The following is a 144,179-nucleotide window of genomic DNA, read 5'->3' as shown; positions in this document are numbered from 1 at the left end:
TACAAGCAGTCAAAGCTGTTTGAATCCATCCTGGAGCGGCTTAACATCTTCTTTATTGCCATCTTCACGACGGAATGTCTGCTCAAGATCTTTGCCCTGCGCTGGCACTACTTCCGAGAGCCATGGAACATGTTCGACTTCGTAGTTGTCATTCTTTCCATTCTAGGTAAGGGACTTGAGATGCAACGCCTCCTTTTGTTGCCTCGTCTAATGCAGTTTCCTGGATGTTAATTGCTTGCCAGGTCGGTAGTTACTCACAGACTAAAAATAATACTGCCCCGGCCTAACGAAACCCTGGTGTTGAAAGTGACGCTGTGACTTCTGCCATTTTGTTTTCAATGAAGCACGTGAAGCACTTAGAAGAAAACATTTATTTGGCAATTTTTCCGTAGGTCTACGCGCCTTCTATTATAGTAGCAAGCTTGCTTACAATGAGCATTCACTGTTGCCTTGTGCACATCTGATTACCAGAAGTATTTTAGTAAGACACACATAAATTAAGGATAAGAAGGACCCTTTTGTATTATTCGATGCCTATGAATCAGAGCAGAGTTTAAGATCTGCTCGTATGCAGTGAATAGTTTCGTTATATCACCTTTAATATGTCAGCCGCACTTCACTCGAAAAACAATCCATTTATATTACTTAAAGCTCACATAAAGCAATACAACTTTATACAAAGCTAACAAAATAAAAAAAATTGCCAGTGTGTTGACAACGAGCTCACTGATTTCTTTTCAGCATAGTTTTTCTGCTAGTAGTACTTTCAAGCAAACATGTACCAAAAATAGCCCTCACCCAAAGCATAGTGCTTCAAAATTGACTTCTTGGACATTCTAGACCCAAAATGCTGTGGCTGTCATGGACTTACTGCTTGAAGCACTTTTGTGCTGAAAACAGGTGCAATCGTTACAGACACACCCAACGGTAATGATCATCTGTTACAGTTGTGCTGTAATGATTCTGCCTTACAGGGAACCGCAAAAGTGAATCTCGTGTTTAATCTCGAAGCCAGGCAGATTTCGACTGATCCCGCCACTTGCGCTGTGATGCAGGTACGGTGCTCAAGGACCTCATCGCCACCTACTTCGTGTCGCCCACGCTGCTTCGTGTGGTGCGCGTAGTGAAAGTGGGTCGCGTGCTGCGGCTGGTCAAGGGCGCGCGAGGCATCCGGACCTTGCTGTTCGCCCTGGCCATGTCGCTGCCGGCACTGTTCAACATCTGCCTGCTCCTGTTCCTGGTCATGTTCATCTACGCCATCTTTGGCATGTCCTTCTTCATGCACGTCAAGCACCGCTACGGCGTCGACGAGAACTTCAACTTTGAGACGTTCGGCCAGTCCATGATCCTGCTGTTCCAGATGTGCACGTCGGCCGGCTGGGACGGCGTGCTGGCGGCCATCATGGATGAGAACGACTGCAACCTGCCGACGGACGAGAACGAGGGCAACTGCGGCAAGCGGGGCATCGCGGTGGCGTACCTCGTGTCGTACCTCATCATCAGCTTCCTGGTCATCATCAACATGTACATCGCCGTCATCCTCGAGAACTACAGCCAGGCCACCGAGGATGTGCAGGAGGGCCTGACGGACGACGACTACGACATGTACTACGAGATCTGGCAGCAATTCGACCCCAAGGGCACCCAGTACGTGGCCTACTCCAACCTGACCAACTTTGTGAACGCGCTGGAGGAGCCCCTGCAGATCCCCAAGCCCAACAAGTACAAGCTGATCGCGCTGGACATCCCCATCTGCAAGGACGACATGGTCTACTGCGTGGACATCCTGGACGCCCTGACGCGCGACTTCTTTGCCCGCAAGGGCCACGTCATTGAGGAGCCCCCCGAGCTCACCGAGACCGTCATCCACCTAGACCGGCCGGGCTATGAGCCAGTCAGCTCGACACTGTGGCGGCAGCGGGAAGAGTACTGCGCCCGCGTCATCCAGCGGGCGTGGCGCCGATACAAAGGCGGCGGTGGCGGTGATTCGGGCGGCGACGAGGAGGAGGACGGTGAGCCCCCGGCGGCCGCCCAGACAGCCATCGTGGTGGACAGTGACGGTCACGTGACGCGCAACGGACACCGTGTGGTGCTGCACTCGCGCTCGCCCAGCGTCGCCAGCCGCTCGACGGACGTGTGACAAGAGTAGACGCCTGCCTGTCCCACAGGTCCCATGGATAGGCAGGACGACGTCCCGGCCCCCTTGTTCTTCTCTAGCGCTGTTATAACTCAAGGGACTCAACTTTACAATTGCTAATCCAATTGCTAGCCCCGACGCAGCAGCAGCAGCACACCGTTTCGCTCCTCTTCGGCGCACAACAAGGTCGCGCGTGCGTGCGTGTGTGCGTGTCTCTCTCCACTGCATCCGGCCAACGTTGACGAAGAGAAAAGCACCGTAGCTTGGGAACTGCCACATCTGCAATGCAGAAAAAAAAAAACGCTTCTTGCTGCGATTTCGAATTTTACGACGGGGAAGAAGATATAAATATATATAAATATATATAAAATATATATAAATATAAATATATATTATACATATATGTGCGTGTAAAGAAAAGAAAGAAGCGCTCTAGTTGCACCTCGAAAATAACGGCGAGCCTCTCAGTAGCGAGCAAAGCTGCACTCGCCAACAATGTATGCACACCGGACCAGGCGGGGTCCGCCGCCGCACCACTCTCCGTGCACCGGGGAAGACTCTTGCCTTTTTGCCAGGCGAGAAGGAGCCGACCCGCCCTTCCGCCGCCGCCACCGCCGCTGCCGCCGCTGCCATCGCCGCGATTTCCCTCTCTTCCAAAGAAGCCGTGCACACTCGACGCCGTGACGTCGGACGCGGCCCCGGGACTGCCTTGCGCGGCCGCCCCGGTGGGCCGTCACGGCCACGCCTGCTCTCGGACCGTAGCGCACGCTCGGGGAGGACCTCCGGCCGCGGGACGTTCTCCGAGTTCAAGGAATGCATACAATGCTCAGCACAACAAAGTTTGCTTTTTTGCCGTTAACACTCTATATAACATAGTCTACCTAACAAGCTAATGATATTTGCCGAGGGAGGGAGGAGTTTAAGAGAAAAAAAAAAAAAAAGGAGACCCGCGAGCTCCCGCCGACGTCCGGGCACAGGCGCCGCTAGCCGTGCGCTCAAAAAAAAAAGGCATCTGTATATAAGGTGTATATCTGCGCGGAAGGCTGCTCCAGAAGCCATTCACAAACAGATTTTATTTCCTATGTGCCTTTATGGGTTAATACCTGCTTTTCATTGACTGCATCAGCTTTCAACCATGCAACGAGTGTCCTGGTTTTTCTCTGTGTTCTTCGTCCCGTTGCCCATGCGTGAGCGCCCTGCAATGTTGTTAGCCAGTGGTGTTGTCGCTCTCTTTCGTTTTCTTCGGGACGTCTTGGCGACACTAGAAGCCTGCATGTTAAAGCCGCCCACCAATGGCCACATCCTTCAGTTTCGACCCCTATCTGTTCCTCTCCCGTGTCCCGTTCACTGCAATGAGCTGCACAGAGTCGCACCCAGGCCCGCATCTCTCCTCACACCCTGCTTGCGCACAACCCTCGTGACCCAGAATAGTGAACGAGAACGGGAATGAAACGAGAAAAACTGGGAAGCCCCAAAGCCGCGTGTATCGGAAGGGAAACCGAAGCACGTGGAGAATCCGTTCCCGGCTTAACTGCTCGCGTTCAACAAAAGCGAGGAGTCATGTTCCGCACAGTCCAGGAGAAGCCGCAAAGCCTTGTCCAGCAACGCAGAAGGGGAGCCACGCTGACCGCTTTCAGCAGCGTAGAAACCGTGTCAACGCTTGCCATATAGCATGTCGACCGGAACAATTGAGATAGTCTTCTCAGCCCTCTCACAGGAAGGACCAATATTCACGTAACGTCCATTGGCGCGAGGCGCGGAGCCATTGCCAACTCGAGCCCTGGGAACAGAGTGCCCAGGGGTCCTCAAACCATCCAGCTTCCTCCAAGCTTCCATCGCCGATACACGCGGCTTGAGGGGCCCCCATAGCCTGTTCACCATGCGCTTGCAGCTCTTCGAACATGGTTCTCTGGAGTGTTGCTTGTCAATACGGCTCCGTTCGCGCTCTCATCCATCATTGAGCGGGTCGCAGGGGAGTCTGCAAACCTAGATAACCTTCCCTCCTCTCCGCTCTGCGCTGGTTCACTCGGTCCCCCTCTACAAACTATTTTTTTCGGCCAAGCTCAACAGGAAGCAAATAACCTACTTTTTCTCGTGAACTCACACCGCAAACGTGCAACACAGACACGCCCGCACCAAAGCAAGTGATGGAACCGTAACAGGCTTGTACGCACACTGTACCACATTCCTACCCCATCACTCAGGTGTCATACCAAAGCCGAAAAGCTTTTTTTAAGGGAACGCTGAAGAACTAATCTTAGGGAGACTCAGCGAGATGTGGCCATGGTGCCAAAATCCACTTGCAGGTGTGTGACGCAGTTCCTGCAGCATCGCCGCTCCCGGCAGAGATCAAACGTGTGCTGGGGAGCTGCAGGAACGCACCGCATCACTGCTGGTCAGGGGCTTTGTACACGTCTCGATTGACCTCTTTTGCATTGGAAAACAGCCATTGTCCCACCCAGCTAATTAACGCTTGTACGTATAGCCCAAACACTGGGCCTGCATTGAATGTGTATGCTTCTGGTCAACGAGCACGCTTCGGCGAAGCGTTTAAAGTTTCGTGCTCACATGTTTCATTTTAGCTTGGTTCCAGCCAATGACGTCCCTGTATTGCACTGATACAAGCTCCAGGCTTCCCATTGCCGTCACATGCACGGCCTCTCGTTGTTTAAGCGGCACGCCTCAATGATTGCCTCGATCAAGTATGAAAGCCGCCAGTCTCATCATGCCCCCATTATGAGCGCTATAAAAAGCTCTTGGTAATTTTTTTTTTCTTGTAGTTTCGAGTCAGACTGACATCTACCTTTTTGTCTAAACTCAGAGCAAATACGTTTGCACTTATACGCGAAGTCTCTGTCAATCATCACGAGCGAAATTTTGCCTATGGCTGACACATCTTTACCAGTGTAATCTAACGGCCGTGATTCCGCCAATGAGAAGAAAAAAAAACTGCAGAGACTAGATACACAACGCGATTCTTGCAAATTTAGCCTGTATAACACGAAGCTTCTTAGAAGTCCGATTACTGTGTATTTGAGAAAAAAAAACGTATTTTCGTACAGCGTCAAGGCAGCGTAAACATGCTTCTGCGGCCTGTAGCCGTATTGCAACACTTAATAGCCATAGTAGAAACTCTTTGTGGCCCGAGTGTTGGCCAATGTAGCATTGTTAGCTACAAAGCTCTCCGCATACATCATCAAGAAGAAAAAAAAACGAGGTTGCTACATGTGTGTGCAAGGCTATCGTGACTATTTTATTGCGGGAAAACCTTTTGCACATGCCCATGAAACTATTTTACCCTACTTTAACAAGGAAAGATTTAGGGAAAGAAATTAAGAACAAAAAATTGATTGATGCACAGAAGTAAGCATGTTGCACTTGTTTGTTAATATTTACCAATAACTAACTAAATTTATTTCATTGTCTGAAGCACCATCTGCACACCCTTTAAATTATGACAGGACATCGTATAAAAAAAATAAAAAGAAAGATGTGGCCAACTGCAAAAACAGCACACCTTTATTTCAAGACGTAGATCACATGTTGGCAGCAGAACTCATATGTTTATGGCTCACTGAAAAATTGCTTAAATCTTGTATGAAGGATAAGCGACTTTAGTTGCTTTTCTCAACTGAGGCGAAGAAACCAGAGGCAAAAAGTTTTGCTAACAGCCTTTCCTTTTTTTTTTTCAAAGGTATTCTTGAGAACTGTAGTGCCCAGAAACCCGAAACACTATCCTAGAGCACGAAAAGTGCTATACCCTGAGAACAACAGTTCAGAGTACACATACACTACTCTATGTTAACCTTATTACTATATGTGCCCTGCAAAAATAACACCTCGTGCGATCATGAGCTGCGGGATGCGTTATCTTCTTCTACGACACCCAAAGCCCTATGTTTTCTGCAAACACTTCGCTGACGTGAGCGCGTGAGACCAGAGTCGCCGAAGTTTTGGCTGTTGAGGAGTAACGGGAAAATAGGGAGAGCCGGTAGTGCATCGATGATTAAAGCAAATACCGAAGCATGTTTACACTTTCAGCGTTTCAAACAAACCAACCGGGTGAACTATACCAGGTCAGCAAAACGCTTCCCCTCTGACCCTCCCCACCCCTACCCCTTTGACCTTTCCACCCGTCTAACATTGAGAGAGTACGTAATTGAAGCGTATGGCTGTATGGGTTTTGTCCTCAACGGCAGTGCGCGCCGAGTGTGGTTGTTACAAGGTGGCATCGTTTTGCGCGAATGTTATGCTGCTTCCATGGTTGACATGTGTGCGATGCAGTGAAGGACTGTTGCTATACAACATGTGTTTTGCTATCTGCAATTTTGTCCTCTTTTGTCCTGAAGAAGAAGACGAAAAAAAGGCTCGCGAGCGCATCATGTGAATGCAATGTATAAAAAATAACATTACAGGGCGACAGACAAGTACAGTTCGCTTCGCTACAACTGCAACCAATGGTGGCACGTTTCTAGATAGGTTGTTTCACACATGCGCGCTGTTAATCCCTTCTCCCCTAGCCCAGTTCACTGCGCTCTTGCCATAGCAAGCGACTTTTGCTCTCTTGCCGCTGTGGCTAAGTGGTGCCATGCACAAAACGTCCGAAGTACGCCTCTCTTACCCTTTCGTTTTTTATTCCAACCTTCCTCCCTGCCATTGTTTGTCCCTGCTCCCCCGTGCCCCCGGTACGCATTCCCAGGTTTCCCCCTGCTCCACATCGAGCCTACACCGCAACGTGGAGGCGTAGCGGGGTTGGGCTCGGGTGCGTTGATGGTTGTGTCTTTTCACTCCTTTATTTGCGTTTACCATCAACACACTCATACATACACACACGCATACACACGCTCGACCTTTCTTTTTTTTTCTTTCTTGCTGCTCGTAGCTTTCATTTTTGCTGTCTTTTCAGCAAACAAAGTGCTACAAACCGCTTCACTCCGTCACGACACGCATAGCAGTGCGCGCCTATACGGACAGATCGCTTCACTTGTTCCGTTCTGGAGAGCCTGTAAAACATGCGAGCCACTCTTTTTCGACAAGCCCCGAGAGAAGAAAAAAGAAAAAAATGGAAAGTGGGCCTTGTGTAGCTTTGGGAGGAGAAAAAAAAAAACGAAAGAATGAGATAAATTTGGTCCCTCCGTAGGTTCGGAAGGATAAAAAAAAACGAAAGAATGAGATATAGAGATAGAGAGTGGGGAAAAAAAGGTTGTGCGCAGGCCGCAGTCGGCGAACGATGCCTATATACATAATATATATAAAAAAGGGGGCCCAGCGGTACCCCCGTACGCACACAAATTGTTCCGCACAATATAAGCCACTTCTCTCACACACAGACGCGCGACGTCGCTCTCTCTCTCTCTCTCAATCTCTCTCTCTCTCTCTGCGTCGTTTTTCGAAAACAAGGATGCTTAGACGTAGTGTACAAGAATTTCCACGCTATAGGAGCGAGCAGCTACGACCTAGAGAAACGTTGAGGGTTCTTTCTGACTAACTTAGGATCAAACGGCAAGTGCATGTGTTCGGTTGCCCCCCTCTCGGAGGGGGCCAGGGAGGGAGGCACGCGTGGCCTGAGCCCGCCCGCGAGCCCCATCCCGCAACCCCGTTCCAGACCGTTGCAAGAGCTCTGGGCGCCACGTAATAAAAGCGTTGTGTTTTGTCGGAGCCGCCGCAATCGCCGCCTGAGATAGTGAGAGTCTTTTCTTACCTACGACGGATCTGTTTGCAGCAGTTTTGCAGTTCTGTGGCGCATTATGGTTTTACATGTTGTTGTTGGCCGTGCCAGCTTTAGAGAGAGAACTGTTACACGGTGACGAGTGGTTTAGAATTCTACTACAGCAGGCCGTTGAAGGCGTAACTATATTCTGAGGCGTAAACGCTGCCGTTACTACATATTTGTTGAAAAATGATGTGCTACACAACGGGAATCGTTTACCACATTACTCTTAATTTTCATGAGAGGAGGCTTAGAGTGTCACAGCAGGCCTCGCATCAAAGGGCTGTCGGTTTGCCTTCGCTATCGCACTCTTTGGGACAGTTCAAGAAAAGGCAAGGGCATGGTAGGCGTTAAAATTTGTGACCAGCCAGAGGCAGTGTAACTTGCACAAAAATATTCTACTCAATTGCTACTGTGCATTCTAACTGTGTGTTAGATGGAGCGCGAAGATACGGATCATCGCAGGAAAGCTAACCTTTTGAGGTGCGTGTTTAATTACTGCCTTTCAGCAATGGCTTTCTAAAACCTATTGACTTGTCAAAGTGCTTAAAATTTGCACTTAACTGCACACCCTTAAGCGAAATGTAAAAACCAAAAACTAATATTCTGTTCTTTTTTTTTTTTCTTAAATCTCATGTATAATCATTCCCTGGCATGCATTTGGAGAAAGACATTAACATCAAAGACGCTTCAGGAGCTCTGCAAGACCACATTCTATTAATAACATCTGTTGCCCACGGCTGAGCTACTAAAATTTCTAGGGCAAATAATGACTGTATTCAACCACTGAAGCAATGTGCTGGAATTGCATGCCAGGACTGTGCTGCAGCGAAACATTGGTCATGTCAACAGACAGCAATCATCATCAGCATATGAACGTAGCTTACGTGGTAAATGCAAGAGCGTGATATAGCTTCCCCACGGTCACTTTGCACACTGTCGTGAGCTAATTATTGCCCTCACAGAGTAGTGATCGTGTGAAGAATATACTTCTTCACAGAGTCGAGAACGAGTCAAAAATTATTTCGGGCCGTGTGGAACCAAGACAAAAAGAAAAGAAAAAAGATCGCTTTTCACCGCAACGTCGAGGAAAAGTTCACGTACCGTGCCTTGCCTTGTCTCGCACGCGAAATGTGCGGAATAGTGTCTGTGCTTTTAAGCAAGCGCCGAACATTTAACACAAAGCTTTGTCTCGACATTGCGCTGTACTGGGATCCCTTTTCCCTTTTCTTTTTGCTGCCTTTGTCGTGACCGTAATTCTTACAGCGCGATCTTTCAGTTCTGCGTCTAGCTCACATCACAAATGCTGCTGGCGGAAAGAAAAGTGTGCGAATGTGCTGTCAAATCGATAAGCCCTTGTGTGAGGCCAATGTTTATAAAACTACATCAGGATTTAAAGCCTTCAGTACTGACCGTCGGAACGGAAACACAAAAAAGAATTGTGCCCAATATTTCGTTAAAGTTCCTGGGATACAGTCTCCTGAGTTGTAATCCTTTTGTCCCCTGTATATTCTTCAGTTTCTCTACAACTCTGGCGAGATAATCAATGTGTGAGACTCGGCGAGAAGTATCTGTCGCGGGCCACTCAGCTGAGAGGAAGGCGACTTGTTATCAAGTCTGAGACAATAAGAACAACGATCACGCACATTTACGGAGGTTCTCCTGAAGGACCGTTCCTGTCCCACCACAATTCGATGCGATTTTGTTTACTTTACATCAAAACTCCAACGGTTACATTTTCCTCAGTGAAGGAAGTTTCCGGATGGACGAAGAGGGTCAAAAAATTGAAAACAGCGTGTGTCGTACTATAAAAAGGAACCAAAAAACATTAATACCCTCCTCCTCCTCCTCTTCCTCCTTATCCTCAACCTCCTCTCAGCATGTTTTCCTCTTCCGGCCCCCTTTTATTCCCCACGCAAGAACGAAACGGCGTAAAAAAGTTAAAATTAATGACCGTTACCTCTCTGAATATAAGGTTGGGAAAAAGAGCAAGACTCACTTAAGCCTTTTAAGCTTGTACTTACTTTGTAAGATGTTTTCAACTTCACAATTTGTACCACATTTCCTGTAAATACATCATTGAATAAATTTTTAATAATTTATCACAACAGATTTCTACCTGTTACTCACTTGTGGACTCGGACGTGCGAGCAAGTACATCCCATGTCTCAAAGAAGGAAGCATGATTTCCGACACCTTGGCGGAATTACGGGCTTCCAAACTGTGAAGTGGAACCTCTGCTGACATGACAACAAAAGAGAGTCACTCTACTCTGCCAAACTGCTGCACATCATACAGGGTTAGAGAAGGGTATTCGTATGTATCTTCATTGCTTACTAATGGCAGTGGCGATAGCTTCGTGATTGCAGTGGTATAGTCCGATTTTTCAGTTACAACCTTGTACAGGATCGTGACTTTTACTGTCCATAACGGTTATTGAAAACTGGATAGCAATAGTTGAGAAGTTGAGTGACTGGCATTGTTATGGCACTTCAAACCAAACTCTGAAAGTGCAAGCTGAGTGAACCATTTCTTGTACGGTTTAACATTGAAGTATAGGGGATCCTCAGTGGCGTAGCCAGAGGGCCCGGGGTTTGGCGGCTTCAACCCAACCCCCCCAAACGAAATTTTCACTGCATCCCCCTCCTCAGTCGCGTAGCCAGGGGAGGCCTGACCGAACTTCAGCCCCCCCCCCCCCCCCGAAATCTTTCGGGCCGGCGCCGTGTTGCCTGTTTTGCCTGGTACGTCGCCTGTGAACAAAGGCGCATATCTTTCGCAAGTGCCGCTATCTCAGCAGAGGAGATTGACTAGTCACGGTATGGACGAGGAAGCAAGGAGTGGTCCGCATTAACTCGCGACGGAAAAGAAGAGGGGCCGCCGGCTATTGACGGGTGAAGACTAGTACGATGAAGGGCCTAAAGGGAGCTAGCAGCTAGGGAACAGACGATTATTGTATGTTAAGCAGAACAACGTGCAAGGGGCGATGGCAGACGTACCACGGCCGCTCCATCTCCTAAAAAGGGGGAGATCGAGCGGCCGTGAGCACACATTCAAGACTCGCAAGGTAATCCGCCTCTTTCATTGCGGTGTGCTGCCACCTAGCGGGCCTAGCGGAAGTTGAAGCTGTAGGGTTTGCCGGCGTTTCCTCCGGCTGCGTTCTCGTACACGGCAATCCCACATTACGGCGAGGAGCAGCCGAAGTTTTTCCTCTGTGTTAGTGTTATAACGCCTTAAGACGACAGCCCCTGGTCATCACATAATACCAGGCGGCTTCTTATCACTGAATGAGGGCTGGCAGAGAAATCTCGGACAGATCCGTGTGCCGTCCGAGTAGCAGAGCGAGCAGTACTTGGAGTCGTCTGGCATGAAGTGCGATCGCCAGCTCAACAAAGGCCGGCAGTTCGCAAAATGCCTTTAAGCGCTGGACACATGTACGATTGGTACACGCGATTCGCATGCGACTGATCGTTACGACTGTCGCCACGATTAGTCGTACGCGTGAATTTGAGACGGCCCGATGCGCGCATGAGATGCGTCGTCGCTCCGCCCACCGTTTTTGCTCCATGGTAAACTACGATGATCGCTGAGCTGAATTTGTAGATTCTGCGCGTTTGTTCGCAAGAAATGGATAAAGCAAGCAATCGTGAAGCGTTTTCTGCCTTCGGAAACAGTCCGCGCACACGCCGGCCGCGCCTGCCAGCTCGGCACACTCAGCGGCTCGAACCGGCGCAGACCACGGTAGCAACCGCGCTTGTCGCTGCTCTTCTGAATCAATCTGATCGCTAAAAAGTTCCACATGCGAGAAAGTAGGTGTTAGTGTGGTGAAAAATTGTGCTAGGGATTGTTGTCAGGGCTTATTTTAAAAGCGGCGATCAGATATATCTGCCGCGATGCAAGCCTACGCTGACCGGTCACCGCGGCGCGCGGTGCGCCGAGCGGCCGAGAGATGGCGATACCTGCGCGGAAGCATAGAAACAGGCTACGCAGATGTCTTGGTCAACGATCGCTCAAACGGCAGTTATAACTTAAATAGAGTTCCACATGCGAGAAAGGGGATGATAGTGTAGTGAAAAGTTGTGTTGCGGATTGTCATTCGCAGTTGCACAGATAGCAGCGATCAAATATCCGCTAGGATGCTAAGCCTAAAGTTCCCATCACCCGAGCCGACGCGAGCGGCGCAAGCCGCCGTAGCCGATCGCGTGCGGCCGACGGGAAGCGATAGAAGCCGAAACCGTTCCCTTTTCGGCACTCCGAGTTACAGCGGAACGCAGCACAAGTTGTGGGCATTGTTCCGCGCACAACGAGCACACACAAAAAATCAAACGATGTAAATACAGGGTGTTGCGACGATAACTGGAACACTTTAAAAAAATTTCCTGAGCGATCCGCCGCTCTGTTCGCGCTCAAACTTCACACAAAGGTCGCATTTTGTGGTCTATTTTGTTTGACACCGGGAACAACAACGGTACTTACCTGTTTATTCTGAAAATAAATAAAAACGATTTTCGCCTATGGGAAAATGGCCGCTGATTTGGACGTGCGAGCCAGCGCAAGTTGATGTTGGAACGGCGGAACCACCTGCAGAGTGAAACGCATGTTTGGGATTCACGTACGGAGCCAAATGGTGCAGCAGACGATCAGAAAATGCACCTAGAAATGAGCTAACAGACGATCAGAAAACCCGGTTTTCGGGCTCGCACGTCCAAATCGCCGCCATTTTCCCATAGGCGAAAATCGTTTTTATTTATTTTCAGAATAAACAGGTAAGTACCGTTGTTGTTCCCGGTGTCAAACAAAATAGACCACAAAATGCGACCTTTGTGTGAAGTTTGAGCGTGAACAGAGCGGCGGATCGCTCAGGAAAAATTTTTAAAGTGTTCCAGTTATCGTCGCAACACACTGTACAACCACGACCCCTTCCCGCTTGTACGGGAGCTGTGGGGAATGTCGTCTGCTGCCCCTACTGGGACTGCAGGAACTCCTACTTCTAGCTACTTCTAGCGGACTCCTGGCGCCCTCTTTCTGCCATTGTAGAAACTATGAAGCGGTCTTCCAAGGGCGCCAAATTTGAATTCTACAAAATCTATTTTTTTTAAGACCGCACCTCAACCTCGATCACCACCATTGGCATCGTCATAAATTATGCTGCTACAGTCATTAGCGGTCTGTCGCAAACCCTGCAGCTTTCAGGAGAACTTGCAACTGCGTACACCCAACGGGAAGTTAGCGTAATGGGAAGATTTCACTGCCAGCAAAATTCCAAATTGTTACCCAATGGTGATGGTTCTGCAGCGTATTTAAGCTTCGCGTTTTAACCATCTTTCTCTTGAGAGAGGGGCTTTTTGTTTTATTGAATCAGATGCTTGCATTCAAGATTATTTAGATGTGAAATGTCGTGCCCCAAAACATACAGTACAGCTGTTGGTATCGGATTTCATAAATTAGCTGTGGGGAAACAACAGTTAAACCATTTAAATTGCGATAAATATTGTTAATATAATCTGCTCAGAAATACGGCATGAAAGTCGAAGATACAGATCCTCAGGCATTTCGTAGGTAGCTGCAGAACCCAAGAGTTCCGCCTAACTTCAGAAAGCATCAGCACATGCGAGGAAGACAACACGCGCTAACAATGTAAGCGTTGGGTTTATCCGTCCTAAGAAGAGAAAAGATTGCAATACAATATACACTAAGGAATAAATTTGGAATATAGCTGTATATCTGGTGACTCCATTCCTACGCGGCGGGCGAATCGCCGGGCATAGAGACTCGCCAAAAGCCAGGCACTTCGCGTCGCGTAGTCATTGCAACCACGGGGGCGACGTGCCACGGCTAAAGGTGTCTGGCGCGTCTAGGTGTCGCGCGACGATCCCACCATGCAGTTCTTGCCGTGTGCGGAGGTTGTCGCGCCCAGCACGGGTGCTGTTCCGCGGTTGACGAACTTGCGCGCTGCGCTGCAGCGACCGGGTTTGCCGGAGGACGTGTGCGCGCCGTGCCCGTAGGCCCAATAAGGGCAGGCCGGCGGCGAGTACGAAGGATGCCCCGGGGAAGAACTGCAACACGGTGGAGGCGACGGCATGCACATGGGAGACGCGCAAGGTGGCATGGACGAAGCACCGGGGTACGGGTAAGGCAGGAATCCGTAACCCGCGTGGTACCAGGGCAGTGGTGGCGGCGGCAGCATGTCGGGTGACAGTCGACGAGACGCGCGACGATACGTGCTAGGGGTCTTCTTCAGGGGTGGAAGCGGAAGGACAGTGACGTGTTGCGATGGGTCCGGCGGTGATGGTGCAGGGGGTCTAAGAGGTTGGGACATTATTACCGGTGGTGGTGCAGACTTCGGCGGCAATGCAGACCTCGGCGACGGGGCAGACCTCGGCGGCGGTGCAGACCTCGGCGGCGTAGCGTCAGGAATGTTCCGTTCCTCTTGTCTATTTGAGGGCCTCCTGCTTCGCTTTGACCGTTTTGGTTCGCTCCTTTTGTCGTGGCTCCTTTTTCGATGGCTGCTGCTTCGCTTTGGCTCTTTTCTAACCTTGTTTTTCCTCGCCTTCCTCGGAACTGTGAATATTTGTTGGGCCTTCGACTGGAGGATGGAGAACGCTAGTACTAGGGCGCCTATGATGGCGGGTAGGTCGAAGACCACGCTGAGCACGAGGGCCAGCCAGAACGCCACGAGGTCGTCGTTGAAGAGTGGGCACGCCGAGTCGGCCAGCACGGACACGACTTTCTGCGGGTAGAAGCAGTCGCCTCCCGTTGCCGCTTGAGCCGGCGCGACGGGCGAAGGAGCAAGTCGAACGTCCCCGGGAATGTGGACCAAAGAGCGCCCGCTGCTGTTGCACGAAGGCAGGCTCTCGAGGCTGACGACACCCTTCGTGGTGCACTTGGAGAGCAGCTTGCTGGGCGCTATGCGACAGAAAGGGTCCGGCCTCACGGCAACTGGCCAAACCCTGGCCACGGCATCGTCCATCACGCCATACTGGCCATTCCTGTAAGGGGCGCACACGTAGGTTTCCGAGAGCACGCACACGGGCAGCAGATAGGCCACCATTGGCAGCGCTAGTGTCATGTGGACCAGCAACGACGCCGCGCTGGCGAGCAGAAGAACGCCCGCTTTGTGGTGCCTATGCAAGCTTCGAGCAGAGGACCCCAGTTTCGAGACGCAGACAAGGAGTACCGCGGGAGCGGACACCAGCAGCGCTAGTCCCAACACTACCATGACCAGAAAAGGCAGCGGTCCTCCTAGCAGCCGGTCCAGCGACTTGAAAGCCCCGTTTTCTTGCTCCCATTCGGCGAGCTTGGACGACACCTTGTTGAGCCCCCTGGTCGTGAGCGCCTCTTTGGCATCTAGTTCCTTGAGCATGCGCTCCCGCCAAGGGGATTCGGGCTCAAGCATCAGCGCCTTGCGCATATCCATGGCCGTCGCTCTGGTAAAGTTGAGCAGCAACTCGAACGCCCAGCCATAGGCCTCAGGAGCGTACTTGTGAAGTCCCTGTAGCATGGAGGAGTGCGTCTCGATCTGGAGGTACAGCCAGCCCGTCTGGAAAACGGCGCATCCCAAGAGAAGCATCTCGCAAAAGGAGGACGCGTTGGGGCCCACATTCATCGGACGTTGCAGCCAGCCCAAGGCGGTCGCGGGCAGCACGAGAAAGAGCGCAACGAGTGCCAGGCCAGCCAGGAGGTAGCAGCAGAACGAGACTCTGGAAACGTTGGGCTGGTCGTGCTCCAGGTAGGACACCAGGGCGGCCATGCTTCCCTCTTTGGCCAGCGCCACGAACACGCCCGCGTTCTGCGGCCGCGTAGTCATCGCCGAGATCAGAGCACGCGCGCAGCTGCTCAGCCGTGGGCTGTAGCTTCCCCCGTAGGTCGAATCGAACTCGAGGATGTTCAACACTGGCTTCAACGCCTTGTTCGCCATCTTCCTGTGTTTCCTTCTTCTTACACGCGGCGCACGTGCACGTGTGCATGTGCAGCGATAGCTGCTAATAATGATCACGTCCTAGACTACATTTACCCACACTTGCTCAAACCGGCCGGCTGCCGCAGCACGGATACCGTATGAGGGCCTGTCTGGCAAGCAATTATGTCTCCGTGTCACAAAACATCCCACGGTTGTAGAGTACGATTAAGCACGCATTCACTGATTGCCGCAGCGCAACATTAGTATAGGATATTCTGTAAAAAACTTCAAAGAAGAATTTTTTATCGCTGATTACAAAATTGTATTTTCTGCCGTTTTTTTTTTTTTCAATAAAAAGGGAAGCTTGTATTGGCTGACTTATGCCGTCGGTGGTAGCGCACGCCGAAACGCCTTGTGGCAAAGCCAACTTTATCCACGTGCTCTCATAACGACGACGACGATGACGATGATGATGATGCCTTTGAGGTGTTTGGGAGGTACCCACTCGGGGGGATTGGTTAAAGTGTGGAACGTGCCCATGTTGGAGCTTATGGAATGAATTGAAACCCTCCTGGGCAGGGATTCCCCTCCTTGGATACGTAACCTAAACCTCTCACCTTATCCGCCGGGTGGCAAACCGCCAACACGGCATGGGCGAGTCCGACCGCATACGTCTTCTCCAAAGCTTTCTAATCAGCCGATTAACCTACCACCTTCCTTTCACCCCTCTCACACAAACCCAGCACGCACAACTCAACGGCCTTATACGTAAAGCCTACCGCCACGCGTTGCTTTTACCTCCCCATACCTCTACCACGTGCCTTACAGCTATGGGACTCCACAACACTACACAGGAACTCATCGAAGCGCAGCGCTCCTCCCAAATCCTCCGTCTCTCCCGCTCCTCCACTGGACACCACATCCTAGCCTCCCTTAATATCAACCCAATTCAAACTCCCTCTCCCCCACTGCTTATACCCCCACACATACGACGCCTACTCCTCATCAAACCCCTTCCTCGCAACATGGACCCTCTCCACCATGCAGGCCGCCGCATGGCACGTGCCAAGCGCCACACCATCTCCCACCCACCCTCCCCCGCTACCATTTATGTGGACGCGGCTCAATACCCAAACAATCAGGCTTACGCCACTTCTATGCACGCTCCTCCCCACCCCACAACCATGTCTGTCCTCACCCCCTCTCCTACGGTGGCAGAGGAAGTTGCCATTGCCCTCGCCATAGTTCAACAGCCCCAACCCACCACCATCCTCTCCGACTCCCAGCATGCCCTCTCCAACTACCTTAAGGGACGTATCTCGTCACAAGCTCTCCGTATCATCCTCCGACACCCTCCCCAGGATCCTGTGGAGCTACTGTGGACTCCGGCGCACACTGGCTTAGCAGGCAATGAGGCAGTACATTCACATGCTTGAGAGCTCATTACCCGGGCTCCTGCTTCTTTTGCTCCTAACCACAGCATCCCCATCCCCCTGTGCACATACACCGACATTACACTGCACCACAGACTGAACCGTCGAACCCTCCCACCACCCCACAGCTCCCTATCACCAGAGGAGGCCCGCATGTGGCGCATCATCCAAGCGCACGCGTTCCCTCACCGCACGATCCTACAGCACTCCCACCCGCACCTGTTTCCCTCACCTCGCTGCCCGCACTGTGGTGCACTGGACACGCACTTTCATTCCATCTGCCAGTGCCCCAAGAATCCCTACCCACCCCTCCCCAACCCCCAGGCCTGGGAGCAGGCCATGCGGAGCTCCGAGGTTTCGGACCAGGTGCTAGTCACTTCCCGAGGCCTCCAGGTCGCTGCGGCCCTGTGGGCAGCCGCCACCGCCCCATAAGGGCGAGCTCTTTCAATAAATGTTATTTCTCTCTCTCTCTCTCTCTCTCTCTCTCTCTCTCTCTCTCTCTCTCTCTCTCTCTCTCTCTCTCTCTCTCTCTCTCTCTCTCTCTCTCTCTCTCTCTCTCTCGCTCGCTCGCTCGCTCGCTCGCTCGCAGCTGGCGTGGGCGCGCGCGCACAGGTGTCGTGCTATATTACGCCACAATGGGAGCCAATCCCAGGGCTGACTGCGTTACAAAGACGTTTATTCCACCTTATCAAATGTTTATTCTCTCTCTCTCCTCCTCCTCCTCGCATCACGCCACATCGCAGGTGCGGTCGCTCGCTCTCGTCGGGTAGTTCACCTCCTAGCGCGGCATAGGTAGGCCGCGCGTGGTTCACTCCTAAAAAGAGTGGGATAACAATAACAATAACAATAACAATACTTTATTTCAACCCAGGAGGGCTGGGGTGTGCTGGAAAGGCCAAAGGCCCATACCGAAAGGCCCAGCACACCGACTTTCACAGCGCAAGAAAAGGAGGGAGGGGAAGGGGGGGTGAAAAGGATGAAAGGAGAGAGGCGGTTGAATCAGACGATCAGTGGACCGTTCTCAGGTGGCGCACTGCTTGGCGGCAAATGCTTTTCACTGCATCAGCGTCAGTGGCAGGTTGGCTCCTGAGCGCACTGGGGAGGGAGCGCCACAAGCTCACCACGCGCGGAACAAAGGAGTTCTGGTGGCGCACTGTCCGGCCAAGGATGGGGGCCAAGTCGTTGGTCCTGGTGCGACGAATATACCCTGCCAGTGGGTGGGGGGCACCGAGAGGGCTGACGACTGCCAGAAGCAGCCGGAGTGATGCAGCGTCGTACCTCTGCGCAAGGGGCTGCCAACCGACGGCGCGAAGCAGCTCCGGTGTTCGGTAGTCTCGGTAAGGACGGTCGGGTGGGGAGGACCTCTTGAGGATGGCAAATGCTGCCCGCCTCTGTACACTCGCGAGACGTGCAACACGGGAGGCCTGATGCGGCAACCACACAGGGGCACAGTACTCCAACTGGGGAAGCACAAGCGCTGTGAATAGTGTTCGCAGGGCAACCGGTCCAGCGCCGGATGTAGCGCGCTGGGCGAATGCGAAGAGACGACGCGCACGGGCAATGGTGGCGTCCATGTGTACGCTGAAGGAGAGTCTGTTGTCGATGGTGACACCTAGAAGCTTTATCTTTGTAGTCTGCGTGAGTGGAGTGTCAAGTATCTTCAGGACAGGGAGGTCTAAGTTGGCTGGGCGGCGTGCTGTGCAGATCATAGAGGTGCATTTTGAGAGCTTTAACGGGAGCCGATTACGATTGGACCAGGAAACAATTTTGTTCAAGTCATTCTGCAAGGAAAGAAGAGATTGGGATGTTCCGATCGGTTGGATGAGGGTGACATCGTCAGCGTACAGTAGGGGCGTGGACTCAAGGTTGTTCGTTATGTCGTTGATGAAGATGTTGAAAAATACTGGCCCAAGGACGGAGCCCTGCGGGACACCCGAGTGAACTGGTGTGCGCTCGGAGCGGCAGCCATGAAAGAGAACCTGAAACTGGCGGTGGGCAATGAAGTCCGTGAGCCAACGAAGAAGGTTGCCGTGTATGCCAAAGAGACCAAGTTTTTCAACAAGAAGGGCATGGTTTACCATGTCGAAGGCTTGACGAAAGTCGATCTGCAGTACGTGACAGGGTACCTTGCTATCCATGTGGTCGCTCAGGATATGGACTGCAAGAGCAAGCGCTGAGGCACAAGAGCGGCCAGGTCGGAAGCCAAATTGGTATTGGGACAGGAGGGAATTTTGCTCCAGGTATTCAGTGAGCTCTTTCGAGACAACACGTTCCATGGTGCGGCAAACAATTGAGGTAACGGAGATTGATCGGTAGGACGAGGTTTGGTCGGTTGGTAAACTGACACCTTTCAGAAGAGGTGTGACAAACGATAGCTTCCAGTGTTCGGGGGAACATCCCATGATGAGGAAACGGGAAAACATTGATGAGAGGACGGGGGCAATTTGAGGGGCTGAAGCTTTCAGTACTGCAGGTGTGATGCCGTCGGGTCCGGCTGCTTGGTAGGGGTTCAGACAGTTCAGAGCGCGGAGAGTTGCAGCAGGGGTAATGGCTGTCAGGTCGAATTGGGTATTAGGGGAGCTAGCTTGCAAACCAGGTGGTGCAGTTGGTGGGGTATACGATCGGCAGTTTGAGTTTGAGAGAAGTGGCAGCTGAAGAGGTTGGCGATGGATTGGGGATCGGTGAGAACGGCGTCTTGGGTGGAGAACTGCGGAGCTGGTTGGGACTTCCGTTGTGAGTTAACATAGGCCCAGAAAAGCTTGGGGCATTGCGAGGCTTTGGCAGCGATTGACTGCACGTAACGGGCATGCGACACATAGATGAGCCGTTTCAATTCACGCTGAAGTTCTTTTGCTCTGCTCAAGTGGCTTGCATTGCCGGTACGCTTGGCCTTGTGAAAGAGTTTCTTTTTGCGGCGACAAAGTTTTGCAATGTCACGGGTTATCCAGGGTGACGTGAGGAAGAGGGACGTGTGGGTAGGCACTCTTTTTGGATGGCCGTCATGAAGTCAAGCCAGACATCGTATATATCATTGGGAGACTCCTCAGAGAGAGCCATGGACCATGGGGCCAGGTGCACGAGCTGCTGCAGGTGTGGAACGTCCATTTTGTGGAACAGCTGTACCGTCTTAGCAAAACGGCCGTATTTAGGCAGGTGCTGAAAGATGTCAACCGCGAGTGCGGAGTGGTCTGATCCAGGAAGACTCGGAGAAAGCTTGCAACTGTGCACTAGGGTGGCATTTGTGGCAAACGCCAGATCCAGAAATGCTGTCCGGCCAGATTGGGCAGTGTAAGATGCCTCTTGAGCAAGCTGAGTTAGACCAGCACCATGGACAACTTCCAGGAGGTAGTCGTCGAAGGCATCGGATGGGGAGGGTGCTTCAACGTTGGACCAGTCGACATGAGCATTGAAGTCTCCGACAACATACACGTTGACGTAACGCTTTGAGGTGGCATTCGACAGGGCCACACTGAGCATGTCGTATGACTCCCTTCGTGGTGGCGGGGGGCAGTACACGCAGCATATGAGGGACGTTCCCTTGGCAAACGTCACCTCTACGAACACTGCCTCAAAGTCCGGAGACTCAAGGTCAGCCCGTCGACGGGATGGCAGCTGCGCTGGCGTTGCTATCAAAACTCCGCCACCAAGGGAGCCGCGGTCGCGGCGATGAAGCGTATACGGTGCCCCTCCAGTTACTTGGCTGTCGTACACTGACGAGTCAAGCCAAGTTTCACACATTGCAAAAATGTGAGACGGGTGGGCCTGGAGACTGGCGTGGAAGTCCAGTAGTTTGTTCTTGAGTGATCGTACGTTGGAGAACCAAATTGTGACAGTTTGCGAGGGTGGGTAGCGCTTACTGGGGGTTGAGCCTTGATCGGGCAGCAGGGAACTTCGACAGAGAGCTGCTGGGGCTGCGTCGTCGAAAAGGTCGTCGGAAAAAGGTGGGAGGGAGCACCCGAAACAGTGCCACGGACAGTCGGACCGGCCGAGCCGGCGGTACTCGGCGAGCGGCATGTGAACACACGCACGATGAGACCACCGATTGCACGTATCACAGCACAGCGCTGCTTGATCGTCACGTACACGTTTGTCGCATCGTTGACACAGCGGGGCGGTGGGGCCGGGATTCGGGCAGACATCGCCGCTTAGTAGCAGCGAGGGGGTTGCACCGATGGAGGAGGTTAGGAGCAGGAGCAAGGAGAAGGAGGTGCTTGAAGGCGTTTTGCCGGGTGAGTGGGGACGCCGGAGTAGGCCTAGTAGCGTTGCAGGCAGGGAAGCTGGCTGGGCAAGCGTAGAGCGGGGCTTCTGGTCATTCGTATAGCGCGCATTGACGGCGAGCACTAGCGAGCATAACACGATGAACGCAAAAAAGGTTCGGGGAGGACGGCGGCGGAACTTCGGAGCACGTTTGTGGAATGTACACACACCACCCGCCATCTTGGAAAAAAAAAAAAAAGGATGCCATTGCATAACATAAACGTTCCCGATAATCGCAGAAGAATGATCTAAAATTGCGTCGTATGCCAATTGTATACAATAATGTGTAGCGCCCTTTGGTCGGCGCTCTTAGCTGGCGCCTTGGCGTCGGATATGAAAGACGAGAAGAATAAAGAAACGAGCTGGGAGTGCTTAGTGCGTCAGCACGGTACGGGCAGTTCGATTCCGAAAGCCTGCCACGCTGGTATACTCTTTCTCTTGGGCTGCGCTGCGACCCCGCGGTTCCCGACAAATGTATACATTAGCGTTCGGGCAAAGCGGGAAAGGAAAAGGTTTTGTTTTGATCGATCGATGGTTTTCCGTTTTCATTTCGGTTATTGTCTTTTCAAATTATCTTTGGTTTGGTTTTGCGGTCATTGTGTTTCGATTCAGATGTTTTCGTCTTCACATGGGTCAAGCTTCGCGTGCAGCTCTGTTTCCGGAGGGAAGGGTTATAATTTTTTTTTTTAGGACCGAGCAGTAACACTATGAACATTGCCACACTACAAACACCAAGTATACCCTGTAGGGGCACGCGCGAACAGTTGAAAAGGCCGCTAGCATATAACCTAAAGTCCTTTCATCGGCCGATGAAGGGGCTTTAGCATAACCGAGCGATCCGAAGCGTTCTTGGAGGAAGAGGTTATTCCGTTGCTGGCCCCGCTGTTCTGTGCGCAGCCTCGCCATTAAACCGAGCTCTGTTCTCCGGAAGCGCGTCCCTCTGCTGTGGCAATACAGTCGAACCTCGTTATATCGAACACGGGTATATCGAATTATTGCTTATATCGAACCATTGTCAGTTTTTTAAAAGAATTACATGCATTTTTAATTTTCTGTATCGAACTCGGTCGGTTAAGAAATGGATATATCGAACTCAGCGCCGGCCGAAAGCACGCGCTCCGGAGACAGGCGGCAGGCTTTCCCGCAACGCAGGGGAGAATAGCGGTGGCGCAGCAGGCGTTTGCGGCTCAAACGCATGCCTCAGGCGCCGGTAGCGCCATTCAGGCTAGGCGGCATACGCAGTTGGCGGACTCCGTTCTGAGGCTGACTCAGGCTCAGCCGAGTCAGCCTAACCGACGTGGAAATATCCGCGGAGGTCACCTGCGAGCTGACTTCAGAGGCGGTGGATGGCGAACCTGGCCCTTCGACCACCGAGGACCCCGCTGCGCTCCCAACTGCGGGCGAAGCTGTGGCTGCTGTGGAACTTTTACGCCGCTACTTCGGCGGAATGGAAGGTAGTGGTCTCGCGTTCGTGGACTCTTTGGAAACCATGGAGCAGGCTGTGGTACGACATGCCGTCAACTCGAAGAAACCGTCAACGCTGCTGCAGTTTTTTTCCCTTGGGAATAAATAGTTCACTTTAACGCTTCATGTGAGTAGTCATTCTTGTCGTTGCCTTTTTAGTGATTGAATCGCGCTGCATTTTGACGCGTTTTTGATCAAATTTTATATATCGAATTTCGGTTATATCGAACTATTTCACGGTTCGCGCACTGTTCGATATAACGAGGTTTGACTGTATGTACTCAGGCTGGCAGAAACTGTGATCCATACGCACACTCTGTGCGAGCTTATTTCCGATGTCAACATTTCTCTACCCGAAGCGCCTACGAGCAGCTAGTGATCAAAATGAATGGTTGGCAATTTTGATACACTGAGTCACCCAGGTTACTTGCAATTTGCGTAATTTAGTAACCTACTCTAGCCATACGCCGTGTCCGCGAGCTTGCAGACCGGTGGACACGCTTGTCGCGTAGCAAAGACAAACGAATATGTCTTTTGTCTGTAGCGGTTAACGCATCTGACTGGCAGTCACGGAGGCCTGCAGTTCGATCGTAGTTGCTGGAGAGGAGATACGTCGCGTCTGCAAGTTTTGTTCTTTGTATTGCCCGAAAAAAAGAAAAAAAAAACACCGAATGAAACGCACCCGTTCAGTTCATCGGCCTGTAACGGCGGCTGTAGGGCGGGAAAGTACGCGTCCCACTTGGCCAGGAACGATGAAGCGCAGTTCCTGGAAATCTGAGAGCATGACGGGCGGCGTCCCCACTCGCTCGCAGCGCGTTCTGCTCCCGCGGACTTCCACAGAGTGGTCACACGTGCGCTTCGTGGGGCACGACGAAAACGAAAGGTGAATAATGTTGCTGCGGTCGCTGCTAACTACCTTATTCGTGGCCGCATCATCGGTATTCGGTCAAGTAATCAACATTGGTGCGTGCCCGGCGGTCAAGGTACAGGAAAAGCTGGACCCGAACAAGGCAAGTGAAATCCTGATTGCAAGTGTTATATTTCTCTTCGATTTCCGTTTGTTCGGCTCATTTGAGGTCCAATTCCAGAGAAAAAGAATGAAGCGTTTTTGTTTTCATTACTTCTTAAAGAAGTTCGAACTCGAATTTACGTGCCGAAGCTGCGCCTGGGCGATGAGGCACGCCGTGGTGGAGCGCTGTTAATTCCGACCATCTGGGGCCCTTTATAACATGCGGCGAAATTTCGAACACTAAGCATGTTTGCTTTACCCGTACATGAAAAAATTTGCCGCTGGCGGAAATTGAATGTTCGTCCTCGGGCTCAGCAGCATAACACCTTGGCCACTGAACCACCCTGGCCGGATATTCTTGGTGCGAAAGCACTATTATCGTACTTCTGCGTGAAGCAAAAGTACGTTAATAGTGCTTTCGTGAAGCCTGTTTCGTGAAGCCCCTATATTTCCTCGTTTATAACTCGCTTGTACAAAGGTTGATGCGCAGCAGAGGCAGGAGGCGACACGGGCATGTGACGTCCAGGTGTTAGGCCTAACGTCACACTGATGTTTAATGTAGCCTACTGATACCCACAGATCGACGTGCAATGATTATGTCGTTACTGGGAACGTCGTAAGGCGAATTCCTATCGCTAAAGTTAAATATAGAACGTTAAGCCTAACATGTTTTAATTAAGGTCTAACGCTGCCAACTATGACGAAAACGGTACTCATCAAGTGAGTATAAGTACGCAAAGTAAGCAAAAGTACTCAAAGTACATACTAATTGCATTCTGAGACAGGGGAAGTGCGATCGGGTTGAATTGTGATCCACCCCTGTAATAGTATTGGCGACTGTAGCTGATTGAGCGCTTATGTTTATCCAACCCAATATGCATGGCCTTGAAGAAGTAACTCGAAATGCAAATTTTCTGTCTCGCAGGCGCTTACTAAATTACTATGACCTCGTTTAAATATTAGGCAATGACTATTTAAATGTCAGATAATTCCGAAATGATCTACACTGATTAGGTAGATTGTAACCTCTATCGTCACAAAAGATCAGTGATCATGCAAGGACGAATCAGTTAAAGAAAACGACTTAAAATTCGAGGGCCCGTTTGTGTGTTGGCGCCTCGAGCATGAGCTTCCTTAAAAGCCTAGGGCGCGTCTGTCCTTGAGGCATATTGCCGTTGTGACCAATACCCCTCCACATACACTGGCCTCGTCGGCCGCAGTCCAAAAAAAAAAATTAGTAGTGGCTTAGCTCTGCTATGCCACGATATACGTAGCAAGAGCTAAGGTTCAGCAATCCAGTCCAATCCAGTCCAGTCCAGTCACTGCTCCTGGCGCATGCTCAGCACTGCTCTTCACGAGCCACGCGAAACTGCTATCAAGCGGCTCCGGTGCAGCGTCAGACTTGGCTACTCCGAAATTGAGGCGCACACCTGGACACGCGCCGGCACGAGTGCGTCTGCCGCGGCTATGACGCAACACAATCCAACACAATCCACTTTAATCCGAGCCAATCCAATTCAATCCAATATAATCCAATGTTCCTCGCGCTTGCGCAGAACGACCCTTCACGGCACACGCGAAACTGCTCAACCTCGGCCAGTGTAGATTACGCTACAAAAGCGGCCGTGGACGAAATGGACGAAGATGGCCATCGGGTCCTTATACTTTCTCGACCGACGTCTACCTGTGGCAGGGCTGGTGACCGCCGTGTCTTCAGGTACTTCAGGTTTTAGGATCAAGTCTGGAACTGGCTCGGTGAGCCACAGCGGAGCCGTTTTGTCGATTCCCCTTTCGTGCGTTAGGGATAAATACCGCCAAACAAATCCGTCTAATCGCGGAGGAGAAAGTGACTCTGTCTGCCACACCTTTCAGAAAGGGACACGCCGTGCGCGCAAACTGGGGCCATACAAGTACCCACTCAAAGGACACCCTTCGCGCTAGACAGCGGGGATGAAGGGGTGACGCGAGGAACAGTGCGCACAAAGGCCCGCTCCCCGCGCGCGGCCTTCATCCAACTGCCGGATACGTAGACCTAGAGCCACTAGATTAGTGGCTCTACGTAGACCCATCGCTAAATTTCTTCGGCCACCTAACTCACCTTGCAGGACTTGAGTTTCTGCCTCCGCCGCTTGCACGTGGTTCTGCGCACACAAAGACCGTCGATTCCCTTTCAGGCCTTCCTCGTATGAGTTTTCACCCATCAGTAGCCGGAAGTTCCTCTTTTTACTGCAGACGACTTCCCCCGCCTTCCTTGCTTCCCCCGCCATGCCGTGGCGAGTCGATCTTCTCTGCTGAGTAGAAGTCGCGCGCGGTTTTCCTCCTCGCTTTTCCGGTGGAGAACGACCCAACCGGCCAAATATATTCTCCGCGTTGCGGCATGTCGCCACGCATTTGAGTATCGGGGAAGGCATGGTATTTGGGCGAATAATAAGGAACCACACAAAAAAGCAACGCACGCGTTTAGCGTCCCGCGCCTTATCCGAGGGGGCCATCGTTTTGGGGGCTGTTACCAGAGGGGGCCAGCGCTTTGCGGGCTGCACTCCTCCGCCATCATCCTGACTGGGGCGCTTCGTTCTATGTAAGCGCCCAGGCATAGGACAGGCATTGAGGCGAGAATGTTTCTAACAGCGATACGTTCCAATTATATGCGCCTTTGTTTACAAGCGTCGTACCACGCATAACAAGGAGCACGGCGGCGACCGGAAAAATTTCGAGGTGGGGGAGGGGGAGGGCTTAAGCCCGGTCAGCCATTCCACCCCCCCTCCCCCCCCCCCCCTCCGGCCACGCCACTGACGTCAGCAGGATGTTCTAAGCACTGTGACGTCAGGCCTGTCACCGTCCTGAACCAGAGGGCTACCTTCCACAGCGCTACAAACGCGGGAGAGAAGGGTAGAGATGGGCGCTCCTCTGATAGTTTGACATGCGGTAGCTTCGTCAATATTGAACACATTAAACAATTCTGGCGGGAGCAAATTACTCGGCCTCAGCAGTGCGGGACCCTACGGGATCCATAGCGCGACCATAGGTCTTCGAAAAACTGATTTGTGCTACCTATACGGAAGGATAGCAAAACGAAAGACGTGTCACTGCCATGCGCTCCTAAACTAAGACATGACGTTTGTGAGTTAATCTGATACTTCGCATTCCATTGTTTTTAAGTGACGGGAAGAAAGATGGATGAAATTCTAGGCGGAAGTGATCGTTCGTTCGTGCGCTCGCGTAAGATCACGCATTAGCATTTCGAATGCGATTGGGAGTAACCGCTTCAAACATGCATGACTCAAAGAACAAAAGTTCCAGTCCGTGCTAGCCCCCCAAAAGTCCATTAAAATGCAGAAGCATGAATTGGACTTGCACAAGTGAAAAATAAATATGTGCAAACTCGAATAATTAACACGAGGGTATTAGAGCGACAGCTTACCCTCCCCCGCTACGTAATCGAAGCTTTGACTCACGCCTTTTAAGACACCAGTCACACCAGAGTAACTTGGCGTCGTTCATGGTTTCAGAGGGTATCCATTCACATAAGCTAGATCCTCTCGTGGATCTGAACTTGGCCAGACTGACGCGCATCAAGCTTTCGACTTCGGGAATAAATACACCAACTGTGCCGCAACGCCCCTGCAACTTTCTCTGTCCACACAAGTATAAAGCAAGCGGCAGCAAAATTTCACGACCACAGCTGACCCACACTCAGTTTGTCGTTTTTGTGCAGCTAAACGACGTTCTAATACCAGCGCTCTGCGCACTCGTGTGCGCAGTTTTCGGGGAAGTGGTTCGAGACGGAGCGCACTTTTGCCAGGCGTGGGAACAACCAGCGGTTACACTGCGTCCGCGTCGAGTACTACTACGACGGCCAGGGAAAGTTCTCCGCCGTCAACAGCGCGGTGCTACCCAGGTGAGCCGGCGTTTCTAAAGCGTTAATTCGCGCGATTCTATTCTGGGAGTATAGGCATTCAACTGGGTCGCGTTATCACTACTGGGCAAAAAGAAAGCGCTTCACTCTTAATCCTTGTGTAAGGATAACTGCTGTTGTATTTGCGTAGCCGATCATTCCTCGAAAGCCTGGCCCCCAAAATAACCAGGGCAGTAACACTAGACACGTGAGCGGTTGGAAAAAAAAAGCACTAGAAAAAAGGAAACAGGTCTTATTTTCTCGTTTTTTTTTTCTTGTTTTTTTTTTCTCGTTTTTTTTTTTAACCCGGGTAACATTGAAAAAGAAAAACAAAGCTTCTCTGGGAAAATTCATTGTGATGCGACCAATCTGCAGTGAGGGAAACGTTTTCTGAAATCAATGATTTGACGTTAAATCGCGCGCAGATTTTGACAGCCTAAGCTCAGCTGGGACTTATATTCTTTCCAGTGTAAACGGAAAAATTCATCGGGCACTTTGGTCTTTTAAGTGATCATAAGGTGATATCCGGCGATTATCGAATACTTCTTCACTGCTGCATCGTGTTTGCGGTGCCGTCACGTTGACCTGTCATGCGGCACGCATCGGGATAATGCTTGTTCCAACCCGGCACGGTACAGGGTTAGTGCTGTAGTTACCACACTTGACTGCGGCTACTGGCGAGCCAGGTTCAAATCCCAATCGAACCCAAATAAGGTTCTATTTTGTTTACTTATTTTCTTTTGTCCAGCGGCAGTTCTTTGGTTTAATTCGTGTAGTCGCCTGCAACTACGGTCACTTTTCGCGTTTGATGAGACATCTAAGCCTTCCGCATTAAGAAGTATATCAATTTTTTATAGATCTGTGCAGAATAGATTTTTTTCAATATTTTAAATTATCCGAAAAAAAAAAACGTGAAAGAAACTGTTTCTTTTTTTCACGCCCCTGAAAATTTTATGAAAACTTGCATCTCTAGGTAGCACCAAAAATGAAGTAGCAAATTTTACGCTGATGTTTGTTGATCCTCCAGGTACGTACCTTTACTGAGGAATATTGAAGCTTACGACCCCATGGGCTCAATAAGCCTATGGAGAAGCACCGCATTGGTAGAGCTAGCAGATTACAAAAACCACACACATCACGCCGCCACTTGCAAACTAGCCGGAATAGTAAGAGCTTGTCGTTTCTTAAACATAAAAATTGCGTTCGTGCCCACACGCAAAGTTTTCTGTGAAGAAGTTATACGCCGGTAAAGTGTCGTGCTTTGCGTATGATGTATGTTTCGCTTTATTGCTTCCTTGCAGCACACGCAAGTGCATGGTGGTGCACGCTTTGCAGGCGGCCAAACCAGGCGCGCTTTATGTGCAGAAAAATGCCAATGACGACTCTGTAATCTTTGACAATCTTCTTCTTTGTATTCTTGTATAGTTTACGTGCCATGACAACCCCTTCCATGCTTAGAAGGGACTATCTTGTACCATCTTAGCTTTTGGAAGGTGCAGTGAAGTTCGAACTGTCGTGACGCGGTAACTTTGCATACGTCAGTACGGTGCACGGAAAATTTTATGATACGAAATATCACAACAAATAATAGAAAAAACATAACCAATTTCCTATTCTAGGTTAAGGCTGCTAGAAGTAGCGTGTGGTCTGCTCGTTTCTCAATCATACTGTTACATGGCGGCAGTAGAAGTGAGACTAACCATGGTGAGCGAAGGACAGGATGAATTTTAAACGGCGTCAGTCATCGTATTATGAGCACTGCTATCAAACGATCATCCCGCGGTGATCTTAATTGTGATAGCTGAAAAAACAACATTCTTTGCGCGGATGCAGTGATAATCGACCTCGTTATTCTTGCTCACGTGGACCGGTAGTAAATAGCCACAGCTGCTAATTTTCTATGATAACACAAGTGCATATGTATGCAAACAATCTTAGAGCACGCTGGGCAAATTCATTAGATATTTTGAGCGTTGAACATATGCTAAAGTGTTTGCGTCTAACGCAGTGGACATACAAATCGCGTTCTGGGCGAGCTTACGATTCTCAACCAAACGGAGCCTGCCAAGATGTCCATGAAGTTCTACGCCAGAAGTAAGTATGTATACACGATTACCCAAATAAGAGCATTTTAAGCGATCTTGCAAGCGTCCTCGCGCGGTGGGGACAGGCGCACACTGCCGCCTTGCCGCAACCATGTGCAATGCGGCTGGCTACTTGCGCCCCTCGGAGTCCTGTCCGTTAAATTTTCGCCGTGATAAATTATCGCAACCGCGAATTTTGTACCAATTTTATAATTTGAGGTTTGGCGCTTCATAGGAGCAGCTCGGTTATGAATGGCGGCGTTCTCCGGGTTAAACAGGCCATATGTGTTGACTGAATGTATGCACCGAATGTCTTGCAATTTATCCTTCTTTGGCAGACGCCGGCACATTTATAAGGTTAGGTATGCATGGTCACGAACAAAATTTCCGAACACAAAAGCGGTATTGCTCGCAGTACTTTGTCGGAATGCATTTTTTGCAGCTTCCATCATGCACGCCACCACACCAGCCACGCAATATCGAACGCACCGTGTGAAGGTCGGACCTTTACGCACTCGCGCACAGGCACAAGGAAATGCCTCGCATTTAAAAACAATGTACCTTCATAAGACATCGCTAATACCCACTAATCGCCCTAGTATTCGCGCGAACCGAAATCGCCACATTTGTGCGTGTGCAGGTTCATGTGCTGCTGTTGGCAATGAAGCAACTGCTTACGGGGATGGCGCAAGCAAATAGGGACAGAGGAACGGTACTTTTCAATCAACGTTAAGACGTCAAACATTCCCGGATGACGTGTACATGGTTGCGCGTTTCAACCCCCCCCCCCTCCCCCCGCCATGCAGTATACATTGCTATCGACAAATATGAGACTGTAAAACAAGCACCATTTGCATTTAAATACTAATAAACAAAAATTGAATTGTCAAAAACAAGAAAACGGAGATCAGTGCTTCCTGCGCAGTACACGACGCACGTACAGCAGCTCGTCCGAGAGGATTGCGTGTCTCTGCCGAATTTCCCGCGCTTATGACGTCATCTGCTGGATAAGTTAAGCCTAACGACGTTCCTCGAGATCTCCAGAGGCACCACACCTGGATGGCGCTGCAGGGCTCGAGCTGAACACCTGTTCACCCCTTGAAGCGGAGCTACGGGGCGTACTGGCCGTACTGGACCATTTAACGTACTCTGCGAATACACCTCAAATGGCACGCATATTGACCGATTCCCATGACGTCATGCAAGAACTCCGGAAACCATATTCAGACCACCCTATAGCCAACATCATTACGCTATCCCTTCAACATCTTTCGCGAAATGGTGTTACGATACGCGTGGCGTGGGCACCAGGTCACACGGATTTGCAGTCGGGGAACCAAGCAGCACACGATGCTGCCAGGGAGAGCGCTTCATTACCTCCCTCCCCTTCTGCCGTCGTGCCTTGCATGAACCCGCGCCTGGAACTGGATGCTAGGCGTGTTCAACGCAAGATTACCCTATTACGTCAAACTCCTAAAGGATATCTGCCACAGAGCCTTCAAATACCAAGGGTTGCCGAGATATTCATCAATAAAAGCATCGCCAACAGTGCCTACACGCCCTCTGTTACGAGGAAATTGTACCATCCGAATGGGCAACCACCCCCGTATTGCCCTTATTACCAAGAGAACGTATCATCTGACCTTCACCACCTCACGTGGGTGTGCAGCCATTTCGCGCTCCAAAGACAGGACTTGCTCCGTCACGTCCCTCCAGACACGGACACTCTGCACCCTCCAAATCACGAAATCGGTTTTCTGCAAGCACTAGGCAATTATGGCATACACAGTGGCCTTGCGAGATTAGTGTAGCCTGGGGGTGACTACCCATCCTGCGAAAAGCCTTAACATCATGGACGCAAAATGAGTGCTCAAAGAAGGGACGTTCAATTGTGCGACGAAGACCTTTTGCTACCCCCTTCCCTTCACTTCCCATTCCCCCATGCACGGCCTCCGGGCCTCCCCTTTCCTCCAATAAAGGCTTGAATCAATCAATCAATTGCTCGCTTCTTCAGTCTAGAGGAGGTGTTCTCGTAACTCGCCGCCTGCTTCCGTCCTTCCGTTCAGAGCCGTCCGAGGATGCCAGCAGATTTGTGCCCGTGGGAGTGAGGCGAAGTACTGCCTGCTGCCCTAATCTGGTTTCAGATCCCGAGCAGCGCCCTTTCTGGGTCCTCTACACGGACTACGAAAAGTGCGCCATCGTGTACCGCTGCCGCCGCTCCCTCTGGCTTCACACAAGTACGTGCAGTTGCTCCTCTGTTATACAGTCTGTAAGCTGCAACGTATTACACACAACATAATGCCTATAGTGTGTGCACGGTTTGAATGGTGGTAGTACAATGTGGTCTTAGCGAAGTAATATGTTTGCGCCGAATGAAGGGAGGAACATCATGGGGGGAGAAAGGCACGTGAACGTGTCATTTGTCGCTGTCAACAAGAAGAGATTCGAAGGCAGATAACACCAATCAGCGTCCCACAGTGTGACCTCCAGTAGCATTCTCGCCTAATTGCATTCAATTCAGTGGAACCCGCCGCAGTCAGAAGCATGGCGAAACCAGGTATAGCGGAGGACACGTACACAGGGCTTTTGGAACGCATGTGCGGTGGATACCATAGAATGGCGGTTCTCAACCTTGAGTATGCCGGGGACCCCTTTCCTGCCGGCAAAACCCACGATAAACGATGTTGAATCGTGCTGAAATGCCAAACAATTTGCACTTTAGGCTAAAGTCGCCCACACACTTACTCAACGCCCGCCTTCTGTGTCTGACTCTTATGCTGATGCGTGATATAATGTCAGGAAATTTGCTCTTGCAGCTAAGTCACCAAACCTATATGCAGCCGTTTGTGTATCTGACTTTTCGGCATAGCTGGTGTGTTATGCAAAAAAGCCGACCTTAAAAACATGACCTACGCGGCAAGTCATGCAGGGAAGCCACCTGTCTTGCATACCGAGGTTTGGCAAACAGGCGAAAAAAATCGGAGGAAGGGTTTCGGAAAGGGCTTCGCGGACCACTGAAATTCCCTCGCGGACCCATTGCCATAGAACATGGCGAGGAGGGGAAAGGGGAACGGCACGCAGCGCAGGTGCTACTTTCGGGGGCCGCTGGACCCTTTTTCTCTGGATCTGGCTCTGCCCTGAGACAAAGTGGCGCAGAAATGCAGCTCAATTTCGGCTCTGGGTAAATTTCTTCAGTGACCCGCCGCGGTGGCTCAGTGGCTAAGGCGTTGCGCTGCTGAGCACGAGGTCGCGGGTTCGATTCCCGGCCGCGGCGGCCGCTTTTCTAATGGAGGCGAAAAGCAAAAACGCCCGTGTGTACGAGATTTCGGCGCACGTTAAAGATCCCCAGGTGGTCAAAATTAATCTGGAGCCCTCCACTACGGCGCGCCTCATCGCCTGCGTTGCGTCGGCGCGTTAAACCCCTCAATCAATCAATCAATCAATCAAATTTCTTCAGTGTCCTGTGCCGCGTGAATTTCGCCGTACGAAACGTGCCTGTTGTTCGTCTGCGACGGGACAGCACTCTATTCGTCGCAGGGGATATTTATTTCGTTCCGCTTGTTTGCCACTTACTTCCCTAAAGCTGATTTGTTTGCGCTTAGAAGATCAAGTTTTTTTTTTAGATTGAGCAACTAGAAAACAATGCGATGTACACGTGAATAATTATCGTTGGCAAATTAAATCTGATCTCTGTAGTAATCAGCTAGGTGCCTGATATGCGAGATGCGCTTACCGGGCATGCAATTGAAGGGCATGCGCACTGGCGACGCCACATTGTTACCTTGATTGTTATTACTTTTAAAGATTCCTGCTTGTAAACATTAACACCCACTATTTTGATTCATACGCTGCAATATCTACGTCTACATATTTTGCAACACAAGAATATGCTGCCTTATTGTGGTAAAGCTAGGACCTCCTGTAGTGCAAGACATAATTCGATATTCATAAGAAAAAAAAATCCCGCAATATAACCATCTGATAACCAAAAATAAGTACACAAATAACTCAAAAGTTCCCAGTCTTTCGCAAGTCCACACTTTAGACAAAAATTAATTTCGCGAAGTCTCCTGTGGATTTTACAAAATCTTCTCTGAATTTAATTGTCTCCACGCAGTTGCGGCAGCTTACCACGCAACAATATTGTGGACTACTTGCCTATTCTAGTAGACTACGTTAATGTTGATCATCGTTTGTTTCAGGTTTTGTGACATCGCGAAACGATTGCATCCGACATGTCTGCACTGAACGTAAGCTGAGTGGGCTTTGCAGTGCTCCCAACCGGAACGGTCGCCTGGCGGCGCGACAAGAACGCTCCTGTAGCTTCCACGCACTATTTAAATTTGCGCGCGTCTAGCACCGCGGCGCTCGCTAAAATTCCCACTCTGGAGGAAGAGGGTCGGGAGAACCGGAAGGTGCGGGGTTGATTGACACAGGGAGCTCTGCAGGGGCTAGAAACAGCGCGGGAAATTTTCAGGAGCTTTCTTCTCGGCCCGGCGGACGTCTGTTTCGGATGGCAGTGCTGGAAAGCCCATTCAGCGGAGGCGTCGCAAAACGAAGGGAACCTCTTCACGATGTCTGAGGCGGTAAAACTAGCGTCACTAAATAAGACATTTATTAGTGACGTTAAGTAAAACCTAAACCAATGTAGGCTGACCCCCCAAAATGTTGCGTGGTAGTTTGCCAAGGAAACACGAAAGAGAAAAAAAATTGGGCCCATCTCCCCGCGAGGGGGACTCGAGTAAATGCGTCGCATAAGGGGTGGGTGTATTGCGTTAACGTTAGTGTTTGGGGAGTTAGTGGTAGTGAATGCGTTGTATCAGCAGCTTCTTGACGTAGTTTGAATGAGTCAAGGATATAAGGCGCGTTCGTAGCCTTTGATTCTGTGTCGGTTTTGTGGCGCAGTGGGAAGAGCACCATGTACCTCGCGTTCCGCCCACAGGTAGTGAATGCGTTGTATCAGCAGCTTCTTGACGTAATTTGAATGAGTCAAGGATATAAGGCGCGTTCGTAGCCTTTGAATCTGTGTCGGCTTTGTGGCGCAGTGGGTAGAGCACCCTGTACCTTGCGTTCCGCCCGCAGGGTCGTGGGATCGAAACCAGGCGCCGATAAGTATTATTTTTTTTATATAGTGTAGGGGGAGGGGTGCGGACCTGTTGTTGAGAGCGAGGAGGGTAGCGTGATGCGGGAGAGGAAGAGTGGGGGAGAGGCGCACCTGCGCGCTGAGCTGTTGCGGACGCACGGCGGACGCTACATGTGAGTTAAAGAAATGCTCTGCATTTAAAACGCGCACCCCAGAAATTCCGGGGGAAAATAGTACCAAACATCACGGCCGGGCTAGAGCGGCGGCGTGAGCGCGTCTGTGCAACACAGCGCGCGCCGCCGCTCTAGCCCAGCCGTGCAAACTACAGAGAAGCATAGACCACTGCCGTTTCAAAGGTCAGGTTAGCTGGCACATTTCTGTTTTCGGTCCCGCGCTTCCAGTTAACCTTTTCTGTCTTCTGAACTGCGAGCTAGCGTTTGAACGTCAAGTCAAGGTGATTTCAATCCCCCTCTCCCATTTTTAAAGCGAAGCTTAATACTCCACGTCAAACCCAGAAAGCGAGTCGTTTCTCGTAGCGTCAATCTGACCTTCAATCTCAGCCAAGGTCAAGCCAGCACTTCGTGCGGTTGAGCAGTGAAAGCGTATAATCGTTCGTTCGCTCCAAGGAAACTAGAAATTGCAGTGAGGGGATAGGGGCAAAGCGTAAGGGCGCGCACCATCAGAAAATGATACAAGGAGGCGCTGGCTACAGGCCTGGGCCGTCGAGCAGCGTCCGTGTTTTGACTCGCGGTACGTACGTGCAGTTGTGTGCGCGTTCACTGCGCGCTCTCGGCGCGAAAACCGAGCTGTCGTTCGACAAAGTTGGTTTAACCGCGCTCAACCACGGCTAATTTATACCTAAGTTTTGTGCCACCTCTACGTCGTGTGCTGACGAGCTCCGCTGGTCATCCAGCTCTCGCTGAGTGGAATGGTTCATAATTTTCTTTAGACTAAGTCAGAATATTGTGCCCGTTCAAGGCTGTGGATATTCTTGTGCGTGGGTTAGCATTTATTAGCAACAAAAACTATTTTCCCAAAATCAGGTCTGCATGTTGGCAAGCAGAAATCCTGGGTAAAAAAAAAATGCACGGCCTTAAATAGCGCGTCTGCCTCTTGGTTATCACACTTCGGGCACACGATTACTTCAAAAGTCAGAATCAATGTGCCAACAAAAACGAATCACGTTGCGCCGCTTTTTTTAAAGGCGAAAGCCTTTAGTAGCCATGTTTGAAGCACGCACGCTATGAGGTTCAGAAAATAGATGGTCCAGAGCTGCGGGAGCCAGGGAGCGTGAGCCGGAGGTCGCACGCCAGGATAGAGAAACAGCAGTTCGGGAGGAGGGTCAGAGGAGCCGGGCTTGGATGGTCAGTGAAGGAAGAAAATAAACTTTATTTTAAATGCGAATGCATTTCTTAGTCGGGGGTTGTCGTGCTCCGTCGGCGTGCGCCTGCATTCCTCCAGCGCGAGCGCACGTGAGCGCGCGCCTCGTAGTTCTGCCTTCGTCGTCGTCGTCGTCGTCTCGGCGCGGCGGACCCGCGGCGCTCGGGCGGAGTAGCGGAGAGTGAGTGGAGAGGAGGAGCGCGCTCGGGCGTGTGAGGGCGCTCGCATCGCGGAGCTCGGCGGGCTCTCTCTCCTCTCCGCGTACCCTATCTCCGCTCGCTGCGCTCGGAATCTATATAATGCAGTGGAGCGCGCGCCTGGCGCCTTGATAGCGATGGAAGTCGGTGAAGTCGAATCCCTCGCGGCAACGATACCGCAAGCACGAAGTGTAACACAATGCAACCTGAGCATTACACCTCCCGCTGGCGGTGACGTCACTGCAGTTGCTTCAACGTCATCATCGGTTGGAGGACTCACACTCTCGTCTCTCTTCATTAAGTACGCCATTAATAATAATTACTCGCACCGCACTCATCGGTGCACCCAATGCATTCGCATTTCCGCACGATCCCCTTCGGGGAGGTGGGGGGATTTTTTTTCCAAGCACCCTTAGTCCAGGCTGCTTTCTTTGGAAGCTGTGGCCAAGGGTTCCACCGCCGTGAGCGCCAGAACGAGCTTTGAGCGACCATAGTGTTGTCCAAGGGGCTGGTCAAGTAATGACGGGTGTGGCCGCAAAGAATTCAACACCAAGTTCAACAGCAGGTCAACGCAAGGTCCACGTAGGCTTTCACCTTCACTTTCTTGGAAAGCTCCCACGAATTTTTTTTTTTGCTAGTTGCTCGACCGCAAAAAAAAAAAAAGTATCGTAATGTCCTAGGAGTCGGCTTTGTGAAGTACAAAAAAAGCGGAACGAAATAAATATTCCCTGCAGTGTGACGAATGAATGAGCCAACAACAACAAAAAGAAAACGGGTAGATGTGTGACAAGAGCCAGAAATTCTGGAGTTTCGAACGGTTACGACTATATAAACCGACTGTTTTTCGAAGCCTCTGCATAGGTCCGTTACGGGTCCGTTACGTCGCTACCGCGGGTCGCTGCGCTAAAGTGAACTTTAGCTGCGCTGCCTGATTGCGGCGGTGGCTAGACAGCGTGAGAGCGAACGAGCTACGACGACAAGGCGGGAACCTGAAGTGCTGTGCACCTCAAAAACCGGGCCATCTCCACTAACGTGAAACCCCCGGAGGAGGGGGCTAAGCATGCAGTGTATAAGCTTATTCAAACATTGTAAGCCTCTCTCTTGACACACGCGTTGATATACGCGACATCCCAATTACGAAGACGGAGAAGTGAGATTCGAAACGGAGAACTGGAAAGTTTAAAGTTAAAGCGAGTTTGAAGCGAAATAGAAGCAAGCAAGCAAGTGCGAACGAAAACCGAGTGTCTGGGTGTGTTCTTTTAGTACGCGTTTTTGCCCACGGAGATGAAACGTCCTAGCGCGAGGCGTTGGAAAGCGAGTTTCCCCGTGTGTTCTTTTAGTACGCGTCCCGGGAAAACGAGTGTCCCGGCGTTTTAGTACCGTGACCACATGACGATACGACGACATATGAGACGCCGGCAGCCCGCTCCCCTAAGGGACTTCGCGCCCCTAATGTGGCAGAAGAGCTGAAAGGCTTCCGGAATTCCGACGACGTCAGCCATTGGTGTAGTCAGAAATATATTTCTAAGGGGGGGGGGGGGGGGGGGGGGTATACGCAAGCGAGAAAATGAGAGAGAGAGAAAGACCAACCCTCCACCACCCAGATCCCCTACCCTTGAGCAGTGGGAGCGCGCGCTACAGAGCTGCCAGCTCGAAGGCCAGTAGGCCCTGATTTCTCTGGAGAGGATGGCAGCCGCGGCACGCGGCCACCCACAGTTAACTTTTTCTCCCCTACCCCGTCCCTGTTGTTTCAATAGACGTTCTCTCTCTCTCTCTCTCTCTGCATGCATAAATTTCGGGGAGCGTTCTGACACCGAAACGACCCCCTTGGCTTGGAACAGCAACACGATTCATATGCCGTGGACGCGACAGCGCGCGCTCAGCTGGTCTATCGGCGCGCCTAGCAGACGACGGGTCATTGTATTGTATTCACTGATAACGCCTCGAGATTCGCGATCGCTGCGCCGCCTGCCGCCGCTTCTCCGCGGCGTTTGCGGGATTAGCGCTGCGTGGCTGATAGGTGGTCATGCAGTGTTCTGGTTCTCTTTCGCTTCTCTTTGCCTTTCCGCGCTCTAAACAACTTGTTATGGTGACGTCTGTAAGCTAACTGCACGTTTAGGGCACCTAAAAAAACAGCTGCGTCTTGGTAGAGCGCTCTAACGCCAACAAGAGCTACCCGGGGAGGCGGTTCTGCGCGCTTCTTGGCCGCTCTTGCGGGCGTCGGCGATGGCAGCAGCATATCACCGCTGTCACCTTCGAACACGTCAGCACAAGTGAATTCTATTTATTGTCGCCTCGCTTAGACCTGATATTGGCACTGTAAGTGGTTGGTTCGTTTTGCAGCGCAGACAACAAATGCGGCTTTGCTTCGAATATGTACGTCGTAGAAAAATATGTTTCGGGGACGTGATAACCCAATAGCTGACAAAAACTTGTGCCTTTTATGGGAATATAAGCCACGCGAAAATGTTAAGTAGACTCAAAGGCTGTGCATTGTCAGATATGTGCCCACTCATGCCTTATAGTAAGAACCAAGGTATATGTTAAAACCACGGGAAAATGAATGGTCTGCAAGTAAGGAATAAATAGAATGGTCGTGCGGGAATGAAAAAAAAAAAAAAAACGAGTGCAGCTTCTGAAATGCTAAAGACGTTTGTTCGAGCAAGGTAGTATTCACCAGACCAACTAGATGCGAAATGCACTGATATTTCGCTAGACATGGGGGGGGGGGGGGGCGGGTGTGAGGAGGAGGACGCTTAACTATCGTTGTTTACAAATGCGGAGCGGAATCAACGAATGAACGTTTTAGTAATCGCACACACAAGATGCGTGTTCACTTTTCGTTTGTTTTTAGCCTTGAAAAACGGCTGGTCACTCGGCGGACTCATTTTTTGAAGAATACAGGATAGGCAGTTCACAAGCGATACGAGGTGTCGTTGGAAGAGTTGATTGATTGATTGCAGGGTTTAACGCGCCGACGCAACGGAGACGATGAGGCACGCCGTAATGGAGGGCTCCGGATTAATTTTGACCACCTGGAGAGCCTTAACGTGCGCCAAAATCTCGTATACACGGGCTCGTTGGAAGAGTGTCGTATCTGATAAGGGCCTCTGATTTCGGTTTATGCTAGATGCTGCAGTCTCCCTGTGTCATGACTCTTACGACGATGTTTCGAATAAGAGTTTGGTCACGGACGCGGATTACTCTATAAGCCCATCTTCGCGCTTCTCGTGGAGGATAAATGTAACAGATGAATCTTTGGGAGCGCTCACCTCGGGACAAGACGACCCAGCATTAAATTTGTCGTCGTGTGCTGACTCCGGAGTGTAATTTTGCATTATCCGTCGTACTTCTTTGGTACAATGTTTGTGAAATTTATGCCGCATTGGCTTGTTCATGGTACTGATCAATATCTGATATGTGATATTGGCAAGCGTAACTTGCGTGCTGTCAGGTATGAGTGCTCCGCTAGATTTTGTAAGTGCACAAAGTCGATTTACATCATAGTGTGTATGGCCGCAACATGACCATCGGAGGAAACACTGCTTACGGAGACACTGTCACTAAATTTCAGGGCAGCGGAATTGCAATCAGCTGCATGCAAATGCTGGCTTCGGGACGCCGGACTGTGACACACGCCCGGCGCTCATATAGATCTCACTAAGATCGCGTCATAAACGTTTATACTCTCGCGAACATGCCACGCTTGCAAACAGAGTGCCTGCCCCACGTTATTCGGTATTTCGAACGCGGACAAACGATAAATCGCTGTCTTGAACTAGCCCCAAAAGCAACGGCGACAGGGGGGAGCGGGCCGGGGACTCCCGTGCCTGCTTTCGAAACGGGCCGCTAGGGGGATTTCAGTGGCGCCCCTACAGGCCGCGCTCGAGGCGTTATACGCCTCGAGATTCGCGATCGCTGCGCCGCCTGCCGCCGCTTCTCCGCGGCGTTTGCGGGATTAGCGCTGCGTGGCTGATAGGTGGTCATGCAGTGTTCTGGTTCTCTTTCGCTTCTCTTTGCCTTTCCGCGCTCTAAACAACTTGTTATGGTGACGTCTGTAAGCTAACTGCACGTTTAGGGCACCTAAAAAAACAGCTGCGTCTTGGTAGAGCGCTCTAACGCCAACAAGAGCTACCCGGGGAGGCGGTTCTGCGCGCTTCTTGGCCGCTCTTGCGGGCGTCGGCGATGGCAGCAGCATATCACCGCTGTCACCTTCGAACACGTCAGCACAAGTGAATTCTATTTATTGTCGCCTCGCTTAGACCTGATATTGGCACTGTAAGTGGTTGGTTCGTTTTGCAGCGCAGACAACAAATGCGGCTTTGCTTCGAATATGTACGTCGTAGAAAAATATGTTTCGGGGACGTGATAACCCAATAGCTGACAAAAACTTGTGCCTTTTATGGGAATATAAGCCACGCGAAAATGTTAAGTAGACTCAAAGGCTGTGCATTGTCAGATATGTGCCCACTCATGCCTTATAGTAAGAACCAAGGTATATGTTAAAACCACGGGAAAATGAATGGTCTGCAAGTAAGGAATAAATAGAATGGTCGTGCGGGAATGAAAAAAAAAAAAAAACGAGTGCAGCTTCTGAAATGCTAAAGACGTTTGTTCGAGCAAGGTAGTATTCACCAGACCAACTAGATGCGAAATGCACTGATATTTCGCTAGACATGGGGGGGGGGGCGGGTGTGAGGAGGAGGACGCTTAACTATCGTTGTTTACAAATGCGGAGCGGAATCAACGAATGAACGTTTTAGTAATCGCACACACAAGATGCGTGTTCACTTTTCGTTTGTTTTTAGCCTTGAAAAACGGCTGGTCACTCGGCGGACTCATTTTTTGAAGAATACAGGATAGGCAGTTCACAAGCGATACGAGGTGTCGTTGGAAGAGTTGATTGATTGATTGCAGGGTTTAACGCGCCGACGCAACGGAGACGATGAGGCACGCCGTAATGGAGGGCTCCGGATTAATTTTGACCACCTGGAGAGCCTTAACGTGCGCCAAAATCTCGTATACACGGGCTCGTTGGAAGAGTGTCGTATCTGATAAGGGCCTCTGATTTCGGTTTATGCTAGATGCTGCAGTCTCCCTGTGTCATGACTCTTACGACGATGTTTCGAATAAGAGTTTGGTCACGGACGCGGATTACTCTATAAGCCCATCTTCGCGCTTCTCGTGGAGGATAAATGTAACAGATGAATCTTTGGGAGCGCTCACCTCGGGACAAGACGACCCAGCATTAAATTTGTCGTCGTGTGCTGACTCCGGAGTGTAATTTTGCATTATCCGTCGTACTTCTTTGGTACAATGTTTGTGAAATTTATGCCGCATTGGCTTGTTCATGGTACTGATCAATATCTGATATGTGATATTGGCAAGCGTAACTTGCGTGCTGTCAGGTATGAGTGCTCCGCTAGATTTTGTAAGTGCACAAAGTCGATTTACATCATAGTGTGTATGGCCGCAACATGACCATCGGAGGAAACACTGCTTACGGAGACACTGTCACTAAATTTCAGGGCAGCGGAATTGCAATCAGCTGCATGCAAATGCTGGCTTCGGGACGCCGGACTGTGACACACGCCCGGCGCTCATATAGATCTCACTAAGATCGCGTCATAAACGTTTATACTCTCGCGAACATGCCACGCTTGCAAACAGAGTGCCTGCCCCACGTTATTCGGTATTTCGAACGCGGACAAACGATAAATCGCTGTCTTGAACTAGCCCCAAAAGCAACGGCGACAGGGGGGAGCGGGCCGGGGACTCCCGTGCCTGCTTTCGAAACGGGCCGCTAGGGGGATTTCAGTGGCGCCCCTACAGGCCGCGCTCGAGGCGTATTGCATTGCCAGGTTATTGTATTCACTGGTTACGTCGGGTGCGGGATGGCGGTACTTGTCCGTGCTAAGCACATGATGTGTGTTGGACGTTCCAAACTCTAGCCCACCGAACGCAAAGTAATGCCTCGACTCCAATGTGAGTGCGATTAGTAACATCTCTCTTGACACCAACGTTGAGAATCGGGTTGAAACAAAGCAGACGACTCACGCCGTTTTTTTTTTTTTTTTTTTTTCAGCGGTGGGCGGGCGCAGTGGCACAAGCCGCGCCACGTCCGTGGCTATTTCCAGTGTTGCAAGCGAAAAAATTGACAGCTAAACTTTTCAGTGAATACCATCTATAGCAAACGACAAGGAAAGTACAGGCGAAAATGACCAAGCCACGACTCTGAAGTTGTTTGCTCCTCGTCTCGCCCATTTTTCGTCCTGTGACGCCCCAAATCAACCCTTTATACTACATTTAAACCCAACTTGCAGGACATGTGCTTCCTCATACGGTTTCACAAGCCGAAATAATTTTTTTAACGGCTCTTCTATATTCGTCGGGGGAGAAATGCAGCATGCACGCAACGGATCTGCGGCTTAGCTCGGCAAGGTCGGTTATGCAAGCGAAAGCAGCCGAGGCAGTCTGCCAAACGAACGATAGTTAGTGGAACCGAATTATGTACTGTGGGCACACAGTTTCGGAAGCCGCCGTTAAAGTAGAAGGCGAGGCGTCCATTTCCGCCTCTAAATCACGTCGCCGTACATCATCCGTCTGTATCCCTCTCCCGACGCTTAGCTCGCCGAAGTTCCCATTCTTAATTCACTCGTTTCTGCCTGCCGCCTGCAGCTTTGGGCGCTCGTACTCATTACCAAACCGAGAAACGTCTGCAGGATGGTCCGACGCAGCTTGCCGCTTGCGCCCTGGGACCGCGCAGGTCCCGCCCTCACGGAGGCGGGACTCGAGGGGCGGCGAGTCATGTGGAATCTTCAAGGTCAAACTCTCACGCACGGCAAACTCGCTGGACTAGGCCAATATTCTTTCACAATAAAAGCATGTATGCAGTCAAAGCGACGGCAACCCACCCGCCACTCCCGACTGGAGTTGAAAACAGTAAGGATCCTAGACAACGGAGAACTGCCACGCCCTCTTGCGCTCTTGCGACCACCTGTTAGTTCTCGGGCACGGCCGGACTGGAGCAGCGGCGAGCGCGCACTTTCATACGGCCTGCGCACCCAAGAAGGAACCAATACAGCAGATTCTTTACAGTGGGGGCGCTTCGAACCAACCCTCTGCCCTTCCAACCCGCCTTTCTGTTAGTCGACGCATCGCCTCTCGCAGAGCAGCTGTGTGTTTTTGACAGTGCGCTTCGCTGCCGGCGGGCCGCTCAGCCCGACCGGAGCGTGAATAGCAGAATCACGTTTAGCTAAGCGATAACCCTATCTCCCTCGACGGGAAATCATTCGCGTCACTGGTCGTGTCCTGTGCGTGTGCAAACCAAGACATCATCCGAAAGGAAAAATAAAAAATAAGAAATGATATTTCAGTCACGGAAAGTGCCGTGTTTATTTGCCTGTCTCACCATTTTCATATAATACAGTCGCTGATAAGATATGAAGGCCTCGCACATTTTTCTTCATGTGCCCCGAGTTAAAATGTTTCTTTCAATTTTTTGATTAGCCGCTTCCGAGTGATAATGTTAGGCTGTTTGACCCTATTAGACCGAAAATTCAGAAGGGGGAGGAGTCGCCTATTTTAATGACGCACATGTAAATTTACACGGACAGGTATCGCGTGTAGCCACGGCAGGGCTAGAGCAGTGGCAAGTGCGCGCGCGCCGCCACTCTACCTACCCCGCGCGTGCTGTAGGTCAACCGGCGAGGGTTGGTCCGCAGCGGCACGAACTAGCGGCGGTCAAAGGTGGGAACTATACCCGAAGCGCAGGCCGTATGAAAGTGCGCGCCCGCCGCTCCTCCAGCCCGGCCGTGTCTCGGGTAAGCGGGTCCTGTGTTTCTGGCCCGCGGGACCCGCCCACGTGACCGGTTTTAGGCTCCGCCCCTCGGTGGGGATCGCCCGCGGATGTTCCGGGAAAGAAAATGCCTCCGCACGTTTTCGCTCGACGGCGGCAGGCCCTTTGCGGGGAATGGAACCTGATTTTGGCACATAGGGCGGCTTTTTCGACGTGGTATGGTCCAACGTTACTAGAATAAGCTAGTAACGTTGGTATGGTCGACACGTGGTGAAGTGACAGGTGCGGGCGCCGCTTGGCATATCGCTATTACTGCAGGTGCTGTTGTCGGGAAAACAGGGAAAAGCGCGCCTTGGCGTCTGGGGGCGTTATGGGCGAACGAGAGCAAGGGTAAAGATTACGCCCACCTCCCCTCGCGGGAACCCTGGTGTGATGCGACGCTGAGGGGGGTTCAAGCGCAAGCGGAGAGCAACCGTTGACCGAAAGGCCGCCGGAGAGCGGCACACCGGTATGCGCAGCGCGCCCGAAGGAGAGGAGACCGCAGAGAGAGAGAGAGTACTGCACATGCGCAGCACCGCCCACCGGCGGAGTGAGAGCGCGCTGGGCCGCACACCCGCAGATGTTGAGAGAGAGTGTTCGCTCTCACCTGGGCACGCGCCGGCGCCAGTGCGTCTGCCACGGCTATGACGCAACACAATCCAACACAATTTACTTTAATCCAATCCAATCCAATGCCCCTCGCGAGAGAGTGTTCGCTATCGGAGAGGAGAGGGGGTGAGCGGAGGAGAGTGCGGACGCCGACGACGGACGCACGCAGGAAGGACAGGGCCGCCGACAAGAGATGCTCTCAGCGTCGCATCTAAAAAAACCCCGTCCCGCACGGTGCCTCGCCGAGAATCCCCTCGCTTCCTCCACGCTGTCGTCTGCTAGTCACTCCGCGTACCTCCGCACGTGTGGATGCGCCGCCAAGCCGGATAATCTGGTCACGTGCTGTTGGCGTCACATATCCGTCCGCCTCCGCGCACCTCCTCCTCCGTCGTGTGAATCAACAAATTTGGTGAATCCCGCTTTAGGTAGCGCGATTTTTCCTCAAGATGTCCTCAAGCCTCCATGCCCTCAAGCTACCCTCAAGGGTCAAATTAGCTGCCAAGGAGGAAAGAAAAGCTTCAGAGGCTCTGATGTCACGTCTGCTGGAGCTGGAAACAGTTTCCTTTCATATTTTTGGGTTCACTCGCCGCATCCTCCACCTTTACTTGCTTTCCTGTCGTCTGGGCCTGTTAACCATTGCAGGTCTATCCATCCTTTTGCCGCCGTTGCTGTGACGCCATGGCCAGTGGCTTAAGTGACCTCCTGAGAGCGTGAAAGTTGCACGACTTCTGCCACACTTTTCCCAGTGCGAAGCTTGCATTCCCTCCTGTTTGCTACCTATTTCAAGGCTACTGGATAACAAAAGTTTCTCACCAAACAAGTTTTTTTTGTTCCTTTCTGAAACCATTTCGATAACGCGTTTTCTGGATAAAACATCGTATTTTCCAGTTCTCGTGAAACGCATACTGAGATGTCATTCTAAATCCGCCATTTTCCTAGTGAACCATTTCTGAAAGTAGAACAATAAGCATCTATCATATTTGGCAGTGTGCTGGAACAAACCCCTGGCGCATTTTAAATAAGCATTCAGCACGCTACGATCGACACTGTTCTGGTGTGCTCAATCTGGCGTCTGCGGCAATTACAAATAAAATGAGAAGGGTGCCGATGGTTTTTTTGCAATTCTGACAGCACCACCCCACACCTGCCCCCTTGTGAATGTTATCCTTCCCATCACTGCAGTTGCAGCCTGTCACCTCTGCACCTACCGACCAGCGAGACAGAAAATGAGAGCTAATCCAAGATGCTTTTTTAACAACTAAAACCTGGAGAATTTTGCATGCACACAACGAAAACTTAATGGCAGCATCAGGTTACTGCCCGAGTTCAGTGTATCTAACCAATCAGGTTACTGCCCGAGTTCAGTGTATCCAACCTTCCTTCAGGATTTTTGCAGATTAAATTAAGGGCATTTCAGGCCAATCATCCTTCAGTGAGAGCTTGAACTTGACCCCTTTTCTACTGACGCTCACATAGACACACTGCAAACTCCATAGTTAGCAACAAATAAAAAACCATGCAAACTTAAAACACTACATCTTTGTGCCCCCACCCTCCTTTCATAATGGAACTATGCACCCGAATCTCAAAATTGCTCCCCGAATTTCACACAGCAAAATAAGTAACAAGCGCCCTAAAAGATTACGCGGACCTTTTACTTATTTTTTTGCTGCAGTTGCAAGTGCTAACATTGCACTGGCCCCTCTTTCCACCGCCAGTGTACGCCTGGATCCTGTGCCGGAACCACAGTGTCACAGAGCCCTACCTCGCCAACCTGCGCGGCTACGTCCAGCAGTGGACCGGCATCCCAGCAAACCTATTCACCAAGACTCCGTGCAAGTAGCCGCCACTTCGCGCACGCGCAACCCCGAAGAAGACCTTCGCAAACAGAAGTTCCGCAGCAGCTTGCAGGCATTCAAATAAAGTGACAGCACAGCCATTGAGAAAACTTTGTAACTTTTTTTCATTGATAATGATTCACTGTACAAATGATAAAACCATTACGAACACGAACATAATATCTTGAGCAGACAACTTGGCAAGAAGACGCTAACAAATCCCGAACAGAGGGTGCAGCGACGCGCTCTTTGAACGGCGATGGCGACCATGTGTGGTCCAGGCGGCGCCAACTGCCACGCAGCGTCCTGGGGTGGGGGTCGCACGAAACGACGGAAAGGGGATGGGGCGAAAAAACGACGGAGGAGCCGTCATGCCGACAAACATTGACGTACAAGACGCGTGCCTGCCAATCGTGGCAAATGGGGCAAGGCCTTCAAAGAACCAAGGGCCGGAAGAGAAAGGTGACGTAAGGGAGAAAGAGAGAGACGAAACGAAACTTTTTACAAGTTGATTGCTTTCACACACGGCACTCATATCTGTTTTCTTTTTTCTGGTGTCGATCCGCTACACCAAGTCTGAGAGGGGAGCAGTATGGCAGTTTGTTTCTGCAAGAAAAGTGCAGGCTCCTGTATATGCTGTACAGTATTATACAAAAACGTGTGGCTATGGCGCGGCCGAAGCTTGCGGAGGCTTCCCCGCATCACAATGCCCACAAAGTTTGAGACCTCGGCCCGAATTCGGCCGCCGAGATTAGAGCGGGCTGCCAACAGGCTACGTTCTGCATGCACTGGCGGGGGACCCAATTTCTGTCACAGCTTGCCACCAGAAAGCCCATTTGGCTGTGAAAAAGTGTAGAGTTGAATCGGTCAATCAAGGTGGTGGCAAGCTAACTGCTGTGAAGATCAACTTACAACATGACTGCCCTGGCCGAGCAAGATACCTCCCAGCCCAGCTTGTACCACGCAGAATTCTCCAAATATTTCGCAGCAATTATCAACCTTACCTACATCCCTCCATACCTTGGCATTGTTAACAGCCAATCACGCTTTGAGCTTTAGGAGACTCAATTTTTCTTTTTTTCCCCCGAGATTTACGATGCCCTTTTGTACCATAGCTCGTGTGCCCCAACCATTGCCCCGCAAACAACAGTCCATCCAAATCACACCCACCAGCGAAACCTCCTCACGTGAGCTCCGGCCACAACATGGTGGATACAAGTTTTCATGTTTGCTTGTTTTTTTTTGAACGCCCACACATTGACTACAAAAATCCCGGTAATGACACACGACAAGGAATGCGATGACCCATGGCTCCGGAACAACACTGCACACACAAATTTCCGCACCAACAAATGAGACTTCCAAGAAGGGAGGGGAGAGAAATACAGGGGGCGAGAAATATAGAAGTTCATAAAAAAGTCATGTGAAACTGTACAGCAAAAACACTCAATGTCCCTTCTCCTCCTTTCCCATGAATCAGCGAGGGGGGAGCCAAGCACAGAAAGAAAGAGGTATGTTCGGTCCCTGCGAGAATGCGTTCCACCAATGAAGAGATTGAAGAGACATGCGTGCGTGAGCACCTGTTAACGAGAACCTGCTTACGGGTGGCTTTGCGGAAGTCGGGGGTGGCCCCCGAAAAAACAACAACAACATGCGGAAAACAAGTGCACCACTAAAGAGGAACGCTCGGGACACCATTCAAGCGTCAATGTCTCTCCGCAACAAATGCATTTAAAGACTCGCCCGGCCACGCACGGCACGGGGGCCTTCTTCCTTCAGCTAAAACCTTCTTCCTTCAGCTGGGTTCGCTTCTCACTGCCTGTCCAAAGACAACCACGCACTCAAATGCACAACCTCTAGGATTTAACGAACATTGCAGGCAATGCTTTCAACATCTGCACGGTCACCAAACACCTAAAAGCATTTCCGCTGCAGGCTTTCTGTTCTTCTTTTTTCTTATATAAATGACTCCACGGTCGTACAGCTGACCCTTTTCATCAGAAACAATCACTCTCGCGCTCAAGTCCATGCTTAAAAAAAAAAATGTGTGCATTTAACAAGTGTTGTTTATGCCAGCCCACCTCTGGACAAAAAAAAAAAAAAAAAAAAAAAGAGAGAGAGAAGTGCATAAATTTGAAAGGCCATAACACCAAAAATGGCTTGGAATGCAGCACAAAAGAAATAAAAGCTTTTCTAAATACACTAAACAAAAATAAATGTTACAGTTCAACCTGCCTGCAGTCCAAATTGATTGCACGCGCCCGTCAGAAAAATGTTGCAGCCCGTGCTACATTTACGGCACACAGGGCAAAAACAAGGCTCAACATTTAAACGAGAACCGTCACTGCTGAAACAACTTGAAAAATACAGTTTTCCATTTGAAATGAACTGTCAGTCTGAGACCGACACTTCACGAGTAACTCCAACACATGCAACTTCACTCCGTTCCCAACGATTCAACATGCAGAGCCACCAGAGACTCGCAAAGCATTATATATATATAAGCGGAAATGCCCATCAATGGCCAGACATTTCCAGCCCAAATAATAATTTAGCTATTACCCCTAACAGCAACTTCTGCAAACATTAAGTACAGTGACATTACATTTCCAGCATCTCTGTTTGCAGATAAGCAAAAGACGCAAGGCAGTAACTGTGAAAGATGTTGCCTCAGACGTTCGAAGAGCGCCGCGAAAAAGGCCACAATTCAGCGCATAAAGATCACAGAAAAAGTACTGAACGGGTAAATGCCGTGGAGCAGACCATGTTCGAAATGGTAACACTGTGCTTGAAGCTATAGCTACAAGTACTGAAACATTTTACACTTGTTTGCCTCATGGTGAAGCGAACAATGCTTTTACATTATCATACAAACAAAACAACAATAAAAAAAAGAAGCTCCTTTGCTCAACCCCTTGCCAACGCTACTACATAAATAAAGCACGAAAAAGTTCAAAGCCAATTAAACTGCACGATCCTGATTTCCGAAATTGCACGAAGGTAGCCTGTTCCAAACAAAGCCCAGCTTGGAGGAAGCACAAAATAATGTCTGGAAACCCGAGCAAACACAGTCGAGTAATAAATAGTACAGTGATGCTGCTCAACAAACTGTTAAAAGAAAACACATTTTGAAGATCAAATAAACGCATTTAGAGCAGCTAAGATCGAAGTAAAATAAGAATGAATTATGGCTGGTTGTTCTTTCTTTTTCAATGTTTTAAAAATGACAGAAAGGAAGGTTTCCCGAACAGATGACGAGTTATCTCAATTTAAACGCCCAGCCAGCCCCACAGAATTAGAAATGCCAAGCACAGAACCCCCTAAAAGCTCGTTTCGTTCCTAATATAGTACTGCAAATAGCGATTTGTTTTGTATGACAAAGCGATAAGTGCTGCTAAGATATTTAGCCTTTTCTGAAATGCAAACAGTAGCAGTGCACAAAGCTCACAACCAGGCTTGAGTCTTGAGCTTTCTGAACAAGGATTCATGCAATCTTTTTCTTCTCCCACAAACCTTAAATCTTCGAAACAAAAAAAAAAAAAAAAAAAAAAGTCTCAGACCTGACTTTGAACTTAGGAAGTTTGTACATGAACAGCGAGCGACCATCAGCTTTCAATAATGACATAGAAAAATAAATCTCCAGTTTAAGTGATGATGAAAGAAAACGAAACTGTCATTTTCAGTGCAGTGCAATCAGTAGCAGCTACTAGTTCGGAGTATTTTCACAGTAACTGCAGTGTGTGCAAGCAGCGAGAAAGAAAGAGCGAGCCTTTTGTGAAATTATCCGTTTGCTAACTATAGAAAATGCACCACCATTAGAAGCCGGCAACCGAAAGGCTAGAATGCTTTGACAGCTATCTGGTGACTCCCACATGCACACGCACACCAGCGTTCCTAAAACCAGCTTGCAACGGGACCAACAACAAGCATGTCACGTACAAAAACTTCTAAAAAGAAGGTGTGATGTGACATCACAGCTCAAAGCAAAATGCCCCAGCTTGATGTCCTTTCACTAAAACAGGAGCGAGAAAGCACTCATTTTGTCGGCACCAGCACTCTTACAGTGAATACAAGGCAACACAGAAACTCAAGTTTTGCCAACCCCCGTGCCAATGAACATGTATTTTCCACAAATCTTAAAGTGAAGAGGCTGATTATTCTAGAACAAACAGTAAATACTTTAGTGAAAGCCAAATGCACCCCTTAGAGACTCCCCTGCCATTCTGAACTTTCCGCCACTCCTTCGTCCTCGACATACAAGCCAAGCAGTAACGAGTAGACGCACATGCCAATTAATTACAAGGTGTGGGTGCAGATGACACACTGCCCACTTTCCAGAGCTTGATCCCTGCTGTGTGTTATGTACTCTCCAAACACCAACAGGAACAACGCTATTGAAATAAGGCCTATGTTTAACTAACAGCTAAGAATGAGTCTTCGCTGCCATGTATTCACGTAAGAGCACGGGTGCTCATGCTCCTAGTTAAACAACAGTGGCAAGTGCATTAACAAACCAGGTGCTTCTCTGCGGAGACATTACATCTGTGCCCTTGGCACAGCCTTACACATTCCTGTAAGAAACACAGAACAGCCCACCCTTAAAAGGCACCAACCCCACTTGCCCTGGCTGCCATGTTCAATGTCCATCTAGAGAGCATTCCACGCCTTCCCCTCAAAGAGTGTTTATCCCTGCTTCAGTTTTGTTGAAAGCCTTTCCTTCAACTAAGCGGCCCTTCGCAAGACTTTCATCAGCTCTCACTGGTCTCGACAAAAGCAAACACGTACAACCAACCAAAATTCCGCCAGACCACTGGGAGGGCACAGTCGCGAAACACAATACTCCATCATAGCCCTGCTACAATTGAAACACTGCCAACTCAAGAGTGCTCCCTCCAGGCACTCTGTGCCCTCCTCCCAAACTGCACATGCTGGGTCGCACAGGGATGACAAGACACTGGCATTTGTCCACCAAATCAGGGGACATACACCGGTTGGTAGCGTTCGGAGCCAGACAAATGGGTTCAGTCAACATGAAAACGGACACAGTCACTCCGAACAGCCGTGCACTCGCTGGTGGCATCCGCTCCCACAGAGACAAGCTGGGCCTTGGCTGCGGGCGGAAGCACGCGCGGCCACCGGCGCAGGTGGAAACCAGAGGGGAGGGAGGGCGGCAGGCGCACCCCCCAAGAGAGAGAATGAGGTGATGAGAGAGAAAGCGAGGGAGGGGGTAGTTGAAGCGAGAGGGTCCTCGGTTCAGTCGTGGCGGTCTTCGCTGGCCGTGGCTCGCCCCGCATCTGGCTGTGGCGGCGCGCGCGGAGTCTCCGTTGGCGGCGGCGCCCTGGCGTGCTCGTCCTCCTGCTCGTACTCGTACTCGTCCTCTTCCTGGGGCGGCCACAGCCGAGGCGACCACTACGACCGGTCGAGGCGGAAGGCTTCCTCGGCGGCGGGGTCGCTGATCACCGCCATGTCGGGGTCCGTCAGGATTTGCAGGCCGTCAATGTCGATGGGGTCAAGGCCCGCACGCAGTGCCTCCTCGGCCGAGAACAGGTCGGCCGAGTCAAAGGAGCCCAGGGACGACTGGCCCTCTAGCTTGGCCTGCTGCTGCAGCGCCCCCTTGAGCAGGGCCGCGTCGTCCGTGCCGGGGCCTGCATTGGGACGGCGACACCAAGACTGCTGTGAAGGGCCCCACCCTACGAAGGGGGGAATAGTAGGGGAAGAATCGGAGACCACATTCATTGATACTGTTAGCACTACGTTACAGTTGAGGTGCAAGTCCCGCCAATAATACATACACCGGAGAGAACGTTTGCCATCGAGTTTCATACAATAACAACTAGAGAGGAATCGAGCAGCGATCGTCCACCACGACGGGCGTGAGGGGTAGTTCTGGATTAGGATTGGCGCTCGAGGGCTTGCGGAAGTTATTATGGATTGAATTGTGCAGCCAGTTTCGTTTTCGTTTTAGGATTGCATGAACACAGTTGCCTACGTTGGAAGAAGCGTTTAAAAATACGTTTCTCCTTGAACTGAATGTCGCACGCACACTGATGCTGCCCTGAGTGGAAATGTTTTGAAACTATACCGTAGTTGCGAATCGGGTGGGTTACGAGTCCATTGCCGGCACAGCGAGCACAAAAACACAAATGACAATGCTGTATGCAGCGAAGTTCACTGCGAATTAGGAGTTGCGGCGCTGCTCATTCAGAAGAGCAATGTATTTTCGAAGCCGACGACGGTTGTGAACTGCTTGAAACAGCCACACTTTTTGTGCGAATGCCGGCTCCTACGGCATAGACAAGCAGTACCGGTGGCTGATAGGAACGGAGCTTAATGAATTTCACTAATTCAGGCTAGAATAGCTTCTCCAACAGTAATCGGTTTCTTTTTTTTCTTTTTGGAGCCCAAAACACTTCCTAGTATTTCAAAAACTACGCCAAAACTTTTATAAATAGTTTTCAAAGTCTGCGTCTTGCTGTAGTTGGCGGCAAATGGCAAACCTACTCCCCGAACCTCCTCGACACCACATCTGCTTTTTATTTAAATGCGTCGTTTTATTTCATACAAAACCAGTTTTTGGTCACTAACTTTCCTGTTTGCCATGTAATTTGTAAACGGCGAACCGAGCAATAAGAGTTTTTTTGTCAAACAACACAATTTGCGCAGCCATGGGCCCGTTTCGATCCTGCACAATCTAGTTCCAGAACTACCCCTCATTCTCATCGAAGTGTAAGCGGCGCGGTGTTCGCGTTGACACTATCAACAGTTTCCCCTCTAGTTATTATTGTATGAAACTCTGTGACGTTAGCAGCACACTTAGACACACCGCCCGGATGGAAGGAAAAAAGGAAGGAAGGAAGAAAAAGGTGGGACGCACCTGTGAGGATGATGTCGGGGATGCTGGTCGGTGTCTGGGGCGTCTGGGGGGCTCCCCCGCTCGAGGGGCTGGCAGCGGTCTTTGCGGAATACTGCAGCTCGCCCGTGTAGTAGAGCGAGTCGTGCGGTGAATACGGCAGGGAACAGCTGAGCGCCTCGGCCGATGACATGCCCCCCGACCCCATGTCGGAGAAGAACACGCCCCCTGAAGAGCAGCTCGTCGGGATGCTGGGGTTGCTGCAGTACCTGCCATCAGGCATCTGCATGCACGGGGGCAACGGGTGAGGCCCCAGCTACTGGCCAACAGTGTTTTGGAGCAGCCTCATAGCAGGCAAAACGGGCAGTTTGGGGCAGCACTTTCGTAGCAGCCACCATCAACGCCACAAGAATGCATAAAAAAAGTGTATAACCAGATATACAAACATCCCTAACTTTCGATAAAAACCAACAAAGTATAAGGTCAAACTGCTGTGTGCACAACTAATTTCATTGATTGCCTGTGGCTTTTGGGGGAAGTTCAAGGGTGACAAAAACATTAGATGAGAGGGCCGCTCCGTAAAAGAAGCGTTCAGTTTTATTGCTTTCTAGCACCAGGTCGTTTCATTTGTATTTTTTAGAGACAGAAAGAACTTTATTTGCCCAGAAGTAGAGAGCTTGGGCTTTCTTTGACTAAGGCGGCAAAGAGAGCCCAAGCTCTCTACTTCTGGGCAAATAAAGTTCTTTCTCTCTCTCTTCAAACACCTCCAAGTATCCCGGGTGCACAGCCGTTTCATCTTTGGTCCAAACCAGCACTGCCTGACCACTCTTGATCTCACTGGTGTTCTTAAACTTCACGCTGCAATTAATCAACACATCTGCATTTTCTAACAATATTAAAGCGAAGCTTTATTGTCCTCACTGATGCTGTTGTACGCAAATATGCCCTGCAGGAAAGCCAACTTTCTTTAACGATGATGATGAACGATCATGGGTGAAGTGAAAGAAAAGAATCGAACCCGGGTCCCTCACATTACAAAGCCGTCACCTATTCGATTGCTCCATTTCGACATGGTCTAAGTGGTTTGGATTGGAAAACTCAGTCAACAACCAAAGAATCTGTCGCGAGAAGAACAGTGTTGCTCTGCATGCCGTAAGGCTGTTTAGTCACAAGGCGTTAGGCCTAACTCCCCATTTTGAGGTTTAGGACGTTAGGCCTAACGTCACATCTTTCGGTTTAACACTTCAAACTGGCACCCACTCAAAAAATTGTTCACTGAACACCAAGCAGCAGGTACCGATTCGCACCGTACACCCCAAACCCAAACATTAAGCCCACAGAGTGCACACCTGGGAGTTGCTGTGGGCATTCTAGAAAAGTAAGCGTACCTCCAGAGCAGCACATACTCGCAGTGTGGGATTGGCCGACCAAATAATCCATCATGAGAAAGCTTCACGTTCAACCCTCGTCGTCGTTAAATGGAGGGGTGCATGATTTTATTTTAATGTGGCATCATCCCCGTTTTTTTGTGCCTGTTCTTTTGTGTCACCAGTATTTGACAAGAGCTCCGCTGCATCAAAGCATAGCTCCTCAACAATTCCTGCTCTCAAATAATGTACTCAGCACAATGTTTGGATGCATATTTTTCTGCTTGGATAACATCCGGACCAACAGTAAACCAACGGTTCACTTTTTTGAAACGAGGTATAGAACTCCATGAACAGCTTAGCAACATCTTTCCCAAACAGTGCTTTCACAGAATCTTCGTCACTAATTCGCTGCGCGGTCATCCTTCAGCACTACCTTAGACACATCCACTGAAGCTTGCTCGGCTAAAACAGACTTCAGTGCTGGAAGCTGCTTAATTAAAAAGCCAGTCATAGGCAGGTAGGACCACTAACCAGTGGTCATTTGCATGACCGAGCATCAATGCTTTGGGGAGCCCTGGAAGCTTTACCGTTATTTGAACCTTTCTTGAAAAAACTGACAAACATAAATCCTGAAAGTTTCTACCTCCATGCCAAAATATTCCAAGGCATGTTGAAAGGCATTGTTGCGCACCTCTGCAACGAGCACTCGCTCATGACGACCAAAGTGCTGTTCCCACGCTCACCACAAAGTACTGGTTGTGCGTCGCAGCCGCCGATGGCGAGGTTGAGTCGTCCGTGCTGGTTGCCACCCGGAACTGCTCCATCTGCTGCTGCAGGGGAGACGTGCTGCCCATGGCAGAGCCCGCCCGGTAGCCGCCAGCCCCGTAGGGGCTGCCCACCGCACCGGGCGACGACACGGGCGACGACGCGCCGTGGGACACCGGGGACGCCGGCGCACTGCCCCCCGACCGGTCGGACGGTGCGGCACCGCCCTGGTACAACTGCCGCGGCCGGGGACTTGTGGGCGTCTGCACCAACAAAGGCACCACCGGTTCCTCTTACAATGACGGAAAACAATGGCTTGTTAGTGTCCCTCGGACCCTCCGCTGCCACTTACACGCGTGAACACTTTTACAGTGTCACCACTCGGCAGACAAGGCATGTTATAAAAGGAGACTGTACTCTATCACCTGTTCTTCTTATGATGGCGGTGTAGAAACTTTTGCATCATCATCGACAGTGCCGATCATCACACAGGAGGCTCGCTCGAGCTGCTTCATCCTTCCCTCATTAGTCGCCAAGCTTGCATCTCTACAGTCACCCCTTTCTGCATGGAGGTCTTTGACCCTTGAGCGTAGATTCCGACAGGCAGGAAACAGTGGTGTCTCGGTGTGCCCCTAACCCTCCACTGTCTTTTTTTTTTTTTTTTAACTACGAGTGTTTGCCGCGCGGCATATGGAAGGCGTTTTAAAGATAGAGGTAGAGAAGAAAGTAGGAAGGAAAGAGAAAGAGAGGCGTTTTAAAAATGGGGGTAGAGCAAAAAGTAGGAAGGAAAGAGAAAGAGAAGAAAATAGGGAGAGAGGGGCTGCCAAGAGCACAGAAGGTCACGAAACCGACAGGTGTTCAAATCTACAGGTATGCATGCAGTCCAGTGGCGTGCAGAAAGTCCATCAGCGACCTGCAGTATTTATCGTCCTGCACCCAGCGGTTGTAGTCATCCGGTTTATCCCACCGGAGACCAACCTTTCTGAGCGCATGGTCTCGAGCTGTCCTAGTTCCCGCGCACGTCCACAAAAGATGCTTGGCGTCAGCTTCACCCGCCGGAGACGGACACTTGGGACACGTTCCAGGGTCGTCTTGTGAGTGCCCCCAAGTCCAAGAGACTGAAGGTGTGAGGGCCACCCCAGCCCGAAGCCTCCTGAGAGAAACTTCCTCCACCCGGGAAAGATTAGGGGGCAGGGAGCAGACACACGGGGGTATTAGGGCACGTGTGTCCCTTCTCAGGAGAGATTTCCGGGCTAAAAGACGGGAGCGCGGATCACAAAGGGGAGGATTCAGGGGGGGAAGAAGAGTGGGAAATATGGTCCGCTAATTGATTCAGTATATTCCGACCGTGCCCCGGTACCCAATGTACACGGATCGTTAGCTCTGATGTTCTGTGGAGGCTGTGAATCTGCTGGCAGATCAGAGGTGTCTTCTTTACTTGCTTCAGATGCTTCACAGCACTGAGCGAGTCTGTATATATATGCACCTCAGTGATGTTATGGAGTGCGCTTGCAGCATTGACTGCGTCATGAACAGCCTGGAGCTCAAGTAGCAGTGGGTCCAGAGTGTCGGTAGCGTAACAGCGCGAGCCTTTGATTTCCGGGTGCGTGGCACTGACGAAAGCAGTCCATCCTCCGTCCGGCAGAAGAGCTGCATCTGTGTACAGTACGCAGTGGCCTTCAGGGACTGTGGTATCGGAGGTTGGCGCTGGCTTGTCACGGCGACGAAGCTTCGTCGTCTTATTCGTTGTCATTGTCGTGTACCGCCATGGTGGAAGATCGTCTGAGGTTGAAGTGACGGGGGACGCATGACAAAAATGTGAATGAAGCGCTGCGACCACTGGAATATACAAACGCTTGAGCTTCCTTCCTTCTTCGCGCTGGTTTATAAGCTCTGTTATAGTATTGAGCTGGGCGTGCTCCTGTAGGATGGGTATCGGGGTAAGACGAGGAAGTGCCGTGATGGTGCGCATAGCTTCTCGGTTTATAGTCTCAAGTTGCGCCCATTGTTGCTTGGTCAGTCTGTGAAATTGTGCCTGGTAGAGTAGGCGCGGCTGGAGAACAGCACGTACGAGTCTTCTAGCCACCTCCGTGCGGGCTCCTCCACTACGCGCTGCAATCCAGCGGATCAAGTGCAAGGTTGTCGAGGACTCCTTCCGTGCCTTCCGGAGCCAGTGAAGACCAGAACCCGACTGGTGGATCAGAAGTCCGAGCACCCGCAGCTCTTCTTTCGCTGGTATGGCAGCTGAACCAATTTTAAGTTGAAAGTTAGCCATAGAGGCTAACTTCCTTCCTGACTTATTAGCCACTTGTATGTAGCACGACTTCTCAGCTGAAATTTCTAAACCGGCTGATTCTGCAAAGGCATGAAAAACATCTAGGGCTTGCTGGAGATGGCGGCACTGTAAACCGAGGTCGCGGTTTGTGGACCACAGTGTGACATCATCCGCGTAGATAATAAATCTCACGAAAGGGATGTCTTGCAACTTCCATGCCAAGGGTGCAAATGCGATGTTGAAGAGCAGCGGTGCTAGCACGGAACCTTGCGGTACCCCACGATTCGATGTAAACAGGCCGACCGGCTTCCCATCCACTCGTACAGAAAACGTCCTTGAGCACAGGAAGGAGTGTACCACTTTGGATACATGATGTGGAATCCCTAAGGACTCCATGTTTCTGAGTATTGTCCTGTGGTCCACGTTGTCATAGGCCTTGGAAATGTCGGTAGCCACCACAGTCCGCACAAGATGGCTGTGGGGTGAAACCACTTACACTCGTTAACACTTATAATGTTTACATGTTGCAGACAAAGTGTGTTTGAAGAGAGAATGTACTCGTTGCGAAACTTCAAGCAAGAATCACAGCTTAAACTCGAGAGAATTTGCTCTAAGAAGTACCACACCATCTTGAGGTATCATCGGTGAACCCCAACCCAGCAACAATACAGAACTCTTTGCAATGCTCAAAATGCACGTGTTTCTGACCAAAACAGCCCCAACACGGGTAACCGTTTTTGACCACAAAGGGCTACAAAAGCCCTCTGACAAAGTCCGAAGCAGCAGAGCAAGTTACAGCCACAAGGTTACGGATGTTACGCGTAATACGAATGGATGAAATTGAGGAAGGTGCGGATATAACGAAGATAAATGAAAAGCTGTCAGTGGACACAGATTTCTTTCTTAGGGTAAGAAGAAAGGAACAGTGTTGTGTGGGAAGGAGGAAACACAGTGACAGCATGCCAAACAATCACTCCACATTGTGCGAACACAGGTTTGAATTCCCAGAAAGCATTCATTCAGTTGTATTCGCTACCTTCGTTTTTTTTTTTTTGGCATTGCAGACGTACAACCTAGAGTAAGCAGCGCCCTGCAGTGAGCTAAAGTAAGGTAACCAAACAGAAAAAAACATGCTAATCAAGATAACCTTAACCACAGAGCACAACTGCATATCAGAATACTCATACTCGTACTCACTAAGCCTCAAGGTCTGAACTTTGCTCAGGCAACACGCGAAAGTGCTGACTATTTTCATGCCCAACTTCATCCAGTATAAGTGGAATACAATCAAACAACAAGACTTGGTGAACCTAGTGTCACAAGATGAGACACAGAGTACCGCACTGAGTGAGTACCACGAGTGAGCAACAGTGGCCATTTTGGTGTTTATCAGCGCTTCCAGGTAGCCGCTTCTGCGGCCTCACCTATAACTTTGACAAGGTCATTTGTAAACAACACTGCCGAAGACGCAGAAACACGGCATCTTCGGACACACTTCTGCCGCTGAAATGCTGCGAAGCGCGGTATCTTTCATTCGCATTCGGAATGACGTCGTCGCACGCAGCCACAGAACGGGCAGGGCAAAGTAAAACTATCACAGTTGGCCGACCAAAAACGCATAAACAAGAAAATAGTGGCACCCATGAACCGTCACAGTGTAAACAAACGTCACGTGATGCGAACTGGCAAATGATCACGGCGGCAGCACGGAACAACAGGAGAAAAGAGTGCCGATACTCTGTAATCTTACCCAGTAACACTAGGTGAACCCTTTCTTCAGCCCACACGCAGGCAAGAAGAAGAAGAAGAAGAAGGAGAGGGAAGGGAAAGTAAATCTAGCTGACTTTTTGTTGAAAGGGTCGTCAAGCATAAGTGTACTTGCCGTCCGCAAAATTGCCGAACTGCTGTCCACAAATGGTTTTCTTTTCTGATGGGTTGATAGTAACAGTGTCATGAAACATTTGCTCTGATTCGACAGGCAGGGTTACGTAAGTAGCGGTGTTGCTAATGCCAGTTGGTCAGCACCATGTCAGCCTCGCCCGACGCACCCAATGGCAGTGCGGCGTAGGCCGGCATAGTGTGCGCAGTATGCATTAGTGCTTCTAATGTTTATGTGTTATATTTATGTAAGAATGGTGGAGTAAGAATGTGCATGCCACCATTCTTACTGCTACAAAAAGAAAGTGCCCTAAATTAAAGCGCAAATAGCATGTTCTGCGAGCTTCAAGCCCATTTAATTTGTGTCGTACTTTGACGGCCTTAGCCAATCACAACAAGCTGCCCATAATATGTCATAAGATCAGTGTGGAAAAGTAGCTAGGGTGTCGCATGGCTATTCTCTGTTTTCCTCATTATACAGCTTACCTGAGTGAAGCTTGTGTTAAAAGTGGTGTCAGTGTTATTCTAACAAGGCAACGTTTTGAATGAACCAAACTTGCATTTTGTCTTCATGGCCCCTTTAAACAACCTTGCCGATTAATTGTGTAGTGAGGAGAAGATTGCGGGAAACACTTCCATGTTGATGTCCGGAGTAGGAGACTCAGCAGCTTTAGTTTTTCTTTTACAGTGAAAGATTTTCAAAGTGAAGCTTTCGTAGTAAGACCGATGACGTTCTGTAAAAAAACTAATGCATTTCCCCATAAAGTGGTTGGTCAACGAAAAAGCTCTTCTTACATCTCTGGACATACGGTGCATGCGTGAAACCCAGCTTTCATTGAGTCAAAACAGTTACTTAAAAATTACGAAGTAGTAATGGTTCTAGATGAGACAATACACGCATCGATCATGAAGGAGGAGTACAACAGTGGACCTTTATCTCATAAACCATGTATCAGTATACATTTAGATCGTTCACAGACACATTTGTGCTTAGTGCTCAAAAAGTTGTCGCATGGCTTCATTCTTCGTTCGCCATTTCGGTCCTTGGAGGTTTGACGATCGATTGGGTGCAGTTTCAGTGAAGGCTGGACACAGTTTTAGCTTTTGCGCTTCTCTCAACTTTCTTTAGAAGGGGATGGCAATTTTTTGGTTTGTTCTTTGCTCTTGTGCACATTTCTTTATATGGTATCATGCGCCCAGCAAAGGGCACAGTCCATTGTCATCATTAAAAAAGACTGAAGACTGAATGACATTTTGTTAGAACAAAGATCAGACCTTTCTAAATTGTTCTCGCTTTTGTTAGATAATGCGTAAGAGCTACAGTTCGTGTTGCTTTTTTAAAGCACGTTCTCAGCAGCAGTTCTTGCACAGATTTACTTTATCTCTGCATGTGCCTGCCATATTATTTGTTTCTGAAGAACGTTTAGACAGGCTCCACCTATCCTGTTTTGCCATTCATGATTTGTGATGCCTGCTTTTATGCTTTTTACATTTTCTGCATTAATGAGCAACTACTGCTTTCGTGAGCGGTATATGTGTATTCACATGATGCCACAAATCGTAGACAGTAAAAGCTTATATATAGGGCAGAAATAACCGTTTCCACACTTATGACATTTTCTGCGTTAAAAAGCAACTGCTGCTCTCGCAACTGGTATATGTGCATCCATGGCATTACATATAACCTACCTACCAATGAAGCCAACTTATTTGGACGCTTTAGTGTCCCTTTAATTGCCCTAAAAACCTCCAGTGCTCTGGACATTTGACGAAATGGGTGAAAGGAAGACTTTTATGGTGTCTCTTGGTGCGCCAAGCAAGGGCAGTTTAGGGAGCCTACATGTGTTGTGCCTACGAAGGTGCAGCACATGTAGGCTCCCTAGGGCAGTTGTGGATCGTGTGAGTACAACCGGAACACACAAATTAGAGAGTGCTTATTCTTTTCTTTTGTGTGCCGAAGTTAGAGGAGAGTAGGGAGCGTGCGCTGTGTCAGATGGCTGATTTCATCTTTTTTTAGGTGCGAAGTACCTTAGCACTGCGCAATGTCTGTCTGCATCCGTGTGCATAGCATTTAGAATCGCAAAAAATCACACAGGCGCCGGCAGGATTCGAGCCTGTGTCTGTTAGACCAGACAGAGTTAGTGCCAGTCAGTCTTACCCATTGGGCTACGACCGCGAGTTAGTACCCGAGAGTCAAACGGCTTACTCCCTCGCCTGTAACGGTGCGGAGTACCTTAGGACCTCCCAATGTGCGTCTGCGTCCATCCGTGTGCACACCACCATCAAGCGAAAATCAAACGAAATTCGATTTGAGCCGTGAGTTGCAGTTTCGTTTAGGCAATAATCAAGGTGCAACCCGCGGCTCAAATCGAATGACGGTCGGGGCGCAAATCGGATGTCACTCGGGGCGCAACTTGGATGCTATTTCGAGTCCACGTACTCCGCACCCTCGCCATCATCCACGGAGTGGAGATGCTGCCATTTTTTTTTCTTTCTTGCGACCCTAAAACGATCCCCCAGCTGCGCCAGTTGATCAGCAGGCTTGCCGAAAAACCGCACTATAAACAGTATTGTGCTTCGGCCAACCGCGTTATAAGGGGTACGCTTATGCACCGAGTTCTATGCGAGCCAAACCGGTGGTCACAAAAACTTACAATATATCCGGTCATAGAAGTACCTGCATAAATAACTTTGTCCCCAATGACGTGCTTGTCAAAGCATCCAGGAAACACGAGGTCCCGCACTATAAGCGGTTACGTTACAAATGGTCCACACTGTACATTGCGTCCTGACATGGTCTTCTGGGGTGGTGAACATAAACATGAATTGCTTCAACGCTTTGTTCAGTGACCGCAGGAGAGGCTTAGAGGGTTTCAATAAAAGCCTTGTTTGTAATGCATCCGACTGTTTCTGAATGGTCTTCGCATGCAAGTGAAAATACACAATGTGCTTGCGAACAGGCTGCCCCTGCTGCCTGCCGTTCTGTCTCAGCTTAAGCAATAGCCCAAATGTACTCAATCTTTTTTTTCTTGTAGCTGCAGGAGGGGGAAAGGGGGCAATCCCATTCTTCCACACCGGCAAACGAGCTGTAGCGTAACACTCAAGACTTGCCAGCAAGCATTGTGGGCTACTCTCTTCATTGTACGTGCAAATATACCAGCGAGTCCGAGAAACATTGCACAGCGTCTCTGTGGAAGCCCCTTAACAGTCTCACCAGCCCTTCGAACTAAGGACACAATTATTACATCATCATCATCAACAGCAGCAGCAGCAGCAGCAGCCTACTATAGGTCCACTGCAGGACGAAGGCCTCTCCCATCGACCTCCAACCGCTCCTGTCCTGCGCTGCTCGAGTCCATTCTTTGCCCCATAATTTCCTTATTTCGCCTCTCCATCGAGTTATCGGCCTTTCCCTTCTTTTAGACCTGCCACTTGGAATCCACTCTGTCGCCTTGGTGGTCCACCGGTTGTCATTTCACCTAGCTACGTGGACAGCCCAAGTCCATTTCTAGTTCTCTATTTGAACTATGATATCTTCTATTCTAGCTCATTCTTCTCCCCACAGCCTCTTGAGCTGACCTAAGTTTGCTTTCAAGTTGTTCAGTAAGGCGCCAAGTTTCCACTCCATATGTCATCACCGGCAGGGCACACTGATTGCATATTCTCCCCTTCAGTGATAGAGGTAGCTTACTTTTCATTATTTGGGAGTGTTTGCCAAGTGCACGCCAGCCCATACCTATTCTGCACCGGATTTCTTGTGGTTGGGATCAGCACAGACACCTGTCCCAGGTAGTTATATTCTCTTACTTCTTTTAGCGTTTCGTTACTCATGCTGAACAGGGCGCTTTTGGCATGCTTATTAATTATTACATTAGGTTTATTCATATTTATTTTTACTGAACGGCCCTGCTTTCTGAATTTAGTTCCTCAAGCATTTTTTGCCGGTGTTCTGCAGATCACTTAGCAAGGCTATGTTGTCTGCAAACCTCGAATGGCTCAAGTACACTCCGTTTATCTGTAAGACTTTGTTATCCCAGTCAAGCTTCCTGAGTACCCCCTCCAGACATGCTGTGAACAGTTTTGGCTAGATGGCATTACCTTGCCATACTCCCTTTGGGATCACGAATTTATCGCTTTGCTTGTGAAGGATTATCCTGCCTGTACATCCTCTATATATGTCTAGGTGTCGAATATAGGTCTCCTGTATTCCTTGGTCTTTCAATGCTTCCAGCATTGTTGTGGTGCTGACTGAATCAAATGCTTTTTCGTAGTCTATAAATGACATGTAAAGGGGTTTAGTATACTCTACGGATTTTTCTATCACTTTATTGACATGGATGTGATCCATTGTTGAGTGTCCCTTCCTAAGCCCAGCCTGCTATCTGGGTTGTTGGGAATCTAGGCTGTCACTTATTTGGTTAACTATTACTTTGGTAAACAGCTTGCATGCGACTGACAGAAAGCTGATGGGTCTGTAGTTCTCAACTCTTTCATTACCGTACCTATTTTAAATCGTTCAATTTGAATGACACATCAGGAGCCCCTTTTCATAGCGTTCCAAGCATTTCTAGAACAAGTAAAGCTTTATCTCGGAAAATTCCCTTTCAAAATAGGTATCGTTTTCATTTTTGCAACAGAAACTAGATTTTTGACACGCGTCTGCATCACCTGAGTGTGGAAAAGGGGCATGGTCATCGCGCATCACTGCTACCAAAGAAGAAGGCGTGCCGCTCGCAGTTACCATGCATTAGTGTTTAGTTTTTGTTATCAGGACACTAATGGAGAAACGAAAAATGATTTTCAATTGTCAGGTTTGCACTCTGACAGTAGCATCCCTGAAATTGGCTGAACATATCAAGCAGCACCTGTTTGCAAAGTTATTTTATGATTTTAGGCAGTTTTAATTGCCTTTTTGCACGTTGTTCAAAGTCGTATTGTAGTTCTACTTACCACAGGACCATTCGCAAACAGTTTACAACATTTTCGGTTTTGTTTCTGCATCGTGAAATTCATATTTGGTGCTACTTTGCAGTTACCCACTTTCAAGCCTATATGCTACGATGCCTTCAGCGTCCGCTACTTATCCCCCCAAAAAAGCATGATTTCCTCACAACCTGACCCGATTTCTGCTATAAGAACTTCTGATGCGAGTCAAAAGATAACGCCCAGTCGCCAGATATCAGTTCCGACAAGGAGAGTGCTTCAAACCGGTCTTGCACACCGTCAGCTTTTCACCGGCCAGTTTCATTTCCATACAAGGGTATCTCCAGAAGTCTAGTGTTGCTCCCTAGTAGAACTGTCTATTCGGAATTTGGTTAGGTATTGTTTCTTCTTAAAAATGTTAGGTGGCGCTAAAAGCAGGAGGCTCGTAGTGCTGAAAACTTTCATCGCGCAACAGCTACTCGGTGAAAGCTTGCAGGGCACAATTATGGTGCATCGCACCTCATCCCGGCAAGCAGGGCTATAATAGCAAGTCAGAAGATGATAATAAACCGCAAGCTTATGTTTTGAGAGACAACTGACACTGAAGGTAAACAAGCATAAACCACCGAAATTCATTTTCAACTCCATTCAGATTTTTCCTCATCGCGTGCTTGTCCCGAATACTGTGCTGGCCATAAATGCAAAGTCAGTCATTGACAAGATGTTTTTACGTCACACGGGGACAAAGTGGTGCCTCTGATAATGTCAAACCACCAGATTTCTTCCAGGAAACCACCCAAAACTGCGCATTTTGAAATGGAAGTTGGGCTTCACCACACGGCACAGGCACCACACGTGCTAACTTTTTCTTTTGTATCTGACAAACTGTTTCGCGAAAGTCAACATTTCTTCTAGGACGTGTTTTGGAAATGTTTCCCGACAAAATGTATATTCAAAATTTTTTCTACTATTGGTGGTTTGTTATGAAAAACTCCTTTTTCACCACTTCCTATGACAACTTGACAAAAATTTCGATTTTGATTTTTTTTTCAAACTAAGATATACGAAAACATTATAAAAACTGGTGTTGTTGTATAGCAGCGCGAAGGATGGGCTTAATTCGAATAAGCACACAGAAGCCGTAGCAAACTTTGAGTCCTTATTATGACCTTCCTGCTGTTCTTGAAAAAACAATGATGGGCTGACATGTTCTTGAGCCCGTAACCTAACGACTGTGTGAGCTTACTGACCATGCTTTAGGAGTTTCAGGTGCCTTTGCATATTAAGTTTTGCCAGACTTGAAGTCATCTCTGACAACAAAAGCAATTCAAAACATGCAAAGTGTACAACAACCAAGCTTGCATCTGACCAACCTGTTTGTCTGTTTGTTTGTCATTATGGGATAAAGACAGCCATGGTAATTTCTGACCCTTTTGTCAAGTATTATGTATCCACAACCAAGCTTTCGTACAGGTGGGAGCAGCGGTTATGTTTAGTATGTTATTTGTCAGATTTCCTCAACTCGAAAGGTTGTTTTTTGGCATGCCCTTCAGGCTTTGATGAGCGTTTCTGTAATCCCATCTTATATCCAGCGGCACAAACACACTAAACGCTTGTGAGTTACAGATTTTTGTTTCAATAATCCAAAACTTCCTTAAATGAAATGAAGAAAGCTACCTTCAATCATGGCTATGCATAAAATTAATAGTTTAACTTGGACCCTCACAAACATTATCAGCATGCGTTTGATGATCAAACATTATTATGGCTTTTCTCACTTGCTGGCAGCCAGTTTCTACTTTCAGAGATTGTCTATTTACACTTGGCCTCTGGTGTCACATGGATTAACTCTTTCGTTACCGCGCCTATTCAAAATCGTTCAATTTGAACAATAGTTTGGGAGCGCCTTTTCATAGCGTTCCAGGCATTGCTCGAACAAGTAAAGCTGCTTGGAGTTAGATCAGAAAATGACCTTTCAAAATAAGTTTTGTTTTCATTTTTGCAATGAAAACGTGACTTTTGACACGTGTTTGAGTCACCTGGATGTGGAAAAGGGATCATCGCTCGTCCCTGCTACCAACGAAGAATGTGCGCCACTCGTAATTATTCTGCATCAGCATTTGTTTTTTGTTATCAGGGCATGAATGATGAACCAGTCAACGATTTTCAATCGTCAGGTTTGCACTCTGACAGTAATAATCCCAGAAATCGGCTGAAAATGTCAAGCAGTGCCTGTTTGCAAAGCTACTTTATGATTTTAGGCAGTTTCATTGCCTTTGCGCACGTTCTAAGTTGTGTGGTAGTTCTACTTGCCCCGGGACCATTCGCGAAATCCATATTTAGCGCTACTACGCAGTTACCCAACTTCAAGGCTACCTGCCATGGAGCCTTGAGCGTCCGCGACTGATCCTCGATCAAAGCATGCTGCTCCTGATTTCACTGAACCCTAACCCGATTTCTGCGATAAGAACTTCAGATGCAAGTCAAAAGATCACACCCAGTCGCCAGATATCTGCATCTGTTCCGACGAGGACAGCGCTTCCAACCGTCCTTACACACTGCCAGTTTGCCTTCCAGTTTCGTTTCCATATGAGGGTATCTACGGGGGTCTAGTGTTGCTGCTTAGTTAAACTGTCTATTCGGACGGAGTCTGCGATAAGGTTTTGTACTGTTTCATTTCAAAAGTGTTAGGTGGCGCTGCAATGGAGGAGGCTCGTTGTGCTGATCTTGCCGCGCAACAGCTGCTTGGCTAAAGTTTGCAGGGCATGATTCTAGCACATCGCACCCCATTCCTCCAAGCAGAAGATGATAATAACGCTCATTATGTTTTGAGAGATAACTGACCGTGAACGTCAACAAGCATCAACCACGGAGTTCCATTTTCAACTTCATGCATGTTTTTCTGCATCGCGTGCTTGTCCCAAATATTGTGCTGGCTGTAAATGCAAAGTCAGACAGTGACAAGATGTTTTCACGTTATGTGGAGGCAAATTGATGCCTCTGGTAATGTGAAACCGCCAGATTTCTTCCATGGAACCACCCGAAATAGCACATTTTGAATTGGACATTGGGCTTCACTGCATGACACGAGCACGAGCACGCGTGTGCTAACATTTTTTTATATCTGAAAAACTGTTCCACACAAAATGTACAGTAGAATCTCGATAAACGGAAATCGCTTAAACAGGACAGTAGCCTGTAAGTTGGTTGGTTTTGTATTCAGATAACGTAAAGATACTCCCGGTAAAGCGGGATTCACACGACGGAGAAACCCTCTCACGGAGGCGGACGGATGTGTGACATCAACAGCACGTGACCGGATTATCCGGCCTGGCGGCGCATCCACACGTGCGGAGCTACGCGGAGTGACTAGCAGACGACAGCGCCGAGGAACAGGTTCCATTCCCCGCTGAGGGCCACCGCCGTCGAGCGAAAACATGCGGAGGCATTTTCTTTCGCGGAGCCTCGGCGAGCTATCACCCCCCCCCCCCCACCCCCCCGAGGGGCGGAGCCTAAAACCGGTCACGTGAGCGGGTCCCGCGGGCCAAAAAGAGAGGGTTTCTCCGTCGTGTGAATCCCGCTTAATTGGAACTAAATTTTCGGCTTCACTGTGTAAACGTAACCAGAATTGGAACTTCTTGTGATACCCATTGGCATGAGAACCACATTTTTACGGTTCCGGCTGTTTCGTTTTTGTTTTTCTTCCTCCGTGTTTTTTTAGCCTCGTTGGGCTCGTAAGCCTCATCTTGTAAGTGGTTAGCCGTGTTAGAGCAACGAATGCAACATCACAGTTCTTGTTCCAGTCGTTCGGTCTCGATTCAAGATGCCGAGGTTACAGGGCTCAGCTCCTGCCGCCTGGTTCGTGCCATCGTCGTGCTATTCGTGCTTCATTACCGCGTTGCCGTCTTCTAAATCCGGTGGCTCTTAAGCACTGGCGAAGTTGAGGCCTCTAGCCTCCGTGAAGATGCAGTTGCAAGGACTCAAACAAAAATAATTGATGCATTTGGTAGTGCACAGCGACTCATTGTTGCCAAATCAACTTTGTGAATGCTGTGCCTATGCCTCTTGTAGTTTTTTTGCTTTCTGAAAAACATTCACGTGCATCCACCTTCTAGTGCTTAGAGTTCCATGAAATGACATTAAGACTGCATAGCCACATAAATTTGCACCTTTGCACATCTCTGTCAATAAACGGAACTCCTGTTAAACGGAACTAATTTTTTCGGTCCCTTGAAGTTCCGTTTATCGAGAGACTACTGTATATTCAAATTTTTTTTCTACTACCGGTAGTTTGTTTTTATATTTTTTTTTTTAGATTTTGACAAAAATTTTGATTTTGATTTTTTTTTTTTCGCAACTATGATGCATGAAAACATTGCCTAACCAATTTTTCTAGCAGAAAAAAATGTTTTCTTGGACCCCTAAAAATCGGTCAATTTTCCCGCGGTAACGAAAGAGTTAAGGTACCAGACATGCCAGAATGCTGAATATGGTATTGAAAGTTGCCAGGCGACAACAGAAAACAGCTTCTTGGAGCTAATTTATTGATGCAGTAACCCTATGTCGGTTTATGACTTCAAGTGACCACAAAGCCTTTTGCTCTCAGCCTGATGCCTCACTCAAAAAGGAGAAGCACCAATTGCCATAAGGACTACACAAATTGAGCAGCTCTGCAATACACTAAAAACACAGTGGGCCGAATAAAGTTCAAAAACTTGTCTGAATATCTCAACGCATAAAATACCTCAGCATGAATGATCAGGAGCCTGCGTACTATCATCAATTTGCGGTAGCTGGCACTCTGGTGTGCCCCCTCTCATCCTACAACCAATAAGACACAATTGTGAGTTGCTGAAATTCCAACAAGCCATGTGGCTACAATGTAGAAGTTCACTGCATAGCTACAAGTCAGAAGGTCAGTGGGCACAATTATTTGCTAGATGCATGCCACTGTAAGAGGATTCTTGATTGATTGTAGGGTTTAACGCGCCGACGCAATGCAGGCGATGAGGCGCGCCGTAGTGGAGGGCTACGGATTAATTTTGACCACCCGGGGATCTTTAACGTGCGCCGAAATCTCGTACACACGGGCTTTTCGCCTCTATCAGAAAAGCGGCTGCCGCAGCTGGGAATTGAGCCCGCGACCTCGAGCTCAGCAGCGCAACGCCTTAGCCACTGAGCCACCGCGGCGGGTTGTAAGAGGATTCTATTAATAACTTTTGAAGCTATGGCCTCATTCTCTGCTTTAGTTGTCAACTTTGTTCCTTGCACAGCCTTCACTGCTTGTGAGGCAGCCTAGCCGCAACGAAGGGCTCCACATGATGCTAGCAACACCAGTAACGGCCTGACGCTCGCTTGCCTACAACTCTATTTGTGCAACGAAGGGCTCCACATGATGCTAGCAACACCAGTAACGGCCTGACGCTCGCTTGCCTACAACTCTATTTGTAGGCCAATTTGGTACAACCCTGCCCACCCGATTTACTCTATCTGAGGGATGCCAACATAGAAAAAAAAAAAAAAAAAAAAAAACCTGCTTAACGTGGTAACATATCAAAATGCCTATCAGCATTATGGCTTGAAAAGTAAACTGCAGAGTTCTGTAAAAAAATCAGCCCACAACAAGGCTGTGCACATGGTCACCCATCTGCCCCACAACACCCAAACCTTGCACCTAATGCAGCCAAGGGCGCAAAAGAAAAAGAGCAGGTATGTTTCACAGCAGCACCTTGGGCAAACAGCTCTTCGGTGCTTTGTTTCGAGCCGGCCAGAGCGGATGGTCACACTTCACAAGGCCCTGCCACAGCCACGTACTGTTAGATGCATTAAAAAAAAAAAAAGCCTTCCGTTCCAGTTGATTTTACAGAGCTGCGCCCTAGATTTACCAGCTGCCACCATCAAAACAAAGGTATACGACAGCTAGGGGCAATGAAGCAGCACGGAACAGGAATTATTCTTTCCTTTTCTGCCCCCCCCACCCACCCTCACGCCCTACTCTTCTTATTTTTTTGTGTCTATTTCTACTACCCACACCTAATTGAGCCTGAATCCTCCATTAAGGGGGCACATGGGTCTTTGATCAAAAACATTATTTTTACAGTTATGATGATAAAAATTGCAGGGCACATGTAGTTTCTCATTCTGATTGTAGATATAAAATTGGTTTTTGAGTAAAACCACTACATTCAAATGTAATCAAAGTTTTATATTTGATTTTTTGACAGCTTTCAGAAAAACTGCTAGAGTGATGCAGCTGAACAAGGTACCATTAAACTGTGCACAAATCAAGGAGTGATATAAGACTAACAGTATCTTTCTAGCTGGTCTGTAGCAGAAGTTACGACCATTTGAAGTTTGGGCTTGGACGGTGGGGACCAGAAAAACCGGTTTTGCCTTCCAAGCCCAAACATCAAAGGTTCGTAACTTCTTCTACAGACCAGATATAATGATACTGTTAGCCTTATGCAGTCCTTGATTTGTGCACAGTTCAATGGTACCTTGTTCAGCTGCATGACTCTAGCAGTTTTTCTAAAAGCTGTCAAAAAATCAAATATAAAAATTCGAATACATTTGAATGTAGTTGTTTAACACAAGAAAGAATTTTAAACCTACTATCAGAATGAGAAACTACATGTGCCCTGCAATTTTTGTCATCATAACTGTAAAAATAATTTTTTTGATCACAGACCCATGTGCCCCCTCAAAAGAGATTGTAAGCCATACTGTAGTGTACCAAGCACGGCCACACAGTGTATATACCATACGGACTCCACCGCGGCCCGAGTGCACAGCTGAGGCAGGGAATAAACAGAAGCGGCCCCACCTTGCAGACGCTAAGGGGAAGGCCACCATGCAGCCTCTTCGCTTAAGTTCTCTCCGCCCAAGCGACTGGCAAGTTCCACCTTCCCTTAAGTGCCCAGGTTTTAATCCTGACAACATAAACGATTGGGGAAGAGTGTCATCCACAAGGAAACCATGCACAGAACTCGTTGTGTCAACGGTGCTGGAACAACAAAACCGAGAATGCACGCAACAATGTTCCAAGGCAATCTGCGCATGCACAATTGCTTCGTACTAGTGGAAATGCCATGCTGCAGTTGCATGCCATCGTGGGAACTTTGGGAAGTGTTCCATCCTTACTTGGCCTGGCCCGTGACTTGGCTTGTCTTGCGGCTCGCAACTGGCACTCAGTTCTTCCCTCAATTGTCTGAGTATGGCTCACTAACAGCATGCTGTTCCCGACGTGCTGCTTCTCCATGGAAGGTGATTTACTTACTTGCGATGCAATGCCCTGCTGTGTCTGTGCTTGTTTGTCATTGCGCAATATGGGTATATGGGTAAGCACGATGACCCGCTACAACACTTTGACAATGCACAAAGCCAGACAGTAGACAGAAACAACAACAAGGACATCACTTTTTTTTTTTTTTTTCCCTTTTGTGTGTGTTGTATTCACCATTAAAAAAAGTTTCTCCATAGACAGGTCATGCCATAATGATACTTTTATATTTTCAAAGAACCTTGAATAATCTTTTTGTAACAAAGCTTATGGCCTTCGCGCACACAAGCATCTTGTGAGCTCATTGTTAAGCCAAGCCAAGTAAGGGTGGAACACTTCCTGGTGCTCCCACACTGCGACATTGGTCTGACACTAGCGTAAGGTTTCTCTCTAGTACATTTTAGCATCGGAGCACTTATAGCCAGGCTATCTGTGCCTAACCACCCTTATCCGCAATGTTGGGGCCTCTCCCTGCTTTCTTGTTTGAGAGCAGAATAAAGAGTAGGTAACTAAACTTGACCTTATCTCATTTAATTTCTGTCGACACTCATGACTAACGCATACCACTAAAGGGAGGCATTTCATTTTTAGCTTTCACCTTCTTCTGTGGTCTGCATGTTAAGGCAGTGATGGCCACTCTAGAACCATCTGTGATTATGACATACACATGAGTGCATCTGAGCTTACTGTCTTTGACCGTTCCACTGCACTGAATTCCCACTTGCGATATTCCCCACTTATCTTTGTTTCCAAACTCTGGATATACCAGGCCCATCCTTTTTATTATTATTTGTGCTAGCTGCGAGGCATAATTGCTCTTTCCGAAGCTGTGCCCTCGACATGGGCTGCCAAATGAGCTTGGAAGTGTTGGGCGCCCTAACTGGTCTCCCAAGCTAAGGGCGGGCCTACCACATTGACTGCATGCAGGGAAGTGACGCCACAAGGTTGAGCACACAGACGCAGCAAGTTTGTGCCACAAGCATCGCCGCAGCAGTAGTAAGCAACAAGCCAGCATAGCAACAGCACGGGTGCCATTCCCAATTTTTTTATTTTAGCAACACTTGTTGCGTGCCTCTACGTTTTTGCCATTCCAACCACAAACGAAGTTTAGTGCATCATTCCCTTGTGGGCCTTCCAATCATGCCCGTCATGGCTGCCACCACCTCCATTAGTACCCTTGGCACGGAAGGTCACTGAAAGCAAACAGACGTGCGTCCACGCGTTACCCCATTGGCCCAAAAACGGCGCCAACTGCGGCCCCTGTCGAATCTCGTGTTTAGGCTAAACCTCAAGTGCGATTAAATCCCTGATACGTTCCACAGGGGGCTCTCAGTTCAACCTGCATAGAAGCTCAGTGCCTTTGCACGGAACCGCATTGTCCTTACTTCATTGTTGAGTCTATGAAAGTTCAAATTAGACTGCCTCAGTGGTTCATAATGCAGCCTGGAGTGAAATCGACTAATGGGACGTGGATGTTCATTCGGTATGATACCTGTGCTACAGGGCCACCTCGAAGGCATTCAGGAGGCCTTCAAACCAATTGTCTGTTGAGTGGCACATCGACTATCTATTAGGTGCACTTGTAAGGAATCATTCAACTGCCCAAGTTGCCATGTAGCATAGGCATAAAAACACACTAGCTTTTCTGAGTTGCTACTGAATGCCAGCCAAGTGAGATTTAGCAGCACCTGTTAAAAATATCCTGCTCTCTCGGCTGGCCTCGCAACAAAGTACAGTCTACGCTCGTTACAGCGGATCCGGCAACCACAGACTTTCGGTTACAACAGACCATTTCTGTTGGTTTGTCTGGTCCCCATGCATTTTAAATGGAGTCCACTCCGCTCATAACGGACCCGGCTAGAGCAGACTACCGGCTACAACAGACTAAATATTAGGCGAAAATTGTTTCGACTGAATGTTTATAGCGGACTTCTGCGGGGCCGACACCCGATGTGCTTTTTTTTTTGTTGCTGTTTATTTTGGCAAGAAAACTGTTATGTCTGGCAACATTGCTGGCAGCTGGGTCGTTGGCGCAGCCAAGCCAAGCCAGTGCCAGTGGCTTTTTTTTGGTGCGACCAGCGGCATGAGCGGCAGGGTAGCTGATTTCACTGTCGGATAAATTAAGCGTAATTAACGCTGTTGAACATGGGTGAAAAACTGCCGACATCGCCAGAAGTACAGGCCTGTCTAAGCAGACGGTCCGCTCTACCGTCAAGAACAAGGCCGCTGCCGATAAACACGACTCCGGTGAGATTGAAAACAGGGCTATCGATTACTCGAGGTGGTGCACTCGAGCGACTCTGCCCTCGTCAGTCTTTTTATGTAATAAAAAACTCGGGTTAAGTGAAGTTCGGGTTTTATTATTTCCACGCATGCATCGTTCCTGTTCCGTTCGGTGAAAAAGGTAAGAAATGCCTCAAGTAGGGGGGTTGTTCCCCATCCATTGTGTGCAGTCTGCCGGTAACCGTGCGCAGTCCAACTGGTCCAACTTTCGATTTTACAGCTGTCCGTCATCAGATTATTTCATTACAGCTGTTTCAATGACCAGACTAAAATCGCTAAAAATGTGTAAGCTGCCTTGAGGGAACGTCAGGCAGCGATCCGATTTGTTTGACGAGCGGTTTCGGGAAAACCTGCCTCGTCGTGAGGGGATTTAAAAAAGCCTAGCTGATGCTGATGGCCACGCCTGGTGACAGCTGCTTAATAATTGCGCCTAGTAATATTCTTGCTTTATTTGCTCAGCTCATCATGCGTCTTTACACGCTTGACCGCATGCGCTAGGCCTTTTCCAAGTGCCGGGGCTAAGCTTTGGAAACGGTGTTTACGCGATTCTTTTCCCTCACGGGAACACTGTGCAGAGGTGCTGCAGGCGTGTAGAAAGAACAAAGTGTATGTACTATGCATATGCAATGTCGGTCAACTTTAGGACTCATACTCCCCCCCGTCGGATACTGCATACTTCGGCTACAGTGGACGTTTTTTTCCGGATTCAGAGGGTCCGTTGTAACGGGCGTAGACTGTATTTAAAAAGGTTACCTAGTCATCACGAAAACAAAATTTATTCTGCAATTAGCGAGTGGCCTTGTACAGTACAAACCTCATTACAAGAGACACTGTTACAGGAGGCACTTCGTTATTAGAGACACACGAATGAAAACGGTTAGGTTGATTTTCCTATGTTTGCCATGCTAGCAACCACGCATACAAGAGACCTTGTTACTTGGTTACGAGAGACATGTTTCTCGGGTCCCTTGAGTGTCTCTTGTAACCAGGTTCTACTGTAGTAATGATAGACAAAAGTGATGAGTGCAGTGAAACTACTGTGGCATGCTTCCAAAGTATTTGAGAAGTGACGGTGATACTCATTTTGGATGCGGCCAACTTGCCAACTTGAAAGAGGCTGAAGCTTAAAGGATATGGTTCTGAAATGTAGCATTAGAGATTATTCCCACCAGCGTAGTTTGTGCGCAGCATCCCTTGCCCTTATTTCACCCCTGTGACAAGGTTGCACACCACTTGACAGAATTCATCGAGCAGACAAGCACCTTGACAGTGCATCCTTTCAAGTCTTTAACAACTCCTATGGTCCTCTTTTCTCCGTTTTACTTGGACATCCAGCCACTGCACGTTACTGTTTTTGTGGCAGCATGAACATTAATGCAATCACTCTTAAAATGCAACTAATTTTGTGCAAAGAGGGCATGACAACGCATTTAAAGTTCCTCTTTCTGATGCGAAAAGCTTCACTCACTTTGCGACCAGTGATGACCTTAAAACGTCTGCTGATCAAAATGCTGCAATGAATCAATCAGCTTGGCATGTGACTGAAGTTTACTGCATCAAGAGAAGAAGGGGCTTGAAATGCAGTAGCATGCCCATCTTTCATGAAAATTAGCACAGATTTTTAAGAACAATTGAGCGAGCTTCTTACTCCAACCCTTTCATGCTTTGCGTTTCTGCTGCAGTATTTGAAAGCCCGTAGATTATCTGAAGAAATACTTCTGGGATACAACATGTATCCTGTTAGCTTCATGCCCTTGTCTATTTGGGTTACTGCTAAATGAAGCACATTATTTTAAAGCCAAGCCAAGACAAGTACAGTGCTAGCAGACACTACTTTTGGGCACAAGAGCTTGTGGAAACTTCCCACTGGGAATTACCGGATAGAGCATGCTTCAAACTCCGCTTCAGAATGTGGTGCTCGGCGCTCCCCTTTCCCGCCCCCTTAGTAAATATAGAGCAAGAAGTACACTTGGTGTGGCTCTTAGGGAGTTAAAAATAACCATTGGTCTACTTTACTTTTTACATTTACTTTTAATAACATGACTCATTCAATAAAACTTACTTTTCAAATTAGGGAACATAGAATCTAGAAATGCTTCCCAGCGTTTCCATGGCATTTTCCCCATAGCAAGCGGAGAGAGCCGCCAACAGCTACTACTTTCCCAACTTTCTGTAGACAGATGATAGGTCATACCGGTTGCCTCTAGAGTTCCCCCAGGGAGCTAAGAATTGTGCGACCTTTTTCCCCGCGCCACCCTGAGGACATCACTCCGGTGATACGTCCATGCAGAAACGCCCCATCTACGGCCACGCCCCATCATCAGCGTGAGCAACGGCATAGGAATCTGGCGTGCAGTGGCGTACGTGTTTTCGTGCACGTCTGCAGTTTTGTGTGCAATGCTGTTTTGTTTCTGTCCACTTGTGTAGTGGAATGATGGTGGACTGTTGCATGCCTGGCTGCACGAACAGCACAGAACACGGAAAATCGTTTTACCACGTTTCAATTTGAGACAGAAGACGTCCAACGAAGACTGAAGTACCCTTTGCACATTGGTCGCGACACTCAACCACGCAAGGACACCTTCGGAGCCAGAAATGGACACACTTTTGGATGAAGTGTTGCTTGGCACGAAATACATGCTACTAAACTTCTGCTTATTGTGAAGTGTAGTTCGACTGCCAGAGCTAGTGTAGCTTAAGAAAGCGAATACAAATACAATCTTGCAGGAAAAGCTGGTTACTTCGTTCGTGCTCACGCTAGGCATATTGGCAGCATTTTATGCTAGACGTATCCTTCAATAAAACTAGACTGACACTTGCCTGGTCATTTAGAACAAAATAAATACGCCTGATCACCCCCACAAAGGACCCACAGCGTTCATGCCTTTCATGTCATAGAACAGATTTTGAATTAAACAAGGTGTTTTGTTTGAACGAGGCAAATACTGTCGCCAAGCTTGATGTTATAAACTGTCTATACAAAGCAAATGAAGTCGTAAGAAGAGTGAGTGTGAAAGAACAAGTGCCAAACTTGGGAGGCTTTCCCACACCAGTACAAATTGGAAAATGGCAGATGGTAGTGCAACTCTTAGCTCCCTGTGGGAGCGATATAAAGGAACTCTAATTGCCCTTGTTTGCCCCCAGGCCAGGCAAACAAACCGAAGGCCACTTTTTTATACATAGGATCTATAGGGAGTTTGTTTTTCCAAGGGGTTCATATCCGCACATGCCCCTCTAGGTATGCTTGCTTTCGAGGCCCTAAGCTTTTATTAAACGACTTCCTATTGATAAGGGGCACTTTATCAACAATAAAGACCTAGGCCATTTTATTAAAAACCCCATTTGACCCACACACCCCTAAGAAGCGAGTCACGGTGTTGCATTACGGACGCAAGGTCAGACTTCTGGGGGGTTGCCTATGAATGACTAAGCTGGACATTCGTCTCACTCGGGTGTCAAACCAGCGAACACCACTGACTCCCCATTGCCAGACCACAACAAAAACTTCTCCAAAAATGGTACATAAAGGCCAATGTCAATCTCACAATCTCAAAGGTCAGTGACTGAGGAGGGGAAAAAAATGCGCAGTCAAAAGCCGCACATTGCCGAACAGCTGTCCTATCGCCAGCACAAAGATAAGGAGGTATACCAGCACCCCGCAGGCCTACTTATCTGTTACCCGTGCTACGTAACAGTGCTCTACATAACAGTGTGCTGCTATGTAACTGTGCACAGAGACATTTGCAGCAAACACAGTACGAAAGCTCAAACTTGACAGTGGCAGCCACATACCGGTACTGAATACTGCAATGCATACATGCACCCCCATTTTTCAAAATATCGGTTTCTTCTGTTTTTATTACACTCGTTGTGCCCACTATTATTCAAGGGCGGTCTTTTTTTATTATTACTGTTTTCCTTGAAGGGTAAGAAGACACCAACATGGCACTGTGTTTGTGCCCTCTCATCCTCTTGTGTTGTGTTGTTTGCACTGTTACTAGCCTTTATGTACCAACTCGCCCTATCGTCATTCTAGCATGACGCGGCATTTTTGACTTGGCACAGTACTTTCATAGTATGCCTGGCACTGCTACAGAACATGGGGTTGCAGTACCAAGTGGAACAAGTGACGTGCTTTTCAATCTGATTAAAACCAACCTCAAGTGATTGATGTGATACCTTCGACATCAGATGTTGCTGCATCCAAATCGGGAAGCAAAGCAACCTTCGATGGATGGCACCAAGTGTAAGGCACCTTGTACTTGAGCCCAAGACGATACTTCAACAGCGGCCCGATTGTGGAAACGAAAATGCGAGTTCCAGCGCCAACGATGGACCACCACTGATGAGTTTTAGGCTGCTTTCTGGACATTGCAACAACCGAAACAGCGGCAAATTTTGCTGTTACGAATTGAAGCGCATCAATTGATTGATTGTAGGGTTTAACGCACCGATGCAACGCAGGCGATGAGGCGCGCCGTAGTGGAGGGCTCCGGATTAATTTTGACCACCTGGGGATCTTTAACGTGCGTCGAAATCTCGTACACACGGCCGTTTTTGCTTTTCGCCTCCATCAGAAAAGCGGCCGCAACGGCCGGGAATCGAACCCGCGACCTCGTGCTCAGCAGCGCAACGCCTTAGCCACTGAGCCACCGCGGCGGGTCGAATTGAAGCGCATCAAGAGAGTTTCACAAAAGCTGGATATGACATGTGGTCAACCCATGACCAGGCACTAGAAGATTGCTGCCAAGAGATCCATTTCACGAGCTTCATTTCATGACAGTTCGAAGCCAGCAAAACAAGTGGTGGAAAGTGACAGCAATTGTCATGGAAACACGTTACACTGAAGTGGCAGATCAACGTATGCGGCGAATACTCTATTAAGAACATCAAGCTTCTGACAAGCAGAATGTTCTTGCAAAGGAGATTTTTCTCAATTTGCTTTTGCCAAACTGGTCACTGAAAAAACCATCTCTCTATGCATATTAGTCATCTGACACTTCCAGAATGAAATTTTATGGACATAAGCCCTTGCACTATGTTTTTAAAGACCCTCTATGCTGGAAATTTGCCATTTTCGCAGTACAGCGATGATGAAAATCTTACAGTAGCAGTCCGCAGTTCACATGCCTAAACAACCCATCAAGCAGTGGGCATTCCAAAACATTTGGTGCAACCGACTTCCCTTCGCTTTATAACTGTGCTTCCCCATGTGTGCACAACATTTACAGATTTACAGAAACAAAGGACTGCTACATACCGCCAGCTTCGTTTTAATCGCAGTTGGACATATTGATTGCTAAAGCTCTGTCAGACAGCCCCCTACAGTGAAGCGCAGGAATGCGGAAATTCAACCAAAGAGATCCGAATGGCACACACTGGTTTCTGTTTAAGTTTACACTGCGAGCAAATTTTGAGCAACCAGACGGAGGAATTATTGGAAAAGAATTTCGTCGCTCAGTGCTGTTCACCAATGCATTCAGCCAAAACTCATTCATCGAAGTGTGCAAGGTAGGTTCCGTCACCATTCTAATTAAGCTTGCCTCTCTACCTCCCAGAGCGCCACAATATAATCGACACATGACGTATAGAAAGACACACTCTTTTTGGTAGATGCTAACGCCATCAGTACTAATCACATTAACAAAATTTCTGTGGGAGCAGATTACTTAAACTGTACTGTGCGAGACTGCACTCTATAGCACAGATAGAGGGTTTTTTAAAACACCTTTATAATGGGAAAGAATTCATATTTGTAAAATTTAAGCTGTCCCCAACAGACATGTCCGCTTTCACTTTTGAAAGAACGCAACTTTTTGTGTTTTCATTTAATTAAATATGGCAACACCAGTTCTCATAACAAGATACATAGCCCCTGAAAACTTCATCAAGATCACTACATGGAATTGTGAGCTTTTCTGGTAGTCCCCCCACCCCCCCCATAACAACTTCATTAGTGGTAGTTAAATTATTATGGCTAGTAGCTTCTAAGCCAATCTCCTCCCTGGCAAAGGTAACAATGACAACGATGACATGAGAGCCATAAGTGCTATTAGGTGCAGGTAGCAGAAGGCTATGAATTAATTTAGACCCACCTGGGGACCTTTAACATGCGACAAAATGGCAACACGAACGTGTTTTCATTTTTCAGACTACCTTAAAAACAGAGATGTCGCGTAATACTTCCCGGTTCCCGCTAGCACATACCATTTGAAGTTAACAAAATACTGTGGCCATTGCAGCAGAAACAGTTTTTAGCGTAGTGGTGTGAGCAGGTGGCGACATCTGGACGGGCGACATCTGAAGGGGACGGTGTTGAGGTGACACTGCCCGCTATGTCATTTATCTCCTCTATGCTGCCTCAGTGGGAAGGTGTTGCTTTAGACAAGTTGTGAATGTTGTAACCTAATGCACTAAGCTGCTGCATAATTGTACAGTAAAAACTCAATATAAAAAAAAAGCCCGATTTTACAAATTTCCCGATCTAACGGACAAATTCAGATTCCCCCGCAGGTGCCAATACATCTCAACGCATTCATGAACTCGAACTAAGGAAATGGATTCAGCGACATTCCTGATTTAACAAAGTATTTTAAGAAGCAGACATATTTAGAAAAGGACCAATTTTGAATGCGTTTCGTCAGATTGCTGCAAAAATTATTGTGCCACTTCAGAAAAAAGGACTAGGCATCTAGTTTCGTTTTTATGGAGCTCTAAGAGATAAACTCAACAGTGCCGTGGCCACAAAGCATGGCGTCCTGGCCAGCTTGCTTCCCACAATCTTGAAAGAAAAGGACACCATCATCATCCATGCCCTTAGTCTGGAATCCGCCTCTTTCACAACCCCACTGCGCATGCGCAATCCCCTAGCGGCCAAGTCCCTAAGCAGTCCAGTAGGGGCAGCAGACGACATTCCCCACAGCTCCCGCACAAGCGGGAAGGGGTCGTGGTTGTATTTACATCGTTTGATTTTTTGTGTGCGCTCGTTGTGCGCGGAACAATGCCCACAACTTGTGCTGCGTTCCGCTGTAACTCGGAGTGCCGAAAAGGGAACGGTGCCGGCTTCTATCGCTTCCCGTCGGCCGCACGCGATCGGCTACGGCGGCTTGCGTCGCTCGCGTCGGCTCGGGTGATGGGAACTGTAGGCTTAGCATCCTGGCGGATATTTGATCGCTGCTATCTGTGCAACTGCGAATGACAATCCGCAACACAACTTATCACTACACTATCATACCCTTTCTCGCATGTGGAACTCTATTTAAGTTATAACTGCCGTTTGAGCGATCGGTGACCAAGACATCTGCGTAGCCTGTTTCGATGCTTCCGCGCAGGTATCGCCATCTCTCGGCTGCTCGGCGCACCGCGCGCCGCGGCGACTGGTCAGCGTAGGCTTGCATCGCGGCAGATATATCTGATCGCCGCTTTTAAAATAAGCCCTGACAACAATCCCTAGCACAATTTTTCACCACACTAACACCTACTTTCTCGAATGTGGAACTTTTTAGCGATCAGATTGATTCAGAAGAGCAGCGACAAGCGCGGTTGCTACCGTGGTCTGCGCCGGTTCGAGCCGCTGAGTGTGCCGAGCTGGCAGGCGCGGCCGGCGTGTGCGCGGACTGTTTCCGAAGGCAGAAAACGCTTCACGATTGCTTGCTTTATCCATTTCTTGCGAACAAACGCGCAGAATGTACAAATTCAGCTCAGCGATCGTCGTAGTTGACCATGGTGCAAAAACTGTGGGCGGAGCGACGCCGACGACGCATCTCATGCGCGCATCGGGCCGTCTCAAATTCACGCGTACGACTAGTGGCGACAGTCGTAACGATCAGTCGCATGCGAATCGCGTGTACCAATCGTACATGTGTCCAGCGCTTAAAGGCATTTTGCGAACTGCCGGCCTTTGTTGAACTGGCGATCGCACTTCATGCCAGACGACTCCAAGTACTGCTCGAGCTGCCACTCGGACGGCACACGGATCTGTCCGAGATTTCTCTGCCAGCCCTCATTCAGTGATAAGAAGCCGCCTGGTATTATGTGATGACCAGGGGCTGTCGTCTTAAGGCGTTATAACACTAACACAGAGGAAAAACTTCGGCTGCTCCTCGCCGTAATGTGGGATTGCCGTGCATACAACGAGAACGCAGCCGGAGGAATCGCCGGCAAACCCTACGGCTTCAACTTCCGCTAGGCACGCTAGGTGGCAGCACACCGCAATGAAAGAGGCGGATTGTGTCAAAGAAAAATACCCTCAAGTCCACCCCGAACGAGAAGTTGGAAGAAGCCCTTGTAAGATAAGATAGTCATGAACTTAAGTTCATGACACTCAGCAAGGAAGTGATACAACAAAAAGCGCTGTGTTTCGTGCATCTGCTGGTGTGCGACGACTTCAGGGCAAGCCCCAGCTGGCTTATTATTTTTACTGCGGACTTTAAGCGCATTGCTAAATTATCACACGCGAGCGCCACAGCTGCCACAATTACGATCGCATGGTAGCTACTGTGATTTGCCTCCTTGTAAACTGCTTGTAAAATGACAGTCCCGATTAGATCGGGTTTTAGCAGTATTCTTTATTGTTTTTGTTTTTGCTTTACCCATAATGCTGCTACTACAATTGACGAGCTAAAACAATAAAATTCCGTTGGCTATTCAACATAGTTACGCGGTCCTGACTATACAGCAGCCAGCTACGTGACCACACAAGCAGCATGATTAGTTCCTATCATCAGGTGTCACCGCAACCTGTACTTGCTTGTGAATAAGAAAAGAACCACTACATTTGCTGCCCTGTGATGAATTATACAGTGTAGACCATTTATAACGTATGTCGCGGGAGCCGCGGAAATCCACACTACAAGCAGCACCGCACTATAACCAAAACATGCGTGAATACGAGTGTCCCGGTGTTTTTTAGTTATGCGTTACGAAGTGCTCCAGCGCAAGGCGCAAACGAGCGTCCCGGTGTTTTTTTTAAATTTAGCGTTGCGTTCTAGAGCGAGGAGGAAACGAGTTTCCCGGTGTTTTAGTACCGTGACTACATGCAACGACGATGACAGGAGACGCCAACAGCCCCAGCCCCTAAGGGATTTGCCCCTATTCGCTGCGAGCTCGACATGTAGGTGGCGACAGCGTCGCGCTGCTAGTGTGGATGCTCCGCTGAGCGGCCCGTAAGAATGCACACTGTGGGCGCGCTTCGTGCCTTTTTCTCGCCGTATGTGCGCACGAAAGGTGCAAACAAGAGTGGTATGCTGTAGTTCGGTTCCTCAACGTTCAATGTATAGCATGGAAGCGGCAGTTAGTTTTCATTACTACCCAAAAAAAGCGACGACTCATCGGGAATCTCAGAATGGCCGTAATTGTGACAATGAACTTGTACGCTGTGGCTCGTAGCAAGCTCGATCTTTCCAGGCTATGGCTTTGAGCCTTCAATAAAAGCATAAATAGAAACAAATCAGGAAGCCTCGATCTCTGAAATTCAGTTTACAACGGCAATCTCATTCGCTTTCACTGGTAGCATGGCGCATTCTTGCATTTGTGGGATGCCCTGAAATGGTAACACTACTTAACTGCCCCGAAATTCTTTCTTAGAGCTTACGATATTTTTTGTGTGTTCAAAAGGCAACGTAAAGTTACTGAATTTTGATCAGCGCAAAGATATAAGTGTAACCGCTCTAACGGGTCTTTTAAATGAAATTTTAGTGACTCTGAAGGAAGGTTTGATGAATAACGGTTTCGGATCACTAATTAATTTATGGCTTTCGTCGCAAGTGAACTTGCGAATTGAATTCTCAACGCCCGCAGTACAATCAACATCTCATGTTTAGCTAGGTTTCCGCAAAGTGACAAGCAGGTTTACAGTGTAGAAACCAAGCTTCTGGGACCTCACAGTGAGCAGCGATTTTCTGTTACGGCGGCTCTGTTGACCCTTTGCGTTCCTTTTAAAATCTAACAGGTGCCTGCAAAAACGAGGTGTGTTACGTATAAGGTCGCTTACGAACCCTAAAGATGGCAATAAATGAAGTTGCGCTGTTGCAGATGTAGCAAAACATTTCCTTTTTATTTCTCGTTGCGAATCAGCGCAACGGGTTCCCGGCAACTACTTTGTTTTGTAAACTGACTATCGCCTTTGTCTTGGCATGTAATTCTTGAGGATTGGTTAAAAAATAAACATTTCATTTTTTTTTTTTTTCGGGGGGGGTCCTGCCAACGTTGCAAGAGCAGCGAGAAGAAAACGTAACGCGAAAAGCCAAACTATATATGGTTTACTTACAATCGAAACTACACTAGGCGTCGTGTTCTGTAGCGGTGAAAAAGCAGTACACGTATTTTCCAAAATGATTAACCCCTCTTTGGTCCGAGATTGTCCAGGAATTGCGGGACGCCTTTTTCAAAATTGTATTGAAAGCAAGCATTGTGGGAAAAAATTAAAAAAAGAAACCAGCGAGTCATGGCACACACCCCTCACACATGTGGGCAACAACGTGCATTATATTACGCCTTTTCTCCTCTTTCTTTAAACTTAGGTCCGCCTTAAGAGGTTAAGACGTGACCATATTAGGCATTTGGTTATGCTGAGTGAAACACGTTTCTGGACAAGGTGATTCATGTCGGATTTGAAAATGATATATATGAAAATGACACACGAAATGCCACATGACAGACGCAAACTCACAACTGCTTAATTTTACAAAAAAAAAATCCCCCCTAAATACTCTTGCGCATCCATGGAAACGTATTTTAAATAATACGTAAAATTAGCAACTCGATACAGTTGAATAAATGTTTATTCCTTCTCCTCAGTATAAACAACGACTGCCCAAAAATGATATTTATTTTAGAAAAGATACGGGAATGACACGATCACACAGGCGCTTGCGGGGTAAAATACGTGTCCGGTCATGTATGGGCGATAGCGCACGGGTCGTGTGCAGTGTAAATGTTTTTGTTTCTTTCTTCTTTCTATAAGGACACAGCGCAATTTTACAAGGGTGTGGAATTTGCACGCGTATGCACAGGTCTTGTCGCTTCTTACCAGTTTCGCGCACTAAACTTTTATCCTTTGAATAATCACCACGCCACCTTCAAAAAGCACCCTTCGACGTTCCCGAAAAGGCAGACGACTGCACTCAACAATAATAAAAGTGCAATGTGTGGAAGCAATGTTTATAACACGTTTCACACACCAGCGGTGACGACAGCGAAGATGTTTCGTGGAATTAAACCAGCGCATTAACCTGCAACGGCCTCTGATTATTGCGTTTCTAGAAGAAACGCGCAAGCAGAGGTAACTATGTCATTGCTTACTGCCAAACGAGCACACATATTGGTTGTTTTGTCGTGTACAGCACGCGTCTTGCGCCTCACGCAACGTGAAAAAGCAGACGACGCGAGAGCGCCATCCACACTAGGAGCGGTTCGTCCCGCCGCCGCCAGGGGCCGACTGTGTTCACGCTCGGGGCGAATAGACCCCTATGTTCAATAGAAAGAAAGAGGAAATTGAAATAATGTGTTCTGCAAATGTAGTCAAAAAGGTTCAACATTGTCCTGACGTGCAACCTGTTGCACATCAATTTTACGAGTGAAATGAAGAAGAAAACAGAAAAGTCAAAGCAGAAATAATGGTGGGGAAGGATAACTTAGTCTTTCATGAGCTCGTAAAACGAAAATCAAAAGTGTCACAGCACTTTTTAAACACATGAAAAGGATTTACTTTTGCGGCGTCAACAGAAAACCTCTGGACCGAAAAAGGCCATTTTTGTTTATTAGTATGACCGCAATCTCGCACCTACAGTTGCATGAAACACCGACAGATTACACCACCAGTCTCTACTCTAGCTTTGAGAGACTGTTTTGGTTTTGCTTTCAGCCAACCTTGTTTACGGAGAGCTGAAATCTGAATGTGCAACATGTTGCGCACGGGGTCTTAAGATAATCTATACATACGCGTGCGTGCGTGCGTGCGTGCGTGCGTGCGTGTGTGTGTGTGTAAATATATATATATTGCACTGGATGTGGGGCGGCGCTGTTGTTTCAAGAGAGTAGCACCCTATTTCTCTGTTGCGTTTGTATCTTTGTATCTTACATAGCTCTTTGTAGCTTTGTATCTTATAGCTTCGGATCTTTCAAATTAACGTGCCAAACGCCAGCAAGAAAGGTAGCAGCACCACCTTTTTGGGAGAAAATGAAAGAGGCATAGGCACATGACCCACAAATGGGTCACGCCACACCTAGGAGATATGCCGAATGGCCCACTGGTGGGTCACTTTGCCCGCAAAACGACACCTCAAGAAAGTATGCCGCAGCGAACATGTTAAGCGGTATGGTTATGCATTGAGTTCTATTAGAGGCAAACCGGTGGTCAGAAAAAAACGGCGTTATATCCGCTCCTGCGCTATAAGTGGTTACGTTTTAAATGTGCCAGGAAGAAAATACCTGTAGCAGGAAAAAAATACCTACAAAAATTTACGTCTAACCTCTACTGTTCACATTAAAAGCTGGTCATTTAGTTTTATCTCACACCGACTAACATAGTAAGACACCGCCTTAAAGATCGATAAATGTTACAAGTAAAAGTAAGCATCCAGATTGCTATAAATGAGCAAGAAAAAATGGCGCTACATTCTAGGACAGTGGTTTGCAAACAGTAAAAAGACAGTGCTTTGCCCACACTGGAAAGCAAGATCATAAGACCTCGAATGAAAACTCCATTTCACAATTTCCAGTGTGCCAACTTGAGACCAACATCAAACCATGTTTTTTCTCTTTCACACCAGCTTAGTTTCATAACCTAAAGAGCTGAAAATATCAGAAGAAAAAAAAACTCAATCCCATGAGCAGAATGGGTTCAGATATGGTGGGCACGACCCACCACACATAAACAAAGCCTAAAGTACAGGCACTGTTCCTATGAGTAAGGAAAAAAAAAATGATTGCTTTTGAATTGAAGAAGTAGAAAAGAAGAAGCAACCATCACACACTTGGGGCAGGGTTGGTGAGGGTGGAGGGTAGCCCAGGGGAGAGCCAGGGTTCTGGCCAAGGACTTGCGGTGAGTGGGGAGGGTAGTAGCCCAGCTGTTGCTGCTGCTGCTGCTGCTGCTGCTGCTGCTGGTGTTGGTGCTGCTGTTGATGTTGATGCTGCTGCTGCTGCTGCTGCTGCTGCTGCTGCTGTGAGCCTCCCCCATATCCATCCAGGGACAGCGCGTTTGTGTCCATGGTCAGGCCCTGACAGGACAGAGCACACACCATGACGTCCCCACCCCGGCAGAGCAAAGTAGCGACAACTTATTTCCACACCCTAAACTTCATATTAGCTAAAGCAAACAGCCTTGTAAAGGGATGAACTTATCAAAGAAAAAAAGGGGGGAAGAACGCAACAAAATCACAGTAACCTGAAGCTCGTCAGTGCCTACGTAAGGGTGCACTTGCTAGCTCTATGTGCATTCATCGTGGCCTAGTACACATTCCACCACACTAGTATGTTTATCAAGAGAGCAAAAGTAACCAGAAGAATGAAAGTAAACCAGACTTCCTCCCGTACCATTCAGAAGCAAGGGTGCTGCTAGCATGACCATAACTTAGATGCGTTGTGCACGTAAAAGCTTCCCCCCACACCCCTTCCTTCCCCCCCGACACGAGAACAAACCCGCGACGTACGTGTTAGGAGCGCAAGAGTCCTCTCAGTAGCGCAAGAGCACTGGAGGCGCCACCACACCCACACGAGACAAGAGACGCAGATTTCCTCTGGGCGGCCGTTAGCAGAGGGAGCACTTCTGCAGCCACGAAGCGGACGATGGCACCTTGCAGTGTCATCGCGGCGTTATGGGGGAGCATGAGCAGATCGGAGCGCAGGGAGAGGAGGAAGGGAGGGGAGGGGGTCAGTTTCGGAGAGGAGGAGAAAGAGCCATCCAACAACGAGGGGGGGCCTCCAGGTGTTACGGCCCCCCCCTCCCTCGGAACGTCGCTCTGCATCGCAATGGCGAGAGCAAGTGCAACAATTCGTTGCTCTAAACGCTTCCGTCCCGCCAAGTCCCCTGCCTTCAGGACATGAGCGTGCCGATGCATGCCAAGCAGGTCACAGGGTAGGAGCCAAGCAACAGAAGGGCAGATGGAGCAGCACAGGGCAGCGCAATGGGTCGGCAGTGGGATGTGCTGGTCGTTTCCTACACAAGTGCACCTAGCCCAAACGGCTCATGCAGATGCCCCCCCCCCAATTCTCCCGAATGCCGGCCGCGAATTTCTTGCTCATGGTACAAAGGGTGGAGTAAGTGGTGAAGTAGTTAGCACGAGTGCAGCAAGCCAAACTGAATTCCAGTCTCAAGTACTTCGACAAACCTCAAGGAGGGGAGGTTTAACGCGTCAACAAAAACAGACACATGATAGTCACTGAGAGTTACGAACTAGATCAGGCATAGTGCTTGCTCATGATTTCGTATCCTGCATCCACTAGAAATACAGCAACCATGGCCGATGCCTTGCACTCAGCAGCACGGAACGTTACAGACCAAGTTGCCAGTGCGTGCCCATGTTTCCGCATCTCACGTCCACTAGAAATGCAGCCACCGTGGTTGATGCCTTGCACTCAGCGGCTTGCCCATGTTTTCGTATCCCATGTCCACTGGAAATCCAGCCACCATGGAACTCAGCAGCACCGAATGTTACAGACCTAGTTGCCAGTGCTTGCCCCTGTTTCCGTATCTCGTGTCCACTAGAAATGCAGCCACCATGGCTGATGCCTTGCACTCAGCAGCACCAAATGTTACAGACCGCATTACTAGTGCTAGCCCATGTTTTCGTATCCCACGTCCACTAGAACCATGGCTGATGCCTTGCGCTCAGCAACCCAGAATGTTACAGACCGATTTACCACTGCAAGGACTCCATCCTGAGCTAATGTATGAAGAAGCAACAGCTATGCCACTCAGCAATGTGTTTACTGTACGCCCTCAGTGATAAAACTATGTCACGCCACCATCACATCTCCAGTACTCTGCTTGTCTCCTTGCCTGTATTTTCCAAGCAAATGCTCCGTTCGCGTGTCATCAGCTCTTGGGTGGAAGCACACTCTGTTTACAGCCTGGAGGTCTGTCAGGCAGCCCATTCTGCTTTCACTGCAACAACCCTCCCTTTGTGCAGGAATGTTAAAAAGAAAGCGACGCAATGCCACAAGGACGAGCTTCTAGCAAGCATACTGCATTACCATGTACACATGATAATGTGACAGTTCAGCCGCTGAGGCGATAGTGCAACAAGAAAGACTTCTACAGACACTTAACAGTCGTCCAGACACTTGGTGTCTGTTGGCTGCACAGCGTTATACAATGGTTTGCAAAACAGGCAGTGAGCATGCCGGCAGAGAAGATAGGCCGCTCTACAAGCCCACCCACAGCAACACCGAATGTGGCCATTGTGCAAGGAGCGCCGGAACTGTCCATTGCGTATCCACTGTGGCACACTAACCTCGGCTTAGTCGGCACTCTAGTTATAATGCTGCTACAAAAACATCACTTGACTCAGTTACTTGGCACGAAATCCAGTGTCCCTGACACAAGAAAGGCACGCAAAATTGCCGACAGCTAAAAAAAAAAAAAAAGGTGTAATTCAGTTGAAAAGAAAATTAGGGAAATTTGGGTCTGGGCCAAAATTTTCAACAGGGGTCTTCTGAACACAAGATGAGTACGCAACCCCAGCACCACATCAGCATCATCATCATCGTCAGCCTATCTACGCCCACTGGAGGGCAAAGGCCTCTCCCACAGATCTCCAATTATGCGGGTCCTGTGCTAACTGCGGCCAATTTATTCCTGCAAACTTCTTTATCTCATCTGCCCATCTGACTTTCTGCCACCCCCTACCCCCCCTGCCTTCTCTAGTGATCCACTCTGTTACCCTTAATGACCAACGGTTATCTTGCCTCTGCATTACATGCCCTGCCTACACCTATTTCTTCTTCCGTAACACGCATTTGTTCCCAACACCACAATAGGTCGGCAAATATAGTAGACTAAAGGCAGACTATTGAATGCGTTGCGGCCTTGGACTTATGCTGTATTCAGGTAGGCACTCTGGAGCACTCTGAAGACTGCCTGCACATTTGAGTGGTCGAAATATTGAAGTACATTCGGTTGGTCATCTCAGGGCAACCTTTGACTCGAAGCGCCTCCGACTGCTATGACTCCAAAGCGGGAGCGCCGCCTAGACCTGCCGCCTAGATCTGGAGGTGAGTGGGTCATGCAACACTGGCCACCACATCGGTCACCCCTGGCCCGCTTTTGCTGCCACCGCACCGAGGCCTAGCCAGCTCTTCATTGTCGAAGGGTTAGTCAGGCAAAGTATTTTTGCTCTTCATGCGAAAACGTGCTGTGCACGCGACAGACACACCGATGCAGCTGCAGATGCCACCCACGCGGTGCCAGTGGCGGCAGCAACTCAGAGGCAGCCATGAAGCAGTGCCGGTAGTTCCAGCTACCAGTTATTACCACTCTCCAAAATGAGCTTCAAGCCACAAATAAAGTGGCATAAAGTGGCACATGCACGAAAGGAGCCAATAATGATTCTGACAATGGCAGTACAAATCGTCATTCGGGCCCCTTATGAAAGCGTCCACCAAATATGTATTTGCCATGGTGGTAAAAGCCTAAACCTCTCTAGGCGGCCCAGCTGGCTGCTCGTAACGCGTTTACACCTGTTTGAAAGTAACATCACGGGCGCGCTTTGCCCTCTTGGTGCTAGTACTAGTAGGCCCCTTTCACTGCCGCCGAGGGGGTACTGGCTGGGCCACGGTGCCAGAGTCACCCATTGCTCTGAAATCGGGTAAAGTGTTCGGTGTTCAGTTGGGGAGCCAACGTCTATCGCTCGGATATCCAAGTGCTCTGGGTCAGAGGATCAGAGTGACCACCCGAATACAGCATTAGAAACGCGTGTTCACGGCATGTTCTGAGGCCTGCATGAAGAATTTGAGAATGCTCAAGCACTGAGTAATTAGCAATTAGATAAGTAGAAAACTACATTCTCACTAAATTCTTTGCTTGCCGATGCCAACTCAGGCATGCGTTCAGTTATAGCAACGGAGAGAAGAAAAAGACACAAAGGGAAATGGATAAAGACTGACGTGGTGAATGCGTTATGGCTTTCGACCTAGCAATATGTGTTAGGCATGCACTGAGGACCACATCAAGTATTCTGACAACGCTGATTACAGAAGCAGCAGTTATGGGAGTAGCAAAGTATGTTCCCACTAAATTCCCTCTTTGACACAGTGGGTACGTGCCGAATCATAGTAACCGAAAGAAGAAAAAGATGCGAAAGTTGAGGGATGACGATAATAGTGAAGATTTGGCAATTGGACATTATGTGGCAAATTGAAGACTGATGCTTTTGCAATCACTACACCAGTGCTAGGGTGTCCTCACAAGTTCTTTAAAGATACTTCCACTTCACGTACTTCAACAATCAACTGCTACATGACGTGCAACCCTTCTCAATGAGCAGTCGCAAATCCAAGGCTGACAACATCATCATCATCGCCAGTCACTGCTGAGATAAAATCGTCTCGAGTGATTTCCAGCTGCTATAAATCATGTGCCAGCTGAACATACTCTTTGCCTCCCGACTCTCCAATTTCATCCCTGCATTCAGATCTTGGCCTGGCTTGATTTGCCTGTCAGCTGGAGTTAGAAAACAACTGCAGCCGCAACGAGCCTGTTGCTTCAAACTGATTAAAGGGACACTAAATGCTGAATGACTTCCTGTTTTTTAATATTTTCCAAAGTTTTTTTTTTTTACTTTGGCTACAAAAGATGCTTTGTTTGTTTAGAAGTAAATAACTAAGGGTGTGTTCCAATTTACCGTTTAGACAGCTTCGTTGCCGTCTTCGCGGACAGTCCGCCATGTTAAGCCCCGTTCCAATGCGAGCGAAGCAGTCAACGAAGACTGCTTTGAGGAGACAGCATCGAAGTCAGCAACGATGCAGGCTATCTTTCTGTCTAAACTAATAAGTGATGCCAGCGCCACCTTTTTGCGTATTAATGTTGAAACAAAAGTACTTGTTCTTTTATTGTAATATTTAGTATAATTTACTAGTGATGAAGATGACTGTTTAATTTTTAAATCGTGTAACGTTTGTAATAACAACGGTAGTATTGGTTACGAAACTTGCGGCTCGCGCAACTCAACATGTCTGCTACGACGCTGTCGTCTGCGCTGGTGTTGCGTTTGCGACCGCATTCCAATTTTATTCCTTTAGACGTCTAGTTAGACTGCTTCGTAGGCTGTCTACCAAGCTGTCCGCGAATTGGAACGCAGCCTAAGGCTGCCATTTCCCACTCTTGTTTCCCCTCCATTTCTCTGTGACGCAAAAGAGCACGTCATACACAGTGAAGGGCCTACAAAGCCATGCAAGCAAAGGAGGTGCTGCCGCCTCAAAGAAGCAGTAGAAAAGACACGCGCAATTCCCCAACATGGCAGCTGAAGGCCGGACAGGTTGTGTAGCTGATTGTGCCGCTAAACCCATACTTTTGCCAATGGTTGTACAGTTAAACCCGGATATAACGAAGCTGGCAAAAAATTCACAATTTTTTGTTACATGCAGGTTTGAGTTGAGGCTCGCGCGAGCGAAGCAGAAACCAAACCAAAATGCTAGACATCAGTGATGGTGAATTCGCCCTTAAAGGGGTCCTGAAATACCTTCCGCCGATGCATGGATGTACATGTAACCAAATAAAGCAATGTATTAGCAATCTCCTCCCGCAAGAATTTTGTTAAAGCGATGAGTATTAGCTGAGAAATCGTAAATCAAAAACCGCGCATTATCGTCGCGCCGCGTTTCCTCCTCTTTTCAACTACTCTCCGCTGTTGACGGGGCGCGAGCCTTCTCTCCCATGATGCTACGCTCCCCAGAGGTGACGTACTTCTGCTATTGCGCTGCTGAGACTGTCGTCTGCTACGGGCAAGCTTTGTTGACACCTTGAATCCTGCACTCCGCTCAAGGCTGGAAAAAGCTAACGAAAAATCTGGCCGCATGTGTGCGGCGGCCTGGTCTTGCCCTTTCGCGGTGTACGTTGTGGCAAATGCTATCGGTGGCATGTGACTTTTTATCGGCGGCGAACTCACAGCCGCACGAGGAGAAACTTGCGGTCGTTCTCTTTGATGCAAAGCGCACTGTTTATCCAAAAAGCGCCGTATCAGATGCGGCCCCGCTGGTGCCGGGTCTTATATTGCGGCGGTGGTAATTCCTGCCCGCGGCATGTGAAAAAGACATTTTAAACCGATACAGAACCCGTGCACAAAATCTTCAATCATGTGCTTCAATCATGTGACCAGTTCAGCTTGGGGCGATGCGTGGTGGAGAGCGGCAACGTTGTCAAATTATGCTCCGCCGCGGCTCTGAGCTTTCTAGCGCTGGAGCGAGCGCCAATTCTTTGACAATCTCAAACATCGGTTGCCTTGGCAACAAGGCACAAACCACTTTAGAAGTCAGTCACGGTTCCGTGGTACCGGTTCAGCTCGGGGCCCCACCTCGCGGCATGTGGATACTGCAGGCGTACCACTCACTCCCATTGGGAAGTGCGAGATGCGTTTGGCATTACAGGAGGCGATGGTGTGTGTGTTGTGGACGCCTTTGTTTCACGATGAAATGCGGCGCTGTGCTTCTGCGGTTGGATAATGCTTCCCATGGTCTGGATTATCTTTCTCGAGCGACGTACGACTCAACCTCGCATGGGGTATGTGCAGTGTGCGTGGATAAAAGCCATCTCGGCTTGTGCGCCAGAGTTAAGTGACTTGCTGGTCGTCCCCGCAAACCGCGCGCGAGGTGAGTGCCGAATTTACGACGGGCAGGAGGAGGCAACCCATCGTCTGGCAATCGCTGTTCACACTTGCAACGCATGTCGTAACGTTGTGTTCGTTCGAAACGCATCTCTGGATTATTTTGAAGTCGAATAAAATGTGTGCGTCAAACCCGGGCATTCGGCTCAGGGCGTTCTCTGCTATTGCACGAAAGAAGTTCCACGGGGCTTCAACGCTTTCTTTATGGAACTTACTCGGGTAAGAGAATATCCGTGTCGTGTTGTGGCCGTGTTGCATTCAATACAAATGGTTAAGCGTTTGTTTACACTTGTTTCGTTTGTCGTAAAATGTCCAAGCACTCCGGCACTACGCTGGCAGATCAGCTGGCGAGCCGACGCTGAGCAGACGACTCATCTCTTTGCCGGAAGTGCGTGAAAAAGTCGCCCAATAGCAGGATGTCTAGCTCATGACGAACATCTGGGAATCGATGACGTACACATGTGAAGATGGCGGCGTCCAAAAACACGAAGGGAAGGGTGAGAAAAAAGCGACAAACTTTGCAAGAAAATCGTGAGCTTTCCGCTGCGCGTAAAAGAGTAATACTTGGCACAGATGACGTTGACGACCCAATCTAACGATTGCGCTAGTTCATTTAGTGTGCTCAAAACGCCTTTCAGGGCCCCTTTAAAAGACAGTGCGGGATTCGCGCCTGCTGCTTTCCCGCAAACTTAGTCACTACACGGCACTCCAAAGAAGCAAGGTCAGTTACCCCCGTATTCACAAACGTAACATTTGTATCACTTTTACCCGTTTTTCAGTTAACCCATTTCAAGGACCAAACTTGTGGTGAAAGGGCGCCTTTTCACGAACTTGATGCTCTTTGCCGCACTAAAAATTGTTGAGAGCGTGCCAGCTGGGTTACTGTATACCGGACAGCGACGTCCTTCTTTCTCGCCAGTGGAGACGGCGTTTAAACTTGCGAGCTTGCCTTTAAAAGGCAAAACTTTTCGTTTTCTGGCAGCAAAACTCCTCACCGACAAACTGGAACCACAGATAGCAGTGGAGACTTGCGACTACGTGCCGACAGGCATGCCTACCACCGAACCTACGCCGCATTGACATTGGAAACGCAAGGTAGTTTGCCGTGCGGGTGAAGTTCGCTAAATTATTGCACTCCTCCAGCCTATTTTCCAGAAAACGTGCAAAAAACAATAAATCATCAGTGCAGCGAATTCGTTACACCAAGGTTAACCATTGCAACGCCTTCGTTGCATAGAGGTCCAGGTTTAACTGCAGTATAAAACACGCACCGGAAGTAACAAGAGGCAATCGTTCTCGCGTTCCACGTGCATCTTCTGACAGTACTTGTATGACAATGCGAAACATTCGACGCAGATAGACACTGAGACAAATTTTACCACCCGTTGCAGTGTGAGAGCCTGCTTTTAACAATGTTTGAGAGCTGAAGTTCGGGCCTTTTAAAAAGAATACGCTCAAAAGAAGTTTTTGCACACACTTGTATGTTTACACGTGTGTCTGCTATACTGATTTTTTTTGAAAAACACTGGGGCAGGCTCCACCAATCCCATTTCACCACTCATGATTTGTAATGCCACGAATCGTAGGCTGAAGCACACACATTTTACAGCAACCACCTTGCAAATTGGGGGATATAATAACAGCACAGTCGTCACACGCTTAACAACCATTATTTCAGCCCTAAAGCTTTTTTTCCTCAAAGCAACCCCATCAGAAACTAGGTTAACAAAAACTGAAGCATTCCTGCGGCAATCTACAGGAAACTAGAGGCAATAAAACCCCCCATTTCTCTTCTCTTTCAGAAGCAAAAGCCACAGAGAACTACAGTAAAGTCGTGCGGCAGACATTTTGTGATGGCACAGCCTGTGCAATGAGGAGCTGTATGCATTCCACAAGGGCCTACCGAGATGCTACACAACTACAGCGTGCGTTGGGTGGCCATCGAGTAGCAGGAAAAAGGAAACGGGCGTCAAGCAGGTGCCATTACGGCAGAGGACCCATTGGGACCAAGAGCCAATGAAAAAAACACATGCTGACCCAGTTATTACGGAAAAAGCATGTGGACCCCTTTCAGTCAACGCCCTATGCAAAGCCCCTCTCCCTGCAGCACTGCTTTAGGATGAACTTTTCCCATAAGACCTTCCAGATTGCACAATGGTTATTGTTGACTCATAGTGACAGCAGATGTGTTTTTCGCATTAGTGCTTATTCAGCAACAAGAAAGGCACTCTTAGCTCGCCAAATTATTTCTGGTGGGAATGAAAATCAAGCCATGCTGAGCGCAAAATGCAAAATCGTAGCGTAGCTTGCCTGATTGGGACACAGCTAGCTCAGGATTGACTCAAGTGCACACATACTTGCGGTGCTTTGCTCTAGCTGAAGAAAATATCCTAACATAACTTGCATGTTAATAGTTCATACTGGGACCGAGTTCTCTAAAGCAATGCGGTGTTGGCATGGAAATGCATGTATTCTGGGGTTGGGGCGTCACTTGAGGGGGCAGGAAACTGTATAAAACACATGGAGATTCCCCCTGGTGCACCTTGTGACCCTGTCCAAAATGGCGCTCACTGTTGCTTGTTGTTTTGGACAGGAGCACAAGGTCAACCTCCTGGGATGCCCCGTGCAATTTTCTCTGCCCCCCAACCCACACACACACAAGCGAAGCCCCAACCCCAGAAAACATGCATATGCGAATGCACACAATACATGCACTGCGTCACTTCAAAACAATGCCAGTCGCTTTAGAGAATCCGGCCCCTGGTCAAATCAACGACCCCCACCATCCAAACGTAAGCTGCGACAGTACGTCCGCACCTCCCCTTGTTGTTCTGAAAGGGGTCCACAGCCGAGCAGTTTGGGATCTCTCCCGTCACTGCCTCCCCCCTCAGCCTCCCCCCTCCTCCCCCTCCTCCCCCTGCTCCTCCCTACCTCGACAGTGATCCGGGGTGGGTGGGGTCGGTGTCGGCGTTGTTGTGGTGGTGGTTGGTGCAGGGGCGAGTGTGCACGTACTTGCCCTGGGGCCCCCACCGCGGGCGGCTGCTGCTGCTGCTGCTGGGGCGGCTGCTGCTGGCCACTGGGCGCTGGCCCGCCGTGCAGCCGGCCCCCCTGGCCCAGCACCATGCTGGTCGAGTTGTGGTGCGCCCGGCGGCGCGACGACGGCGACGGCGCAGGCCCCGGGCTGGCGTGCCGGCCCCCCGAGGGGCTCGCACAGCCCCGCGGGGATCCCGGGGAACCCGCATTCCCTGCATGCGGGTATGCCAAGCGCTAAGTGCGGCGGTGGCATCTTCTCCTTTGCTTTTTTTTTTTTTTTTTTTTTTTTTGTGAGCCACTGAGGTAAATTACCGGGCAAGATAGCAGCATACCACACAATAGGGAATGCCAAACAGTCCAAAGAAGTCATTCTTGACACTTTGGCTTCCAACACGAAAGCCTTGTTCACAATGAATACATCACCAGAAAACACGAACGCGGGAGCTTGGGCTACTTACTCAGTGCTGACTTCAAGTTCGACAGTTGAAGTCAGCACTGTGGTATGGTTTCCTTTTCTTTCATCCTAGTTGTTTGTGGTGTTATCTCCATTATCAGGATCGGTTCGTTTAAATGGGCTTGAACAGTCGCTGCAAAGACCACGTGTGATCACCTTTAGATTTCAATCGTTACGATTCACCATGTTGGTGTGGTCTGTACGATTAGCGACTTCAGATGTAGCCATGATGCTGCCAATTTTTCTGTTGAGACGATTCTCCCCTTGTCCCAATCAACTTTGTGGTCGTTCATGACAGCGTGCTGTGCTTGTTATTATAAATGCTCGTATTTTTTTAAGTCACAAGTGTGCTGCTGCAGCTGCTTCTTGCAATTTCCTGATGGCCCTATAAAAATTAAGCACCGTAGCCATAAGAAATCGGGAATATACAAGAAGCAATTGCAGCAACATGCTTGTGATGTGAAAAAAAAAAAAATGTGAAAAACCGTGTAAATAATAGCTGAAGCTGCGCTCTGTGTGTGTCTCTTCTCATAACAGTAGACCACACATACTCCCCTCTAAAATCTAGTGTCCTTTGTAGCCTTCAAAAGTATTGCAACGTAAAACGGGCCTCAGAGAACCAAAAAGACTTCAGAAAAATCGCTGCAACAATTAGGCATCAGAAATCACTGCACCGGTAGCCTACAGAATGCAAAGCATTCATGAAATCAGTGTAGACTTCACCAGGGGCGGAATGTAAATCTCCCTGCTCCTAAATAACGACTGTCACAAGTAGGATCTACGTGATTTTGCTCCTAGCTAACAACTTCGCCTCGAGTGGGGGTCTCCACTAACGTCTTCATAAGGTACAGGATGCCCATGCTTCTACTTTTCTCCAGCCACAGAGCGAGGAATGGTTCGAGACAGGCATGCGAACGCTGCCCCTCCTACGTTCGGAGGAGTGGGCCCCCCCCGACTGACTGACCAGGGTGGAGGGGTGGCAAGGGTCCCCCGCCGGACTGCTGGTGCTGCTGCTGGGCCATCTCCTCGGCCGGATCAAGCGGGGTGGCCAGGGGTGGCGGGAAGTGCAGGCTCGTCAGGTCCGGCAGGGAGCCCGTGTTGCCGTTGCCCATCGGGGGCGGAGCCTGCAGGGCGTTGCCGGGGTGGTGGCCCATGCCCTGCTGCTGCTGCGGGCCCAGCGACGGGTTGGGGCTGCCGGCCCCCAGGGAGCCGTCCCCGCTTTCGTCCTGGGGAAGGTAGATGCTGCACGGGGGGGACAACAGTAGCAGCTACAGAGCAGCATGGAAACAAAAAGATATGTGTAAATTTTGAGGCTTAACGCACCAAAGCTACACCTGGGCTATGAAGTGTGCCATAGTGGAGGGCCCCGGATTAAATTGGACCACCGGGGGATCTTTAACCTGCACCAAAACCTCGACACACGAGCGAAACCAGCACAAAAACCTCGACCACTCAGGGTCACTCTTGACGACGTAAAGTGCAGCACATCCTCGAGCGAGGCAAGTGGAGGCTACATAGCCTCACTTCAGCCTGAAATGTAGTGGTGATGTGCCTTCGTGCAAAGCCACCTTCGCACGGTCTGAACTGGCACCCCCTCTTTAGAAGCACAGGCAAAGCTCTGAGGAGAGTCTGAGTTTACTTGAGCTGCCACAAAATCAAATATTGGGTGTGGGTGCCACAGACTCATTTGCTGCTCCATTGCCTGGTTTTAACCTTAACTTTGCAGTCCGTTGTCGGGTCATGCCCGACAACAGACCGCTAGGACCGTTTTGCGTTGCCAAGACCACTACGGACCGCTACGGCCGCTACGGGCCGCTACAGCCCGCAACAGACCGCTATGGTGGTCCGTTGTTGGGCTATGCCCTGCATGGGCATTCAAGGTTAAATTTCGCGGTTGTTCTCACTGCAATGCACCCGCATCCTTTGCAAACAAGATGCGCCATCTCTTGAGGGATAAGCTAACCTTGTTTGTTGAAGTTTTCTTCTTTTCGCACTAGGGTGCAGCACAATGTTCAGCACGGTCTTTCTGGATTCCAGAGCACTTTCACGTGCATGCTGCTCGCTGAGAAGCAAGGCCGCTTCCTCATTGCTGGCGTTCTACGGGGGTGCACTTAGCGAAAGCGACAACGACTTCAGTGAGGAAGAGAACTGCGTGCCTCCATCGGTTAGTGATGACAGTGATTTGACAGAAGCGAGTGACGAAGATCACGATGGCAGTGGAGACAGAACCTTGCGGATTATTACTCTGTGAGCTACGCATTTTGCCGAAAGTCAATGAAATGGTGGCGAAAGCTTTTTTTCTGGCATCTAGAGGTTTTCATTGCCCGTAGTTTTATTTAGAGGCGCAGACAGCTGCAGAATCATGGCGAAAAAGTTTCACAGTACCACCGCAGCACCACCGAAACCTTATGGGACTGCAGTACCACCGAAACCTTATCCAACAGCTGGTAGGTGATCTGAGGGCTCGAGGCACGAATCGGGGCCCGTCTGCACGTATGGAGTGCGAGTAAAGGCTAGATGGGACGAGCCATTTTGTCTACAAGCTCCCAGGCCGAAGCAACGAAGGCTGTGCTGTTTGTAGCGACAGAAAAACAAAAGGAGGCAGGAGGGAAACTATGGTGTTCTGCAAAACCTGAAGTAAAAACCCTGGCCTGCACCCAGGAGAATGCTTCGAGCAGTTTCACAAGCTGCTCAAATATTATTAAAAAAGTTGCAAGCAGAACGCAAAAAAAAAAAGAATGCGATTTCTTTTTTTGGGCAGTTCATGGTTTTTCTTGCGGTGCCAGAAACTGGCAAAATAGCTGCGGACTGGAGCGGCCAGAAATTGGGTTAAAGGTCCGGACTGCAAAAGGTTGAATCAGTTTTTCAGAAAAGGGAAGTTATGTGCAGTGGGCCATAACCAAATGCGTCTCCCAAAGGGCACACGGGTGCCAAATTAATTTGGCCCATTAGCATAAAGTGCACATGGCCTGTGGCCTGCACGAACAGCTTCTGTCTCTTCCTGCGCCACGATAAGGAGTTTTTAATTGCTTGCAAGCAACACCCTTCGCGGCTGAAAAGTAATGCTTTCGACATAGTTAGGTAGTACACCCATGCTCCACAGTACTGGCCAGCACACATGTTCAACCCTCACACGTACACTGCCTAGGAACTTCCTTGTTCATCGCTGACTAAGCTGGCCCCAGCCAGCAGACATTCAACCTGACATGGCCATAGCTGCGGCCAGGGTACACGGTACTGAAGCCCAGTATAGCAGTGGTTAAGCCATCCCAACACAATGCAGTCCCATTCAAGCATGTCAATTATTAAATTATGGCTGTGACACATTACACAACGTTACAAGTAACAGCATCAAACTAAAAAATGGAAACACGAATCGGCTGACTCTCAGGCAGTGCTGGTTTGCCCAATCATGCACTGAAGCTTTCTTTTTATTGCATTTTATTGCATACACTGCATTTTTTAATTTCCTTTAAACTTTTCTATGGAGCAAATGAACCTGAGCATCGGGTTCAAAGCCCCGAAAAAAAGTTGCAGCTTATTCCCTTACCAGGATTTGGCTTGTGGCTACAAAAGATTCAGCTCAGCAGCTATGCAAAAGGCATACCAGAATCAAGGCTTATATGTATATTACATATGCTTCGACTGTATCAAAAGCATAACTCACAATAACATTAAATGGAGAGGAAGCATTAGGCAGCAAAAAAGCACTGAATTTGTAGATGGCTGAATGATGATAATGATTAGCATAGGAAGCTAGTCCAACTCACAATATCTCCACAACACCATCCCTGAGAACGCCCAGCTCCTTGGCAATCACAGCAGACAGTTTTTATGCCCTTGTGGGTTGTCAGCACTACTGCACATCACCGCACTTGTTACTATGCGTTAGTTTCAGTCAAGGAACTGGAAGTGCAGTAATCCCTAAATGGGCCTTGCAGAAGTGTCAGAGGAACCCCCCACGCGCTTCCAATGCTTCGACAAAATGCCTGTTCTGTTCTACTCCACATCTTTTCCTTAATGTTCGCTTGTTCCACAAACCTGGCAAAAGCTGAGTATTATTAAGGGGGGACATGGCTCTTAAAACTATTAGTTTTAATTTTTAAGTACACTCTGTGAAACTTGTCAGTCTTGCTGCTTTTCCCCAACTGATTTCAAATATGGCATTATTTTTTTAGTTGGTCAATTCGTTCCCGAGACAATTAGACGCAGTTAACCATTTTTGGAGGAACAATAGACAAAACAATGTTGGCCATAAAACTGTAATCTTTACATTTTCCAATACTATGAACCCTGGTGAGTGCAATAAGAGAATCGGTGTTTTGATGCACTGCTTGGAACTAATTGTACAGCTCGTTAAACCTTGGTGGCATCAGTGGCAAGGAACTATTTCGAATGCCCATTTCAAACACTGAAGTTTAATGAGCTGTAAAATTAGTTCCAAGCGATGCATCAAAAAATTGATTGTCTTATAGCAGTCACCAGGGTTCATAGTGTTGGGAAAACTAAAGATTACAGTTTTATGACCAACACTGTTGTCTATTGTTCCTCCAAAAATGGTTGATTACGTCTAATTATCTCGGGAACTAATTGACCAACTAAAAAAATAATGCCATTTTTGAAATCAGTGGGGGAAAAGCAGCAAGACTGACAAGTTTCACAGAGTTTACTAAAAATTAAAACAAATAGTTTTAAGAACCATGTCCCCCCTTAAATTAAGTCATATCCCATTCACTCGCATACAAACTGCACCTGCATTCTAATGTCAGCCTCAACGGTCGCGTCAATTTAACCGGGTGCAACATTTAAGCGTGACATGCGCTGCAAACTTGGCGACCCCTCAAAGCCCAATGATTCTTGTCCTTTCATTAGCATACAATGGCGCAGCCACTGTAACACCAAGCAAGTGTGGCATTTCAGCACAGCTCAGAAATACCAACACTGGGGTCAGATACCCCCCACCTCTTCCTAGAAGTAGCTTTTCCAGGGAAAAAAAAAAAAAAAAAAGAGAGTATGCCAGACTTTGCGCAGATGTTTCCGTGTTTTTACATTCATAAGGGGTAGCCATAAAAACCTACGAGCTCCCAATACATTGTCCGAAAAGCAAAACTAGTCTGACCCCGGCCAAAATGGAGATGCAAAACGTAAAGAAGGAGATTTCTCCGGGACATGCTCACTTTATTCCGGGGACATCACAGGATTTTGGTCGGTGCTGCTGCTGGTGGTGAGAAGACATGCCCTGCGTAATAATTGAGGCGGCAGACATGAGCCAGTGAGCATGACCTAATTAAGCACTGGAAATCGTTCAAAGCCCACCAAGAAGCAGAGTGCACGTCCTAGTCAAGAAGAGGTTTCTCGGAAGAAGGCCAAGGTCACCCCCTGCATGTCAGCACTTAGTACATGACAAACTAGTGCCTTAACCACAGCTCAGCTCCATCCTACCGCCCGAAATTCAGGCAGTCTGCATCACACGGAGAACCTGGCATGTTCACTCATGAGGGCATTCCCTTTTTGCAACTGAAGTTGTCCCACTGGCTATTTGTCGCAGGCTTTACGGTGCGCCTGCCACAGTTTCTGATCGACTCAGGCATCCAGGGGCTCAGTATGGGAACACAGTTTCAGTTCCCAGCCTTACATCTAATAAATTGATTGATTATGAGGTTTAACGCGCCGATGCTATGCAGGCGATGAGGCACGCCATAGTGGAGGGCTCCGGATTAATTTGACCACCTGCAGGGGATCTTTAACGTGTGCCGAAATCTCGAACATACCGGCGTTTTCGCTTTTCACCTCCACCAGAAAAGCGGCCAAGGCGGCCAGACAATGAAGCCTAACACTTATCATAAAGAAGTGACACAATAACACCCATGTAAAATGCAAGAGGGGCGCGAATGGTCCACTACTTCGGAGCCATCTGTTTAGACAGCCACACTTTACGTTTCTATATCATGCTGCCTTTGCACTACTCCGCATACTCATACATTTCAGTGGTGTGGCTATAATTGTTGGCGACGAGTTTTTCCAAACTCATCTCGAGGCAAAAGCAAAATGATGCCCATTAGAGGGGCACTCTAAGATAAAAAAAAATGTACACAGTAACGTTGTTACTTTGTACCAAGACACTTAGCTAAAATTTTTATTATATATATATATATATATATATATATATATCTCAGCCAGCAAGTAAAGTTAATTCCTGATAGACTTCTACGCACACCTTACATTTACAGCTAATCTCAAACAGGTTTTGGTTATTCTCTCCTTCAACGTTCTTGCTTCTTTTGTAGTTGATTCACAAAATTTAAAGATTGCGAACTACGGACACAGCTTGTAAAAATGCTAACGGTAGACACAAACACATACTGTATTTTTCCAACAACTGGAACTTATTAAAAATTTCTTTTTTGATGTTAAAATCCATACGATTAGTAATACACCTTTGCTTCACTGGAAAGACTGGCAGGTCGATGTAACAAACTTAAAAAAAACTGCACCCCCGCCTTATAATCATGACCACCTTATAACAATAAATACGCTACGGCTTTTTTAATAGCATGGCCACTTTGTTTGTCAAAGCTCACCTTGACAAACGAGCGAGCAATTAGCAAACTAAGGCAGAACACAATAGTTGTATTCCCCCTTCTCCCTCCCTCCCTTTATCACAAGCTTTGTACCTTGTTTTGATTCAGCTAAAGTTGTTGAGTTCTAACCAAACAACCCTCCCACAGAGAACTTCACCAGAAACAAGAACGGAATGCACGGCCGTGTCATGACATAAACCACGTGCCGCCCAAAACTTTGTGCGAAGTTCCACCAGAATTAACTGGCGCCGGCAATATTTCTATTTCCCGCCAGCTTATCCTGCCACTAAGCTGGCAGGATAAGGACTTTCTGCCAATTTCTGCCAGACCCTGCTTACGACCTTATTTCAGTATACTGACTACGTACTTTTGACTGCTGCCTTGATTAAAAAAATTAGAGCCGTTCCACTCAACTTGAAAGCTGTCTGAAGTGCAGAGCAGTGATTCATCATAATGGGCTGTGGCGCCGTTATCCGCTCACTGCTACCACCTATCACGCTCTGCCACCCTGTCTTACTCCTTTCTTGTGAATTCAACGGAGGTTTGTCCAATGCAGTTCAAATTTCCCGCCTTTGCAGTGCTTGCAAGCCCCCTGCCTGAAACAGCGCTAGTGGTACTTGTTGCTATCTCTTTTTTTTGTGTGTGTGTGTACTTCTGTTCATTCCGTACGTGCCAGAGTCTTACTGCACAGTTTGGAATACACCGTTTTTTTTTTTTTTTGCACTGCCACTTTTTTCTGGTTACTACCGTAAAAACCAACCCAAGGAGCATTCCTAACTAAATGAACATGGGGGCTGCCAGTTAATTACATGTATTCTGCCTGAATTATACCAGCAGCTTTCTTTGCGCTAAATAACGGGGAGATGTATGACAAGCGCCAGCGGTTCAGAAGTTTCGAGCAGTTACGACTATAAACCACTTGTTTTTCGAAGCTTGCGTGGGACGTCATGACGACGGTACGTTGTGGGGCGAGCTACGACGACAAGGCGAGTTTCTAAAGTTCTCTCCTATGAACAAAAGCCTATCTGAAATCTATCCAAAGTTTGCTTGAAATCCCTCAGCGACAGCAGCACTGTTTCTTTTATAATTAGAATATTGAGTTATGAAAGACCTTGCATTCCGAATCAGACAAAGTCACATGTTACCTTCGTGATCCTTTTGATGTCATCAAAACCTAATCATTCCTTCCTAGCCTTTGCAGGCACGAAGAAATGGTGCCGTTATTGTATTTTAAAATGCAGTAACGCGGTGACAGATGTGTGCAAGCAACTTACCCAATAACGACTTCTGTGCATGTTGCAACACAGCAATGATGCACAGCCATAAAACTGTGGCAATATTCACCATTCGCCAAACCAATACACAGCCCGACCTTGTAGTACAGTGTGAGGCATAAAACGGCGTGCTTCAAAACAAGCCAATCCCCAACGCTGTACCACGTTTCCAAGGCTGCACAAAAGGCAAGCACAGGAACAGACCAGGGGGAGACTTACACATCCCATATTGGAAAGGCTGTTCCCATAGCAGTCGCCGCCCCCTCCTCCTTTGGGGTCCCAATAGCCCTTGAGATTCATGTTATCCATCGCCATACTGTTCATATCTGGCAGGCCTGTTAATCAGAGAGGAGGGTGCAGAACATCAAAGAGGGGGAGACACCAGCCCCCAGAAACAGCTGAGTGGGAAAAATATAAAACCACTCCAGTGAATAGAGAACATTTACAAAAAGTAGATGTAAAGAGAGAGGGAAAGCATGCAAAAACACTTCTTCAAGTGCACAAGAGATGTGAAGCAGGACTTAAAAAATGCTCCTCCGGGTAGGATTGCAAAGAGCATGTACATTACAAGGGCAGGCAAAAGACATAAGACATCCCCGGAAGCTAATTTAAATTGAACCAAAAACCTTTTTTTTTTTTTCAGACAAGAACATGCTGGAAGATAGATTTAAAAAGAAACCTGGTGAAGCTTTCCATAAAGTTACATTCTTCCAAGCATGCACACCGCAGAAAACCACTTCAGGGAATGTTACAGCCACTGCATAGGCAAGTGCCGAGAGCATTGCTGAGGTAGGAAGCACGTGGCCTCAAACATCAATTCTTCTCAAAGTAGAGGAAGGGGCCAAGCTTGCCTCGAGGGCAATTTTCATGTGCACCATATCAAATGGAAGGCAGGGGGCAATAAGGACTGACCTTACGGCAGCAAATGCACAAGCTCTCAGGTCCTAGCAGCAAGATGTGTGATAAGATACCTTTAAAAAAAAAAAATCAGAAACAGAACTAACACAGATAAACCAAATAGCGCACAATCATGGTGAGGGCAATACTAATTTAAGAAAAGTCTCCGCATCGATGGTGACCAGATGATACAAAGTCGGCACTTCCGCATTACGAGGATAGCCCAGAAAAAGCTATCTGGAAGAGATCTCTGCTTTATGATGAGTTAAACACGGCAACCACGCATAATTGTGGCAAAGGACATAGGGGATCCGAACTAGGTGCAGGAGAGTGGTGCAAAGATCACAGCAAAATTGTGAGCTTCCTCCTATCCGGAAAAGAGCAGGATTTTGCTCAGATTCCCTCAAGCACACCCCTGTCATGTCAGTGTAAGTTCATTTACCATGTTCAAAAAAAATGTTTTAGAACCCCTTCAATGCCCTACACTTTCAATGTCAATGCCCAAGCACAGTGAAACACCAGCGACACCAACAAACACCCACCCTCTTTGTCAACACCCCAGTTACAATGTGAACCCCTCACACAGGGCACCAGAACAGGGTCCCTGCACACCCAGTTCTTGCCCACACTGCACTGACATCCATGCTACTGCAGTCAAATCCCGCTACAACGAAACTGACGAGATGCGCAAAAAATTTCGCTGAAGTGGAAATTTGTTACGGCGAAATCTGCCCCAACACACCCCAAAGGGCAAGAAAAATGCCCCCGTATATTATCCACATCATTGACCGCATAATGCAATCTTTAGAAAAAGGAGTGATGCGCAATTACATCAAGTTTAATCCGATAACAAACGTCCAGGTGGTTTATGTAAACAGCACGTAACGGAGGGGGGAGAGACTGAAATGCAGCTCCAAAAACATATCACTGTACAACAAGGCACATCTACAGAGCTGATTACTTGCAGATAGCTGCTAAATCATAGAGCCCCCCTCCCCCAATTGCTTGTAATAGCAGCCTCGCCTGTTATCTTAACTGGGCACAGCGGCATCTGACCTCGGAAGGCAAGCGGAAGGCAAGCGCGTGCTCACGATAAAGATCGCGCTCACGATAAAGGTTGGATGACACAGGTTCAAGACTAAACAGTAAACATTATTTTTGCTTTTGACTTTGAAGAATGGTGGAAGGAAAATTGCAATGACAGCTTCTCAGTGCATGTACATCATGGCACAGTGCCAGCAGCATGCTGCACTTTCGCGTGATTTCAACTGGATACGGATTGGCTGTGGCTCCGGCTTCGCAAACCGGGTCTGCGCCTCTTGTAAAGACGGCCAGCCACATCATCATCACCAACAAACAATGGCGTCCATCTATGAGTTATGGATGGTGGTATGGGCGCACGTATGTATAAAATGTTACAGATGGCTGCCATTATGCTTATTTCATTGTCAAATAGAATTTCAAACCTAGCTCCAAGGAGCAATAATTTCATTGAAGCAAAAGTAAGCCTGGCAAATGGTTCGTAGCGGTGAAGACTCGGAAATATTTCGATGAGGCAGAAATTTCATTGAAGTGGAGTTCGTTGTAGCAGGGTTTGACTGGAAACACTACATACTACTACTACTGGCACTACCACTACCCTTACTCCGGCTACTACAGTACAGCCCGCTTGTATATTACTAGAAATTCAGAACCAGGTTGTTGTATGTATTTTTCTTTTTTGTACTGTATTTGAATTTTGATAAAATAGGGGAGAGGCCAAACGAAACAACTGCTGCACACAGCCTCCACCTCTAAATTGCTTGTTACTTGGCTCTTATGACTAATAGCCACTTGTTTAGAAGCAGAGTCTTGCCTTCTGTGACAGTGAGGGGCCAAATTTTACCGACTTGCTGGCAGCATTGAAGGCCGATTCTCAAATCACGCACAAAGGCTGTTTCCGGTGAGCCCTTTAAAGCCAATTAGTGCATTGTAGTGCACACAATGACGCAAGTTTGTATTGCCCGAGTCCAGCCTTCCAGCCCAACTTCTTAGGCGCAGTTAACAAAAGACTTGGTCAGTTCTCCCACAGACCCTGCTCCAACACCCAAGTCAGGCTTCCAATACCCTGCTCCAACACCCAAGTCAGGCTTCCAATTCTTTCCATTAGATAAAGCCAGTTTGGATAGCATTGTGAGCACCGTATAGGTTCCCAACATTCGGTACTTCGCTGTTACCGGGTCCGTTAAAAGCGGGCCATACTGTACCACTGCGACTACTACTACTACTACTACTGAAAAGGGCACGCGCCCGGGCCCTCCTACCCAGGATCTCCTGCCCAAAGCCGTCAACTCGCGCAGAACAGTCACGGTACATCTGGTCCAACTCCCGAGCCGTGACAGGGTCTGCAAGGGAGACGGTGAGGGTCGACAGACAAGAGGACGGCTGTGGAGCACCAGGGGAGACATCCTGTCTCCCTTCATCAAGCACACTCAACAGCTGCACAAACATCACGCGCTTTTGTCAAAACAGTCACCTTCCACGTTGCGACACAATTCGATAGAAATCTCTCGCACTGCTCTCCAAACATCTTATGGAAAACTGCTTGCACCGTACTTGGACACGAGTGCTGCTGTGCCACAAGTCACTCGTCATTACTCAAACGTCTCAATGCGTTACTTGGGAAACCTCATTTTATTTATTTTTAATGCGGAACATCAACCCTTTCCAGTCATGTGGTTTTCTGAGCGACTTCTGCTCCGGTCCGTGTTAAAGTTTCAGGCATACTGCTGTCACTGCAGTCCTCAGTGCTACAACCAAATTCAATTTTTCATGCTCCAAAGTCCTTCCCACCAATCAGAGAAAACAGAGGCCACTTGGACGTGTTACAAGACCTTTCGTTCAAAGCTGTCCTGTCCTAAACAAAAATGGGGCAAGAGAAATGTCTTGTCAAGCCATGACTGACCGCTAACTGGAAGCAGAATATCCTGTAGTCAGGCAATGACCAACAGCATTAAATAGCAAACAAGCTGAAGTAAAAATACGTCTAGAAAACTAGGGACTCACAGTTCGAATCACAGACAATGCAGTTATCCTAACACTCACATTCGTTAAGCATGATTCCCGAAGTCTAGTTAAGGAGTTGTTTTTGTCCCATAATGAAATTTGAAACCTAATGTGTAGCGTAGGTGGCCATAAAACTTGTCAAACAGAGACACAATTGACAAGTCAAAGGTAACATAGAGAGATAAGAGCTTTTTCGTGTAAGGTTGCAAGAAGACTGTACCGCATGCACACCAACACTTAAAATATGACACTGCTCTACATTTTTTTCTTTTCCAGACAGACTAGGACAGTCTGAGTGCCACCAAACTGAAGAAACTTGCAAGTCAACCTTACATTTCACCTTCAGCTAAAACCAAAACCACTTCAATAGCTACTTTGCTACCGCAGAAGCTCCCTATCCCAGTGGTAATGCCAATTTTTTAGCGACACATATCTCAGAAAACTTTACTGTTGGAAAAAAATCTTTTTTTTGCGGAGCCTTGTTGGTTTTCACTGGTTACGCAAACCAATGGCAGCCTCCGACGTATTCTGCAAATGGAATACATTTTTGAAGAACTCCTAGATAGATACAAGAAGTACCCAGATACGAAATTGTTTTGTTAGATTCAAGAAGCTTCGAAACCCAAGAAACGTTAGAATTTTTTCATTTTAAATGAAGGGTGTTCAGAAATTCCCAAACTCTGTACAGGCCGTACAAGAATATATTCAGCCTACTGGCACATCTCAAAATGTCAGGTAGTGGTGGCTCGAGATAAAAAACTTAAAAAACTGTTTCTTTCCTTTTTGCGCATTCTTACCATGCGTTATAGCCAAGAAAATGCGACACATGTAAGTCTGCAGACAAGCTTAAAAGTTAGTGGAAGCTAGCAGCCTTGTCCATCAAGTCATTGGTTACTTGCAACCACACGTAAAAGAAGAAAAAAAACACGCTGACAAAAGTGACAAAAAGGAGGTAAAGTGCAAAAATCCCCAAGAGAAAAGCTTCCCCATGCAGCATTGGCATCAGGAAGGCTCAGAGGCAAGCAGTGCCATGCTCTCCCATCACCAGGAGGACTGGATTCCCTTGCTCATGCAAGTGAGCCGGCAACGCAGCAGACAAGAACGAAGCCAGTGTCGGCGCCAGGCTCTTCTTCACGTCTTGGCCGCCGCTCAGGCACAGCGGTGAGAGCACAGAGAGAGAGAGAGAGAGAGAGAGAGAGAAAAAGAGAGAGCAAGCAGAGAAACAGGGCGGAGAAAGAGAGAAAGAGAAGCCCCAGTGCGTACCGGTACCTCTGCGCTGACCACAGGACGGCCCAGCCCCCGGGAAACTCTCCTGTGGTGCCTGCGCGCTCTGGTGCAGAGCAGAATCCGAGTTGGTCCTGCAAAATGGGAGACCGTACCACCATCACTGTCCTGTCCTATGCAGGCTGGAGGCCTCTCTCCCCAACAGGCTTCACAACTGCTCCCATCCTGCTCCGTTAGAATTCATTCTTTTTTCCCTAAACCTTCTCATCTCATCCCTCAATTGGCTTTTCCACTTTTCCTACTTCTAGTCAGGCTACTCAGTAGCCATTCTGAGATACCAGGATGATCCACCAGTCATAGGCCCTCCACGTTACATGGCCAGCCCAACTCTACTTTTAAAGACGATAGCTTTCTTGGGCTACATAGACGCAGAAATTTCTGTCTGCCTGTATGTCTGTCTGTCGGATCTGTCTGTCTGTCTGTGACTCGATTCAGCCATGCATCAGCCATGCGGCCAAAGTGAAGCAGAAACTGCGCAATTGTCTTGTATACCCACAGCCATCTAAAACGTCTAAGTTCGGCTTTAATGTTCATACTTGTCAACATTGTTGAACAAGAACAAGGCATTACGCAAGTATAAGGCAGAAAATCAATACATGAGTGACATTTGCAGTGTTCCTTTATTAAAAGATACACGGATGCTTGGTTTTTGCAATAGCAAATAAAATTCTACATCAACTGCAGAAACCGTCGCCTGCTGCTACCCGTGCTACCAGGCGGCATTTAAAAAAATAAAATGGCAACGGCAACAAAAGGTTCCACTAGATAGGTTCCACGTTCCACTTCGAACACTCAAGGAGTAGGCCAACGTGGTTCTATAAACATTGCAGTAGGGTGTCTCGATTCACGCGCGTCTCCCCCGTATGGCAGCGCTGGCATCGAGGAACCCATCTTGGAACAGTGGAACGCACTGGAATTTAAATTGTCTTGAGCAAACCTCAAGCGCGTTATCTTGGGAGGAGCCAGACGGGAGAGGAACAGCATGAGAGGTGAGTAGGAAAGAGAAGGGAGGCATTTACTTGCCAGGGGCGCCGGTGCATTTACTTGCCAGGCGCGCCGGTGAACTATCGTCTTTTGACGACATTTGCAACAAAAGGAGCCGATACGCGGCGAATTTTTTTTTCCTTGCCTAAGCTAGGACATCATCTAGATGAATTGGTTCCCTAATCTGTGATGCTTATTTCTTATCCCCAAGTGTGTGAGGGCACAGAACGCACCAAAACTTTAGTGAGCACGTTACTTCTCAACTGACCGTTCGAAGACAGTCCCCCACAATACGCAACACGAACCGGAGGCTAGCACATCGAGACACTTGCACCTTTCCGGCAACAGAATCACACTACACTCAAGTCGTTGCCCTATTTGTCATACAGGCATGCATTCCTGTATGCATTTGTTTGGCATGCATTCCAAAAAAATGGAGAAAACAGTAAAAGCAAACAATGACAGGTGCAAGTGACATGGTTCAGCCAGTCCAGCCCCTTTGACAGCACGAGTGAAGGGGAAAGTGAACCACATAGGCGAAAAAGTTAAAAGCAAAAACGCAAATTCAAGGAAGCTAACTAAGTTACCAAAAAAATGCTGCCATTTAAAGATGCAAGCCTCTGTGCACTGTTCCCTGGGTAACATGACATCCACATTTACAGGTCTGCAAGCATCTGATACACACCACTTGTGCGCGCACACTAGACATATCCCTCAACTTTTACACTCACGTGCTCAGAAAACAGTTGGCAATTGTGCACTGTTTGCCCTTTTATATCTTCATCATCCCAAGAGGACTATACGCTTTGATGCCAAACACCGGCATTGTCTGTCTGCCTCAAAAAAAAAAAAATTCTTTTTTTTTTTTACAGCAATAAGTTCCCATTCTATCGGGGTTTGGAAAATGATGCTTTGAACAATCACACATTCTTTCTTTGCCTTTCGTTTCTTTTTTGTTCTGTGCTTAAAGTCTTGCTCTGCCTGACAGTGACAAAAGAGCACAATGACAGTGAGGCGTCCCAGCTTTTCACATTGGCTGTAGCATCTGGCTCTGTTTTTTAATGCAAATCCTTTTTAGGTCAGCTGTCCCAAAATCTTGTGGTCAAAATGTGAAGCCCAAAAAAGTGAGGCCTGGAGAGGAGTTTGGCAGGTAAGGAAGAGGAGGAAGAGGAGGAGTTGTCGCTGATTGGCCGACAATTGGGTGAGTAGGTGAGGATGCCAAGACGAGGGGGGTTGAGCAAAAAAGAAAACAAAGAAAAAAAAACACTTTGTCGACCAGACCAGATGGCTAACAAAGACTGATTTACATATGCAGATTATTTGTCTGGCAGTTCGGATCACATTTTCTTCTGGGTTGAACCCACATAGCTAGTGCCTTTTGTGCGTTTTGTCGTCCAACGGCAGACGCGTAACTAACTTGCCATGTTACACATTTCGCACATGTCACACCTTCCGCCTTTGCTATGTTACACCTACCATAGCCAGCCCGAAAATTTCAAAAATCATAATGCGCAAATAGACCATTTTTGACTGACTCAACTGTTCTGCGTTCTCTTTTCCTTTTTCTATATGTTTTTCTATTTGTGTTTGTTCTTTTTTCTGTGTTTTTTCGATTACTCACTCAAAGCACAGAGCCACTATTTACCAGTCATTCAAAAAGTGAAGCAACAACACTCCAATTGATGTTTGTAAGATGGCACTGCAGGTTCGAGTGGTAAAAGCAGAAAGAGAAAAGCACCTAAAGCAAAACTAAAAGCGCACCACAATGTGCAAATATCAGCACCGACAAGTTTCTGCTGTAACATTCCCCCCCCCCCCCCTTCTCATACACACACACACACACAGTACACAAAAATTAGCTAACTGCTGCTACCACAAGCATTATGTATTATGTACTCAATGCATTCTAGTCTACCGATGTAGGTCAACTAGATCTAATACTTCAGTGTCCCTCTAGAGCTGCTAGCAAGTCACGCGTTCAGCCCGACAGAATAAGATGGACAGCTAGTGGAAAAATGCCAGGGAGCCTTAATTTTTCCTTCCCCTGCAGCACTGCCTATTGTGGCAGCCCCACTCAAGTCAGACGCATATAAGTGGCTTAGAGCTTTACCGGCCGCCACTTGCACAGCCCGCGGCAGCACTCACCTTCTCCAGCTGGTATCAGGCGGCGGGGATAGGTAGAGGGACGAGTTGTATGGAGACACGTCAGCCTGAGGTCAGGGGTTCGTTCGTCAAGGATAAGTGAGGCACCTCTTTCCACACTCCTTTGCGAGGCATACATCACTGGAGGCGTGCACACACAACGAGGCAGACATGCAGCCGCCGAAGAGGTGCGCCTCACTCTAAAATCAGTCAGGTGGAGGGGTAAATTTTGCTCCATGTCCCACACAATTACATATGCAATTTCTGCTGCTTTTGAAGGAAAGGAAACCACCTCCACACAAGGAATTTGTCAACAATTCTCGAAGTAAAACTGCACTATGCTCTATGTTTCCATAAAAACAGGAGGATTCCCATTAGTACACTAAAACCAGGCAATGTTAACGTATGCTACCTGTTCTAGCTGCTTGACTGACACTTAAAGGAGCACTGACACGAAAATTTTATGTTACACTTTTATTGCTTTTATCGATGCTTAATGGTCTGGCGAACCTGAAACAGCACTTCAAATACTTCAGCGCGCGATAGTTAATTACATTGAACGGCCTGAAAATCGTTTGTTTCAAATTCCCGCGCTTTCATCCCGAACGGCGCATATGACAGCCTCCCTGTTTGACCTCACCGCTTTGTGCGGACGTCACCGGCGCCCGCTTGAGAGGGGGATGCGCCCGCTCGCCGCTCGTGGGGCCGCACGCGTGAAGTGACGTCACGAGTTTTTGACGAGCGTTGCGCGTCACTTCTTTTTCCTCTCCTGGAGTGATGTCACGCTGATGTCCATTTGCTGAGTGCCGCTCCGCGCGCTGCTCCTTCGGCGCGATAAATGCGATCCAATTGAACTATGTTCTTCGCGTCGCAGGCCGCTCATATTTCAGCCACGGTATTCTGTTGAGTGAAGGAAGCGAACTGTGCAATAACATTAACGCCGAAAATTGGTGTCAGTGCTCCTTTAACTTACCCACTGTGATGCTTAGCAAAGGAAAGTAAGTGAAGGTGGTAAAGCTCAGCGAAAACGTGGCCCGCTGTCAAACCCCTAGCGGCCACCACGATACATGCACACCACCCACATGTGGGTGTTAAACCCAGCCCCACATTCCAAGGCAGCCCACCCCCGCAGTGCCTCACACACTATAGGCAATGGGCCCGACCCAATGCCTCTCATCCGACCAGGGGCGGAATTCTCAGTTCCGTCTATTTCATTTCCAATTCAATATGTCCATTTCGAGTGGGTCAAACAGACCGCAAGGTGTGAAGCAGCACAAGCAGGGCGTGGCGCCAGTTCCTGTGCACGTCACTAGTCCCATACCTTGCGAGTGCAACTACATCCCGACTGCAATGGACATTTTTGAAACGGAAACACCTGGGTAATTCGCCCCAGTTCCCACCAGTGACGCCGCTCAACCCCCAGAGAAGGATACCCGCTTGTCGAAGGCCATCTGGCGGCCACCCTTGTGCGGGGCAGTGGCATGGCGGCCCCTCTCGCGCACGTGCGGCCGGTCGGGCAGCATGGCCGCGGCGCCGGCGGACGCTGCGGCGCCCCCCATAGAGGGGGGCCCGCCTCCCTCCCGGCCGTGGCGCATGTCCTCCAGGTGGCTGAGGGCCCCCTGCAGGTCGATGCTGTGGGCGGGCCCGCCGCTCATCTGGTTCACGTTGGGCAGCGAGCCCCCCCGGTAGGCGCCCAGCGACGGCGAGATGCTCAGCTGGTGCTTCGGGTACGCTCCCTGCACCAACAGCACGGGCTTACTTACAAGCCTTTCTCCGGCCCAGGAGGACATAAATAATGCTTTCTTAGCATGCCTACACTGAGAAAACTGAACATCCTTGTGTATAAACAGAGGACAAGATAACAACGCTTAGTGGTGATAGCAGGTGGCAGCAGCCACGACTATGAACTCCCTTGCTGCCTTCAGCACGGGTCAGTGCATGAACATCAGCAACTCAATCAATGACACCATGAGCAAAACGTGTTAGCCAGCAGTCTCCCAAAGCTTTCAGCTAAGGAGGGGACATAATATTAGCCAAGGATTGACTATTTCGGGAGAAAAACAAAAGTTATTGATGCATAAAAATACCCTAGGGTCAGAAACCTCAATTGGTGTGCTTTGCTTGGGTCGCAGTTCATGTGAGTTGCAGGTGGATTGTTCGCTTTCATTTGGACAAAATCAAAGCACTTCAGGTAGTGAGCATAGTCAGGCGGCTTAGCTAGAGCAATATAGCTTTGAAATCACCTAAAGTTTCCCGCATCAAATAATACATCAACAAGAGCAATGCACTAATACAACACTGTGTGAACTGACAGCCAGCGAGAGGAATGCATGCACCTTTCCGGTGCTTTGCTTCGTCTAATGCCGTCACCATAGAACAGCTAGCTGTATCGGAATCAAATGGGACTCACTACACAAGCGTTGAGAAATGTTTGCTCAGTTTAACCTCAAGAGACACTGGAATGAACCAAACTCTACTAATACCTATGACGTGCACAGACATATTACAGACATATTACAGATGCACAGACATAGACCTAATACTGTGCATTTCACAAGAAAGAAGCAGTTGCTCAGATCACCACAAAGTTGCAACCACGCATTGGTCGCAAGTTAGTCTCGTACACAAGTTTTAACCACTTCTTTTAATTGTCATGTTTGCTTAAAATGTCAGCAGTTTAAATGTGTCGATTTTTTTCAAATTCATTGTAGTATATAGTTGATATCTGCTGTAGTTAATTCCCGCTAAGACGAACTCAAAGGGACTTTAAAAATTTGTTCGTATTATCAGCAATTCATCTTGAGCTGAGGTTTTAGATGCGACTGCATTTCATTCACTCGCCTTGTCCCTCCATACGACGTCGTCGTCCGTCCACACCCCTCCCCCATTCTCCTCGCCGCGCAAGCTGCGCTCTCCGCCGCTCACCCCCTCTCCTCTCTGATAGCGAACACTCTCTCGCGAGGGGCATTGGATTGGATTCGATTGGCTTGGATTTGGATTTGGATTGGATTAAAGTGGATTGTGTTGGATTGTGTTGCGTCATAGCCGCGGCAGGGGGTTAACGGCACGTTTCACGCGATGGGAGAATCAACCTAACAGAAACAACAACGGAACCCCCTATGCGTCGCATCTACACAGGGGTTCCCGCAAGGGGAGGTGGGAGTAATTTTTTACATTGTGGACATTACAAAAGAGCAAAAGTGTTGTTCGCTTTAACCATAAAGTTCGTCTTTACCGAAGTCTGCTGTACAAGAATATCTTAGGACATTTGAGGCCTTGGCCGCATCTCCTTAAATTCATGGCAATCGTGCTTCTATTAGCAGGGCTGAACTTCTGCTGAAGCCAAAGACACGCAAAGCACAAAAGACTGATTCACTGTGCCACAGAATGACAAACAAGAATAGGCTCTTTACAGTAATAACTGCTTGGATTAGACACTGCATCACTAGCCAATAAAAAGGTTCCAATGAGTCAACTGATGAGCATCTCAACGGAGAACCGACAACACAGAGCTAGTTCGTATGCAACAAATAAAATGGGAACAAAACAGCCATCAAACCGAACAGCAGTGGCTCTGCCTTAGTGCAGCGAACCAAACCAGGAGTCAAGGACAGTAACACCTTTTTTGCCTAAGGTGAGATGAGTGCATTACACCGTCTGTAATACTAAACTTACGCCTGCTGCGCTTTGTGTCCCACCTCATGATGTAACTGCTGGCACTCGTTAAATGCTAAGCACGCATTAGCAGCTGGCTTGCTCAACTTCTCTCTTCCTTTTTGTTTCTTTTCGTAGCTTCCTCAAACATGAAAACCGGTGCATAAAAATGATCATACGAATTCACATGGGAACCCGCAGGGCAGCCGACATTACCCTGGCAATATTGAATAATAATAATAATAATAAAAGTTAGAAAAGAAGTGACTATTTTAATCTGGAAGGCGATTAGTGAGCTTGAAGCCTTACAATGCAATGTAATGTGCGCAGACACACACACATTGTTTGTACATGCCGAGTAGAATTTACTATCATGTTTATGACCACTGCATACAGATCAAACTACGTTTCTTGTCATTTCACGTGTAGTTGTGCAGCAATTCCTATTTCACAATGCATCCTTAAGTAGTGTCGTCTGTTGATTATTTTCTGGTCACCCTTAAATCCCCTCGTAAAGCTACCAGAATCTCTGTCAAGTAGCCAGCCACCGCTTTTTCTTCAAGCCATTTCCAAAGTACTTTCTTTTTTTCTCGCAACAAACCCGATTGATTTGATAGAAGTTGCGTTAACATGCTACCAATGCAGCAAGCATGACATGGGCAAGTTCGCGCAAAAAAAGTGGCGAATGGTTTGGCTGTGCCAACCATAGAATATCACGCAAAAGCAGCATGCATTCCTGCTTGTCAAGCATTGCCCAATACCCCATTGCGGGTATGTGCTATGCTGCATGTGTGTTACTCTTTGCTAGGCTTGACAGTATGCACAAAGGATTCAGAGTATAGGCACAAATTTCTTGTCATTGAGCCTCCTAGTGCTTCAAGTGTAAGCAATTGATTGATCGATTCACTGATTGCTTGGTCCACATCCCAGCAGTGTCTGTAGGAACGCACACTGCAAAAGCATATGCTCCAGTTTACATAGCGTTGTCCGGTATCCCACTGCGGATATGTGCCTTGCTGTGCGTACGTATCACTTCGCTAGGTTAACAGCAGCAACTGTCGGGTGGGTGCCAGAACGCCAGAGCTTAGGCTTAACATTTTTTTGAATTCTTACGACATCAGCCAGTACCCACAGCTCGAATTACAGTGAGTGGAATGAGTAGTTTCTCTAATAGGTACCAGTTGGTGACTGGTCTCTAAGGTTACCAGAGCTCTGTATGCACGGAATTGTGAATGTCAGTATAAAAACCACGTGCCAAAACATTACCCCCCCTTTTCTCCCAGGTTTTCGAGCCCATTGCTCTGCCACCAGTCATCAGGAAGTTTAACTAGCAGATGATACACTGCGATATTTAGCACGTCACCTGAACTGATAAAATATTCAAAATTCAATGCTTTTGATCAATAAAGACTCAATATGTGCAAAAGGTCACCAAAAATTTTTATGCAGATGTTGCATTTTAATTATTCACTGGGAGACATTACTCCAATAGGCCTTTCCCCACTATATACGGGGTGCACACATGCATCAGGTGCCTAAGTAGAGTTCCCCAACCACCGCATAGACCGGATTTAGGTTGTCCCTCTATATTGGTTGACCCCTTAACTTCAGGCAAAGCAGAGCTGACAAAAGACATTCTGCACAAGAGCCCACCAGAAATGTTTTATTTACCTCCAGTTTTCATTCGACATCAACCCCCCATTTGCTCAAGCCACTCGTTAGAGCTGTCAGAACTTTCCTCAAAATGCCGAACCCTTATAAAACGGCACACCCATAACCAAAACGTAGAGCCTTAAAATTATCTTCTCGGTCTTTGGCATATAAGCTAAAATTGCTTTGAAATAAATGGTCTCTGATGTGACCGGTAGTGATAGCTGGGATGGGTGCTATAACTGTGCTGCTATAGTTCTCCTCTTCCCGGCAAACTATACCCATTTACATCATAAATGCTGCAGCAGGCTACCTTTGAGTTCCTGTACTTACCCAGAGTGCTTACCAGAATAAAACACAAAATACGAATTAAATACACAAACAAGAATTAGAAACTAATGAAAAAGAACAAGAAAAATCGATGTGCACAGTAGCAATAGTGGGATGCTTGTTCTCTCGTGGTTACCTTCATGCACATTTTTTGGGTAAGAATTCCAGTTCATGCGATAATGTTGCATATTGAGCTAGAGGGCGCTACTTAAGCTTCTCTCCACCAATGCAGACCATGCGAGAAAAGCGCAAAATGACCCTGGACACAACTGAGTGGTTAATGACCAACATGCAAAAAAAAAAAATCTACTTAAAACAATTCGCGAACACACCTGAGACAGCATGGGCAAAAAAAAAAAAAGGCAGCCGACAAACTCTGTTCAGCACGCTTTTCAATGTATTGCACAAGAATACAGTGCCCTTTGAGGCCCCAAGATGCGCACCAACTTGCCAAGACGTAAGTTGCGCTTTGCGGTTGCCAACCAGGAGAACAAACAATAGAGTACGCAACGTGAAGCATCCCCAAAGTGAATTTTTCCTCATTCAGATTAGGGCGCAAGAAGCACAAAGTTCTCGCAACTGTCTCACCAGGGTATTTTAGCTCCTCGCAAATGAGCTAAAATTTATGACTAATGAATTACATGCCATGGGCAATGACAAGTGCTATGCAATGGAGGACACCCATTTATTATACGGTATATGTGCATCTAAAGCAGCGCACTTAATTAGGCACGTAAAGACTTCCCAATAACCAGACCCCACATGGAAGGCCGCAGGTGCACTTTCAAACAGTCAAGTGTCTGTAGCAAATACAAAAAGGCTTACGTTGGCAGCTTGCTGGATGTACGAGCTGTCATAGGAGGTTGCATAAGTCTGCATATTGTCCTGGCCATGGCTGGTCTGTAAATTTAGAAGGCAGAAAACAAAAAGGAATAAACAAGGACCCCCCGCATAAACTGCACACGCCTCGCTCAAGTGCAAAAACGAGGCGCGGGAGAGGAACGTTTAGGACCAAGCAACCAAAATGAGCAAAAGCAGTAGCTGTCGCTTGCTTATAAACTCAAAATGAGACTCAAAAACAAAACAACAAGCTTTTCTATACTGGACCAGCCACAAATACGGTAGACGTAACCACAATAAAGCCCAGGGGATGTTTAGGGTTTGTTCAGCTTATCGGAAGTCTGTATCAGTCCAACGGCCGATAACGAGTCAGCTCTCTGCAGGCAGTTAGTGGGTCAAGTGAGATGCCCTGCCTTGCAAAACCTACATTTCCAGCACCTCGCCTTCTGCAGTCCTTGCTTCGCCCAACAATCAGATTGCACATCGCGGATTAGGAGTACCCACCACGGACCCCTGCTCCGGCTTCCTTCAAGAATTCGTAGTTCTATTTATGCCGTATGGCAAACTTCCCTCCCTGCTCCATCCCCCCAAAAAACTAGTGTTTCTTACAGGGAGTCTAGGGAACTAGACAAACATTTGTACCCATTTTGCTTGGCCAAGCTAGCAAATTCAAAATAAGTAAGTTCAGCCAAGCGGCACCCTCCTGCAGTGGTGTTTGTTCAGATTTCAGTGATAACGGTTTCCCCTTCATAACAGGAGTTACCAGCTTGTTACTTTCAGCAAACTGATAAGTTGTACATATCCAAACTAATCGCATGTTTCTTTGCTAGATTAAATGGTCCCCGTTTTCTCTCAACTATAAACGAACAAAGCAGGGGTGGGCAACTGATCGATTATCTTTTTGATTAATCGATTAATGCCTTTACAATTTAATTAACGTTTCCAAATAGCAACAATCTTTCATGCCTCCAGAACTGAAGCAATTACCTCTGGGCTCCAAAAATGACACGTATTCAGTAGCGTCTGCAATCTGTTGATAAAAACAACCTTCAAACAAAACATGTAGGCCTTAAACATTTTTTTAGGCCTAGCTACTCTAATTAAACATTCACTACTAATCGATTAAACGTAAACAATTATTCTTGTCTTATTGCCGCCCAGCCCCAGAACAGACCAAAAAAATTGCCACCCTCTTATGCAATCTCAAGGTCCAAATCCAATAGTATTCATGGGCACAATTGGAACAAAAGCATATGGAGGAGTGCAGTGACTATACAGATGAGAAGTATGAGAAACAGATTGGCTAGATCTGTTAAAATTTGCTCCCTCCTTTGACAACCCCCTCCCCCCACCCTCCCAATCTCCTATTTGACTACTCAGTAGATATTTATCAGTTCTTTGCTCAGTTGATAGTCATTAATCCTTCCAATAGCCTAGATATCAGGCATTGCATGAGCAGTGGGCCACTGAATAAAAAATGATAAGCTCAATGACCACATTACAACACAGGAAACATGCACGGTGTCAGTAGGGAGGTTGCTCCAGTCATTCTATACTTGAATAAAAAGTAAAGATGTCATTAGTTGAATGAAAAATATAAAACGTAAAGATTGGCAATGAGCAATCCCCACCAGTCAACAGAACGATAGGGTTATTGTGCAATGCATAAAACTTATGATAAAGACAAAGGTGGGAAATTTTTCCCCTCAATTAAGATTCACTATGGATGAGTAGTACGAGCAACGCAAGGCTGAAATGTGGAAGTGAAGAAACAAGACGAGCACCTCCTCCCACAAGTTTGTTCTGCACATCGAAGTGCACCAGTTGTCCTTACTCGCCACCATCCTCAAGGTATACATTTAAGTGTGCAAGTTTGGTTACACCAGTGCCGTACTTGTAGTCACCATCAATGAACATAGTGGTGCGATTTTGGACTGATCAGGGCGTCTTGCAGAGCGGTGCCAAAGCCACACACGTGTGCTCCTTCTCAGGCTCAACAAGGGTTAGATAAACTAGCAGTAGTTTTTGCGAAGGGGGAGGTGTGGGGTTGCTGGTTCCGAATCTCTCCTAGTGATGCATGAAACCAAGCACAAGGCTGCTCATTAGAGACATACGTCACACAAGCTGATCAAGACAATAAGAAAGAAGGTGATGCCTAGTCACTTAATAAATCATGCAGGAAGAAGCACTAGCACTGCCCTGTTTTAGGTCCTTTTTCCATGTGTCTTCCATTTATGTTTTTAAAAGTGAAGCAGTGGTGCTAAATTTAGGATGAAGATGATACTACCAAGTTATTGATGATGTAGCCATAGGCTGAACCCAACTGTTGATCAATAATGGAAATATACACTGCTTTTCTCACACACGGTCATATGTTTAACACCATTATTTCATTTAAAAAATAGTTAAGGACAAAGAGTGTTAACCTCCAATGCTGATGCTAAGAGAGCAAATTATGCAACCATCAGCAAATCACGTGCTAAGACAAGATATTAGCTGATAAGCCGTCTATATAGGTTATATAAGTAGGTGCCCAGAAAAAGCGGCCTGTGTCAAGACCTAAACACCAAATTCAGGTGACGAGCTTTTGTTGGTGTGCTGTTGCCCCAGTGATGACGTCGTCATCCTCATCATCATCATCCCATTTTTTGTTCACTATAAGATGGAAGGCCTCTCCCACTGACTTCTAACCACTCCTGTCCTGCGCTGTCAAAATTCATTCTCTGCGACAAAATTTCCCTGCCTCACCTCTATGTATCGATCTTCCCCCACTTCCATTCCCGCCTATCAGTAGCAACTCCGTTATCATGGTGACCCACCCGTTGATTACTAGTTCTCGGCATTACATGCCCAGCCAAACTCCACTTTGGAGCTAGGATATTTATTGCGCACCTGAGTTTACCCCCAATTCAGCACGCTCAATTCCTGCCTCTAAGCGTTACTCTTACAATTCTTTTTACGCCTCGTTGCCGTGACCCAGTAAGTATAATTAAACTGTTCCCCTGCACTTGCACATACGTGCATGCTACAGTTGTAAACAGCCTAAAGTGCTGTTCACAAACCAACTGCCACTGCAAGTGTCATCTGCATCACCTTTACTTCACCTCGGGCTTTTTTTTTTTTCTTTTTTTAGCCTAGCCATTGCCTAGCCATAGCCTCGGCAATGGCTAGGGTATCATGAACATTTGTTTTGAGTCTTGCCCTCCTTGGTGCATCAAAAGTGTCATGCATTCAAAGCCACACTCATTGTGCTGGAACGCAAGAGAAGTTTGCCCAGTTTCTCGTTCATTTTACTGAGCTTGTGTTTGCAACCACCACCTCCTTGCTGACCAAACAAAGAACTCCCGAAATCAGGCTGGTTTCTGCCATTAATGTTAAAATTAATGGCCATTATGTTACCTCATCATTTTTTTTTTCAGTTTGGATGTACGTGTCCCCCCCCTTTTGCGCTCCCTTCCTTCAACCTTAGCACATGAACCGCCTACACACCACCCACCACCCAGGAAAGTTGGCCATGGAATTTTGCTGCCACCCTTCTGTTGATTAAAATGTATGATCTAACGAGAAGTAGCATAATTGGGGTGTGTGTGTGTGTGGACTTAAAGGGGCCATGAAGACAAAATTAAAGTTTGGTTCATTCAAAAAGATTGCCTCGTTAGAATCATGCTGACTCCACTTTTAACGTAAACTTCGCTCAAGTAAGCTGTATAATTAGGAAAAAAATGGAATGGCCATGCAACCCACTAGCTCATTTTCCGCAACAGAACCTATGATGTTATACCAGCCAGCCCTGCAATTGGCAGAGGCCGGAAAAAGCAAAAACACAAATTAGGCAGGGCTTATAAGCTTGCCGAACAAGCTATTTGCGCTTAAATTTACGGCGCATTCTTTTCATATTAGAAAGAATGGTGGGACAAACAGTGAAAGTTACGAAAGCACACGGAAACATAGAAGTACCGATGTGTAACTGCTGTTGGCACTGCACGCACTATGCTTCGTTTAGATGCACAGCATTGCGGGACTTTGGGATTGTCTCAGACGACACTGGCCGATTGACGCAAGCGGGTCTTACGTGACCATATTTGTCGAGCGAGCACCATGCTTCCCGAAACGATTATTTTCTCCATGAACAAAAACAAGCCAGGTTTAAATACAGTCACAAACAAACCAAAGGCCGCAAACGGCTTGCCACGATGTGGTAGCGCCATCTAGGTTGACTAACAGTAAGCAAGTCTCCGCTCCACACCAAGTTTAGCTGAAAGACCTGTTCTTACAATGTCATTGCAAACGTCGTTCAAACACACGTTTTGGCATGAGAATCAAAATTTTAGCTTAAACTGATTAATTTCGCAGTGAATAAAGCATTGTCTGCACCCGGACAAGCGCTGGGGGCATAAAACATGAAATCTTTCGAATAAAACAAACTTGTATATTGTCTTCATGGCCCCTTTAAAGTTAGCGATATTAGTATTGTTCCCTCACTAGGCAACCAGTGCACTGCAGTGGGTGGCTTCAGATCAAATTTCAAACCCCCAGGGATTCTTCATCATGTACCATAGCTACTGCACGTTTCATTTCCATCAACTATAAACAACCCCCCCCCTCCCCCAATCATGAACTGAAATGCCGCCATTAGGAACTACGTCAAAATGAGTGACACTCATTAAAATAGCACAGACGTACAGCTCTAGATTAATTCAAATTTCCAACCGTGTACTAAAGGTCATGTACAGAGCTATTTTCACATTCCACTTTTATCACACACGCAGCCTCTGCCATCAGAAGTCAAAACACCACCATTCAGAATTAGACGAAACTTTGTGACACTCCACGAAACTTTGTGACACTCCACATGAAAATAATTCCTGTGGGACTCCATGGTATCCTGTAAAACCAGCATTTGAGGAGTCTCTGCCCTTATTAAACAGGCGAATTTTGCAAGCTGCAAACAGAGAACGCCTTACAAAACGTCAGCAATGCGCTGAAGGCTGTTCAAACGGCACCCTCGCAGCCACGAAGTAAAAGCCGTCATTTAGTGTAGGCGTCTTTCAAAAATTTCTGTATTTCTCTCTTTTCAAGCAGGCCCACACACATTGTGCATTTCATCTCGGGAACGATTTCCCAACTTTCATTTCTTTTCCTTGTTCTGACACATTCTTGTGTGAATTCTTTTTATTAAGTCTCTTTTTGTTGCTGCTTATCTGGGGTAAACAATGTAGGGCTAAAAACAAAGTTATCGTGCTTCCCAAGCCCTGGATATGCCACAAACATCAGCGCTCGCTGCATTCCAAGCCCCTGCTGTGACTTGCGATTATCTTAGCCCAGCCAGCCGTATTCACGTAGATGACAGGCGTAGCCGACTTAAACTCATCACTCTGCCGCCTCAAGCACAATACCAGGACGTAATGTCACACATGCACGCTTTGACTCAAAACAGCCAAGTGTTCAGCAATCCCTAGGTAGAGCGACGCCTCCCCCACAATAGACAAGGGAGATCACACAAAATTTGCCCGTAACACTCGAAAACTCAGGATAAAAATGCTAGCTGGCTGAATTAGCTTGATTTGATACCAACACGCATTGGGCATTTTTTGCAAATGCCAGCAGCACCGCAGTCCACTGCCGCAAAAGCATCTCCAACCTCTTCCTTTTCCACCGGGCCCAAAATAAAGTTGTTCTCTCTCTCTCTTCACACAGAAGAGGAGCCTTAGCTGTACTGTAAGCTTGACCCGTTTTTTTTTTAAATGCGAATGCATTTCTTAGTTGGGGGTTGTCGTGCGGTCTGTGCCGGCGTCCGCACGCAGGTGTTATCTCTCCGCGCTCCTCCTCGCCCCTAGCAACAGCTGTGGCGCGCCTAGCAACCGGAGCAGGTGGTAGCTCGGGCGGGAGTAGCGGAGGGCAAGGGGAAAGGAGGAGCGCGCGCGGGCGTGTGAGGGCGCTCGCATCGTGGAGCTCGGGCGGAGTAGCGGAGAGTGAGTGGAGAGGAGGAGCGCGCTCAAGCGTGTGAGGGCGCTCGCATCGCGGAGCTCGGCGGAGAGAGCTCGCACGCGGGGCGGGCGTGTTGCGCTGATGAATGAATAAATGGTTACGTTCACACTCTCGTCATTAATTACGCCATTAATAATAACTACTCGCAGCGCACTCATCGGTGCACCCAATGCATTCGCATTTCCGCACGATCCCCTTCGGGGAGGTGGGGGGAGTTTTTTTCTTCTTATTCTCTTTCAGCGGGAAAAAGGATGACAGGGGTTAATCAACCAGCATTAGGGGAAATCCCCAAGATGGAGCACCACAAGGCAGGAATGACTCAAGAAACATGGGAGAGGCCTTGGTCCTGCAGTGGACTTAAATAGGCTGATGATGATTATGACTACAACTTCCCCTCTCTTTACATACTAACAATTTCCTTCACCAGATGGCAGTGGCTACTTATTTCAAGCCATTGCTCATATCGAACTGTCCCAAGGTCCCCCTGGGAAATCCCACATAGAAGTACAGGGGTGTGATGCATTTACATTAACCCCAAACAACCCGAACACTCGATGCATTCAACTGCCAGCCGTGCACACCAAATGCTGCTCTTCCGAAGGTAACTGCTGCTGGTTTGAGCCCAATGCCAACCAAGGAAGAAAAGTCGGGTGCACACAAGGCCCCAGCAGCGCAGCTTTTAACAATCGAGTTTGATGGCAGGCTTCTTTATGGAACTGAACATCCGTTGAAACCCAAAATAAAACTGCCATCAGCGACTCATCGCGCCAGGTCGTTCAATCCTGCATGTCTCGCTTTTCCTTTGGTTTTTCCCCAGCGCATATAAATACCGGACGCGAATTGGCCCTCGATCTTCCACTAACAAAATTTAGTGAATCGAACAAGCAACAATTTCAAACCAGTTTCCGATTGCCTCCCATATTCGACACACCAAGGTGTGACTGTAAAACATTTCATATAAATCTCTCTACATAAATAAATGTCTCTGCAAAGCATTGAAACCAGTGTAAGCGCGCAGTGGACTATACTGACACAGTGGCTTTGCATAGCTGAACTGGCCGTGAGCTTTGTCAGCAGAGATGCCAACATAGGTAGAATTTTCGATAACATGACACTTCCCTGCCACAGTGGGTGCATGCAGGGGTTAAAACAATTTGAACATCTTTTGTTTGCTATTGTACATTCATGCTTCCCTGCTACCATAACCCTTAACTGCCATAGCTCTTAAGTGAACAACGGCATAGGCGTGGACTTAGTTCTGGGTTCAGGCAACGAAACTGACTAGAAATGGTCAACTTAAGCTCACCTGAACCTTCATAACTTACTTCTCAGAAAATGACAGATGCAATTTGTGTACAATTCCTAAAACTTCAAAATATACTGTCGTCACGGGTCATTGAGAGATGATGCAGCTTCCTGGCCACTGACATCGTTCAGTTACCGCTCATGTTGATTTACCCCAAGTTTTTGCACTGTTGATTGATTGATGGTAGCGTTTAACGCGCCGACACAACGCAGGCGATGAGGCACGCCATAGCGGAGGGCTCTGGATTAATTTTGACCAGCTGGGGATCCTTACACGCGCCGAAATCTGATACACACGGGCGTTTTTGCTTTTCGCCTCCATCAGAAAAGCGGCCACCGAACACCAAAACACACGGGCGTTTTTGCTTTTCGCCTCTATCAGAAAAGCGGCCACCGCGGCCAAAGCTTTTGCACTGTACATCACTTGCTAATCGCCTCATTGCCAGAAAAACCATATTTTTAATTTGGAACCGAGCTGCAAGCCCGCAAAACTTCTTGAATTTACAGTTGCTTTTGTCCGCAACAGCCAATTACACAAATTAGACTTTTAACAACACAAGTCAAACATAGGGAAATAGCTGGTAAGTCGGCACTTTTTATTATGTGTTTACAATCACGTAGCTTATTTGGGTGAAGTTCACATTAAAATTGGCACAAATGTCATTCCAATATGGTAATACAGTAGAAGCTCATTAATTCAAACTTTCAGTTAATTCGAACTCGCGCCCTGGTCCCGGCATAGCCCTGCATATTTCAATGGGGGAAAACTCCCAATAATTCCCATCACACTGAAAGATCTACCACACAACCTGGAAGCTTACCCTAAACCACAAAAACACCTAACCAAAGAAGAACAGGTCTTAGTGAGGCAGGCGCAGACGGGTACCCTCCTAATCCCAGCACGAATGACCTTTTACATGGGAAGACCACTCCCACAGTGCTCTAAATACCTGGGAGTGCTGGACCAGCGTCACCTATTCGGCAACTGCAACAAGGGACCAGGCGAAGAAACCATTGTGGGACTCTTGTCACGTGAAGACCAAACCTCCCTCACCGCTTTCATCAAGCAAAACCTGGAACACCACTGCAAGGGACGTTAACAAGGCCCCAACAAGGACTCAACCTAGTCCACATGACGCCGCCTAGGAAGCCACAACAGGCAACCTAGAGGTTCCCTGAATAGAGGGGACCTATACAGGCAAAAGATATATAGTTATAATAAAGCTTTATTCATTCATTCCCAATAATTCGAACGGGTCGGTATCCAGAACGGTTCATTCGAACTGGGATACCTTGGATTCCATCGCTCCTCACAGCAGAAGTCGGCCCAGAGTAATTACAGTGTGCTGCACACCCGAACCAAACCAAATTTACTAGAAATGCAAAACAACAAAACCGAAAAACATCGTGACGAGCGTGCTACGCTCCTCCAAAAGCTTTTTTCGCTTTTATTTACAGAGGGCGCCGTGCAACCGGCGCCAGGGCTCCAGCGCATGCCATTATTATTTATGAAACGGTATTTACGAAATCACCTGACACAAATGTAGCGCTTAATTCGCGATAACGAGTCCAGAGGTGGCTTTGTGTTCTGCCCGCGCAGTGTGGTTCGATTTCCATTCTTTCTCGCACCTGCCTGCTAATCCGAACTCCGCCTAATTCGAACAATTTTATGTCCCCCTTCGAGTTCGAATTAACGAGCTTTTACTGTACTGGGTACAGACTAAGTCATCCCTTTAGAATACATAGGGCTAGCCAGAGGACTTCTAATAGAAAGGTCTTCCCCTCCTTTGGAGGAGCAGCTTTGTATTTCTGACGCTCAAGCCCCATTCCTCACGACTCTGCTAGTCAGAAAAAAACTTACAAAATTCTTTTTGAGATTTAGTTTCCCTGCTTTTTTAAAAAGCACACCACACTGTAAATATATGGCAAAATGGTGCTAATCTGAGTAATACCCCGGCTACACTAGGGTCCGAATGTCATTTGAACCAAATATCACTTGACTCAAATGGGGTGCTTCGAATGCCATTCAGAATCCGCCGCGCTACACAACAATTTCGATGGCATTTGAAAGCTTTCACAATTGCTCGCTGGGCTGTAGTGGCGCTGTTGTCGCCCTGTTCTGTTTTCGTACAATAATACAACCACTTTAGGAGCAGTCTAAGGCAGTAAAATGATATCAAATGAGAAGAGACCAGTTTTTACTCTAATGTGGTGGCTGTTTGCGTAGTGTTATTTTCTTTTTGCAACTGACCCACTGGTTTTGAGAGTATGAAAATTAAATATGTTGATTTCATATGTGAAGTAAATAAGCAGTGGACAAAGTTCCACAAACAAAAATATTTTGTTTGTTTTACGTACGGATGTATTATACATTTTATTGCCAATCGAAGACGCTGCGTGCGAAAGTGCTAGAAATGGCATTTGAAATCCCAAATGTCTTTCTAGGTGCTCATTTGGCTCGAATGTCATTTGAGCCGAATGGCATTTCAAAGCCTAGTGTAGCACAACTTGGCATTTGAGTCAAATGACATTTGGTTCAAATGACATTCGGATGCTAGTGTAGCAGGGGCATAGATACCAGTGAGTTGTTATTTACCACTTGGCATTCACCACGGGATGCAGATCAAACAAATGAGAAATGGTATTGTTTCTTGCGCAGTTCTCCTGTGATCTGTGTTACGCATTCAGCTAGTAAGCAATAACGTGTCGTATTATAAAAACCAATTTTCCTGGTGGTTGTTCTGGTGGCAGCCACTGCGCAACTTAGTCTACACGGAAGTCACTACACCAAATTAGCCAGTCCTGTGCATCACCAGGTTGTGGAGCAAGATATATTTAATTAATCTTATCAAAGTTCGAACAGGCTATTCTCGGGGAAAACAACTATGAATGAATAGTTTCGTCCGCAAACCCTCACCAACTTTGCGACTCGTATTTTCACAAAATGCAGGAGGTGGCGCTAAATTGTACGAGTTGAAGGACTTTTTAGCTAAGCACTGGAATAGATATACATTCTCTTCGAAAAAGCAACAATTAAGTAACCCTTTTCGGTGTTAGATATAAACATTCTCGTCTTGAGCAAAAAAGAAGACAAGACGTGACTCTTACTAGCTCATTGTAGATTACTGGATCATAATGACACACTATCAAGCTAAACATGTTGTGGGGAGAAAACACTGAATAAACATCAGGCTGCGACATCAAATTACCTTAAAGATACATTAAGTAAGCAAGGAATTAGTGAAGCCGTAGTTGTAAACACAGCGACAGACAGTGTCCTGTTACAGGTAGGAAAGTTCCTTTAGGCATAATTTCAAAATTAACAGGCCAATGAAAAAATCCAGGCCCTCTCGGACAAAAAACGGGTACCGCATATCCCATGTACACAAGCTCATCCTAAGCAAAAAGAATGCCAGTGACATGAGGGCGGTAACGACCTTTACACACGGAGAGGGAAGCCAAGCCAAACCGCACGCCGGAGAAAAAAAGGAACTCGGGCCATATTGAAACCGCTCACAGATGGCAGCTGTTGGCCTTTCATTCTCAATACGTTATTGTGAGAAGAACGAGAAACACCTGTTCATGACCTCGCTTGCTTTGAATCCTACACAACCGCCATATTTTTTTTGGTGCCACCTCGGGGTTACTTGGACTGTCAAATAATGGGAACAGGGTAAGGCCTTAGGGCGAGGTGAAATTGATTATCAAAGCGTGCGAAGTCCCGTGCATGCTAACGCGGCAGCCGAAAGGGGGAAGCAGACAGTCATGCATCAATCAACTGGCAAAGGGGGTTCACTGGAACTGTCTCGACGGGAAGTGCTATCATAGCTGTCAGAATAGACTTCCAAACTGAGACTAAAGAGCAAGAAAGAGGAACAACAGGCCAAGCTCGAGCGCACACAACTACAACTCTGTGAAACGTAACATGGTCGGCACATTACCGCGTACGCGCGCAGTGGTGTCAGTTAACTACAGCATCAGCGGCACCTGCGCAGCTTAAAGCACAAGCGCTGCGGCTGTTACGTGACTACCAAGTACACGGCATTTTAACTAACAAAAGGCGGTTCGCATTTAAGAACCCTCTCAATGGCTGGCTGCCACAGGCTGACGAGCCCTCTGAGGCGAGCGAGCATCGTGCCATTCAATGCGGCGGGCGACGCAGCTCGCATTTCCGATATGGCACCGTCCGCACGACATGCAGCACCGTCCGCGATTGCGCTTCGCTCCAAAACAATGCGAGCAGCGGCGACGCCGAGCTCGAGTCTTACGTAACGCGCCTCCGGGTCGCAACAGCGGCCTCGCGGCCGTCGGCGCGAACGGGGCACCGTGGGGCACCGAACGCAACCACCACAACAGCACGGCCAACCGCCAATTGCTAATAAATTCCGCTCCGCGCTAAGCGTTAGATCGGGCCTACGAACAGGGAGAAGCCCGCGACGCACACGGGGATAAGACGGGTCATCGCGCGCAGCTGTTATCGCGGGCCGCTGTCAACGATACACGCGAAAGGCTCGCCCAGCACGGCCGGACAGTGGTGCACGGACGACGAACGCGGTCCGTGCGAACCTCGAGGCGCGACAGGGGGGCAAAAACAAAGCGCGCCACCGAGTTTACCGAGGTCGCTTCCCCCCTTCCTCTCCACAACGCAATCGTTGGAAAAAGTGGTGTGCTGCTGTGTATCTATTGATCTGTTTTTGTAAGGGTGCCAGCCGCGCAGACACCTCGGAGCGTCTCGCTCGAATTTAGCGTACGCCGCCCTGGCTCTGCTCGGGGGAACGGACGCGATGTTGGTCCGTACGGCGCACGACCACTGGAACGTCAGCGCGCGATCCTAGTGGATCATAGGCAATACACTGCAGCGACAGTAGAACGCCTGGGACCGACGCGTATCGTCGATGAGATCGTGGCTGCCAAACTATTGCACTCGAGAGCGCCAAGGGCGCTACGGAAGGCTGGGAATGCGTGCTGGCACTTGCTGCGATACACAGGAACGCCGATTGAAGTCCGAGGCACGGGAAAACGGCCGTCCGCAGTGTTTTCTTCGTGGTCGCTCCGTGAGGCTGCAGCGACCGTTTTGTTGTGATGCGCCGAAGAGGCGCCGCACTGCACAGCATGAATGACAACGGACACTTACTCGGGTTGCCCCCATCACCTCCCGCATGATCTGCTCGAACGCCGCCGTTTCTTCGGCTTGTTTCTGATTGTGCAAAGCTATCTTTTCACTAAATTTCCTCGGATTCGCCATGATGGAAGAGCGCCTTGCTACTACGCGATACCCTCGACCCCGTCCACAGCGCAGCCAGCCACAGCGACGATAGGTAATACGTGCATTGGCCGCGCTGGTGCGCAGCGAGCGCGAAACAAACGCAACAGCAGCAAATAAAGCATGCAGCAAGTGTAGCTATGACATTGTCAAGTGAGCAACACAAACTTTTCTTTGTAACGCTGGCCTTGCACGCAAAATAACTTGGCGCTGCAATCGCTAGCGTGGCTTCGCCCTCGACGACGCTTTGCTGCGCGAACATTCGCATTCAACACTGGCCTAAAATAATTTTGAAGACGGTAGCCTTTTGCGGACTATATAAACGCACAACTGTTCCTCTGCCTGTTTGTCTGTCACTCTATATAAATGCCCGACCAAAAAACTGGCTAAAGAGTGCATGAACATAAACCATAAGTAATCCTAAGTAAATAAGTCCTAAAATCCGCTGAAAATTTCGAGGTAAGCGGAGCCTTGAGCTAAAGGGGGACGAAAACATGGCGCCTATGTGAGGCACGGCGAAAAAAGTTTCGACTTAACCGGTATTTCGAGATATCCGAGTTCGAGTTAAAGACTATTCCAAACTACTAAAACTGCTGTCATGTTTCATATATGTCCACATCATTCAGCGCAGAGAAGATCTCAGGTACATTAAAGCAAAATATAAGCACATGACAGAGAGTAACAGCGTCCTTTTAATTAAGAACTCGCGAAGGATTGGCTTTCACGATAGCAAAGGAAATATAAACAAAGCACTAAAAATGATGCCGAAAAGAGGCGAGAAAACAGGAAACACTGAAACTAAAGACGTAGGCTTGAGCTGTTCAAAGCACAACAAAAATAAATGATTCCAGCAACTGGCACGCGAGTAGACTTTCAACCACTGCGACGAAATTAAAAGCCAATGAGAACAGGCACTAAGGAATTTGGCGACGACCAAGCAAATGAAAATGGGGTCCCGGCTTGCTCTGGACACTTTGTGGCGTTCTCTTCAATGCCAAAAAAAAATTGAAGTAGAATGTGAGTGAGAAATTCCAGCTTTAATTGTCAATTTCTAAGCAAACAAAGTGTCGTTGGTTGTCAAACAAAAGCCGAGAGAGCTATGAAATGAATGCCCTTGGAGTTTAAATAAAAAGTTATTCAGCATTTGTGGCCGAGAAAGGGTAATTGCAGGAAACGGGTGTTTAGACCGCTTAGTTTCGCCGATATTCACATGTACCCAACAGATTTATAACCCCTTCGCATAGCACAAAAGTAAAACCAGTATACCTACGTTGCCCTAGGGTGCCTCTCTCCTTGCCTTTGCAGCCAACAAAATATGCTTGGCCAGAGTTGGCGGACTCGCAGTAGAAACCAACCGTTCAAGCGCTAGTTTCAAGGCATACTAATCGCAGCTGCATATATGCTAGTCAGTACGCAGGCTTACAAAAACTTGTAAATATAAAGGTGGCGTTATTATTAACGCGGAACGTTAATTAAGGGCCCCGTGGCGTCATCGGCGGTGTTGGCCGTGAGGGAAAAAATCTAGTAGTGTAACGACATGGCCATCAAGCTCTTGTAACCGAAGACCGTCGCCACCGACCCTAGCGACCAGAATCATCTTTAACAGAGCACAGCCAACAAAGCGCATTGTGATCAGTAAGCCCAAGCCTCAGATGGGTGGCCATTTGAACCTGGGTAAGACTTTCCCAGTTTGGCCGGTTGTCAGCGGGCTTCGATTTAACCGCATTTCACTCCGAGCCTGCCACCGTGCCATGCACGGCAAAATATCGAATGGCGCTGAGCGGTTCTCTTCCACACTGCTCGCAATATCGCCTTCGTGGCGCCGACCAGGCGTGAGACCCACAGCTTCGAGGCGATGAATGGTGCCAGCCAGTCTGCTAGTGGAAACTCACCGAGTACTGAGGAGTCACATTCACTCCGCGGCGTTCCTACGCACATCAAAGGGCCATTGTAGAAGTCGTAAGCAAGAAGCCTGACGCCGCATCCGACGCGCCGCCGACTGGCGCCTGCCAAGCCGAAAAGCTTCAAATGACGACGTCCGCGACACCACCAGCACGTGTGGCGATACGAAGAGTACCTTGCTCTTGCGCAAAATTTTGCGTGATTTTGATGGAAGTTTCGCTTTGTGATCGAACGCTGCAAACGCTGACCGCCTTTTTGCAAAGGGTCTATAAGACCCTTTGCAAAAAGGCGGACGACATTGAGAATTCAGCGGTGGTAACACTGGTGGTGAACGTGACGGCGCCATTAGAAAGGGAGCAGGTCGTAGCAACGCCGTTGCGGTTGCACGTTTTCGCCCACGGCTTCACGAGTCTGTTGCCCCACGACGCGTATGCAATTACGTGGACCGTGGACGGTAGCTACCCCATAGAAACTCTGTGCTCCCAGCCTTTTCGCTTCCTTTCTAATGGCGGCGCAGCGGGTGCACAGTGTTGCCAGAGTGGCTTGCTGCTTTTCCGCCAATGATTTGGCCATTTTGCAAAGGGCCATTTTGCAACTGGGGAAGAGAAACGAACAAAAAGGCGTCGATTTGCGGTACTGCATGTCTACTTGAGAACTCATTCGCATTCTGAATCGGTCATTAAGTATTGAACGCTGCCATTTAGATAACTTTTTACTTGAGCTTCCGCGTGCCCACAACCGAAACGAATGCCAACTCTTCCTCAGGGATCCGATCGCCTTCTACCCTACGAAGACTTCTCATAGACGACACCGAACACTGCCTACAACGGTTCAATCACTATTTTTCAGTGGCGAGGACTGGACTGGACTGGAAATGACTTTACGGGTGTGGGTGTATATGTAACACGCACGAACGCGCACAAAGAAAAAAAATACATTTGTGCTGAAGCCGATGCAACTCAGAAGCCGACAGTGAACATTGGGCTACTGCCTTGTTGAAGAGAATGTTCCAGTCGACAATAATTTAATAATTATGAGAAAATAGGCGTATTGGAAACAATTTTTACGTGAACTGAGCTGTGCTACTGATAGTGCGTCTCGGTGTATTGCATTGTAACCGGTAGAATAATTGCAAAAATATTAAGGGCCTCAATGTTGCAATGTCTATAGACATACGAGCAGGACTCGATTTATTTCTGATACGGGCGGCCGCTTCTTTAAAGAAGTGTCGTTATGGATGTGCGCCCTGAGAAATGTAAACAAATTATCGGAAGTGGCCTGGATTATCCAACCCGATTTTTACATTTTTGGTCAGTTCTAAGAAAGTATACTTACGGTCCGGATAAAAACTATTAACCTCCTAACGCGTGCATCCAGTCAAACACTTTCGATTGCGAAGTTGCCCAGCGAAAAAGGAAACACAAAATGAAGAACTTTCAACGAAATAAGTCCCGTCATTATAGAAGATTTTTCAGCGCCTTCAAAGAGAACTGCCCGAACTCAAGCGGCTGGTGGAGGAGCCCACGTGGACCACCGCGCGAGGCCCATTTTTACTTTTAACTATCAGTAGCCATACAGTTAATTTATATATATATATATATATATATATATATATATATATATATATATATATATATATATATATATATATATATATATATATATGTATACAGTAAAATCTCGATAAACGGAATTACCGCTTAAACGGAACAGTTGCCTGGAATTTGGTTGGTTTTGTATTCAGATAACGTAAAAAAACTCTCGGTAATCGGAACTAAAATTTCCGCATCACTGTGTAAACGGAACCAGAAATGGAACTTCTTGTGAAATCCACTGGCATGAGAATCAGCTTTTTACGGTTCCGGCTGTCTCGTTCTTGTTTTTTTTTTTTTTTCCTCCATACTTTTTTAGCCTTGTTGGCCTCGCAAGCCTCGTCTCGTAAGTGGTTAGCCGTGTTAGCGCAACGAATGCAACATCGCAGTTCTTGTTCCAGTCGTTCGGTCTCGATTCTAGACGCCGAGGCTACAGGGCTCACCTCTTGTCGCCTCGTTCGTGCCGTCGTTGTGCTATTCCTCCTTCATTACCACGTTGCCGTCTTCTAAATTTGGTGGCTCATAAGCACTCGCGAAGTTGAGGCCTCTAGCCTCCGTGAAGATGCAGTTGCAAGGACCCCCGAACAAAAATAATTGACGCATTTTGTAGTGCACAGCGACTAATTGTTGCCAAATCAACTTTGTGAATGCGGTGCCTACGTTTCTTGTAGTTTTCTTGCTTTCTGAAAACTATCAGCCACAGTCACTGTCTAGTGGTTAGAGTTCCATGAAATGCCCTTAGAAGTGTGTACGCACATAAATTTGCACCTTCATCTCTTTCAGTAAACGGAACTCCTGTTAAACAGAACTAATTTTTTCCGGTCCCTTGAAGTTCCGTTTATCGAGAGTCTACTGCATACATATACAGTTGAACCTCTATTTAACCTAGTCCCCGGGACCCTTCATATTATTTCGTTAAATCGGGAGCTTCGTAAAATCGAGAGAAAGACAAATTTCATTAAATATCGAATAATATATATATATATATATATATATATATATATATATATATATATATATATATATATATATATATATATATATATATATATATATATATATATTATATATATATATATATATATATATATATATATATATATATATATATATATATATATATATATATATATATATGTATGTATACACAGCCATAAAGTTTCTCTGTAAGCTAGTGAGAAACTCTATGTACCCGGCAACGCATGTACACCCGAGCAGCCTTTAAATGTTATTGCACTGGCATGAATTTCTCGAGTGGGCAGAACGATTGTCGTTCTTTTTCCATGACCCGTTCGGGGAATCAAGGCGTTGAACTCAAGCGACAGCGGTTAGTGCACAATCAGCCAATGAACCGCTCAATTTCTCAGCAGTGCGACTGTATAAGCTGCTGAAGGCTGAAAACTCCCGTATCAGGGATGTCATAAATCCTTCCAAACAGACAGACGGGCCTAATGAGGTTTGTAGCGCAGTTATATTGCAGGAGGAGGCAATGAATCGCCTCGGCACGGCTAAGTCTCTTATTTCGCTTTCCTTACACCAAGGCGTTTCCCCGCAATTTCTCGAGGGAGGGAGCAGTCGGGCATGCCATGTCACGTTATTAGTCTGCAAGGGGGTGGAAGGATGAAGACAGCGCATGCATGTCAATGTTTCGCTTCGCATTACGGAAACGATTAACGCATGCAGTCAGTTGTAGTCAAAGTTTTATGCGTAGTGATACATTTAAATTTCACCTCATTTAATGAGTCAAGTTGACATGAAAAAAACGTACAAAAAGTTATATGCTTCTTGCTTTGCGTTCAAGTGAGAGATCAGCTACTCGGATTGTCCGCTGAACGCCAGTTTTTAGGCGCAGCACTTGAGCGGCCGTTATTATGGTATGACAACGATGGCGTTGCAACAAAGCTGGCGAAGACAAAGAAAACTGCGGGGGAAAGGGTGGCGGAAGTGTGAGGGGGGGGGGGGGGGGGCAGTATGCTGAGCCCGCACGATACGTTCATCGGGGCGTCTAAAAGTGTGAGATGAGGGCGACACGCGCTGCTATGGCGTCATCTCTTTTACTTACACTTTCGCCATACACTCCTCTAACGTTTGTGACTCATGCTAACCACGCGACATTTGCGCGGGAGGTTCAAACCCCATTTGCAACAACATGCTCGGCGGCAGCGACGTGCTGCGAGATAACGGCAGAGTAGCGCGCGCCGCCGTGCTTTCGCTGGTCACGCGACCGCTTCCTGGGACGCAGCAGAAATGCGCCGTGACTGGGAAGACTGTATTTCGAGCTGCACAGAAATTTCGCATTAGGAAGTATAGTAATCGTGAGGGATTCTTTTTTGTCTTTAAAAATCATCAATTGTCTTTAAAATCATCAATGTCGAAATTTATAGCCCTACCAAGCTGATTTATATCACAAAATGAGGATCCCGGACACTGTGTATGGTTTCCGGCCGTGCTTGTCCTCCCAAGATGTACTGCTAAAAATTAAAGAGGTCATTGACAAATTCAGCACGTCACAAAAAAACGCCATCCTGCCACTGGAGGTTAAAGGAGCAATGTATCGCACAAGGCCATTCTCAACAACTTACAAAAGTAGAAATATGGGGAGAGGGCGTACAACTATGTCCGGGGAACGGCCGCAGCAGGTCTCGGCGATTACGGAGTAAGAAAATCGAGGTTCCAACCAAGAGGCACCCCCCAAGGCTAGGTCACCTCGCCCTTACTCTATACCTTCGCGATGACCAAGCTTCCCGAGAAATTAAACGCCATCCTTAGCCTTAGTCAGACCATCTACGCAGATGACAACTTTTTGGACCTCCAGAGGGTCAACAGGAAACTAGCAGGATTGCGTACAGGAAGCCGTCGACTGCACTGAGTCATACCTTAGGCTTTGTGGACTCTCTATAGCCTCATAAAAATATGAACTTCTCGTACTCGGAGAGAGGACGACAGGCAGACCACCTCCGGGAACACCTGGCCTGGAGATCCCACTGAGTTGCGTCTGTATCCCAAAAGTCGAGAAACTTCGAATATTAGGGCTGACTCTCCAAAGGGACGGAGCCGGCGCAGCTACCCTACAAAAACTCCAAATCACCATCACACAAATAACCCACCTGGTCAAGAGAGTAACGAGCAGAAGGCCCAAACTCAAGGATACAATTTGATTGGTACAAGCATTAATTATCAGCCGAGTTACCTATATCACCCCGTATTTAGGGCTGAAAAATGCCGAAATAGAGAAACTGAACGTTCTAATTAGGCAAACGTACAAATTAAATTGGCACTGGGTCTACCAGGCAAGACATCGACTGAGAAATTACATCAACTAGAGGTGCATACACTTGGGATTTGATTGGAATGAAAAAAAAACGTTTATTTGACCCGCAGTAAAGCGCGCGCGCTTTAGACGCGGCCTACGTCGTCTTCTCACGCCCGCCAGTGTCTCGACACGCCTTTTCAGGCTCGTCGAGTCCATGCCTGGCTAGTACGCCTCGAGGACCCGCAGGATGGCCTTGAGTTGTGTTTCGTGGTCTGCGGTCCGCGTCGCCCAATGAGCGACGGCGGGAACATTCGTATTCGTGGTTCAAATCAAAAATCAAATCAATCAAACTTTATTTCATGAATGTATACATTTACATGAATAAAATGTTACAGTACAGAGGAGGTCCCGAAGTTAGAAAACTGTCGTGGGGACGTCCGTTAGAGAATAAGACTAGTGCAATAAAAACGCAGCAAGCAGTGAAAACACTTTGTACGAATTAAACAAAGAATGGGTAACATTTCATAACAACAAGGCAAGAAAATTTCTGTGTAACAGCACGTTTCTTCCCAATGCTTCTTGCGATACCGCAGTATGTGTTCCATGTTGGCTCTTTCGTCTTGGTACGTGTCCGGGTACACGTAGCGTTCTTGTTTGCAGTAATCTGAACAGGGCAGTTTGTCTCCTGTTCAGGATCTTGTGTGGTTGTGGTAGTTCTCGTCTTGCCAGTCTGTAGATAAGGCGCACAAAGTCAGCCAAATCGAACGACTAAAGCTCACGGAAACTGGTTGCGCTATCTTATACGCCGTCTCGGGTACGCAGCAAACGACACCCAAAGCGAGAAGAAGCGCTTACCCCTGTGCCTGATGGATCGCATTATGGTGGCCAACGTACCACAAGGGACGGAGAGGGGCCAGGGTAAGGGCACTCAAAAAAGCATATGGCAACGATAGCGCAGCACGGTACATTGACGCCGCAAAGTACCCAAGCAAGGGCAACCGAGCACACGCGATATGCGTGATTGACAGCAAGAAAAAAGAGCTATGTTCGGCAACAATCAGAACGGACGACACCGACACCGCTGCAAAAGCAGCGATTGCCCCCGCCACTTTAACAATGGGCAAAACTCAAAATCGAATTATAATAATAGCGGATCCCTCGCAAGCGGCCTGCAGAAGGGCCGTGTTTCCTCAGCGGCGCTCAAAATACTCCTGAAAATGCACGACCGAAAAGAAGAGGATCAACCGGACATTACATCGTGTGGACGGCGGGGAACGAGTTTCTGGAGGGCGATGCCACCGACCGAGGCCATTCCCACCGGGCCACAACCGCTACCCTCACCGCCGTCACAGAAGCTCAGGCTGCTCCCCCGTCGCTGTTCGCACCTATCCCACGACGCAGCAGGGACATCGTGGCACACTACAGATTATCCCGAAGAAAATACTCACCTCTTCATCCGGAACTCAACAAAGAAGAAGCAATTCAACTAAGAAGACTTCAAACGAACTGTTCCCTCACGCCACGCAGCTGCATATGATTCATCGCAGTCTCTACAGTTACAACTGCGAATTCTGCGGGACGCCCAACACTGTCTACCACATGGTATGGGGGTGCAGGGGTGTCAAGAAGTCCTGGCGTCGTCGACGGAGCAGTGGAATCGAGGTCCTGCTGTGCAGCGAGGCCCTGGAAAACCAGCGCGGTCTGGTGATTCGGGCCAGCAAGCAGCTGAAGGCCACGGCATCCCGGACTGGGGACGCCATCCCCCTGGATGATCAGCGTTAGGGCATCGAAGTTCATCCGTCCCTTCTTTTTTTGAGTGCAATAAACGGTGAGTGCAATAAACACATAAATTTTGGTCTGTCTGTATGTCTGTCCGTCTGTGACTCGATTCAGCCACCCGACCAAAGTGTTATTGATATTGCGCAATAGTCTTATATACTCACCACCACATGTAAACGTCTAATCCCAGTTTGTGTGTTCATACTTGTCAACTTTGTTGAACAAGAACAAGACATTACGCAAATATAAGACAGGAAATTAGTGCGCAAGTGACATTTGCAGTGTTCCTTTATTTAAAAATTCATGGATGCTTGGTTTTTCGATAGCAAATGATATTCTACATCGACTGCAGAAAACCGCCGCCTCCTGGCGGCATATGAAAAATCACGCGGCAACAGCAACGAAAGGTTCCACTAGCTAGGTTCCACGTTCTGCTTGGAACACACGTGGAGCACGCCCACGCAGCTCTATAAACCTTCTAGTCGGCCACCTCCATTCACGCGCGTCTCCGCCGTACTGCAGCGCTGGCATCGAGGAACCCAACCTGTAGCAGTGGAACGCGGTAAAATCAAGTCGCCTTGCGCAAACCTTTAGTGTGTTACCTTGGGATGTGGGCGATGGTCAGCATGAGAGGTCAGCGGAAAAGCAAAGGGGGGCATTTCCTTGGCAAATGTCTACAAAGACTATCGTCTTTTGACGACATTTGCAACGAAAGGAGCAGATACGCGGCCAATTTTTTTCTTTCTCACCAAAGCCAAAGTGTAGATTTCAAGGAATGTAGAGCAAGTGTAACAGTTAGAGACAACAAAAAAAGTAGGCTTCCTGTATGTCGTACGCGGCAAGGTATGCGCACCTGAGCGTTTTTTGCCCTTGCAGTCTTTGAGCTCTACGCCACTGCTTTCATTTCGCAGAAGCTACAAAAATAAAGCCCTGGACATATATAGCATGTATAACAGGACATTGCACGCGTGTTGGCGTCGTAGTTCGGTTAATGGATACGTGCGAGAGCCTGTGTGACAACGCTTGCCGTCAGCTCCTGTCTGCTTTGAAACCCGGGTTCGCACAGACGGGGTCATGATTGAGTGATTTTTACTTTCCTCTTATGGTAGAGCTGATTCCAGACTTTGGAGTATTAACCTTAGCGAGTAAACGGTAATTACTAGCGTATTGTCAGCTGCGAACGCCGGCTATACTGAATAATTGAGACAGAAATGCTTGAGGAGACAGCGACCGCGTCTTTGCGTCAACCTGAGGTGCGGCTGAGAAAAACTTCTTGCTGGGCTAGTTGATGAATAGATGTCATGATTTGAAGCGCAACAAAAACACACGGATGAAGAACAGAGTAGACGAGACAGGTGCTATCTTTTTGTTGCGCTTCATGTCATGGCACCTATATACGAGGTGCGGGTGCCCGCCTCTCGGGTTCCCCATTGGCTGCGAACTACGGCGTACGCGGCGGTCTGGCGTCCCCATTGGCTGAAACGTAGTATGTGGCTGCTAACGGGAGTACACATGCTGCCGCCCGACGTTCCATAACGCTACGCTTAGAGGTCTAACATCGCAAACCGGTTCCCGCAACTTGGAGTAGTATACGAGTTTGCGTTGCTGGTTGTTGAGCCAGCCCATCGCTTCGCTTTTTACGGCGAATTATTTTTAAGAATTGGCGTAATATCAGCGGTGTACGAAACTTGAGTTCATAAAATGAAAAAAAAAAGTGCAAAAATGGAAAATATACTGCTTATATGGTTAGATTGCCCCGACGAAACGCGTCGAGTCAGGTCAGGTAAACTGTAATGCCAATTGCTGATAAAAAACGTATCGTTTATCCGCTGGCTGAATCGAGGGACAGACAGACAGACAGACAGACAGACAGACAGACAGACAGACAGACAGACAGACAGACAGACAGTCAACCACGCGATGACTATGAATTTGGTCAACAAAGGTGGTAATGGCTCTGACGTTAGAATACGCCGATGTGACGTGAACTGAAGACGGTGGAAGCTAAAGTACCCACTCTGGTTAACCCTAAGCTTTCCAACTTCAATCCATGAGTGCTGCCACACTAGATTCTCCGTGTAATTGCCCGCTACGAAGGGCACTCAGCCAGATATAAAACAAATTTCCTTCAGCGTCTAATCCCAAGCCCGTTCACGCAAATGCGGACCCTCCCTAGGCTTAGTAAGGAATGACCGGGCCCGGGCGGTCCAGAGTAGGGCTCACTTGTAGAGGCACGTGCCCGGGTCGGGCCCTGCGTTACGGAATTAGGTCGGACTTCATAAAGCGGGCTCGGGCCGGGTCCGGGCCTTAAAATCAGGCCCGTGCAGTGCTCAAAGTATATATAGTTGGTGCGCAGACAAGGTATACCTGTTGTGATTTGCGCATATCGTGATATTGAATGTCCCTGATTTCCTAAATTTACATTTCTAAAGAGAGATAATTCGCAGTTTTTGAGCTATAGGTTATAACTTATAAGTTCCGTTGCCGAATTATGCCCCAGGAGCACGTAAAACAAAATGTCAAATGTCAACAAACGTCAACGCTATCAAATAGTTAGTACAACGCGAGCGCATGTAGGAGCATGCTGTCTATCTAGCTGCCTTCAGGATTCGAGGCAATTACCGTGCCAGCTATACATCGAAACGACCGAGGTCGGGCG

At 48.1% G+C, this 144,179-nt stretch overlaps 3 protein-coding genes and 1 long non-coding RNA gene across 19 annotated transcripts in view; 2 read left to right on the top strand and 2 right to left on the bottom strand.

Moving 5' to 3' along the window:
* The window catches only part of Para (sodium voltage-gated channel paralytic), a 376,926-nt gene extending 366,967 nt beyond the window's left edge, over positions 1-9,959 (top strand). For all 11 annotated transcript variants that reach the window (XM_077699542.1, XM_077699543.1, XM_077699533.1 and 8 more), the window contains 2 exons: positions 1-166; positions 1,056-9,959. The exon at positions 1-166 is cut by the window's left edge and continues 105 nt beyond it. In XM_077699542.1, the coding sequence (XP_077555668.1) occupies positions 1-166; positions 1,056-2,140 (1,251 nt within the window). In that variant the 3' untranslated portion in view covers positions 2,141-9,959. The remainder of the gene's footprint in view (positions 167-1,055) is intronic.
* Positions 2,198-10,232, bottom strand: LOC144170039 (uncharacterized). Its single transcript, XR_013322555.1, has 3 exons — positions 9,978-10,232; positions 9,872-9,912; positions 2,198-2,416 (listed from the first exon to the last, which is right to left on the bottom strand). It is a non-coding gene; the product is annotated as an uncharacterized LOC144170039 (long non-coding RNA).
* A 13,507-nt stretch (positions 10,233-23,739) lies between these two features.
* Positions 23,740-46,860, top strand: LOC144170034 (apolipoprotein D-like). The gene is made up of 5 exons (XM_077699529.1): positions 23,740-23,908; positions 27,669-27,805; positions 29,811-29,896; positions 32,031-32,123; positions 46,711-46,860. Exons 1-5 carry the CDS (start codon positions 23,789-23,791, stop codon positions 46,833-46,835), a joined length of 561 nt encoding a protein of 186 aa, XP_077555655.1. The 5' UTR covers positions 23,740-23,788; the 3' UTR covers positions 46,836-46,860.
* A 75-nt stretch (positions 46,861-46,935) lies between these two features.
* Positions 46,936-133,038, bottom strand: Crtc (CREB-regulated transcription coactivator). 6 transcript variants are annotated; one of them, XM_077699522.1, is made up of 14 exons: positions 132,866-133,038; positions 120,424-120,498; positions 115,398-115,700; positions 113,968-114,032; positions 110,818-110,912; positions 108,813-108,893; positions 105,832-105,947; positions 102,935-102,996; positions 98,722-98,999; positions 97,202-97,515; positions 87,428-87,670; positions 55,794-56,078; positions 53,705-53,963; positions 46,936-52,520 (listed from the first exon to the last, which is right to left on the bottom strand). In XM_077699522.1, exons 1-14 carry the CDS (start codon positions 132,974-132,976, stop codon positions 52,240-52,242), a joined length of 2,568 nt encoding a protein of 855 aa, XP_077555648.1. In that variant the 5' UTR covers positions 132,977-133,038; the 3' UTR covers positions 46,936-52,239. The 6 variants fall into 6 exon arrangements, with proteins under 6 accessions (XP_077555648.1, XP_077555653.1, XP_077555650.1 ...); XM_077699527.1 differs by having other exon boundaries at positions 97,283-97,515; XM_077699524.1 differs by having other exon boundaries at positions 110,824-110,912.
* Positions 133,039-144,179: the final 11,141 nt, after the last annotated feature.

This window comes from Haemaphysalis longicornis, unplaced genomic scaffold (assembly GCF_048455015.1).
Source record: "Haemaphysalis longicornis isolate Haplotype H1 unplaced genomic scaffold, Haemaphysalis longicornis Haplotype H1 scaffold_2, whole genome shotgun sequence".
NCBI classification, from domain to species: domain Eukaryota; kingdom Metazoa; phylum Arthropoda; class Arachnida; order Ixodida; family Ixodidae; genus Haemaphysalis; species Haemaphysalis longicornis.
The sequence above is the reverse complement of the archived record's forward strand: the minus strand, read 5'-3'. Positions and strand labels throughout refer to the sequence as shown.

What these genes read in the sequence shown, in the direction of transcription:
- LOC144170034 (XM_077699529.1), top strand. Translation starts at nt 23,789, where the DNA reads ATGTTGCTGCGGTCGCTGCTAACTACCTTATTCGTGGCCGCATCATCG. An exon ending in AAAAGCTGGACCCGAACAAG is followed by an intron (nt 23,909 to 27,668) that starts GCAAGTGAAATC and finishes TCGTGTGCGCAG; the next exon opens with TTTTCGGGGAAGTGGTTCGA. An exon ending in AACAGCGCGGTGCTACCCAG is followed by an intron (nt 27,806 to 29,810) that starts GTGAGCCGGCGT and finishes CGTCTAACGCAG; the next exon opens with TGGACATACAAATCGCGTTC.
- Crtc (XM_077699522.1), bottom strand. Translation starts at nt 132,976, where the DNA reads ATGGCGAATCCGAGGAAATTTAGTGAAAAGATAGCTTTGCACAATCAG. An exon ending in TGTGATGTCCCCGGAATAAA is followed by an intron (nt 99,000 to 102,934) that starts GTGAGCATGTCC and finishes CCCCCCGTGCAG; the next exon opens with CATCTACCTTCCCCAGGACG. An exon ending in CTTGCCACCCCTCCACCCTG is followed by an intron (nt 97,516 to 98,721) that starts GTCAGTCAGTCG and finishes ACCCGCATGCAG; the next exon opens with GGAATGCGGGTTCCCCGGGA.